Raw genomic sequence first — 144,179 nt, forward strand, 5'->3', positions numbered from 1 at the left:
AAAAAAAAAAAAACTTGCACCTTTTGGACTTGCACTCTATTCTTCTTTTTGTGGCTTGAAAAAAAAATAACACTAGCTTTCTAATCTTTTGTATTCTGTCTGTTTTCTTTTCATTTTATTATACAAGTAACAAAAGCAGAAAAGACTTCTAACACTCGCACACTCTATTCTTTTTTCTATTCTATCTGTTTTCTTTTGTTTATTATATTATTTAAAAAAAAAACCTTGCTATGTGTACTGCATTAAGCTAACTGAGACTTGTTATAGCACTTGCATATCATTGCTTTTTTTGTTGATTTTGATTGCTTCCATTGTCCTCATTTAGCAGACGCTTTGGATTAAAGCGTCTGCTAAATGACTAAATAAATGTAATGGGCCACTGTAGAAAACAGCAACCAGTACTATTCTGCCAAAATCCTTCTTTTTTTTTCTCTATGGATGAGAGAAAGTCATACAAGTTCGGAACGACAAAGGAGTGAGTAAATAATGACAGTGTTCATTGAGGCTAAGACTGCACTTTGAAAAAGGCTTCTGCTACATGCTGGGTCTTGCTAAACGGACACCTGTGTATATGGAAACCATATTGAGGAAGTGAACAAAGAAACCTAGCAGATGTTCCTGCAGACTAAACGGGTCCCCTGGTACTGGACGACACTGAGGCATGTCTCAATAAACAACAGAAAGCTCTGAGCTACAGTTATGGGCCCACTCACTCACGCACAGAGCAGCTACACTTCATAACACAAAACAGCGCTCACAACTCCACTGTTACAGCCATGGGTGTGATAGTTGCCAAAAATGCAATGAACAAATCTCTGCAAGGAAAGCATCAATTTACTATGCTCAATCAAACTCAGCACCAACTTCTGTCCCAGGATGTTTTGTACAGATATAAATGATTAACTTAGCTCAATGCAGCTTATTGAGGAGAGGTGTGCTTATTATTTTCCTAAATATTTTTTCACAGAGTTAAGGCTGATTCGGTGTGCCATGCTTGAAAATTCTGTTGTAAAGGACATAATATCACATAAAAGTAAGACTAAAGTTATGCCTGCTTCTCATACGTTACGTATTGCCTGTGTAAAAGCATTCATGCCACCTCTGAGCCAGTATTAATCAGTATGTGTAAAGACACCTAAATGCCATTTCAGAAGTGCCTCTGTCACTTTTGCAGTGTCAATTGGACATGAGTGACCTGACTTATGATTTTCAAAAAAAAAAAACCACTGAAAGTGGGACCTGAATATTCTAGAAAGCTTTGAAGGTGGACCCTTTTGAAGATTTGAAGGGGGACCCTTTTGACTTGCGTTGGTAAGGAAAGACCCTACCAACCACCCAGGGCTGAGTTTCCCAAAAGCTTCCTAAGCCTAAGAAGTTCGTAAAAAAACGATCGTAACGACCTGATCTTAATATACGGTCTGTTTCCCAAAAGCATTGTGAACTTAAGTAGTACTTGAAAATATCGTAGATCTACGAGTGGCTTGGAGCAATCGTAAAGCCCTAAGTGCATCGTAAGAAGACAGATTTATGCGGTCACCTGCATGACAATCTGCAGATTGCACATTAAGTTTATTCAAGTGCAATGTGATTATAATATAAGGATTTGATGGTACTTTATGCACCACTTTATATCTTTTCTTTTTTGTAAAATGAATATAAAATTAACTAATTAAAAAGGGCAGAAGGAAAAATAGAAATTACACATCTAAAATTAAATTGACTGAAAAAATAAAAAATAAAACAAATATAAAATAATGTAGGAAAAAGGAGGGTTGGGGTCTTGTCAATGACTTGCTGATGTGCACGAAAACCAAGCAATGTTTTGGACCCGGAAATAACGTCTCTATAGTTTATATACTGTAGTACTATAATATATGTATATATATTAGATGCTGAAGAGGGACTTCAGGAGCCTGATCGAGACGGTTCGCAGCACGGACGCCGCGGCGACGATCATCGAGTCAGGACCGCTGCCCACGTATCGACGAGGACACGAAGGTTCAGTAGACTTTTTGCTCTAAATGAATGGTTATTGTCATGGTGTAAAGAACAGAAACTGCTCTTTGTTAATAATTGGAATCTTTTCTTGGAGCGACCTAGGCTTTTTTCGCGCTGATGGCCTGCACCCCAGCAGAGTCGGAGCGGAGCTGCTCTCGGACAACATCTCCAGGACGCTACGCTCCATTTGACTAGTAAGCCATTCTCAAATAACTGCTATGATGGCTTTTGTTCTACCCGCTTAAATGTTAGAAGTACTTGCGCTGTCCAATCTATTAAAGGGTTAGTTCACCCAAAAAAAAATCAAATTATGTCATTAATGACTCCCCTCATGTCGTTCCAAACCCGTGAGACCTCCGTTCATCTTCGGAACACAGTATAAGATATTTTAGATTTAGTCCGAGAGCTTTCTGTCCCTCCACTGAGAATGTTTGTACGGTATACTGTCCACGTCCAGAAAGGTAATAAAAAACATCTTCAAAGTAGTCCATGTGACATCAGAGGGTCCGTTAGAATTTTTTGAAGCATCGAAAATACATTTTGGTCCAAAAATATCAAAAACTCACTCAACGACTTTATCAGCATTGACTTCTCTCCCGGGTCTGTTATGAGCGCGTTCACAGCACATCCGGTTCGCGAACGAATTCAATCTCGATGTAACCGGATCTTCTTGAACCAGTTCACCAAATCGAACTCAATCGTTTGAAACGGTTCGCGTCAACAATAAGCATTAATTCACAAATGACTTAAGCTGTTAACTTTTTTAACATGGCTGACACTCCCTCTGAGTTCAAATAAACCAATATCCCGGAGTAATTCATTTACTCAAACAGTACACTGACTGAACAGAGCCAGATAACGAACGAAAAATTGACTCGTTCTCGAGTCAAGAACCGGTTGCATCGGTTTTCGGATCACCCGTAGTGATGGGAAGTTCTGTTTCTTCTCCGCGAACCGGTTCTTTCGGACAGTTTGATTCAATAAACCGGTTGCCGAAAAGCGGTTCACCAGTTCTTTTGCGCTCAACGTAATGACTTCATTGGCGATGATTGCCCTTGATTCAAGCCTTCGGTTTTACCCGAGCTCATAACATTAGCACAGAATCAGTTCAGAATCAATCACCAAAAGAACCAGTTCAGTTCAGACGCGCTGTGTGTCAGTCTGCTTCACGCTGAATCACGCATGCGCAGTATCATCAGCTCCTCGGTTCTCGAATCGGACGCGTACGACAGAAACGGTTCTTGACTCGAGAACGAGTCAATGTTTCGTTCGTTATCTGGCTCGGTTCAGTCAGTGTACTGTTTGAGTAAATTAATTACTCCGCGATATTGGTTTATTTGAACTCAGAGGGAGTGTCAGCCATGTTAAAAAAGTTAACAGCTTAAGTCATTTGTGGATTAATGCTTATTTTTGACGCGAACCGTTTCAAACGATTCAGTTCGATTTGGTGAAACTGGTTCAAGAAGATCCGGTTACATCGAGTGAATGCTGAATAAAACGGATGTGCTGTGAACGCGCTCATAACAGACTCGGGAGAGAAGTCAATGCTGAATAAAGTCGTAGTTTTTGATATTTTTGGACCAAAATGTATTTGGATGCTTCAAAAAATTCTAACGGGACCCTCTGATGTCACATGGACTACTTTGAAGATGTTTTTATTACCTTTCTGGACGTGGACAGTATAACCGTACATACATTCTCAATGGAGGGACAGAAAGCTCTCGGACTAAATCTAAAATATCTTATACTGTGTTCCGAAGATGAACGGAGGTCTCACGGGTTTGGAACGACATGAGGGTGAGTCATTAATGACATAATTTTGATTTTTGGGGTGAACTATCCCTTTAAAGACTGTGTCTGTTCCCCGAATAGTGAGGTCAAAATATAAATTTAATGTAGGATCTAGAAAAAATCTTATCGTGATTAAACCAGGAAAAACCTAAAATAAATGAACAAAAACAATTTTTAAAGTTTGGGCTCATAAACATTAGATCACTCACACCCAAAGCAGTTATTGTAAATGAAATGATCACAGATAATAGTTTTGATGTTCTCTGCTTGACTGAAACCTGGCCAATACCAAATGATTATATTGGTCTAAATTAGTCTACTCCATCAAACTACTGTTATAAACATGAGCCCCGTCAGACCTGGTCGTGGGGGAGGTGTTGCAACAATATATAGTGATATTCTTAGTGTTACCCCGAAAACAGGATACAGGTTTAAATCATTTGAAATACTTATGCTTAATGTTACACTGTCAGATATGCAAAAGAAATCTATTGTATCTCTTTATCTGGCTACTGTGTATAGACCACCAGGGCCATATACAGAATTCCTAAAAGAATTTGGAGATTTCCTCTCAGACCTGTTGGTTACCGCTGATAAAGCGCTATTTTCGGGAGATTTTAACATTCATATTGATAATACAAATGATGCATTAGGACTTGCGTTTACTAACTTTATTAAACTGTTTTGGAGTAAAGCAAAATGTCACCGGGCCCACTCAACGTTTTAATCATACGCTAGACTTAATTATATCGCATGGAATCGATCTTACTGACATAGATATCGTACCTCAAAGTGATGATGTTACTGACCATTTCCTTGTATCGTGCATTTTGCGTATTGATGATAATAACTATATAGCTTCGCGTTATCGTCCGGGCAGAACTATTGTTCCAGCCACCAAAGACAGATTCGCAAATAACCTGCCTGATTTATCTCAACTGCTCTGTGTACCCATAAATACACATGAACTAGACAAAAATGACTGGCAACATGGGCACTATCTTCTCTAATACATTAGAAGCTGTTTGCCCCCATCAAATTGAAAAAGGTTAGAGAAAAACGCACTGTGCCATGGTACAACAGTAATACCCACGCTCTCAAGAAAGAAACTCGCAGTCTTGAGCGCAAATGGAGAAAAACGAACTTGGAAGTTTTTAGAATTGCGTGGAAAAACAGTATGTCCAGCTATAGACAGGCTCTAAAAAACTGCCAGGGCCGAGCATATCCACAAACTCATAGAAAACAACCAAAACAATCCAAGGTTTTTATTTAGCACAGTGGGCTAGATTAACAAATAACCAGACGCCACCCGATCTAAATATTCCCTCAAAGTTAAATAGTAATGACTTTATGAATTTCTCTTCACTGATAAAATAGATAACATCAGAAATACAATAACAAATGTAGATTCTACAGCGTCTAATACTCTTAGTTTTATCTATCGCACCCAAAGATAAACTGCAGTGCTTTTACAACTATAGGACAGGAAGAGCTAAATAAACTTATCACTGCATCTAAACCAACATGTTTATTAGATCCTGTACCCACTAAATTACTGAAAGAGTTGTTACCTGTAGCAGAAAAACCGCTTCTCAATATTATTAACTCGTCGTTATCTTTAGGTCACGTCCCAAAACCATTCAAGCTGGCGGTTATTAAGCCTCTTATTAAGAAACCACAACTAGATCCTAGTGAACTGGCAAATTACAGACCCATTTTTCAAATCTTCCATTTATGTCTAAAATTTTAGAAAAAGTTGTGTCTGCTCAATTGTGCTCCTACCTGCAAAAAAAAAAAGATCTCTATGAAGAATTTCAGTCGGGTTTCAGGCCCCATCATAGCACAGAAACTGCACTTGTTAAAATGACAAATGACTTGCTTCTTGCTTCAGATCAAGTCTACATCTCATTGCTAGTTTTACTTGATCTTAGTGCTGCGTTCGACACCATAGATCACGACATACTCATAGATAGATTACAAACCTATACAGGTATCCAAGGGCAGGCTTTAAGATGGTTTAGATCCTACCTGTCCGATCGCTACCACTTTGTTTATCTAAATGGGGAGTCATCTCATTTATCCCCAGTAAAATGTGGAGTGCCACAAGGATCTGTCCTAGGTCCTCTGCTATTTTCAATATACCATGTTGCCCCTTGGTAATATCATTAGAAAATACGGGATTAGTTTCCCATTGTTATGCAGATGATCCTCAACTATATATTTCAACAAGACCAGATGAAACTTCTAAATTATCTAAGCTAACAGAGTGTGTTAAAAATGTGAAAGATTGGATGACCAATAATTTTCTCCTGTTAAATTCAAATAAGACAGAGATATTACTTACTGGACCAAAAAAACAGTACACAGAATCTCGTAGATTACAATTTGCAATTAGACGGATGTACTGTTACTTCCTCTACTGTCAAAAATCCGGGTGTTATATTAGATAGTAACTTGTCTTTTGAAAATCATATTTCCCATGTTACAAAAACAGCATTCTTCCATCTTAGAAACATTGCCAAGCTACGAAACATGTTACCTGTTCCTGATGCAGAAAAGCTAGTTCATGCATTCATGACCTCTAGACTGTACTATTGTAATGCAATGCTAGGTGGTTGTCCTGCATCTTCAATAAACAAGCTACAAGTAGTCCAAAATGCAGCAGCTAGAATCCTTACCAGGTCAAGAAAATATGATCATATTACCCCAATACTACAGTCTCTGCACTGGCTACCTATTAAGTTCCGTATCAGTTACAAAATATTATTACTTACTTATAAGGCCCTTAATGGCTTAGCTCCTGCGTACCTAACTAGTCTTCTACCACGCTACAACCCATCACGCTCCCTAAGGTCACAAAACGCTGGACTTTTGATAGTACCTAGGATAGCAAAGTCCACTAAAGGAGGTAGAGCTTTTTCGCATTTGGCTCCCAAACTCTGGAATAGCCTTCCTGATAATGTTCGGGGTTCAGACACACTTCCTCTGTTTAAATCTAGATTAAAAACACACCGCTTTGGCCAAGCATTCAAATAATGCATCTCAAAATTTTTGGACTGCAGTTATATCTGATCAAATGTGCATTATTATTCTTTAGCTTGGGTTAAAACTAATTAATTTTACTTGGCTGGAAAAGCAGCTACGCTAATTATGTCTCTATTTGTTTCTCTGCTTTGCCACGGGATTTACATCCCGTGGTAACTAGGATTTACACAAGCTCCAGTCTGGATCCAGAACACCTGAGAAGAGATGATGCCAACCCCTCAGAGGACATCAGATGATGCTAACCCAGAGACAACATACAGAACTACCACATTTTGCTATAAGTTTGATTGCATAATTGCTGTTAATAGTGTTAATCGTCTGTTTGTTTACGTCTTTTTATTGATTTTTCTGAACATTTCTGCCATATGCACATGAACTGAAAGTCACCACTGATAAGCAACTACTAAATATTGTAGAAACTTAATTTTCTGTAAAGTTGCTTTGTAATGATTTGTATCGTAAAAAGCGCTATACAAATAAACTTGTATTGAATTGAATTGAATGTATATATTTAAAGTATATTATTATGTAAATTATAATATAATATTATAACATTGTATCATAATAATTTTGTATTATAGTTATTTCTGAGTTGTCTAGAATGCAGCATTAGGTTAACATTTCAATAAACGAGCGTGTAGTAGGCTACTACAATTACAACCATTCTATAAGTTGACATTTCAGCACTTGACAAATGGATAACGACTCCCGAGTAGTACTTAAAGCACAGCTATGTGCGATTGTGTTAAGGGCATTTTTGGGAAACGCACGTGAAACAATAACGAAGGATCGTAAAATGACTCGTAGAAAACGCTCTTAAGCGCTAAGATCAATCGTTATCGGGCAAACCTGGCCCAGAACACCTTAGGAACAATGCTCTGACAACTACCAAGCATTAATTTTTTTTATATATATATATATATATATATATATATATACTTTTTTTAATGCTTGGTAGTTTATCTCCGTTTATCTCCATTTTGTAGATAAATGGTCCATGCCAGCAGCATTTGTGGAAATATGTTGTCCTTGAAAACAATACAATATTACAGAAGCAATTGCCACCAATTAAAATCAACACTGATGCAGAGTGAGATAACATTTCTACAATATTTTCCATAAACAGCAATCTCATTTTTCTAACCAGCGGTCGTGTTTTTACAGAACAAAGGTCTTTGACCCTCTTGGAGATGAATGAAGGCTGTTGCTACTCGACCCAAACAACAGATTTCCTCTCAGAGGACTGAGAGAGCGCTCCACGCCACCAGTGTTGACATTGACAACTTAACTCCTGTATTTTGCCACGGATCGGAGGCTGGTTTGGGAGAGAACCACATGAATAATTCCCTGAGGTTTGGAGCGAGTGGGACGCACAAACCAGGGCATCAAGAATCAGTGTTTTTGTGCATGTTATCAGACTAGTGCAAACTGCACCCAGCCCCCACTTCCTGTCTCTCTGCCAGGAAACCAGCGGCTGCATTTAAACACATTGGACCTGCACATGCATATGCTGTCAATAAAACAGTACCAGGCCAAAGTATGACTGGTCAGTATTTGGTGTACTATACATTTCAAATTTAAAATATATTTGCTTCATATATTCGACTTCCTGCTTACAATACCTTGACGCTCTAAACAAAGGTCTTTGCTTCTTAAAAATACACATATTAACCAGAATTCAAGTAAAAAAAATGTGTCAACCAAACACATATTACGATTAACATGATTCTTGAATTCTCATTCCTATAATATGATCTTTGTCTTCAAATGTACAGCATGATAGGTCAACCACATTCATTACTAAGAGTCTCAAAGCCTATTTTCAAATTTAAATCAGTTCAAGTGCCAACACAAATAGCAATGCCCCATATTCCTCGGCCTGGAAAGGAGAAACTTACAAACGGTTCAATTAAAACAAAAAATATAGTTGTACAAGTGCAAAACTTACAGTTGTTGGTCGACATGGGAAATGCACATTATGCAGAAGTAGCGGGAGGAAGTGGTGTTTGCTAAGCATATGTTACCTTGTGGGGAACTTTGTCAGCCAATGAGATCACATGAAACACGTCACAGACACTTTTGAATAGATGTGGCAAAATGTCTTGCTTTCAAGTGTCATTAAAACAATCAATCAGCTCACAATCATTTGGTTCTTGGGTGGAAACAAAATAAAAATAAAAACAGTTGGTCTTTGTTTGATGCACATTAGTTTCTGTTTGAACTGCAAAGGTCAGGACTTCTGACTTTGTAGTTTTTCAGAGGCACTCCAGTGGGACTCTTGTTAAACTGATCACAGCAGGAGGCATCCGGTCTCAACAGCCATGCTAGAAACCATAGTCAAAGATCAACACCAGTCTAGGTCAGAGGGACCTTTATGAAGCGTTTGTGGAACTAGAACAGACTTTGATTCTCTCACAGAACATTTGCCTCAAAAAGTGAATTATCTTGCACTAAAAGAAAGCTTGAAAGGATGTATACCTTGAATAGTTCACACAAAAATCACAATTCTACATCATTTACTCATCTTATGGTTTTTAAAACCCAATTTATTTTAGCCCCCTTTGAAATCAGTATTATTTTTTCCCAAATTCTGTTTTATTTTTTTTTTTCAAAAATTATGAAAAGTTTAGCAAAAATCATATTTTAAGGCCCTGCGAAACACCTTTTTTTTTTTCTAATTTACTTTTATTTTTATCAAATTCTGTTTGGCATTAATTTTCTGGTTTCCATTTTAATGTTTCCATACAATTTTAATCAAAAGCATCTTTAAATAATTGACTTGTTTACATTTTTTTCTGGTAAATAATTCTTTCTGGTAATATTTACTTAAAAGTAATGTTTTAATTATAATTTTATTGTCAGTAATAGTACAATAATTACATTAAGTAATATATTTCTGTCACAGTTTCTTCATGTTAAACCAAACTTTTATTTTGAAGGACCTCAAGACCTTTAGGTTTCTGTTTGTATTAGGGCTGTCAGCTGTCAGCCCCCAATCTTACATTTCATACAGTTTACTGTTGACAAATATAATGCAGGGCAACAACTCCATAAATTCAGTAATGCCCTAAAACGCAAGATATTGGGGGCAAAAATGCCCCGCATGAGTTTCTCATATTTATATTATGTGATAAGCTATATCACACCAGCAGCGAGAGCAATATAAGACGAGTGCTGTTTCTGTCCTGAATATCATGAGTTTAAATGTGATTTTATACAACAGCTCAGTAAATAAGAAGTTAATATTGTTATATTTTAAATACAATATTATGTTTTTGCTCAGTTTTCCAGAGAAACCTTAATTTTGCAGAGAATTACCTTTAAAGCCATAGCAAAATTGTTTTGCATCTCCGAGCAGCACAGTGTTGTTTAGTTCTGAATGAATCCGCGTTTTTGAACGAATCATGTGAATCAATGATTCAAAGACCTATCCATAAAGAGAACTGTTTACTTCATTGCTGAATGAATCAGCCGTTTGAATGAATGACCATAAAGACATTTACCGCCACCTGCTGGCAGATTTAGTTCCTTATTTAGAGTTTCATTTAATAATAATAATAAAAATTAAAATTATATCTATATATATATATCTATATATATCTATATATATATATATATATATAAAAATATATATATATATATATATATATATAAATATATATATATATATATATATATATATATATATATATATATATATATATATATATATATATATAATGATAATAATAAAAAACATTTCTTACTTCATTATTTAGCTACTCACTCTTACATTTACTCAAACCTGAATGGCTTACTTTCTTTTGGTGTAACATAAAAAGAAGGTATTTTGAAGGTTTTTGGTAACAAAGCTGTTTTGGTTACCAATGACTTTCAATGTATGAACAAAAAATACTTAGATGTTTCTCAAAACATCTTTTATGTTCCATAGTTTATGTTAGGCCGTTGTAGCCTAAATGTTTATGTGTAATACATTTTATGCTGAATCAAATAAAATATTTCTAAAGCTACAATTTATAATGTCTACTTGATACTTTCTCATTTCACACAAAAATAGCTTTAAATAATCTTTTGTGGCTATTTTCACAGTCAAATTAATTTTGCTATTAATTGAGATTAATTAATCAAAACATGTAATTAATTAGATAAAAAATTAAATTGACTGACAGCCTTAGTTTGTATATGATATGACTATAGTTTTTCTCACAAAACATGGTAAAATGCTCATGAAGTGACTCTCAGAGCAGTTCTGGAGATCAGGTTCATGTATTCATGTACTCATATATAGAGGCAGCTAAAAACTCCAAGAGCATGTGTGTAGTAAACAAAACCGTGTGTCTGTGCCATTCATTCACACAGAGACACGCAGAACATGCAGGATTCATATTTAAATAATCTTTTTGTGGCTTAATATTCACAGAGAGAAGTCCATATCGTGTTTTGATTTAAGTGTACTGACCTTTTAATTTATTCATCCAAAATTTGCCAAATTCCACCCTAAACAGTAATTTCCGTTTTTTTATGACTGGATTCCGTGATTCCATCCGGGTTTCCACATCACTGAATTCATAGGGCCCCAGATTTTTTTTTTCACTGGAGCTCAAAGGAATACCTTTATCAAGAATTGCTTTACAGTTCATGGTAACCAAGACTGACAAACTATAAAAATAAATAAATAAATAAATAAAACCAGAAATGGACAAATTTGCTATTTTTGCAGCTTTTAACTTTACAAAGATTCTTCAAAACGTTTGAAGAAAAAAAAAAAACAAAAAAAAAAAAAAAAACACAGGTTTACGCTGTTAGTAACTAATAACAGAACTTTCACTTATGAGTTCATTTTTCCTGACACTGTGAAGGATGTTGCAAATTTCACAAACTTGCTAACGTGCGAGTTAGTGTTTCTTGATCAGCAATTTTCTTTCTAGTTAGCAGGCGATGGCTGACCATGCAAAAGAGGATGTGTTGCCCAACTTTACACACATTAAATGTGTCAAATGCATGCCTGTCATATATAAAACACATACTTATATTTATCACAGAAATAGAGAAAAGCTAGCTTTTGCCAAAGCAGATAGAGTTTGCTCCATGACAACTCCCATTCACCTGCTATTCGCAGTGATTTGATGTATTTTCCCCTGAAGCGATCCAGGTGAAGAGTTGCAATAACAACATTCATATTACACCTCTGGGTTTATGTAATCGAGCTACACCCCAACTGTCAGAGCAACACATTCTGTTCTGTCCAGTTCATATGATCATGTGCAACAGAAGAAGATCATGATGCCTGTATTACCTGAACCAAACAACTCACTTTCTTCTTTATCAAATGACTGTTTCTCAAAGATTTCCATGCTTAGCCTAAAAAAGAGTGTTCTAACTCACGCCTAAAAGGAAAATCCCAGGTCCTGCCAAACAAAACTCCAACTCTGCTGAATAGAACAGAATAGAGTTTAAAGAAAGGTGCTCCTTTAGATGTGCAGTGGCTCAAATGTTCACCAAAGACACCAAAATCACTCAGACATATGGTTCTGACATTACACACACGCAAGGTTTTCAAAAATGTCAAAACAACCTGATGGGGAAACTGAAAGTTTCACGCCTTCTGACCTAAAGACCAAAAGGCTTGTGACTAGAATTAAAAAATAAATAAAGTAAAAATTGTTAAGGAATACGGAAACTTGTAATTAAACAAACTGTAGATATCTATTTATTAGACCTCACCATAGAGTCCAGACTAAAATGTTTCATATTTGCTGCAAAAAAGCTTTAAAATGGCAAAGTCCCAAATTCAATCCTCTAAAACGCTGTACGATGCCAAATGAATGATGTAATGGTGAGTTTGGGTATCCTTGGTGCCACATTCAGAGACATTAAATCAATAATGCTTCATTATTGATAAGGCCAGTGATCCATCTGCAGGAAGTTTAGGGTCCATTAACGTCTCATCTTACCTTCAGCCTCCCTTTACCGCAGTTCTCCTCTGAGACAAATACTGAAGCTGTACAGACCTTGACCCTCTCCAATAGAAGGTTAGACTTCACTAGTAACTCAGTCAGTCAATGGAAATGATCTCATAACTGCTTCAAGACAAAACAGAAGCTTATTATAGTCGGATATTAACACATGCATGTCCTTATTTCAAGAACAAATACTGCATTACAAGGTGTCTAAAAATACATATCATACACTCACACACACCAATAACCTTAGAAAAGAGCCTAAAAAGAAGATTAATTTCCATTTAAAACAGCAATAAACAAACTAGGTGGAATTGTTTTTTGTGTTAAAGAGGTTTGAATGACAAACAAGTAAAATGTGCTTGACTTAACCATCTTAATCCATGATTTTGACTTTGGGGACTGCAGCAGATCCTGTCCTGTATGATCCTATTATCACCGAATGCAGTACATTCATCCCTAAACTCCCAATGGAATGCAATTTGTCACCATGACAATAGACAACATCTCTTCACCATGGTGTTATTTATTGCTCCCAAGGGGTAAATTGTTCAAGCCTGAAAACATCTCTTACAGCATCCACTAAGCATTAAAACGCATGGGCTGAAGGCACCTTTAGTTATTTTTGCTGGGCGAATACACTATCGCTGAACAACAAATCACTGCGCAGCAATTAAACATGCACTATTAGGTTGTTAAATGTAAATGACCCCATTATCTTGCACTGTTTTACTATATGTTTAGAATTGGCTGTTTACTTAAAGCGAGAAAGGGATTGTGTTTTTTTTTATTATTATTTTTTTAACTAAACAAGACTAATTTAGAGCTCCCTTGCACACACACATACCATTTTCAAAAAATAAGATGCAAAAAGGGGCCATTCATAAATCATCATGGTTATGAGGTCAGAACCATGTGGAAATGAAAATGACCGCCCAGTTGTTTACAACCTATTCGGTATTCAGCAATCATAACATGATTTAACTATAGAAATCTTAAAGGTAAAGTAGCAAAAACTGTATATTTGATTCTAAGAGGAAGAATGAAAAATTGTCTTGTAAAATTAAACTTAAGGTTTTGGTACATAAAGTGTACAGTAAGTGGACTTTAGGGGGAAAATGCTAGTGTAGAATGGTGCTTTTTAATGTACTGTTCTGCTCAAATGTTTAAGAGTCTCTTGCAAAACAAGTGAGATGTTTATCATTTTAAAACAAGAGCAATGCTGAAAATAGCATTCTATTTAGTGTTTTTTTTTTTTTTTAGTGAAAGCCCATTTCCGCCACTAAATAAAGATAAATTAGTGAAAAATCTCCAAATTCTGACTTTTTTGTATCTCAGAATTGTGTGACAAACTTGCAATTAGTAGTTATAAAGTCAGAATTGTAAGATATAAACATGTAATTCTGAGTTTTTTCAATTGCAAAAAAAGTCAGAATTGTTATCAAGTCTAAATTGCGTGATATAAACATGCAATTCTGAGTTTTTTTCCTTGCAATTGCGATTTTACACAATTTTGACTTTATATCTCACAATTTTGACTTAACATGCAAATGTAAAAACTTGTAATTCTGAGAAAATATCAGTCTTTTACCCCCTTAGAATTGGACTTATAACAACTTTAAAGTTTATTTCCCACAATTCTGAGAAAAAGGTCAGAATTGTGAGTTTATATGCCGCAACTTTATATCTCGCAACTTTGACTTTATAACTAGCGATTGCAAGTTTATATCGCGAAAATTCTGAGGAAAAACAAACAAACCCACAATTCTGAGAAAAAAAGTCAGAATTTCGTGATGAAAAAATTATGAGTAAAAAAAAAATGTGTCAAAATTAAGAGATATAAAGTCACAACTACCTTTATTTTTTTATTCAGGGGCAGAAACGGGCTTCCATAAAAACATTTAAAAACAAAAATAACTTAAAAAAAAAAAAAAAATAACACAGGTATGTAACCTTGCATGTAAAAAACTGCAAGGGGTTTATAAAAATGAATGTAACTATATAATTTGAGTTACTGAGAAAACAAAACCAGACATAAAAATGTAACTGATATTTACTTAACGAAAACAAAAGGGCAAATAGAGACTCTTTTTAGAGTGACATCAGAATCTTTTCAGCCATTAAAACACATCACACTGCATTTAAATGGACAAATAAACAAAAAATACATATACTGCTAATACACATGACAAACGTCTCCTGCTGCATCAGATCCAGTCAGCATCTAGATCTTCATCGTCTATGACAGACGAGCTGAACAGTGAAAAACCTTTGAGGAGTCCTGCAGGGCCTCCTGAGCCCAACTCAAAACATCTCCTCTTCTTTGTAGCGTTCTCTCCGGCTTCTTCCTGTCTGTCGGAGGGCTCTGTCCTCATGTTGCCTGTCTGCATTGTGGTGACCTTCGCATCTATGGTTATATTTTTCCTCGTCTGTGTGCTTGTGTTCTCCTGGTCTTCAGAAAGTGGGTTTGCTGGCACTTTGTTTGTGCTGCTGTTTGTAGCTGGGACTGTTTTATCACCAGTGTTTTCTTCAGATGAGCCCGTAAAAGAGAATCTAGAGAGTGTGGCCAGAGTTGAACTGGCCACCTTCACCTTTGGGTGGTCTGTCCTTGGTGGGGATTGTGGGTGTTTATTAGTGTTGCCATTATTCTCACCTGGAGTGAGGCTGTTGAGTCTGGACAGCAGCTGTTGTTGAGGTTCAATGTCCTCAGATGTTTCTTCCTGAGCTGTGCTCACATCATTCAAGACCTTAGAGGAAATGTCTTTGGTTTTATTGTAAGTTCCTAGCCAGGGTTTCTCATTAGCTCTGCTGCCCTCTGCTGGATGATGTGAGCTTGACCGATTCCCACTTTCGGCCCGTGTTTCTGGCATCTGAGACGTGGTAGGTTTCGCCCCCTCATGCACTGCCACTTTGGCACTCTCTTTCGCAACCGACTGATCGGCATGAGTTATTCTCTCTCTGGGCTTGAATGTGAAGTTTGTGAGTTTGCTGCGTAAATCCTCTCCGCTCTCGGCTCTGATGTCAGGAGGACTAATGGTTGTGTTTTTTCTTTTTGAGGGTTTCTTCCCCGTTTTGGGTGTACTGTGGGAGAATATCTCCTCTAAATCGTCACCTGTCTCTCCTAAAACTCGTTCCTTGCTCAGCGGGAGGGATGCTTTCATCTCTTTCAACCGTTTTGCTCTGAGCTTTTTGGAGCCCTTTTCCACAACAGCCTCAACCACGGATGGATCCTCATCCTTCTCCCACACAGAACCCTTGCGGCGTATGGAATGGCTGTTGCTAGGCAACACCGCCGTGCCGCCCAGTGTGGTGGTGGCGTTCTGTGTGGAGGTAATGACGGGGGAGGTGTGAACGACGGAGCCGGCTCCAGTCGGGCTGGATAAGGAGTGGAACCAGTCCAAGCTGGGGTCTGAATCAGTGGTCACCTCACCATTACTGTGATTCTGACCAGTTGGACGCTCGCTGGTGTGGTCACTACATGGTCCGGTCCCTTTAGGGGAGTCCGGTCTTCTGCTATTTAGCCTAAAGAGGAGCACAAAAGATGTTCTTAGGAGGAATCTCAGATTTTTGCAGGGCTCAGGTGAATTTTAGGCAAGTTTTCTATGTGCTGTAAAATACGGAAGCCTTGTTTCCGCCAATGAATAAAAAAAAAAAAAAGGTAATTGCTTTTTATCTTACAATTCTGACTTTTTTTTTTTTTTTACAATTGCATGATACAAACTCGCAATTCTGGCTTTTTTCTCAGAATTGTGAGATAAAAACTTGAAATAGCAAGTTATAAAGTCAGAATTTCAAAATATTAACTCGCAGTTCTGAAAAAAAAAAAAAATTCACTAACACCTTTTTTTTATTCATTCAGTCCGCGGTAATGATTTCCATATTAAAACGTATATACAAATTTTTAATAATGACATTTTATATTTTACTATTAACAGAATTGAATCTATTAAAATCATGTTACAAAATTACATATTATATACATTTTATTTTGATAATGTTTGATTCATATTACTAATTAAATACAATTGTATAAAACTGTATTTTAAAACAAAAACTAATAATACTAACTGGTAAAATATATATATATATATATATATATATATATATATATATATATATTATATAGTATTATTACTATCAAATATTTTGTTATTATTTTTATTATTATATTTCAAAATGAATACAAATTAAATTAACTTAATTTGACTTTTATAACGTATTTATATTTACTACATATCAATCTAAATAAGTATAATTTATATTACTATATTAAATAATATTTTGTATTTAAACATACATATTTATCATGAATATTACATATTTAAACAATTCTCTTTGTATTTGATAATACTTTTTATTTATAGTACAAATCTAATAAAAAATTGTATTTTAAATTTATCATTCCAGTTTTACCTTGAAAGTCTTTGGAGTTCTTTCTGTAGGGTATCAGTACCCAGCCTCTCAAGCACAATCTCACACTGTGTTTTATACTGTTCACAGGGGTCGTCAGGAAAAGAGGTGTGTAGAGCATTCACATTTCCAAGTAGAGCGCCTCCCTGAGGCAAACAATAAAAATATGCTAATCCAGTCCTCAACAATTTTAATATAGCTTCTGGATGATGAAGTAGTAATTAACAAACCTGCATGGAGCACTCCATAACAGATACCACAACAACAGCGTCCTCTACTGTCACTGTCTCTCTGAACATCAGCCTGGCATGAGCTGAAACACACAGAGAGATGAGCATCAGTTCTTATGAGATGAGTGTCAGATATTATACTGCATGTGAGCATCTGACCCTCAGCGAGGCGCGGCTGAGACTCTCCAGCATGCGGATGGTCGTCCGGGCGGCGTTACGGCTGTCGCTCTGTCTCTGCAGCTGATAGTAGCGGCTCAGGATGGTATTTGCTTCCTGTGTTATACAAGGCTTAAGCGTTTTGATCAGACAGAAATAGGCCCTCATCTTCTCCATACTCCATAAACATGAAGACTCACTCGGCGCTCCGTGGGGGAAAAAAACACGACGGAAGAGAGTTCAGAGAAAGGGAGAGATGTTAAGATGAATATTTTATAAATATTCAACAAATGTCAAGGCTTCACCATTAACTTCTAGTCAGTATCAAAGAGTTTCTTTCAAAGTGGCATCACTTGGGAAAATAACGAAGACTGAACAAGCAACAAATCCCATGAGGTAAGCAGGAACCAGCAGTCAGGCTGGATGGGGCGGGGGGATTCTGATCCAATAATACATCAGATGACACCTCACAAACTACTTTTTTTGTATGTCATGTACAACAAAAACATGCACTATGAGCTAGGTATCGAGTTAAAAATGTGTAAAATATATTCATGGAACCAGGACATGATTCAAAGGAAGGGGGGAAAAAGGAAATAAGGCCCACTTCTAGAGCAAAGAAATTAATTAAGAATGATTATCATAGATATGTGAGTCAATGGTAACGTATTATATGAAAAAAAAAACTGTTTGAATTTTCTACAAAGAATATTATGTAAAATAGTATATAAATATTATATACATTTATTACTTTTTAATAAATAAAATAATTTCAAAATATTTTATCTAATTACATAAATAAGTATATAAAATGCTATGTAAATCCAAATATATATGGTTATAAGCCTAAAATGTCAAATGTGCATCCAAATATAGTTCTAACTAAATCTTTGGAAATATTTTTTATGTTTAGCATTATAACTTTTATATTCAGGATTTCCAAAATATATTCAAATTTTCATACATTTGTTTCTTCTTTCAACCTTCAAAATATAATATAATATAATATAAACCTACTTTGAAAACCTCTGGTATTACAAAACAAAAGAATCCTCTCTGGGACAAACCTTTATATAAATGTACAAATATATGTATACAAATAGTCAACATTTGAAGTGGATCAAAACCTATTATCAAAGTTGTCCTAAAACCAAAATGCATTCTTGTCTTAGGACAACTTCATACTTCAATGGCTAGATATAAATATCTATCCAATGTCCTCATTTGTAAGTGGCTTTGGATAAAAGCGTCTGCTAAACGACTAAATGTATTCAGATTTCACATAATATGCTACTTTGAAAACCCCTGATATTACAAAATAAAAGATTTTTCTCTGGGACAAACCTTTGTTCTGCAGGATAAATGAGGAAAATATTTTGTCCCATTCTGGGTTTTTAGTATCTAGCGAACCAGTACGAGATCAAAGCGGCTCGGCGAGGGGGCTGGCGAGGGCCACATTCACAGAAACTGACACATTAGGGTCATACTGCCCCTTTGGGTTTGTAGCTGCCAGGATGGTGGTCCTTGTGTCCAGTTTACACACCATTCTACAAAAGAGGAACATGGGACATTTAATGTGATGCTCAAAAACTTTGGTAAATTAAAAAAATGCAAGAAGACATTATTTCTCCCTGCACTCACCCGGCTTTGGCCACGCTGATGGTTTGTTGCTCCATGGCCTCGTGGATGCTGGTGCGGTCATGTTCTTTGATGCTGTTGAATTCATCGATGCAGCACAGACCTCCATCAGAGAGAACAAGGGCTCCTGCCTCCAGATGCCACTCTCCAGAGTCCTTAACAGCCGCCACTGTCAGACCTGACCAGTATTTCACAATGATACAAACAATGATGCAACAGCACTAAATGCTCATTGCACAGCAGAAGTGAATAGTGCTTAGTATGTGCCAGAAATAGTATGTGTATAGCAGCAATCTTCAATATGTGGAACCTGCATTAGTAGATCCGATTCCTGCAGTGAGCACAGAGTGTGGTGTAATCTTAGCCGCATACTTCAGAAACTGTGACTTCCCAGTGCCTGGATCGCCCACAAGCAACAGATGAGACTCTCCTAAACCGAGAGCATGCTTTGAGTCAGAGCTATTTACAAGAGCAGTACACTTTTTCAAGCACACCTCTGAAACTTTGTTTCACGATAAGTCTAAATGTCAGACTGCCCATTATGTGCAATGTGAACACATACCTCTCACCTTGGTTCCAGATGCATCTATTCTCTGTACCCCACCTGCCAAAACCATAGCAACAGCCAGCTTGACAACATACATGCCGAACACCTGAGGGCAGAGACTCATCAAGATCTCATTCCTGCCTTTAGAATGTCAAGAGAAAGAGAGACCGAAAAGAAAGAATAAGAAAGACAGATTTTATGATTCATAAACCCACACTAAATCCCATGAGCTGTTTTACTTTATGATTGGCTGCTAGGGTGTTCTAGGCCATACTAGGTGGTTCTCTATTTTTTCCACCACTTTTTCTAACATCAATGAGAAAATCATGCATTTGACTGTTCAGAAAACACCTTTGCTCAAAAAGCCACATGACTGAGGTATTATTCATGTTCACAGCCCAAACGATACAGGATGAGTTACATGCCAAAGTTTAATACTTGCAGTTAGGGATTTGTTCAAATCCCTAACCCAGTAACCCTATGAGCATATAGTAGCCTAACCAGTGACAGTGTGTCTCAGAAAAACCCCCTGGGAACAGATTACAACACTGTTTCATGCACCTAATCAACTGAACTTCCTCTAAGGGATTCTAATTGAGTTTGTTATAGCAATAAGAAAGAGAAAAATCTTTTAAATGCTGAGAAGACCATGGTATTAAAAATGCCATAATGTCAATTTGTACTACTAGACTGGTACTCCAGATTCAATATTTAAAAAAAGACCCCAACCAGCAAATGGGGTCATGTTTGTGACTGTCCCAGAAAATCTTCAAACTCTTCTGGATGTCTTCCAGCACCAGTGCTGTGGTGGACTGCTCATTGTTGACCTCGATGTAGTTTGCTTTCAGCACAATCTCTACATCACAGCGGCAATCCAGAAACATCGGCTTCCAGCGCTGACACACAACTCCATACACTGTGATGTCATCGCCTGTGAGAAAGGTATGAGGGGAAAAAGACACATGATTTTTCCCTAAGGAATGTTTTTATTATTATAGAAGTAACACATTATACAATGCAAAAACTGCTTATATTACATACTGTAAATATACATAATTTTATATAATACATATATAAAAATAAATAAATTCTACAACAAATCTGATTATTTACAATGTTATTGTTATTGCACTGAAGCACATGACTGAAAAGAAAGTTTATGTTGGAATTCATTCACGAGAAAATCTTAATAAAGCCAGTCTTGTACAACACAGTATTAAAGTCCCCAAGACATTTTTTTTGTCTTGGTAATCTTAAATTAAAATCTGAACATTTGCTTCCGCTCTGGAATGGTATTCCTTCACTGATGACGTCAGTTTGGCAGAATATCCTTAAAATCACACCCCTAAAAACAGTTCTTAGTTTGCTATGAATGAGAGACAGAGAGGAGGAGTTGCAAAAATAAAACCACCGCCCCCTCTATTTCAGTTTCAGCTGGAAATACATCACTACACTGTAATAAAGTCAGCAGCAACTTCCGTTCACACAGACTTTAACAGTGAGAAGGACTGGCCAGAGTTTATTGAGTCATACAGATAATCAGTCCTGCACTGTCAAATTATTTAAGCCAGTAAATTATGTATAAAATACAGACTGGACAGCATTTACCTGATTTGCAGCTGTCCACAAGATCGTCCTCCAAGATGATGAGCATAGATCGAGGAATACTGCCCACTGACAGTTTCTGTACCTGTTGGTGAAGGTGCACTGGTTTACATACTTCGACATACATTACATACATCTTTTTTCTTATTATTTTTGTAGATGCTTTTACATTACATTTACATATTATTTTACTTAAAATTTGCTTAGTTTTATTTTAATTATATTTTATAAAATATTATTAAATTATATGATTATATAACTAATAATTATAATAATATTTTATTTTAAAAGGGTCATCAGATGCCCATTTTCCACAAGTTGATATGATTCTTTAGGGTCTTAATGAAAGGTCTATAAAATACTTTGGTTAAAATTTCTCAATGGTAGTGTAAAAAACACCCTTTTTACTCTGTCAAAATCAGCTGTTTACAGCAAGCTGCTTTAGTCCATGTTGCTTTAAATGCTAATGAGCTCTGCTGACCCCGCCCCTCTCTTCCGTGCTTGCCGTGGGGTGAGAGTAGACTGTAAACTTCAGCCATGAGACTTGCTAACTTGCACATATTAGGAAAGGCAATTTGCAAAGATTCATAAAAAAACCTTTAAATACTTCTTCTGTAGACGAAGCTGGATCACGAATGATTTGTGCGAACATAAACGCATTTAGGCAGATCGGTGATCGGTGCATTCCATTCAAAAACGAAAGTAACGTTAATCCTCTCCGTCTTCAGCGGCTCAGATGTCGGGAGTAAATGACGACTGCTATGTTCATTTTTACATCCAACGACAAAACACCTCAATTGCTTAATCAGAGACATTCTTGTCTTCCCCTGCACCGAAGTCGACACAATGGAGGACAGCTCACAGCTCACTCAGGGGGGGACTAAGGTAAGACGGGCCTGTCAATCAACTATCGTGGGGAGGGCCTGTGTCTGTGTGATGTCAGACGAGGCATCTGAGATTGGCTCGATTTGAGAAAGGGGAAATTATTTAACGAGATCAAAAAAAAAAAAAAAAACCCAGAGTGGATCTTTTTCATTATAGGTGGGGTTGTGTACACACACTACCAACACACATTTCAGTTCAAACAACTTGTAAATGTGCACGTTGCATCGGATGACCTCTTTAAATAATTTAAATTTATATACTTTTTTTATTTAATATAATTTTTATTATTATGTTCTTTTTTTATTTTGTTTGAAACCCATGCCATAAAGTCTCAGCCATGGACATCACGCCCACAGAACGTTGGTTGAATGTCTGATGCACAAAACACACAAAAACACTATGGAAGTTTCAGAGTCGTCATCTGCCATACCCCATCTTGGAAGAAGAAAGCCGAACTGAACTATTTCTTTAGCACCAGATTGCTCCAGGGTGACTGTACATGAATAAACAACATCTCACCTGCTCTTGGATTTTGATCTCCTGGTAGTGGTCCTTGCAGGCGGGCCGGAGGGGTCGTCACTTCCTGACAGGCAGGTGAATTTGAAAGAATTACATCCTTCCTCATTGGGGCAGCTGGTGGGTGGAGTGAAGGTGTAAAACTGCTCAAAAGAGGCTTGCACGGAGAACACGTGCCTGCATTTATTGCACATGTAATCTCTCTCATACTCCAGCACTTTAGTCACACTGGTGCGGATGACCGTGCCCGTGACGGACAGGAAGTGACCCACGTCTCTAGCTTTAGGAATGTGATCTCTGGTCAGCTCGGGACACATAGGTAAACCTAAAAACATGTAGTAATGAAAGAAAGCCATATACTGAATTGGAATAGCATGGGGGTGAGCAAATGTTGACTTTTTTGTTGACTATTTCAAAATTAACCACAGGATGTCAGTGTTATTCCACCACAGCCTTCTAGGGCTCCTGTTTGAGAAATTTTGTCTCCTACTGCTAGATGGTGCTGCATGTTCATTCATTAAAAGTACAAAAGCAGAGTTACAGTCTCTTGCACTTTCTTGCATAATGAATCAACTCAGAGCGTGTTCAATATGTGAATATGACCTGGCCCCGCATGGTTGCATCATAGAAAAACATAAAAGAAAGAAGAGTCAAAAACGTCAAAGTTACTTAGGCAATAAAACTGCATTCACTTCTTCTTTCCCCTCTAACCACAGACACAGACTGCAGTGGCTACAGAGAAAATGGGTTTCAGTGAAGTGTGTTTATTCAGATGAGTCACGTCTGCAGGGCTACAGATGAAGAGCGTGTACTTACAGGTGACGGCAATCATCTCCTGCAGGACAGGAGAGAAAAGCACTTGGCTTCGCCACAATGCAATACAATCCATCCCACATACCTCAGGGATCAAATACAAGCCTACACGTCATCTAAAACAATCTTCACACTCTTGCTGTCTATGTCAGTCTGCTATTTTTAGATAAGCAGATTAGGGCTGGGCGAAACACTGAATAATCATGATCAGGATTTAGATTAAAATTACCTTTGTGAAAACTGCACAGGATTTTGACCATTGTGTTTCCCAAATATAATGCTTCATTACAAGGTTATGCTGTCTAAATTTCTGCAGCACAAACAGTATTCATAAGTTTGTACTTGAATAATCACTGAAAGATGTACACAGAAATTTTTCACTTTTCATGCATTTCAAATTTTCTCTATATACAAGTAAATAAGATGTTGGTAACACTTTACAATAAGGTCCTGGTTTTTAACATTAACTAATTATATTAGTTAAACATGAACTAGCAAAGAAAAATACAGTAACACTTTATTTTGAGGTGCCCTTGTAAGGTTTGCAAATGTGTGGAAAATTTCTGGTAAATTTCCGGAATTTTTCCGAAAGGTTTCCATGGGAACTTCATCTGGAGAATTTTGGAAATATTCTACATTTGAAACTTACCAGGAATTTATGGGAAATTTTGGGAATTAATTGGAAATTCTGCCTGTGATGAGGAGATTGTAAATAAAAAACTTAATATTCTATAATATTGTTCTTTACAGGTTTTTTATTCGATTGCACTGCTTTTCCATTGTTTTTTTTCTCTGTGTAAACATGGATGTGTTTGACTGTTGCGCTCGCGTCTCTTGCAGTGTCTCCTGCATGAAAACGCCATACTAAAAACACTGCACTCAAGTTAAAGAAAGTTCACTCCCATCTTCTTGCATGTTTTAAACTATTCCACTGGCCTCATCTTTGTCAAAACAAAAGCGCTGTGTGAATGATGCCTAGCACTAAATTTATGGTCCTCCACAGAGCATGCCACACATGATCGGTTAATAACGTGCAACAACATGCGGTTGGATCTTTCTTTTCTCTTTACTGTTATCACCGGCATACTGTCAAAGTGTCTAATTCTAACATTTGGTAATATTTCTATTCAAAATCGCAATTCCTCGATTTCTAAAAAAATAAAATCATGGCAAGACAATAAATTCTAATTAATCGATAAAATCAGGAAAATCATCCAGCCCTAAAACACCCGCACTCTTTTTGTTACTGTTGAGAGACTAGCAGACCCCTCAAGTCAGATTCCCAGTGAAATGCTCTCTGACAGCAAATGCAATGAGTTTGCTTCCTTCTTTTCTGAGAAGATCAATAATATCAGAAAGGCGATTGGCACATCCTCAAGTTATGCAGAGGCTAGACAGATTCGACCGTCATCTCTCAAAAAGAAGTTACTATGTCTGTTTTTGAAGCAATTGTGATAGTACTATCTTGGAAGAAATATTATAGCACCTTAAATTGTCAACCTGCTATCTTGACAAACTTCCCACGTCTTTTTTCAAAAGTGTGGTTAACTGTTTAGAAGCAAATCTCTTAGAAGTGGTGAAATGCCTCACTTCTTTCTGTGACTTTTCCAAAACTCCCTGAAAACTGCGTTGTGTTAAACCCCCTCTGAAAAGACCTTCTATCTTGATAACACCATATTGAGTATACTATACTATAGATCAATATCAAATCCTTTTACAGGCAAGATTATTTAAAAGGTAGTTTTAAATCAGCTGAACTACTACTCATTATTTAAATGGATATCTGGACAATTTTCAATCTGGTTTCCGACCGCATCACAGCACAGAGACAGCGCCAATTAAGATAATAAATGATATTCGCTTTAATTCTGATTCTGGCAAAATATCAGTGCTGGTATTACTAGAACTTAGTGCTGCGTTTGATACTGTCGATCATAACATACTTCTAGAAAACTGGGTCGGGCTTTCTGGGATGGCACTTAAATGGTTCAGGTCATACTTAGAAGGGAGAAGTTATTATGTGATTATAGGAGATAAGTATAAGTGGACGTCCATGACGTGTGAAGTCCCACAAAGCTCAATTCTTGCACCGCTCTTGTTTAGCCTGTATATGCTCCCACTTAGTCAAATAATGAGAAAGAACAAAATTGCACATCACAGTTATGCAGATGACACCCAGATTTACACAGCACGCTGGATCTAGGAGTGGAGTCTGCACTCGGGCTATTTATAACTCTCATTTGTCCACAAAGATATAAAACATCCAGGGAATAGGAAAGGACAGTCAGCTGATTATTGCTGACACATTCCCTACAGCAGTCAGAGTCATGGCTATTTACAGTATATGCTAGGCCTATATTTTTTGTATTCTTTATAGTTTTTAAAAAGTATTTTAAAATATTTATTTTCATATTTTTGGTTTTCTTTTTTGTTAATTTTTTAATTTATAAGATAATTCTATATATTATATTATACATACATATACATATATGTATGCATAATTTGGAAATACTTAATGAAAGATTCAAGCTTTATTGTACAAGATTAGCAAGTTTAGAAATTAATAAATAGGGAAAAAATATTCACTTAAATTCTAAATAACGAAAGTTTTACAAATAACTTTAATAATTAAATAAACATAAATTATATACTACATAATAATATTTATCAATTAATACATAATTTATTAACATTTTATATAAGGCAATAATTAAATATAACTGTAATAATTATGTTTTGAAACTACTTCAACAAGATTAGTCGAGAATAGAAATTACTTAACTTACAATATTTAAATATTTTTGAATAGCATTTATTTTCATATTTTCGGTTTTCAGTATTTCGGTATATATGATATATATTAGTATTCCGTTTTAAATTATTTTAATTTTAGATCTAGTTTTTATTTATGTCCATTTTAGTACTTTTGGCGTTTAGTAATGTTAGTTGTAACATTACTAATTTATTAGTAAAATATTAGTTGTCACATTTTATATTTACTAATAGTTTTTTCAGATAATATTTACTAATTGTTATAGTTACTACTAATAATAGTAGGATTACTAATAATACTTATGAATAGTTATAATTATTACTTTTAATAGTTTTAACTAATAGACATTTACATTTATGCATTTAGCAGACGCTTTTATCCAAAGCAACTTACAGTGCATTCAGGCTATACATTTTTCTTACCAGTATGTGTGTTCCCTGGGAATTGAACCCACGACTAATAGTTATAATTACTACTAATAATATTATGATTACTAATAATAGTAATAATATATTTACTAATAGTGCTTACTTATATTACTATTATTTTAAAATAGCATTTATTTTCAGTTTTCATTTAATTTTTTCCTTTAATTTTTAGTATTTTTTGTATGTGCTGTTATCATTTTTATTAATACTGTCATTATTTTTTTTTATATTTTAGTATTTCATTTTATGTTTTCTTTTAGTTCAGTTTTTATTTATTTCCATTTAGTAATTTATGTAACTTATTTCAGTTAGCTGCTAAGGCCTCGTCCGATTTCCTATTATATTTCAGCTTTATTTCAATGTACAACAAAGGTGTTTTATTTTTAGTTAATGACCCTGCCACCAAGCACAAGTCTGACTGTAAATTATTAGTCTGACCACTTTGAAATGTTTCCTCAACAAGTCTCATTCATTCACACCATATAGTTCTGCGTTTTTTTTTCTTCAAAAATTCTCCTTTTATGTTCAACAGAAAATATAACAGCATACAATTCGAAGCGACACAGAGAATTTTCATGAAATATTCCTTTAAAGCCTCATTCAGCTGTTCTTTCCTCTGACAGCCCATGTGTCTGTCTGACCTCTCACATGAGACGTTCTCTCTCTCCTCAGATCCGGATCGATACCCTTCCTGCAGAGCCCTTGCTCCTCTTGTTGTTACATCATGCAGTGTTTGCACTCACACCTGACCAGCTACTCAAAGCTACATCTGATCTCCCCCTCCAGCTCGCGCTCTCACAGCAGCGAACCAATGTCCCAACGCATAACGAGACCGTTGTAACAGAGAAAAACACATCAGCATATCCTGCAGGTTATATGACACTAGATCAGAGGAAGCGACCATGATAACAGATAACGGTTCACGGCAGGACAAACGAGCTGTCTGCCACGGTGTGCTGGGGTCTAATTGCTTGTAGGAGGAAACAGCCTCTGTGTTGCATTGACAAACTAATAGGCTGCGGGCCTTCAAGAGCAAATGAAACAGGCAGTCAGAGGCACTCTGCGGTTTTATGGCAGCACAGATCTACCAGTGACGCAAAGAGAACAGTCAGCCATACACAAGCCACTTGTGATCACGGGATGGTACATGTCAAATAGAGAAATAGAGGAACTGGAAATAGAGGTGTGTTTTACTGTTGTGCACAAACAGGCCTAAGAGTTTCATTTGCTAGATCTGCAATATTTATAGCACATACTCTAGTCTAGCATCCTGGAGTATACATACAGCATTACTCTCAGAACCTTGACAGACAAGTCGGTAACCACTTTTTGATCATAGACCTGATAATGAAATTTCCAATTTAAATTGTTTTAAATTTTGAATGCTTTGCTTATGAAAACATAAAATGTAAAAATTCAAATATTTATATTTTAAAATAATTTTCACTAATAGGTCAATGCCAAACACTATATAATGCTTAACTGGATCTGAATGATCTGTTTTTGAAATTTAAAGAGTTATAAATATGTATATACATGTATATTGACTATAATGATATTTTACATAAGGAAATAATCCTGTAATTATGATGTTTTTTCTAAAGTTTTAAATAAAAGGTTTTATAAAACTTTAGTTATTACATTATTATATAATTATTATTAAATATTATATATATATATATCTATATATATATATATTTTATATATATATATACACAAACTTTAGAACATTTAGTTTTTTAATAAATATTAAATAAATAAATGTAATAAAATAAATAAATATATATATATACACCACACACCTATATATACATCACACACCCACATACATGATAATTTATAAGCATTGTTATAGTTTTTTATATGAATATTCTTAATGAAAGATGTGATTCAGCAAGATTAATTTATTGAAAACAAATTAATAATACATTTACAAAAACTAAATATAAAATTGTTAATAGACCTGATAAATTTTATTTAAAGTGTACCACCACACATTGCACAATTTATAAATAAAAAATCACATAAAAAATAATTATATATAAAAAAGAAATAATAGGTTTGCAATATGACACAAAATTAACCCTTGTGTTTTCCATAAATTTAAGTATTAAGCATTTTTCATAATCAGCCAAACATGATGGTCATTTTAACTAACCGTAGTAAATGAAGTGATCTGTTTTAAGTTCTAACATTTAAAAAAATATTTATTTAACATTATTTATATTGAACGTTGGATATGTCCCGAACGAGACGTATACATGAATTTCAGCAAGACTTAACATGCTTCAACTGATATATGAACTGTATTGTTTTTTAAAACAAATAGGCCTACCGGATGCAAAAATCAAAATCGAAACATTTTGCAGTTACAGGTTCAAATAAAACTACTTAAATATTTACACTGATTACAACGGGTACTAATTATTATTATATAATTTCATTTAAAATATATCCCTTGCGTTTAAAACTAAATCAGTCTCATATCGGTCTCCTACACAAATCATTGTCCTCGAATGTATATTTTATAAATATAACAGTGTGAATGATATATTAAATTAAGTTAGTCAAGATTGTTAATTTATATTTCTTGTTACATTTTGAGTAAGGTCCCGCCATTTAGTGGAAAACTTACACTGACCTGATGCATTCATGTTGTCTCTAACGGTGCTTTTTTAAGACAGTGTTTGTGAGGAAACTGATACTCCCAAGATTGTGGATTGAAATTTCTGCACCTTGGGGTCCTACACAAATTTCCACCGCATAACACGGGGGCTGCCGCCGACGTGCCGATTTACAAACACGATTAAATTAAAAAATTGTGATTTAGTGTAAAGTGTTAAGGATTAATTTTCCCTTATTATTTCTACTGTATTTTTTCCTTTTAATGTTTGATTTGGAACATGTTGTATTTTTTCCCCCCCTTGTTTTTTCCCAAAAGTGATTTTTCAACGATTAGGGTTGTGATTTTCTGCACCACTAGCTAATAGAAAAAAATATTTCCCAAACAGGTTTTTCAAAGACGCCCCAAGTTTATGTTATTGGTTGTTCTGTCAGGCTGGTCTAGAAGTTGCACAAACACCATATCAACCATATCAAATCTTGGTTGTCGAGTCCTGATACAGGTGTCAGTGTAAAAGAGTGGACACTCTTATACATGCTTACCTGATATACGAACATGCAGATTGTGTTTGAGTTTGAAACTCTCCTGCGGTGAGGAAGAAGACTGAGATATGGTCTGGGCTACTCTGTGCAGGGCATTGTCAAATATAGGCAGCACCTGGCTGGGGAACGCATTGAAACACTCTCCAACCTCCATATTGTCCTCGAATAAGGTCATGGCATTCACTATAACGGATAGTGCATCTACTGCCCTCCTGGAAGATCTGTAGGATGTCATTCTTGTGGTTCTCCATCACATAAGTCTCAAACGCCAGTCCTATGAAGGACACCTGATCCTGACTGAGCATCATGTTCATCTGAAGACTGAACCGGACCACTTAAGACATGAAGTATTCTGCAAGAGAGCAGTGGATGATGGTCTGTACATAAATTGCAGTTCACCTTTTCAAACCCTTACGTACTCGTACACTTGTATCATAGTAAATGGAGATAGTTTTTTATGCATTTTAAATGCATTTATAATGGAAAATGTATTATTATTATTATTATTATTATTATTATTATTATTATTATTTTAAGTGCTTGATTCAGGGTTTCCACACCTTTTGAGAAATGTATGACCTTTCAGGTCATTTGTGATTAACTTACTAGACAAACCGGTTTTGTAAAAGTACAACTCTTGATTAACCTAACACTTTTTATCACATTTTTAAAAACCCATTTAATATATATATATGTATATATTATATCTTATATAGATATATATATATATATATATAGGATATAATGACTTGCCAACGCATTCAGCGACAGCTCACGTGGTCTTGATATAACACGCATTCAGCAAGCGTTCAAACAATTTCTTTTGCGCTCATTACTTTCTTGAGCAAATTTGCAAACAAACAATAGAAACCGACAAGTACAACAAAATGCCCTATTCATATTTCTTTCCCTACAGTTCTGTATTTGACATACCTGGATAGACGAGCACTAGTTATATAGACCACATCAACAACATTCACGTATGGGTGTTTCTTCCTGTCCGTGTTTTCAGATTTGGCGCTTTATTCCTAATCTTTCTGCACTGTAGGGGAGCACGTGTAAACAAACTTTGAATTCTAGCAAAACATAAACCATTCTAAGCCATTCATAATACTGAAAAAAACAGTTTTAGTGTCTTATGTTTTGTTTAATTTGTTATTTTTGTGTATATTCTAGCGCTGATAAATTATAGGGTATGCGATAAATACTAGCTCCCCCGTTTCTGCACTTGGTAGAAGCCAGTAAACGGAAAACGTGCCATGCGGAGATCGATGACGTTGACCGCCAGTATAAAAGTCCCGTTTTTTATATATTTATTTAGTTTATTTAGTTTTTTTTTTTTTTTTTTTAAGATTCAACCTTATTTTATTCCTGGCTAAATTTTTTACACATATATGTTAATTTTGTAAGCGTAAACCTCTCTTTTGCACTTTTCTTGAAGACTTAAAACTATGTATTTGATTTCTTACTCTTGTAATAAGGAAGCTTTAATAAGATGCATGAATAAGAGATGAATGTATACTTTTTTTAATGATTTTTGATTATCTTAAAGATAAGAAGTGTTTACTTAAATTCTAATAAACTTATATACATAACTTTTAATTATTTAAATAAATGAAATGGTACTGCAAAAATAATTAGATATTTAAATTATTACTGTACATTAAAACGTATGCAATAAAAATTTTAATTTAAAAATGCAATTTTTATTTTATTTTAATAACAGCCTTTGTTCTCTCATATGTTCCATTCTGCAGATCATAAACCATTTTTTTATACATTATATATATATAACAACACATAAACTCACCTTTAATCTTCAATAATCGATTTGTCATTATTAGGGTTATTGTTTTTATATAAAGAAAAAGTCAAATGACAATAAAAGTGTTTATTTTTCCTTGTTTCAGAGCAATATGTGTTGATGTATATGAAAATACAGGCATTTTAAATCAAATGTTCTTTGCTTTTGGTTCCTTGAATGGTAAAAGTTTACTCACATAGCAGACACACTTCATTAAATGTCACAATAATTATTTATTCTTACGCATACACCAGTAATATAAATATAAAATATGCATTTATTTTAAAATTAGTGAGACATCATTATATCTGTGTTGAGACATCCATACAAACAGTTTAATCCTACCAAAATTGATAATGCAGCTGTAACAAAGTCATTACGGTGGCATTCTAAAATTAGATACAGAGGAGACAATACTGTTGTTTTTTTTTTCTCTTTTAACAAATAGTAATTAGCAGCGTATGCACCACTCTATAGAAACTGCAGGAAATTAAATGTCAAACATACCTATCATCACTGTAAAAACAACAAATCCATTCACAGTGGGGAGAAAAAAAGAACAAATGAAAGGATGTGTCGTTAAATAATATATCACTTTTTTTTCTTTTGTGTTTGGTTTGGTCGACATGCTCTTTAATTGCAAAAGTCAGAAGGAGAAGTACTGAGCGAACCACTCTTGTCTCTGGGGGTCCGGAGAGGTGACGGGTGATTCTTCTCCTTCAGGAGGGCTGAGGAGATAACAAACAGAGAGAGACGGAGATAGAAGAAAAACAGAAAGAAATACAGTCAGAGACATGGAGGGAATTACAAACCTGAGTTAAACTACAGCTTCGCTTGGTACTGAAAACTTCAAAGCGTGGCAACCAGTTGATTCTTTTCTTGCGTGTGTGTGTGTGTGTGTGTGTGTATTTTAAGTGTTTTTTTATGAGATCTCAGGAACAGAATGTTATCAATAGTCCTTTACACTTGCAAAAAGGTACCATGTATCATGTAAATATTTATAAATATGGTACAAATTATCATAATATCAACATTCAAAAATGAAATTATTCATTATTTGCTAAAGAAACAAGTTTTTTCTCCTCACACTGTTCAAAAGTTCAGGTCAGTAAGATTGTTTTAATTAGTACTTTTGAATAGCAAGAAAGCATTAAACTGATAAAAAATGAAATCAAAGACATTTATAATTTTTTATGAGATTTCTATTTTGAATAACTGCTGTTCTTCTTAATTACATTGGAGTATATATTACAGAAAACAGGTACATTATCATAAAATTTCACAATCTTACTGTTTTTATTATATTTTGCAAAATAAATAAATCGATAGATAGATAAATAGATCAATTGTTTTGCGAAATCTTCATTCGAGTTTCTTTGATATCTTCCCAGGAAGCTGATAAACTAGAACTGAGTTTCTCTCAAGGTGAAGTGTGCTGTGTGCGTCTGTGATGTAGTTAACCTCCAGCTCTGTCCAAGGTCTTCTGGAGCAGAACCCGCTTTCAATCCTGATTAATTTAGCCCTCAGGTCAACGTTTATAGAAACACTTTTTATTTGTCCCTCACAACTCTGCTCTTTAGAAGACTGAGCACAAACGTGCCTCTACGCTACTGCAGAACATTTCATTGTTTATTCCAAGGAAGGAATTTCTATAAACTGCAAGGTTTTTTTTTTTTTTCAGGTAGCTCAGCTGTTTGGTTGAAATGCTTACTGACTGACTATCATCTTATCTGGGCTTCTACCACTGACTCAGAACGTTTGCAGTATGATGACGGCTGGCTGATGCCTGAATTTAACGTCTGAAAGTCAGAGAAAAAAAGGAAAGAGAGACTGATGGAGCTCTTCTATCTATCTATCTATCTATCTATCTATCTATCTATCTATCTATCTATCTATCTATCTATCTATCTATCTATCTATCTATCTATCTATCTATCTATCTATCTGTCTGTCTGTCTGTCTGTCTGACCCTTTCTATCTATCTATCTATCTATCTATCTATCTATCTATCTATCTATCTAGCTTTGATTTCTTTGAACTTCAGTTCATTTGAATCTCCTTTCATTCAAATTTCCTGTTCACATGACTCAAATTCAGGAACTTAATTGGAATAAAAAATATCAAAACCTGTAGCCCCTGACTTAAAAAAAAACACTTAAAGCCAGTTATTCAGATTTGATGTTTTGAGACAGTAATGTGTACAATACAAAAAAAAAAAAAACCTTTCAAAGGTTACTAATATCTAGCTATTTAAGTACTAATATGTACACTTAAACATTTAGGAATTAATATACACCCTTTAGGGGTAAATAAGGTTTACCTTTTGAAAGGGTACTTCTAGTGACAACTTTCATACCTTTTTTACTGAGAATGTATGCATCTGGTGTTATGTTATTGTGCCATCTAATGCAGATATTACAGACTTATAAATTTGTCAAGTATTACACTAATTGTGAAAGTAGTTTGAAAAGTTGAGTCAGCCACCAGACAAGGCTATGATCAGCACTGATATCTTCAGTCGATCCGTTCTTGTGTATTCAAACTTCTGAATCTTTGGTATTCTTGGTTGGAAATCTCATCTCTATTCTCTTATATCTCCAGTGAAATCAATGTGCTTTGGTCTCTGAAGCCTGAGCTGCAGCAACTCAATTTAACGCTCAATCGAGCATTTTCATCAGCCCATTCAGCACTAACGTAACTTCTACCTGCACTGAGACGTGGGATAATGAAAGTTCAGCACACCTGAAATAGAGCTCATTTGACTTATTTAAAGCGAATTAGCATCTATGCAAAAATATAGTGAATTATAGATTTTTTAATGCTTTCTGATGGTTTTTCACACAGCATTCTTGCTCTGTTTTTTAATCATTGGTTTATGTAAAAGTGTTAGACAGGTGTTTTTGACAGTTGTGACACATCTAGCAATTTTTTATCACTCCTTGAGCATCACATTTTTAAAGACCCAATTAAAATCACTCATTAAAACAGTAAATTTGTACAGTCCATTTTTAAAAATAATTTCTGAGAGCATATGACTGGACAAAAATCAATATTTTTTTCATTATTTTCTCGGACTGTATATTAATGTCATATCTGTTAACAATGAATTTACCATTCGCAAACTTTAATGTGTCTTGCTATGTCCGACAAGCTATGGCACTCTCATATCATGCTATCAGGCACTGAAAAATAAATCTCAGCTTTCACATTTTATGCTTTTTTTTAAAATAAATTTAAACAAATACAATTTTGCAGCTCTTTAATGTGTCTTGACAGATGGTTATAGCGCCTCAGTTCAAGCAATCATCTCTTCCTCTTTACTAGTTATAGCACGAAATAAATGAATGAACATCAGAAGGTATTGTTTCAACTGCAGAAAGACGTCAATACACACCATTTTTTAAGTTCAAGTCCACCAACTTTAATCTACTCTCCTGTCTGGTCTGTATGTCAGACAAAATGGCAGATTCAGTGTTATGATTGGTTAGATCGCCTGTCAATCAAACCTCCAATGAAAGATCAATTTTGTTAACATTTAGGAGTACATTAGCATATAAATGGCCTGTAAGCAAACTGTTTAAAAATACACTGACATTTATATTAAACAGGACTTGGGGTACGTTTAATAACCTAATTCTCATTCTAGAGAGCATCTGACCAGACATAAATGTGCAAAATCAATATTTTTTTTCTCCATTTTTCCAGACTTTACATTTGAAATGTGCATATCTACTAAAGGTGAAGTCTGTCAACTTTTAGGATTACATTAGCATATAAATGGCCTGAAAGCAAAGGCATATTGAATAAAAGCCACAAAACTCAAGTGTCAAATAACATGTAGCACTTATAAAAAAAATCATTAGTTTATGTAAATGTGCTTGATGAAATTCTTTGACCATTGTGATGCATCGAGCGGTTTAAAAAAACAAACTGAAATTGCCGTTGACATATTTTCTATTAAAACAGGACTTAAAAATAATATTTAAAATAATAATTTAATTCTCATTTTAGAGAGCATTTGACTGGACATAAATGTGTAAAAATCAATATTTTTCCCAGAATGTACATTTTAAATGTGCATATCTTCTAAAAGTGAATTTTGTCAACTTTTAGGAGTACATTAGCATATAAATGGCCTCAAAGCAAACACATATTGACTAAAAGCCACAAAACTCGAGTGTCAAATTACAAACAGCACTTTTAAATGTATTTTGAGACCCCAAAGCTCAAGTGCAAGAATACTGGGTGAAATCATAATTCTTTTAAAATGGCAACAGATTTCTGAATATGAGAATTGAATATGAACCCACTTGAATATTAATAAGTGACTCTAGTTCAGTTGCTAAGTGGACCAAGTTCACCCTGACATGAACTGAACCGGATAGACTGTGTGTGAAAACCACATGAGTGTCTCATGACAAAAGAGGACAACTCCACACAAGTCTATCTTGCTGCGTCACTTGCACCTCATTTACATTCAGACCAGCATGCAAGGAAACACACGTAATGGTGCTTCAGGTGAGTCAATACTTCCTGGTTCAAGAGCAGCCGCAACAGTGACAGCAAAACATGCATGATACAGCCACCGCTCAAAACATGCCGACTGCAAAAGCAGAGCCATAGGCAAAGGTTTATTGTTGAAAAAGAGTGAAAGTAGTGTATTTAAAGGGTATAAAACCTAAAACACTGTAATTTGCATGTTCACACAGATTCAAGACAGTACATTGTGGAAAATGAATATTTTTTTTTCAAATGTTAAATTAAATATTAATTCTCTCTGATGCAATGTTTTGTTCAAGAACAATAAAAGACATTATGTGACAGATGAGTCATATAACTTCCTTCACAAACAGAAACACAACACAGAGACAGACACCAACTCCCAGCATGCACTGTAACAGTGGGGACACATGCTCCCATTTGCATTCCAATGCCATTTCCAAAGCTCATGTATGGGACTTCAGAAAGTAACATTAAGCATACATGTACATCAGTGTTAGGAAAAAGCTAAAGTATCCCTTTTATTTGCCTGATGTGGATGCACTAGCTGTGTTCGGAATGGAATACTAGCTTCTTGCATACTGTGAAGTACACAGTATAATGCCTGCTACTGTTTGAAAACAGTATGAAACAGGATGCAATATGCAGTGAGAACGTTTCAGAAAGTACTATGCTACATTTTTAGCATGACTGCATTACACTGCATGTTTAATTAAACAAGCAGCATGCAGAAAGCATATTTTTTGATGTAAATACATAATTTGGTACAGTGTTGTTCTTGACTAAAATGAAATAAAACTAAAAGCAATATTTTTTTAATTAAAATAAGGCTTTAATAAAATTAAATATTACATTAGAAATAAGAAATAAAATGATAAGAATTTTTTAAAAATTAGAAACGTTACCTTTGTAACTAACTAGATATGAATAAATACTAGGAATGCACCGATATATTGGCCACCGATATTTGTGATATTTATCGGACGATATTTCAGATTATTTTAAAGCCATCGGCACATCACAAATAGCATGAAAAGGGCAGATGGAACTGCATGGAGACAACGAGTTGAATGTCTGTTGCATAATCCAATGTTTTTCTCTAGGCAAAAATAATTAAATACTTGCCAAAACAAAATAAAATCTGTACAAAATATAGTTTGTCAGACGGCATAGTACGGCCATATGCAAATGTGATACTTCGCGAATATGGAAACATTTGGATTCGTGCAGAATGAGAGAGGTAGGCTTAAATTAATTTGTTTTGGCTTGATGCTAATATTTAGCACAACTTAAGAAGATATGTTGTGGAGAGAAGGGAACTAAAATAGCCTAATTGTGTTTGTAATTTTGCTTTAATTTACCGGTATTTTAGCCTACATTATTTCTGCAATTATTATTTTATGCAATTGACCAATATCGGTATTGGAATCGGACAACAGTTGTTTGTTAAAATCGGTATCGTATCGGCCAAAAAAAGTGCATCCCTAATAAATACTATATTAGTATATAAATAAAAAATAAAATTATATTTAGTGTAAAATGGCATAAAATTTGTGAAATTAATAATAAAAGAAAAAAAGAAAAAAAGGGATGCTCAGGAAATTGGAATGTATACCATGCATACAAAATATATTTTTATTATGTGTGTAGTATGATAGCATACCATTCCGAACAAGTGTATTGACTATGAAAATAAAATTAAAAAATCAATGTAAATGATTTTTTGGCAACTTTTTGGCTTGGCAACTTAAATTCTCCTACATTTCCCCCCCAAAAAGCACCACACCCTTCAATTAGCACCAATCCACATGCGAAACTGTAAAACGGCCCAAGTCTGAGACCAGGGCAACGCACTCATTATTTGACTGAATTACTTGTTTCTTCGGAGATCGGAGCCGTAATTCCAGATTTCACACTCTCTGTTAGGCAGAGAGGAGCCTGGGAGATGCAAACACAAAGCAAACCATCAGAATTTTGGGTGTGCATTTCCTCAGCACATAAAAGGGATACAACAGCTGTCTCTAGAAAAGTGGGCAATCGGTTTTCAGTGTGCTGGTGTGTTTGTCCGCTTGCCCGTGGTGCAGAGAGCGAGGCATCTGCCGTGATGAGGTGTGCCTCACCTCGTCAATTTCTTGGGTTCGGTGAGAGGGGTTGGCGGGGGCAGGGGTTTGCTTGTGTTAGGCTCCAGCTGGTGAATGGGGGAGTTGGGGATGGGTTCGAGGCGGTTGGGCTGGGGCTGGCCGCTCCCTGTCCCGGAAGCCTCCACATTGGCCCTAAGATTGGCCGAGCTGCTGAATCGGGTTGTTGATTTGTCGTTCTTTCGCTTTTGCTACATAGGACGACAGGAAAAGCAAACAAAAGGAAGTTGGGAGAGCTTGACGCTCCATTTTTGACGCTCCATTTTTCTCCTAATGACTGCTTCCTAACAAACGCCCACCCTGAAAGTCAAGCTCGCAACACTCAGCAGAGGAAGCATCAGTCGCTCTCAGCCAATCAAATCAAAATGAGTCGAAAGAGATGTGTCAGAGGAAGAGGCTGTTGAAATATTCAGACTGAAAGAAGAATGGCTTGGAAAGCAAAGAAGAACTGGATGTCTAAACAGGAAGAGAACGCGGAGTAACGAGAGACAATGACAGTCACACGTGAACATACACACACATATATGCACATGTAATCACCGACATTTGGAAGTTATAGAACACAGATGAGGGCAACGGTGAAATATCTGGTCAAACAGAGTGACATTGTTAAGACTGGGTCAGAAACTGCTGTGATGTATGGAACAAACATAATTTTCTATCAAGCTCTGGAAAAACAGGAAGTTAAAGGGATGAGTCACTCAAAAATGAAAATCCGGTCATCATTTACTCACAATCGCATTGTTTCGGCCCTAAATGACTTTGAATCTTATACTGGCTCTTTTGTATGCAATTACGAGGCTTTTAAGCTTCAAAATGGACACAAATGGACCATGAAAAGTTCATAAAAATAGTCTTCTGAGCTTATACGATTACTTTGAAGATCAGAAAAACAGAAGTTATTTTTCAAAAATGAATCATTCGGATTCATTGATTCACTGAGAATATTCAAAATAAAATCTAAAACTTTTAAAAATTGTTTTTAATTAAAAGAAATCTGAAATACTACTATAAGATGGAAAACTTAACAACCTAACAAAAATGTGAAAATTAGAAATGTTGCCTTGGCAGATAAATTAAATAAATACATTTAAGTACTAACTTAAGTACTAAAACTGCTAAAACTGAAACTGAAACAAAAGCTAAATAGAAATATAAAAATATATATAAAAAATACAAAAAAACAAACAAAACTGAATAACAAACAACAAAATTGCTAATACTTAAATGTAAATGTAAATAAAAATATAAAATGAAAACCTAATTGAAAATATTAAAATACTAATAAATACTTTTGTATATTAAATAATTTTAGCATAAAATTATTAATACAATATTTTTTGCATGGGGGCAAAAAAAAAAGTATCATAAAAGTAGTGCATACAATTTTCAGTTCTCTTGAAGCTGTATGATATATTTTCTTATTCTTATCGGTGAATGAAATGTTATTTTTATTTTATTTTTGTAGTCTGAAAAGTTTGACATGAAATACTACCATACCACCTATGCAAAAATATATTGTATTAATAATTTTATGCTAAAATGATTTAATATACAAAAGTATTTATTAGTATTTTAATATTTTCAATTAGGTTTTCATTTTATATTTTTATTTACATTTAAGTATTAGCAATTTTGTTGTTTGTTATTCAGTTTTTTTTTTGTCTTTTTTATATATATATTTTAAATATTTCTATTTAGTTTTTGTTTCAGTTTTAGCGGTTTTAGTACTTAAGTTAGTACTTAAATGTATTTATTTAATTTATTTGTCAAAGCAACTGCAGTAAACAGGGACAGAAGCTTAATAATTATGCTTGAAAGCTTCTTTCCATATTTACTACAGTTGCATGGAAGAAACCAGCCAGTACAATATAATAAATTTTTCTGTTTCCATGCAGGTTTGGAATGACATGAGGGTGAGTACATTATGTCAGAATATTCATTTCTGGGAGAACAATCCCTTTAACGGTGTGTGTGTGTGTGTGTGTGTGTGTGTGTGTGTGAGCTCCAGCATGCTCCCAGTGAACAGTGTTTCCAATGAACTCCAGTCCGGCATGTCAGTTGTATTGCCTTTGATTGCACCCCAGCAACACTCCATCCTAACCAGGCACAAAACATCTACTAAAGTCATTTTCACAGTAAACAGAGCATATATGATGTTTAATATACAGCTGTAGATTTTTGTCATGAGATCTGTACAGCTGGTTGGGAACTCCAATTAGCAATGTACACAAGTAATTTATCACTTTTTGCTTTTTTGTGTCATGCCTGGCTAGAATACAGTGTAAGAAATGACATTCAAGATGAACTATCAAGCATCATTCACTGCTGTCTTTTCCAAAACTTAGTGAGCTGCCTCGCTGTCTACTGTCTATATATTAGACACAATGTAAAGACGATGTATAAACATATGAGCATGCATTTCATTCAATTTCTTTGTGTTCTGCCAAGCTATTTTTTATTTATTTATTTATTATCAAAAGAGTATATCCCATGCAAACAGCCAGCATCCAAACTAAAATTGAGACTAATCAGATCACTAGGTTTTGGAACAGCAACTACATCTTAAACTAACCAACTACCAGCTCCACACACAAGGACACAGCAGAGTACAAAGAAGAACTCTTACCTTGACAAGAGGGTTAATGACACCAACATTAGGATTTGCACTGAATATTTTGTTGAAGTTGGTCTCTCTGTTGACAAGCTCCAGCTGGTAAAACTTTTTGTCATCCTGGAAGAAAAAGTAGATTCTCCGATGATATTCATGGACAATATAACACCACTGACATAAGAGCACCATTTGTCTCCAGAACACGTGACTCAACACAAACATCTGCTAGTTAAGTATTTTGCAAGATTTAATAAATGAATAAAAATTAATTGTTAGCTTTTATTAAAAATACTATTCAATGTGAAAGTGTTTAATATATATATTTTACATTTTTTCTTATGTGCATTTTACATGTTCATACAGTAAGAAATTTTATCATAACTCGAAAAAAATATTTTAACAAAATCACAAAACTAGCCATGACAAAATGTGAATTTAAAATATAAATGTATACATTTAAATATAAGCAATATAAAAACATAGGCTACATTTAAATTAAAACAGGATATTTTTGAGTTCCCACCACCATAAAATATTAATAAACTGTCATTATAAGTGACAAAATGAAGCTAAACTGACATTATTTTAATCCCATTTGACATTCATAATTTGTTTATTTTTCTTTCCTTTCATTAAATATCACATATCTATGGAAGCCAGTTTTTAACATTAAATAAATAAAACAAATGAGGTAATTTTGACTATTTATCTAAAAATTCTGGCTTCTTCCGAGAAAAAAATTCCGAACTCACAATTCTAACTTTTTTCCCCACCATGGAATAAAAAATAAAAAAATGTAATCTTTTTATCTCACAATTCTGACGTTTGCAAGTTTATTTCTCAGAATGTGGACTGTTCTTCTCAGAAGTATGAGTTTAAATCATGCAGTTCTGAGTTTATAGATAGTTGTGACTGTTTTATCTCGCAATTCAGTCTGTCACAATTACTTTTATTTATTTATTTATTTATACATCCATCCTGTGGCAGGAACAAGCTTTCATACATATCCACATAACTACAAAAGTTATATAATCGTCAGTATCAAACCATATCTCTGTTATTTTCATTTGAGCTTTAGTTAAGTAATTAAGCTTTACTTGTAATCATCTGTATGTGTCACTGATTTTAAATGGTTTCAGTGCATCAGGTAAATTCATTGTTAAAAAAACAACTTAGCTGGTGTAATATTAGCAGGTGCTAGTGCGCTTTTATGGTGATCTGAATCTGAAAGATACAAGAAACATAGATGCCAAACATCTAACACAGCTATTTTTATGAGCAAAGAAAGTCTTTTTCGTAAACCACCATTGTTTTAAGGAGTGACTTTCATAGAAAAGTGGATGTCTTTGTGTCTAGAGCAGGATTAAGCTGGTCTTTTCAGCAGGGTTGTCTGTCCTGAAATAGATCTATCCCTCCAGTCTTAGACTCTGCTAATCTCAGCAGAACCGAGCACCCGTGGGATACCTCACACAGCTGAGAAATTTCACAGTAAACCTGCGATATTGTGAATGAGCATGTCACACTTCTTAACGTGCTCTTACCACCAGTTTCTTGACCAAAGCTTCTCTCTCGGCCACCATATCCTTCAGTTCAGCTATTGTCTGCAGATCTTCATGCCTGCTCTCTCTGTTCCGGAATTTGTCTTCTGTTCCCTCCAACCTGAAGAGCAAAGACATTTTATTCAGGATGAGATTTTACAAACTCTACAACCTTTAAATCAGTGAATCTTAATGTCTTTACTATTAACATTTAGTCCAAGTCCAAGATGGTGGATGAGAAAAGAAATGTAGAATACAAATACTTACATATCAATCAGTTAATGAAAATGATCAAGAACTGACCCCCTTTTTTAGTGTTTTCGTGTTCAATAAAGCATTGCTTTGTTAGCTTAGCAACATGCTAATGATAACACTTGAAGTAGCATGCAAAGCACTATTTGTGTAAGCATTGGAGTTGCTAACTATGTAGAACACTTCAAATTGTTCATTTAAGAGTTTCCATGATTAGGGTGCTATCTAGGCAGCAAGATAAGTCACATGGTTTAGAAACTGAGCTATCAACCCTCTCGCCACTCTGTTTACAATCAGTCTGTCATCTGTTTGGGCTTGTGACTCAATACTGAGAGTGAAATTCGACTATTCTGACACTTCAGCTTAGTTAGAATGCAAAGCTGACGGCTTTGTGCTTTGAACACAGAATGAATTAAACACCACTGGTAATATCATTGTGATGATATTGGCATCTGCCTTTTATTTTCTCTACTTCACATTGGATTAATGTGGAAATCATCAGCACCTTTGAATAGCCGTCGCTCAATCGTTCTTTCATCTACAGGAATTCTTTGATGATCGTGTCATCGAGGATCAATATCTCCACCATTTCTGCATCTTTGAAGGATGTTTCAAAATGTGTGATGAACCTTTAATGAGCAATGAGACGCTTCCCCAGAGGTATACAATGTTAAGATTGATGGCTGTTTTCATATGAAAACCTTCCCTAAGGTCTTCACAACTGCTGGTAATAATGAAACAGAGGCTGTTTCAAGAATAGTTTTAAACTGCTGCTAACAGAGGACAATAATGCAGTTTTAACTACTAAGGGCATGTTTGTCTATTCAGACTAAATAGGTCATTAACCTGGGGCCGGATGGCCACTGCCCTCTCAGATTTACACTTTCCGCCTCAAGAACAAAATTTGAATGTGTCCATATCAGACAACTTCACGTCTAAACAAGTGTATCCATCCTTCCATCCATCCATCCATCCATCCATCCACTCTGTTTATTCATCCATCCATTTATCCATCTATTTATACTTCTTTCCATCCATCCATCCATTCATCCATCCATCCACCCATCAATCAATCTATTTCTCTCTGTCTGTGTCCATCCATCAATCTGGAAAAAGTCATGGAAAAAAAATTATGACTTCTTATGGAAAAAAATAAATCATTATTAGTTGACCTCATGTAAAAGCTAAAACTATAAATAAGAAATTCAGTTTGGTTCACTGAATGGGCCTTTCTGAGCAAATAAACACCATTCTCATCAAGCCTATTTATCCATTAAAGTGACAGCAGCAAAACAGCGCATACAGCCTGCAGAGTGCACTCGAGCGGTTACAGTAGAGCAGCCCATGCTCCACACACGAGGATCACCGCACACATGAAATATTCATGAGACTTAAATAGGTTGAAATTTAAAACTGGTTGGAGGACTCGGTTTAGGGAAGCTCAGCTGTCATAATAATTAATTGCACAGAGGACAGGACTGTCATTTCAGTAGCTTTGTGTTATGTTTAATTAGCTGGCTGTGTATCTCTACTCCTCAGGGACACCTGGAGATGACACGCTTAAGAAAAGCTGAGGGATACAAGTTGTGACTGCTTCACACGAGACCCCATTCTGTTCAGTCACAAACTGACTCTGACTGCTTCTCACACTCAAAATACTCACACGAGGCAAATGTTCAAAATAGCTCACCATGAAATCATTTACGCACTCTCATGTCATTCAAAAACCTGTATGAGTAATTCTTTTGTGGAACACAATAGGTTATCTTTCACACACAATGTAAGTGAATGGAGCTGTCAAGATCCAAAAATGAATATAAAAAGACAAAAATACACAATGAAAATAGCATATAGGCCTAATAACTTGTGCACCACATAACCAAGTTTTTTTTTGAAGTCATAAGACTTGAGAACGAATGTACATTGTTGTACGATTCCTGAACAAATGGCTGTTTTTTTTTTTTTTAAGTAAATTAAGCCTAATAAAATTGAACTCACTTATTATTCAAATTATCTAATTTTGGCAGTGAAAATGAATTTTGTTTTCCTTAAAAAGTACCAAAAGAATTGTTAATGGAACTCTTAAGAGACTGAATAATCAATAAGAGGAATCAAAACCACTAGGAATGAGAATTATAAAGCATTTAAGGGGTTTGATTCTGAAAACCGATATTTACTCATTCAGTATGAACAAACTCGTTACATCAAGATCAGCTGCCAGTCACAATTTTTCATAGGATAATGCTTTAAATTGGTTTAATTATCACACCAAATTATCATATGATTTCAGAATACCTGGAATACAGACCATGAACTACTTTTATGGTACTGTATGTTTTTGGATCTTAAAAAGAGTTGCATGAATATTTACCCTTTTATTTTAGTGAAGAAAGTAAGTCATACAAATCTGAAACTACAAAGGGAATGAATAAATGATAGAATCTTCATTTTTGGGTGAACAATTCCTTTAAGATCAGTCCTTCGCACCCTTTGTCTCATGAACACAAAAAAAGAATCGTTTCCACAGATGGATTTGATAAATGATTAATCAAAAAAACAGTAGGATTTAAATGAACCTCAGATATTTTGCACTTTGTTAAACACAGCTCTATATTTCCCTGGTATTTTGTGGGCCGTGGGGCCTTTCCATGTCATGACACACACTTCCAGAATCTAAATTATTCATTATCATTCTCAGTTGTGAATACTGAGTGGATTCAGGCAGTCAGATGAACTATTTTTATATGACAAGCTGTTCAATAGCTGGATGTGTTGGTGTTCTCGTTCAAGTAAACCTAATTTAGGTCACCTCTGACAGCAATATCTACAGTCAAAGAGCTCTTCTACAACACTGCCAGCTTTCTATATTTATATACACACGCACACATATACACCTACAAACACCTCCTGTTCGTGTACGGCTGTCTTTCTGACTCAAATTCATCTAAACATGTTTATCATTCAAAGTCTGCAGCAGATATATAAAATTGACCATTTTAAGGAAAAATTAGGGTGAATACAAATAAACTGGGACATTTTCCCCATTCATCTCTATGACAAAAAGTGTCCCAATTTACATTTATTCAACTTAAATAAATTAGTCACACATCTAGTGCAATAATATTCATAAAAAACATATTTTTTTTCATGAACCACCCATAATCCCATTTAACTAGAGACTTTTTACAATGCTCTTATACACTGTAAAAGAGATTTTTCCAAGTTGTAAATACAGTAGATTACTTGTAATCTATTTTACAGTAGATTTTTCAATAGATTACAATTATGTAATCTACACATACTTGTATGTTTTTTTAAAAAACACTACTATTTCAGTCTTTTTAATTAAAATGTAATTTAAATCAATGTATTACTTGCCATTTCTTTGTAATTATTTGTGAATTTACTAGAAATTTCTCAGTGAAAATAGTTTCTATACCTAATTTTTTCAGTGTAAAACTGTCACATAAATATTGAAATCAAATCATTGTCATTTTTAGTTCAAACTAACATTGCACAATAACGGCACAAACAAAAATGTGTTTAAAACACATTTTACAGTAATCATAGCAGCAATAATTCATTACAAGATGGAGAAGAGCATTATTTATACGCTTGCTTCTCCATATGAACAATGTCCCTTGTCAGAGCACAAAATAACCCTAATCCAAACACGAAAAGTACACATAAACAGCATGTTTCTTAGCTAAAGGCATCTGCTACTCTTATCTGAGCCTCTCACACAGTCTCGTGTTCTCTCAAGATATATATCTAGATATCTTCTCTGTCTCCCTCCCAGCATCTCTTCAGAAAGACTGTCCTCATCTTTTCCCTCTCCACCAACCCTTCTGAGTCTACAGCACAGTCTGGTGTCCTTTTGTTAGAATTCAAGATGTCTCATAGCCTCTGTCACCAAATGCATGTAAACAACCAGCCAAAACAGAAGTTACTGAACCTTCATCCTCCAAAATACGCATACTGTATATTGCATACGGACTCACAGGATCTGCAGGGCGGAGATCTTGTCCTTCAGCAGTTCCTGGGCCTTGTTGAAGTCTGACAGCATGTTCTGTGTTTCTCTGTGGTGGAGAGCGTTCAGCTCGGCCATCTCACGCTCGTGTTTCTTACACAGGTCCTGCTCATGAGCTCTGTGAATACAAACACACACACGCACACACACACGTCACTCTCAATGACTCTACAAAGCTCTCTGTAACCCCACAGCACTACAGCTGTAGGCTTGAAGGACATTTCGTTCACAGATAAATAGATTTTGAGATGGAAATAAATGAAACCTACGTGATACATAATTATATTTGCATATATTATGTAGTATATTAAATCTATTGTATGGTTCTTCTATACTTCTAAAACGGGAAATTCATTAAATCGTTTAGATTCAGATTCTTACTGGTTCACTAGATGACAACATGCATGAACAACATACATGCACAAATATGCATGCACAAATAAATAAATATTATTATTTATCTGCACCACCATTCAAAAGGTTTCATATTATTGTTTTTGAAAGAAGTCTTGCTTGCTCACCAAGGCTGCATTTATTTGATTGAAAATACAGTAATATTTTGAAATAATACAATTTAAAATTACTGTTTCCAATTTCAATATAAAATGTAATTTATTCCTGTGATGCACAGCTGAATTTTCAGTCTTCAGTGTCACATGGTCCTTCAGAAATCATTCTAATATGCTGATGCTCAAACATTTCTTATTGTCAATTACAGTGTAAATGTTAAAAAACATATTTTTGTGGAAAGCATGATGCACTTTTTTAGGATGCTTTGATGAACAGAAAGTTCCAAACAACTGTCACTTTTGTTCAATTTAATGTGTCATTGTTGAATAAAAGTATTGTAAAATGTAAAAATGAAAATATTTTTTTTTCTTTACCTATACATATACACATATTCTTTCTTCTTGTTTTATGATAAAAAAAATCTCACTCAACTGTGTTACATTTATGCAAAAAAAACAACAAAAAAAACCAAACAAACAGAAACAACTATTTATCACTGGGGTAAGAAAAATATAAGATATGTTATATGAAAACAAAGCTTAGGCAAATGTATTTTTAAACAAGGTTTACAACTGTTTGGAGGACTAGTTTGAGAAATTTGATTTTGCAGTATAACCCATTCCCTCAAAAAAATAAAAAATAATAAATAAATAAACTACACTGTATTTTTTCATATTTTCAAACATTTTATATTTTTCAAAAGTTGTAATATTTTCATTCAGCTCAGACCTGGTTAGTTTGATTCATGGCTTAGAGCTCTTTATTAAAGAATGTTTTGAAGTCTATATGGAGAAAATGAATAAGAAAAATGTAAGCAGGGCTGCTACAGAAGTGTGCGGTCACTGTTGTGATCTATTAGCGCAGTGAGCACTTCCTTTGATTCCTCTGTTACATGAAACTTTCATCCAGCTCAGGGTTTGCTTCTTTGCTCTTATACAAATGTTCTGTCTGAGTAAATAACATTCACAAAGAGCTGCACTGTTTTCAAAAGACAACACACTTCCTGCTACATACTATAGATTTTTATTTAGGAGACGCTCATTTTCCATACTGCAATATCTATGCTATATGGCTTTTATCTGAAACACAATTAAGCCACATGCTGTGATGGCTTCACATAAAGAGCATTAAAGCAGGATCTCCTCTTGGTAAATGATACACCCAACGGCAATGCTATTTATTTGCTGCTTTTATCTCAGGACCTGGATATGTCAGTGTTACATAATTGAAAGTGAAATGAGATCAGCACCTGTCTTGCATTATGATGTGTGTTGCTAAACAATCACATTATCTCAAAAAAGCCACTATGTATAATGAAATTGCTTTTTTACTTATAAATACAAAGGTGAAATATTAATATCACCCCCTGAATAAAAAATATAATGGCTGTTATGAGTTCAGGTTTTCTAATCCGATTGCTTTCCCTTTTTAAAAGTCTGTTTTCTTTTCTTTAAAGTACTACAAAAGATACACAGCACCGTCCAAAAATGCCAGACAGCACCAAGATGACTGTGGGCAAAATGACAGACAAATCCTGATAGGACTTTCTAGGCAAGAACATGGTGCCCTGTTTTCTTTTATTCTTTATTTTTTTCCACTTGAAACCCCATTCTGCTTGAAAATAATTTAATTTCCATCTCTTTCATCATCAGCAATGACTCCCGTCGCATAACACCAGAGGAGAATGTCACATTAGAGGTTGTTTAAGGATTGCAGATGTTCTCTACTGAACAAGGATGACCTCATGCAACCCCATGCAAGCAGATGTGAGGTGAAAATTTCTCAGTTTGCAATGAGTTTACTCACTGTTTCCTAAATGCAGTGATGGATGACATACACAAATCGAGTACAAAAAAATAAAAATATTACTCCAGTAAAAGTGTAAGTTCCCCTTTTTAATTTCACTTGAGTAAAACTTGATTTTGTATAAAGTAAAGCGTATTTGTCAATCATGATTATTATTTATTCTAGCCAGCACTTATCAGACTAGTCATTAATCAGCACTAAAAAGAAAGATTATTATTATAGACAATTAATGTATTGATCTGCAAATAAGCAGTGTTATTTTAGTATCGAGATACTATTATAGTTTTATTATATTTTATTTTTATATTTTTCATTTTAATTTTAGTTATAGTTTTAGTCATTTTGTTGTGTGCTTTTGTCATTTTAGTAGATTTTTTATTAGTTTTTATTTCAGTTTTAGTTAACTAAATTAAAAAGAGAAATGCTGCACTGGCAACTAGTTGAAATACAGTAAAAAATATTTTTCTTTCATCTTATTTCAGTTAGCATTTATTTTATTTCATGTACTTTTTTATTTAATTTTTATGGTTTTAATTTTACTTTCATATTTAGTTTTACTTAACTCTATTCACCCTTTTTCAACATTTATTAACAAAATTGTTACTAGAATATTCATTACTAATGCAGTTACTGATAATTAAAGTGTGCAAATAAGTGAAATAATATAACATATCGGTTTAAAATGTAAAAAAAAAAGTGTAACCATGAAGTGACGAGTAGTATAAAAAAAACAACACTGACATCACAAGGGGCAAAATGTGTTGACATTTTAAGAGGAATGCTATGAGAAACACTTATTAAGATGAATGCTATGCTATTAAGACGAACACTTTTTATTTAAAAAAAGTTCAATATAAAGAGCAATGATATGTTATTTTTTAAAAAGCGGGGTGAAGTAAAAAGTACAATATTTTGCTTTGGATGTACCGAAGTAAAAGTTTCTCAAAAAAAAAAAAAAAAAATACGATTTAGTTGGCTAAATTGAACATTTGTCAAATGTTACTACTTGTTTAAGAACGTTCAAAGAAAAATTAAATTTTCTCTTAATGTTTGTGTAAACAAGAAAAAAATATTTTCACATCATTTATAAAAAAAAAGGCTGTTTTGAACACTCAGAAAAAAACGTTTTCATAACTTTTTTTTTTGAGCTGGGGTAATGAAGAAAAAATATTTTGCTACACTGCCTAAATGCAAGAAAAACTTCACTATCTCCAATCCAAGACTCACCTGATCTGCTGATTGGCCTCGCTACTGATCTTCAAAACCTCTTTGCCCTTGAGTTCCAGCTCCTTGGTCAAAGTGCTGATGTTCTCGTTCAGGGTGTGAATCTCGTGGTCCAGATCGGCAATCTGCTTCTTCCTGCGACTGACCTCCTCCTGCAGATCTGAGATGCGACTCAGAAGCTCACGTTCCTGCAACACACGAGAACGCAAGGTAAACTGAGGTCACAAAAAAAAGCCAGACTGACCTTACTTGAGAATGCTGTGTGTTACGTAAGAGTGTGGACTGTGTGATGTGAAGGCTTTTCCTGAAACGTCTGGATTCAGACACATGGAGTTACCGCAGATGCTATTTTCACATTGCACTTTGAGACTATTGTTGGGATCTAATATTGATGGCACATCCATCTGGTTTGCCTTGCTTTATACACTACATCTTCAAATATATGAATAGTTTAGTTATGAAATACATAAAGGTCGGGAGCAGTCAGCAGATCTACAGCATTATTTTTAGCATGGAGGTTTGAGCACTAGAGTTTCATCTCTTGAGTGACGTTAGGAGCTAATGGGCCTTGAGTCCATGTCTGAAATTACTGGGGAACAACTTTCAGCAACTTACTTAAGTGTTCAGTTACTTATTTAAAAAAATGGCAAGAAAATACAATGTTTCTGGCTATGTACTAGAAATAAATTGAAACTTCTCTTGCAGAAATACATCTCAGAACACTGAGCAAATATATGCCATTGAATAAAACACTAAATAACAAAAAATACCACCAGTCTGATCACCACATCTGATGCATTTAAGATTTTAGGATATGTTAATATTCTGTTAAATAACAGTTTATCAAACATATCTAATAGTTCTCACTCCAAACATCACATTCATGCCACTAAAAAAAAGTAACGGGACACCAAAGTTTACTGTATTCATAGAAACTGCCACATAGGCTGTTCTCTACTGTAACGATTATATCCACAACTGTATATGTCAGACTCCAGTACAGCCTGGGGTTAGATTTAATTAGACAACACTTGTCTCATGGGCAATTTTCCACTCCACTGACACTTTGACTTTTAAATGCCTCATGCACAGGAAGAAGTAGAAAATCCTCCTGGAAAATACAGCCGAGCCCCATTTCCAGTTTTATGCAGTTAATGGCTCTTGCTTAATCAAATTTACAATCTGCTCATCCAACTCTAAATGTCTGTAAATATCATTTCACACAACAATTAGCTTCAATAACTGTTTCAGTGTGTGTGGCAAAGAAAACCTGCGGCCCAGAGGGGCTTCCTCCGGGACATATTACGTGATAAAGGACGCCAATGTCAGCAAAAAAAAGTAATAAATAGCAACATTTGTATTTTGTAAAACAAACTTGTGCGTACCCCCGGGTGTGAAAATGATTTCTAAATGTATACACGCTCACATAATTACAAAAAAATATCACAGCCATTGTAGACAACTGTGAATTACCCTGAAAGCGCATTTGTTAATATCTCCAAATCACAACAGATGGTTCATCTTGAGAACGAAGCACAAAAACAGCACATTCACTTCTAAGAAAAACTGTCCAAATAGTAAAACTTTGAATCGATGCCAGTCTGTTTCTTCTACTTTGCCCATGTCTCCTACTCTGCATGATGTCATTCTTTAGAGCAGTCCATTAGTTAAGAGTATTAAAACAGCATAGTTATAGAATCAAATGCAATAAAAGTAGCCATACATTTCCATATATAATTACCAAGATAATTATCATTTCTGTATGGGCTAAAAAAGATGGCTGAAAAGTGCATGATCATGAAATTGGCCCTTTTTTTGGTATATTTTAAAAATATGTTTGAACATGTTATGTGTGCTAAGATATGGACAATCTGGCCCCTAAAAGAAAGTAGCTGAGCCTTCTGTATATCAACAGTATGTCAAGAAAACATCTGCTCTTCCTGCTGTTGCATTATCTCAGTAAGCTCATGAATGACAAGACTCTCTTAACTGTAACACTCATGTGCTCGGACTCAGGTGTGTGTTGAGGAACAACAAAATGGTCTTTATTCCCTGACCGTTGTCACTTGTGTGATATTAATGTGCTGGAGCAGAGCTGTCAGGGGTCTGCCTGTGACATTTTCATTTACACAACTCAAGCTCAAAGGGGCACTGTGCCTCCAGCAGACCACCGGAGCAGCGCCTGAAGCACAGCGGCCTGCTTCTCACTTCCACACTGACTATATACAGTATTTGTTGTCAGGAAAAACAAAAAAAAAAATAGCACTATATATTTGTGCAGTCAGACAGAGATATTTTTTAAGCTGCACTGTAATTTTAGTGTCATTTTATAGGTAAAAGACTGTAACAATGCTTTGGTTAAATGGTTTTAACAGTAAAGCCCCTTACTATATACAGTGAAAATCTTTAATAGACCTAACAAAGACATTTCATGTAATTTTTCCAGTAAAATACTGTTAATGTACAGCCAAATTTTGAAAGTGAAAAACGAACGTCATCTTATAATTTACATTAAAAAACTGTAAATTGACATTCTCATAATTTCTTGCGAGACATTTAAAATCTTTTAAAAACAAATAACCTTGTTTTTTTTTTAATCAGTTATGCACATAGTTTTTGTTGTTGTTATTGTTGCTAAATGAATGTTTATTGCATTATTTCCATGTCTCGTATGTTACCATGATAGTGTTTTCTACTTTTTTTACCTTCTATCTATTAGTATTTATCTCAAAATACTAATAGATAGAAGGTATCTATTAGTGGAAAAGCTGCTTTTGATGAACGTGGATTCATTTTGTGGCTTTTCTCATCACCACCTGTGTCATTATAAAAACAGATTAGTAGTACTTAAATATCGTTGGTATATTCACATTAACATCAGTTAATGGAAATACAGGTTTTTCCTGTAAATTTAAGTTGATTCTGTGAACCCTAAAATGTTGCAACCACATTTTTGCAGTGAAGACCTGCCAACCACAACGCTGGTTGTTTTACTGTAAATTTCACAGATTGGTTTTTTACAGTGTGCTCGATGATAAAACATAAGAAAAGAATCAAATAACATACAGACATCATGGGATCGCCAAACAATATCTAGACTTGAGGGTGGGAACTGCTCTTTTCAATTGGATAAGCAAGTAACTAACTAGCAACCATCAAGGGGTAAATATAGTCACTATGTTAAGATTGTGTCTTAGGAACTAGTTTGATTACTAGTAGGTAACCAAGTGGTAATCAGTCAAAGCTTTTCATTTTTAAATTTGACCAATATATTTTTTATGCAACTGAATTTAAAAAGTTATGGCCAGGGTCACATATAGGCTTTTTCACTATGGGAACAAACAAGCTTCTCTTCTGTAATGCTCAAATTTAGATTTGTATCTTTTTATTCATGAACCGGCTACTTTTGCCTGGAGTGAGGTCGAAACACCTGGATAATGGCAGGGTATTTGTTGCATAATCTGACTGCATATGAAACCAGCTTCAGCTGAATAATTGATTGAAGACTTAGAACGCACACACACAATCACACATAGTTTGTATGTTCAACAGCAGCCGGAGCATCAGGTCAAAATAATTCTTGAAGCCCTGGTCATGGAAACCGCTCTCCACAAAGAGATCTTCAGCGAATGTCACATCAGCCGTCCACCTGTAACGACAGAGCTAAACCTACAGGACCTGTCATCTGACATCAGCAGGTGTGCCCTTTCCTGAAGAGACGCGGCTTTAAAAGTCCAGTGCTTGTTCTAGCGTGCTGAAATCTTTCAGCTCTTATGCCTGAAGTAGAAAAGGGTATAATTTGCGAAGGCTGAAATTAACATCTCTGACCTTTCCATCAAGGACCGAGACACCTATAAATGTCTCCCTGGAGGATTACTTCACTGCGTAGGATAATATACAGTAAGCATCATTAATGGAGACATGCAGACAGATGAGAGGAGGCTGAATAGCAGGGCCTGTCTGGGAGCATGTGTGGAGCTCTGCTCTCCTGGGCATTGTACCCAGAAATGCCCTGAGAGGGGCTGAATTTCAGTGTGCTGCTGATCAAAAGCTTGTCGATTGAGGGGCAGAGCCGCACCGGTCATAGAAGAGAGACGGGGGAATGAGAGCTCATGGTGGCACTAGTGGGATAAGAGTTATTCAACCGTATACATGATTAAAGTTATATATGTTATCCGACACACATTTTTATCTAATGTAGAAAACCTTTTTCCACCTCAAACTAAAATAAAACATAAGTTTAGCATAAGAAAATGAAGTCACAAATTAAGATATATATAATGCAATTATAAAATAATAACCACAATTATGAGAAATAAAAAGTCTAAAATGGGAGGAGATTTTAAATCACACTGTAAGATATTAAATCACTTGGAGTGTTAAAAAAAATATTTTAGGGTCCAATTACTACTCTAACTATTATCTATGACGTTTCCTCAATTAACTCCTAATTTGCTGCTTATTAAAAGTAGGATAGTTGTTAGTTTAGGTATAGGGTAGGATTAAGGGATCTAAAAAAACGATCATGCAGAATCAGGCATTAATATTTGCTTTATAAGTACTAATAAACAGCCAACATGCAATATTATTCAAGCTACTTATTATTGAGAAATGGTCCTTAAAATAAAGTGTCACCAAAGTCTCAATTACGCAAAAACAAACAAATAAATAAATAAATAAAAATAAGTCAAAATGGTAAAATATTAGGTTGCATTTGTGGGAAATAATGTCATATTGTAAAATATTACACCTTGCTGTCAGTGTAAGATATTAAAAAATCACTTTATGAGATAAAAAGTTGAATGCATTATGAGGAAAAAGAGACAAAATAGTATATTAAGTCCCTTTGGGAGATAAAAGACAATTTTAAGAAATAAAGTTATAAATGTGAAACATTAAGTCATATTATGACAAATATGCTCAAGCTGTAAAATATTATGATCACTTCATAATATAAAAACCGCCACTATTATCAGAAAAAAACAAAATAATGAGATATTAAGCCTCTTTGGGAGATTCAAAAAAGACGTAATTATGGGAAGTAAAGTTTGATAATTGAGATTATGTGTAATATTGTGAGAATGTGGTATGTTGTGAGATATTAAATCACTTAATGAAGAGAAGAGACAAAACAGTGAGATATTGAAGTGACTTGGAGAGATAAAAATTACAAATTGTGTAATATTAAGTCATATTGTGTGAGAAAAAGCCCTACTGTAATATATGATCATCACTTAATAAGATAAAAGGTCACACATATGAGAACATAACTGTGAAATCTTTTGTATCCTTGTGAGAGGTCATATTGTAAAATATTATCACTTCATTAGATAAAAGGTCATGAGCTATTAACCACACTGAGAGATAACGACTTAAAAATTGTTGTGAAACAAGTCATATTTGGAGATATACAGTAAAACGGAGATATTAAAACATGCAATATAAATTCAAATTTACACGTGATAATTATGATACCTTAATAACTTTTTTTTTACATTTATATAATTATTACTCTTACATGTGTACAGGCTTTTACTCAAAGATTTTTTAGTGCTCTTTAGTCAGTTCTCACAGATCAAATGCTGGTAATTGTCTTGCTCAAGAGCACTTTTAAAAGATTTAAAGTTGTAATCAAATGAATTACATGGAATTCTGATTGATTACACGAACTACAAAGAATCAAATCCAATAATATTTGCTGAAATCATCCACAAAGTGAGAAAATTTCAAATCCATTCCATTATTGTGGCAGAGAAAAAAGCACTGAATAGTTAGAGTTATGTACCCAGGAGCCTTTCTGGGGAGTGTTTGATTTCTCTGTTCCTCTTTCTCTCAGTCTTCATACAGTCATCTCACCAGCCGGAGAGAAGCACGTTTATTACTGACTGCAAATCAGCGGTGTCAGAAAAAGGGGCGACCCGTGTAAAATAGCGCTAATGATTCATGGTGTAGGAGCACAGCACAGCAGCACGGGCTTTAATAAATACTGTGCGTCTTGTGAACGCAGGCACTCGTTTGAGGAACCAGACCCCTGGGAGCCGTTGGATCACTTATTGAGCATGTGGATGAAATCTTTCTTTCTTTCTTTCTTTCTTTCTTTCTTTCTTTCTATCTATCTATCTATCTATCTATCTATCTATCTGCATAATGAGGGAACGCATTCATTGGTGAATTTATTCACCTTTTGCTACTGTGACTTAAACTAGAAAACACAAAGGCCATGTTTCTCACGGATCTTTCATGACACATCTGTCTTTGATGTCATAACCAGTGGGATCGGCAAGAGTCTTGGGGGAAGGTTTAAACACTTTTTTCCAGCCTTATGATGTAAGGGATGTTACTGAGAGTACGTGAGGGCATTACAGAAAACTGAACACAACAAAGTCAACCGTGTCCTCGAGACAGACGCGCAGTTTGATTGTAGACGCACATGAAAAAATTCTAATCTCACAAGACACAAATATTCACAGTTTTGACCCGAAAAACATTGCATCTGCGCTTTCTGAGTATGCTTATTTGTTATTCCTGGGTGATGAATGATATGCACCAAGGCTGGGAACGCTTAGTAAATGCTTAGCAAAAATAGATTTCTTCCCGACGACGCAGCAGTGCAGGGTTTGTTGAAACTACCCTTAGAGATTTCGCAGCCTCTCTTTAGCAAAGTATCCACACTGAAATTTGCTCTTTGACCTGTGGGACATTAGACATAAGTTCTCACACAAGACAGAATTGGAGCCCCAGGAGCTTGAGAATTTATTCGTATTGATATGGCGCTAATAAAAGTATAGAAGAATCATTGTCCACCCTGGGGGCGCCGGTTTTGCCAAAAAAACTACTTTTTTTTAAAAATCCAGGTTTTTCCAATATTAATGGAAAAACCTGTATTCCTGTATCCTATTCAGAGATTTAAAAGCCACACAACGTCCCCAAAATATAGTATTACAGTAAGACACAGCTAACCTAATAAACTGATAGACCAAAGTATCACAACTATCTAGATTAAAAAGATGAAAACGGAGGTGCACTTACACAGAAAAAGCTATTTTACTTCAATCCCTTAATTCTGGTGTGTATGTGTGTTACATAGACATAACACATATTTTCCCTTCAAGGTCCCACTGTGTTTAAGACTCAAAAATTGTACAACCTTTCAGTTGCTTGGCCAACAATCCTCTCAGTGTTTCTTTTGTTATAAATGTTGTCTTATACATGAGCCAGATGACAAGAGGATTTATTAAGGTCCTTTTCTTTCATAGCAGCCATCTGTTGGCAGAACGTTATTGATTCGTCCTTTCTTGGGAAAAGCATTCAATAACTAAACTTACTGTTTGTCTCTGGTCTCATTTAAGAGGACAATGGGACTGTATAGGAGACAGTCGGGAAATGAATGGGAATACACACTGAAGCTACAGCAAAAAATACTCGCAGATAGATTAGTTTAAATAATTATTTAAAAAAGACATAAAATATAATGTTCTACTCTAATGTGAATGAATACTTAAAACTGAATACACATGAATTAACATTTAATTTTATGTTTCTGTGACGATATGAATAACTAACTACCATTCAAAAAGTTTAAAAAGTTTAAAAAAAAATAATGTATAATACTTTTATTTCAAAAAGAAATGCATTACATTGTTGATTTTAAAAAGAATGATTAAAAAGTGATACTAGCAAAAGGCATTTTATAATATTACAAAAACATTCCGCAAACATTATATATTTCAAATAAAATGCTGTTCTTTTGTGAACTTGTCTCTGTTCCAAATTAAAGAATCCTATGAAACAAAAAGACACAGTTTGGCAACAGTTTCCATGGTGAAACAGTATTATTAAGAAGCTTCAGGCACAACTTTTTTTTCTAAAACACAATCATTGATAATAAATTTAAAAAAAATGATCCTTGAGTAGCAAATCGCAGCATAGTTTAAAATTAAAAATGATTTTCTGGAAGGATTCAATGTGAAAACTGAACAGCAACTTGGGGAGTAAAAAATGGCAATGTTGAAAAATTCAGCATTACATAACAGAACAGAAATAAATTGACTTTTTAAAATATAGATTAAAATAGAAAAATCCCAGCAAAATTGAAACATTGTAATAATATTGTCACAACATTACAGTATTATTACGGTATAAATGCTCCTTTGAATTTGCGGAACGTTAAGAGATTTTCCGAACCCAAAACTTTTTGAAATGAAACGGTATTGTGTATTTTAAAGTAAAAACAAAAACTCGTCAAATTACTCCGAGAGATGAAGGACGGGCAATTTGATTGAAATGCCAAAAAACAATCCACATTACTGCTTTTTGTATGTGAATGTAATGAGCAAATCTATCTATGCCAAAAACTAGATGAACCACCACAAATAATACACTTCTTAAGGTTGTGAAATATAATAATAACCCTGCTGTGGAAGAAGTTTATCCTTTACTCTGCTCTGCTACAGAGCGTTTCTCCAGTTCCATGTTTGGCGCTCGTCCGCTGCTTCCTGTTGCGGTTTGACCTACTGTTGATTGGAGTTTGACTGCCATGGATGTTCCAGAATCTGAACGCAGGGATGCTCGATGCGAACAAGTGAAAGACCGGTTCAGCTCTGAACTCCTTCAGGGATGCTGAGAGGATTATAACAAGAGAAAAATCGAGGAAGAGACTTATAGGGAATACAATGAAAGTGTGACTGGAACCCATTATGTCCAAGGCGAGAAAATGATCTGCCCTGTCTGGAGCTGAATTGGTCCAGAGCGCGTAAATTGCACAGGTCTGGAATCCTTCCAACTCTCCCTTCTCCTCTGAAAGCTAAACGTTAAATTAAAACGGGAAATGGGTGGAAATGGAGTGACCACTTCAGTGTACAACTCGTTCCTTCCTGTTACCCTTCCACCTGCAATTTTTTCCTGTCAGTGCTCCCGTTAGCATTATGCTCCCCTCATTATGCCAGTTTTTCTTGCCGTTATAATTAAATCCTTTATAATGACCTTTCAATGAGAGTTGAGATATAATTAGATAGCTGTGTAGAACACTCTGAGGTTTTACAGCTCAACATCTAGTTCCAACACTTGCTTGGTGATAAGTAAATTTATTAACATTCTATTATATATAACCAACAAAATGCTAAATTATTTATCATTGCACAGGACGAATAAGGAAACACATTTTATTTTCAATGTCTCTTGACCTCTGCAGTTAACAAGGCATTTAACCAAAAAATGAGCTTTCAAGATGTATGTAATTATTTACCATATTATTTCTCTTGTTTTAGCTTTATTTTCCCCCAGCTGCCATGAAACCAACTCATGAGATATATCCAGATACTATAGCACAATTTTTTTTGAGCATTTTGCAAGCTATGGATGGGCATAAATTTGACATAAGGTGTAACCGAGGTAGCAACTTTAAAATCAAATTTTTAATAAAAAGCTGAATAAATTAAAATATTTTGTAATTTGGAACTTTGTAAATCATAGCAGGTGTTGGACGCACATCATATTTCCAGATTTTCCCAGTTGAGACTGACATGACACACAACACACAAAACAAAGATTTTGAATTTCCTGAAATTATTTTTTTTGCACAAATACATTTCAGTCTAAAACAGACATTTCAATTTGAGCGTTCTATAGGCAAGCGTGGCAACAAAATGGATAGCTTTTTTGGCAGAGCCCAACCGATATGGGTTTTTTTGCCGGGGCCAGGCGATACCGATACTGATATTAGGGAGCGTAAAACAACGGAGAATACAACTTGACAAAAAGATATGTAATGGCAAACCCGGCAGGGCATTAAAATAACAATTTTTACAATAAACTTTATAATGCAAAAAAATGAGTCCTGACATCAGCACCACTGCACAGGTTTTCGTAAATTTGAAGTTTATTTATTCCATTGAAGTTCATATTGGCAAACCTTCACGCAACACATTCATTCAATTCATTCACGGATTTGCAAACACTATACTGTACTTACTTCACACACAGAATGACAAACTTACTAGAGATGTGAAGTGTGAAGTGCTGCACATATACCGAATATACCGCTGTAAATAAATACGCATGACACTGAAAATGGCAACGTCCTTGTGCACTTTAATGCCCTTTGAAACCTGTAACGTGTCGACCGTTCCCCTTGGAACTGGAATCATATGGCGGAAATATCATTTGAATAACATGTGGACAAAAAGCTTCAGATTGCTGCGCTGCCCAAACAACTGAACAAAGAGACCCTTCCTTTACATGAAGTGAACAAAAAAAAAGTGGTGTGGCCAGATTTCATGCGAGCAGTGGTTGCAACCCCCGACTGCGAATTTCAAGAAAATGGCGACTTCTAACAAAAACAAAATGGCACTTAACGCCGGGCGGGCTATCGACACTCCTGACAAAACAAACGGGGCTAATCGAAAAATCGCGCGGGGGCGACCCGGGGGGGGTGGGTCCTCACATTTGAAAGTGGGGCCTCCGCTTTCTTCTTCTATAGGGACATACCTTCGCTAGGAGACTACTCGCTCGTTTTAGAGCACGCCATTTTTGAAGAAACGATATGTTACTCTCGAGCTGAAGGGGATTCCCACCGACATTTGGTGCGCGATCCGCCAACGCGCCCGTCTTTACGTGAGATAAAATGGACCCGTTGTGTTCAAAGTTTCAGAGTGGAACCAATGTTCCATAAACTTTCAAACTTTAAAGAGTTTCATTTCACAGTCCAGGTCGGCCCCAGTAGCAAACATGGGAGCAACAACAATGGAGCACGATCTACTGTCTGGCACAAACCTGCTAGTCTGCTTAAGACAAGACAAATTTGGTGTAATTATAAAATTAAAATAATTAATACCATTTACAAGCATTTTATCTGTGTTTATATATGTTCTGTAAAAAATGTTCATATCCAGCCAGCGGCATATTCGTCAACCGAATAATGATATCTGATGCTTATATCTGCGGCAATGCTTCCGCCTCCGGCTCATAATCGCCTATAAATAATCGGCAAAAAGATATTATCGGTGGGGCTCAAGCTTTTTGTCCTTTTTTCATCATAACAGATACTCCTTCGCCTAGCTGGGGAAAGGGAGGCATAAGCCATTAGCAAGGAAAAGCGCAGATTACGTAAAGATATTTACCAGAGATGTACAAGTACATGACCTCTATTGTCCTCTATCTCAGCAAAAGGTATCTGAATTCACCACTCACAATGGAAAGTGACCCAGTGCAGACAGGGGCTTAGGGTTCCAGTGCTTACTCAAAACTAGAAAAATGACACACTTATACTGATTACGAAACTAGAATAGCCAAAAAAGTAAACGCAAAAAGGAGACGGCATGTGAAACGCGAAATGAAAGTAAAAAATGTAGAGACAGGTCTGTTGAAGCCATATGGAGAGATCCTGATTTGGTTGCACCACACAACCCAACATGGCGAAGGTTACCGGAACGGAAAGCGTGACGGGTCTTCCTGCAAGCTCGTTAGGCATACTACACTTCTATGAAGGCGGGACAAGGACTGTAACAGAGATGCTATGATCAAAGAGTGCTCACCAAATGTTCTGGCCATGTAGACCTGAATTAGTGAAACGCCTCTGTACTGCAGAGGGTCTGAAGCTCCATGTGGTGCTGCAAGTTGGCCATGTCAGACGCTCCTCAGCCTCCTGAACACACACTAGCGAGCCCACACACCAGTTCATTAGAGTTAGAGAACGACAAAATAGGTAACAATCTAACATTAACAGTAGATGTGTTACTTATGAACACTATACTGATGCTTCATTCTTTCAGTCGTCGCATAAGGCACTGCTTAACTTCACAGGTTACAGAATAATATAAAAAAACAAATATATTGTGCGCGCATCGCAACGACCTTTCCTGGCGACCATGTTGGCGTAGGTGAAGAAGGGTGGGAGATGACAAAATCAAAGCGCAACAGAAGGAAAATTAAAAAAAACACGTCAGTTTTGAAAATGTTGTTTCTTCGCCTATTTTTTCCTGCTACAACCAGCCAAACCAAAAGTGTCAGATAAGTTGATAGGACCTTGACGTCAGGGAGAGGTTCAAAATATCAGAAGACATAGGAAGTCGCGGTCTCTAGCGCCACTGGGGTGCCCTTCCGCGGCACCTGTTGGTAGCCACACCGAGTCAGCATTACACGCACCGCGCACACACAAGAGAACACCCGCCCACACAAGCCACACCATTTACATCTACAGGGAATCAGGTGAGTTACGCCAGGAGTAGAACCTGAGATCCGATGATATTAGGGGACGGCAAACCCGGACCTCCAGCACGACGGCAACAGCCCCACACGTCATCTGTGTGGGCGGCTGGGAAAAAACAACTCGAAAGCCAACCAAGAAACCAGTTTTTGAAATGTGTTGTTCAGTAGTGTTAGTGTGTAGGGTTGTGCATATTAAACAAAGAAAAAAAAAAAAATAAGAAAGGAAAAAGATGTACTACAAAGTTACAAAGTCTCACCTCAAAGTCCAACTCACCATAGAGGGAGCGGGAGGGCTTATTTCTTTTTTTTTTTTAATTCAATTTCAAAACTCTGTGAAAATTATATTGAAATGATGTTTTTGTCATTTTTATTCCTCGATTTGTGTGTTTTTTTTCATTGGTCCCAACGTATCTTGTTTGTTGCTTGTTAGCAAAGGTGATGTTTAAATAAAAAACAAACTTTTATTTTATATTTTCTTCTCTATACGGTATATATTTGAAATATAAGAATTAACTGCACAAGTACTAAAATGTGTAACCTTTGATATTATAGAATTTTCATACACAGTTTATATATAATGATATATATATACATTATATGAGATATATAATACATACATATATATATATATATATTATTATATAGATTATATATATACTTTGGATTCTGTAGAATGGTCCATATAATGTATTTTACTCTTTTAAACTTATTCATATTACAATTAAAAAATAAAATAAAATAATAATAAATACCTAAATTACCTAAATCCATTTGCTCACCAACAAGCAAGGGATTGTTCGTTATGATAAATATAAAATATAATTCTTTATAATAATCTAAAGCGTATATGCTTTTAGTATCACATAAGTTGTAAATACTTTAAATAAATAAATAAATTTAAAAAATAAATAAATAAATAAATAAAAAAATCAAAAAAAAAAATAAAAAAATAAACAAAATATCCTAAACTAAAATCGGGGTTGCTTAACCCAAGGAAAAAGAACCAGGCTTGCTCAAAACTTCAAACACTAAAAAAACTGACCAGTTTAATCAACACAAAACCTGTTTCATGTTGTTAACCAGTATGACCAACTTGCTCAACCAATGCCAAATTTCATCACAATTTAACAATATTCACCTAAACCTGTCACTCTGCTGGTGAAAACTGGATGGCTAAACCAGAACCAAAACCAAAAAAAATAACCAGAAATAAAAGACCAGCATGAAATTCACACTAGTCCAAGCAGGTCTTTTTGCAGGTCTAAGCAGGTGTGACTAAGAATTGCAACAGGTGCACTTTTTTCAAAAATATGCAAAACACTTAGCCAGGAACACAGGTGTAAGTGGAGCGTATTTCTCAAACAACTGGCAAGTCACAGGAATTATACTCTATCCAGAAGGCACTTAAGCATCTCTGCAAGCTTGTTAAGGATCTTGGATGTGTTGCCCGTCTAGCGACCAGCAAGAGGAATGCAAATTACAGCACCCTGAATTAGATTAAGAGAATGGAGCTGTTTGAGCGCTGGAGATACACTGACATAATGAGGGGTAATGCAGGGCACCTGCCTCCACTGAAAGCCACTTTGGAGTCAGTGATATCCAGCAGAGTGGGGTGCGGATGCGAGAGGAAGTGGGTTAGGGAATGACAGGGAACAGAAAATTAGACCAACCGCTTCAGTAAACACGGACTGCACCAAGCCAGTTGGCAGAAGAATGCTGGGAACTGAGCCGCTTTAATGCAGAGATCAAAATAAAACAACTGATGAGGAAGATCAACACAGATGAACTGAGACACAAAAACATACCACATGGTCTTGAAGAGATTTGTTCAATATGACTCATTTAAAAACAATACAGTCCTGAGAGGATTATAAACAAGAAAATACATATACAGCTCTGTCAGGTTGGATGGGGGCAGACGCACATTTCCAGGTTTCTCCAGAAAAAATATATGATTGGGTTCAATCCCAGGCTGTGGCTGGGCCACTCAAGGACACTCACAGAGTTGCCTATAAGAAGCCACTCTTGCTGTGTGTTTTAGGTTCATTGTCCTGTTGGAATGTGAATCTTTTTGCTCAGTCTGAGTTTCTGAATTCCCTGTCTGGGTTTTCATTAAGGCTACCTCAATATTTTGGTGCATTGTGGAGCTTTTCTTTTCTAGTCTGACGGATACACAGCATGAGGCTGCTACCAGCACACTTTACCACAGCATGAGGCTGCTAGCAGCACACTTTACTTTTTGGATGCTACTCTGCAGGTGAAAACGTGAAAATATATAGAAAAGAAAAGAGAAATGACAAGAAATTAGTAAATAAGTGGAACTGCAAGGAAGAAATGTTGCGAGCTGGATTTGTGAAAGCATGTGATCTATGCTATGCCACAGGTTCAAAGTATCTTTCCCAAGCTCTGTTCCAAATCGTTGAGATGGTTTACTAACCAGTACATCATTCATTTCACCCAATATTTATATGTGCTAGTATCATCTATCAGCCAGAAAGGCAGCTCACATATTTTGGAAACAGAGAAATAATGTTGGCTGATGATACCAAAAATATTCAGTGACAATTTTGCTTATACTCGTAATGAATCATTCAAGGTCCATATTGTGTGGAGTGTGTTGCTGACACATCTTTTGCTAGCTAAAGAAAAACATCATGCATCAAAAGGCTGTGGTGTCAGTTCTGTGAGTTTCTGTTTTCTCCAGAGTAAGCTGACCCCCCCTGCAGCATGATGGCCATCAGTAAAACTGAAAAGGTCAGGTCATTTCCGTCATTCAGACAACTATCAGGGACAACAGCGGCCTGAGCTGCATAACACACAAACACAAACACACACCCACAACACACACAACACACACACACTGAGAAAAACTACAGAATCTACAGAAGGATGCTTTAATCTGAATGACTACAGCAGTCACAAACACACACACACAGACACACACACAACAAATGCAGAGTTGTGATGTTTATTCCACACATTTCTTCCCACTCTAATGTCATAGTGCCATTTTCACCTCTTCAAGTGCTACGAGGATGATGTCACATTCCTTATGTGGAAATGAATCTGGAGTGGGAAAAATTACACTTCGCTTCTTTCCCTGCCAATAAAGCTTGTGCATTAATTAGTGAGTTATTTTAGGATTCAACACTCACACGGTTTTCAGATAAATGAGAGAATCCCCCTCAAACACTGAAGCACAGAAAACAAAACCCACTATAAATGTGAAGGTTTATATTGAAACAGTTATATTGATAGCACTTTATATTGATAGCTTGAAGTGTTAAATAAGTATAGCAAAGTTAATACTGATTCGAAATACGAAATTCTAGAATTTCGGTGTACAGTATGCTCTATTATAAAAATGAATCTCAAACACCTAAAGGATGAAAAATAAAAGTAGGTTTGAAAAACCCTTAGAATATATCCAAAAGAATATACTAGAGGCTGTAGGGGGGAAAATGTGTGATCAATACCAGTGAAAGGTGGCTATACCGAAATATAAGAGCTCTGCAATGCTTCACCACTGCCCTATGGCCAGGGGTGGGGCAGGATATAAAACATCTCTTTCCTGTCTTCTCAAACTAGATTTATTTAGCTTTGGTAGGCACTTAATGTAGTTTATCCCCTCATAAAAGATCTGGAAACCGGCTTTCTGTTTCCATTTCAACAGTTTTTATGATGCTTTGAGTCAGGATACTCAACTTTGGAAAAGCTCAAAACAGGTTTCTTTTTAGACTTGCCAAACATTCACAGTAATTCTTATAATAGTACACTATGTATGACGAGACTTAAATCAGGTGCAGCTGCTTCAAAATAAAATTAATAACAAAATGATTCAAATAGGAATAGATTGTAAATGCTATACGTTTGGATGAGTATATTGAAGCCTATTTCCACCACGGGATAAAAAAATGAAAAGTTAATTGCAGCTTTTAATCTCACAATTCAGACTTCTTTCTTGCAACTGTGAATTATATATCTCTAAATAAAGATGTAATTGCAAATGTTTTTTTTTCAACTGCGATTTTCAGGTTTTTTTTCTGCAAGTTTATATTGTGACTTTATCGCAATTCAGAGTTCATTATCTCGCAAATTTGAGTGTATATATCGCAGTTCTGAGGAAAAGTTAGAATTGTGAGATACAAACTCAGATTTGCAACTGATATAAACTCGGAATATCGAGAAATCTTTTCTTCTAGAATTCTGAGGTACATCTTGCAATTCAAGTTTTTTTCTGCAACGGAATAAAATAAAAAGGTAATTGCAAATTTGTATCTCACAATGCTGACATTTTTCTCAATTGTGATTTTTTGGGCTTTTTTTCTGCAAGTTTATACTGTGACTTTTTCGCAATTCAGAATGTATTTGTCACAAATCTGAGTTCATATCTTACAATTCTGACATCTTCTCTCAGAATTGTGAGATAAAAGTCTGAATTGTAAGATATAAATTAATATTGCAAGAAAAAAGCCCAAATTTGTGAAATAAAAAAAACATCACAGTCACCTTTTAATTTGTTTTATTCCGTCTCAGAAATGGGCTTTATATAGACGAGCCACATCTGAAAAAAGCAAACAGAGGGCAGTAAAAGGCAGCTCTGAAATGTCCAAGTATCTTCAGATTTCTTCTCCTTTAGCCACAGTGACTCATCAGGTCCCATTGCTCTCGGCCGGCATGCTGTCGAGCATGGGCACACTCAAGCGTTTTACCTACTGTGGCAGCTGCGGGATTTTGGCCTGTTCTTTCCGGCCGGGTAAAAAGCAGTGCTTGATATCAGCCAAAAGCTACAGGAGGGAGCTGAGCTGGATCTTTTGCCTGTTGGAGTGGGATATCAGAAGAAGGAACGCACGCTCATTTTCGTCTCTGAGGACAGAGTGGCGAGGGGTAAGACTGATGCCGTCTTTCTCCTCCGCAGTGCTGCTGAGCCCATTAGCAGCAGAGGAGCGTTCCTTCGCCTGACTTCAAAAGAGCAATGCTCAATATTGAGACGTTGGTGAGCAGAGAGAGAGAGATGCGGTTGGAGTGAGATATTACCACGCTGAACCGCTGATGATAATTAAACACAAGTCAATAAATCGGCTCCTGGTGTTGGCATGTCTACCTCAGACATGGTGCTCTGGAGCAGAAAGCTATTAAATGAGATTTCAAAAGCCTTCTGCTGGATCTCCACTCATTACATGAATGAAGCAAGGTCATGAAGAGGCTTATTTTAATGGCATGGCAACTGGGTAAAACTCATATACTGCAATTATCACATCTGCCTGTGCTGCAGGGAAACTCATCAAAATAAACAGTAATTATTCATATGTCTATAACCACAGCTATAACACATATGCTGAACCTTTGACAATTAAAATTAAATTATAATTCAACACACCATGATGACTCTCTGACAATGAATTGACAATAGATCAATAGATATAGATGGAAAAATAGATAGAATAGATTAATAAGAGATAAACATACAGATTTATTATTTGCTGATAACTGGGAAAATTAAATAATTATTATTATGAAAACCAAATATGAAATCACAAGCATTAATTTTACCTGATAAATCGTGGATCACCCATGTTGTGTCAAATGAGTGATTTTTAACCAATTAGCTCACTGATCTAATTAAATACGCCAAATGACTCAAGTTAAATAATTAAATAAATTGTAAAATACAAAACTGTTAACAAAAAACATTTAACAAAACATAAAAATTTACATTTTAGCATTACATTTTACATTTTCTACGATGACAAAAATGACTAATAAAATTAAACTCATGCTAAAATGAAATACAAACAAATTATTATATGTCCATTGCATTTAATTTTAGCATTAATTTTTACATTTTAATTTTTAAATGTAATGATAAGAATGACTCATAAAGTTAAATAATGCTGAAATTAAATACAATTTATTAATTTTATAATAATTCATTTAATAAATCAGTTAGGTGTTTTAATAATGAATCAGTTATTTCATTTAATGCTTTTTTATGTTTTCATTAACTATTTAATTGTATAGTTAACAGTTTCTTTAAATATTTATTTAGTTATTTAGTTTGAAATAATTTTGGAAATAATCTGTTCATAATTAAAGTGGTAAAACCGCAAAGTATGAAATATTTATTAATATTCTAATCCCTAAATAGGCCCAATGGTAAAAGATCTTGTAAGATAACAAAAGGCTGTAGGATGAAGCATCACAAGGTTCACTATACTAACATCAGGTTGCTCAAGGGGGTTCATGTAATAAGTGTGCTGGTAAACAATTATCAGCTTAAACACAAATTAGTAAATAGCAAAAGATACAAATCAATTACAAACACAAAGCCAATATGAATAACTGTAACATCAGGTTAGGCTTTTTGATTTAGGCTTCTGGTTAGCAGTTTGATATTAGATTAGAATACAAAACAGCAGGTCTCTGTGGCAAACTGGGTTAACAAAACACAGTTAACCTCTGTGTGTACATTTCCTAATGCCATCACTGGCAGATAAACCAATCCCCTCCGTTCTCCATCCATTGACAGCTGGTGGCCGAGACTCATACTGCCAGGTGTGGTCCTGTCCTGGACGGTGGGGCATATCAGTAATAGAGGTCACACATAATGTGTCCAGGAACCAGCTGTGACATGGAGCAATGAAATCCATTACACAGCAGTTTCCTGAAATAAACAGCAAATCAAGCCACTGGCTTAATAAATTACGATTTAGAGCCCATTTCAACCAGCAAATAAATGCTCAAGAATTCTGACCACAGCCGTCAGTCATGGTGGATGCATTGAGATCTCACATTTTGGTAATTTATAGTATGATAATAATATAATAAAATAATTTCTTTTTAACAAACAAACAAACAAATAAATACTTCTGTACTATCATACATCTGTTATACATACTGTATATAACTTATGTAATACTATTATTTTTATTTGTTATAAAATTTTATATTATAATATAATATTATTATATGTTACTATTATATGTAATTATATATTTTATTATAGTTAATATTTTTAAGAATTTACTTCCACAATTTTTATTCATTACACACACATTGTATTTATATACACACACACACACACACACACACACACAAACACACACACACACACACACACACACACACACACACACACACACACACACACACACACACACACACACACACACACACACACAGCTATTTTAGGGTCCCCTGCTTACTGCCATCGGCTGTCATCAGTGTTATTTTAGTATTGTTTACATACTATAATTTATTTATTATTAGTGTTTAGTAATATTTGAATTAGCTTTTATTTTTATATTTTCAGATTATTATTTTTCTTTTTCTCTTTTAAGATAATTTCCAGTCATTTTGCTATATGCTTTTGTCATTTTTAAAGCAAATATTAATTATAAGGTTAATTTTAATTTTAGTTTAGTTCAGTTTTTTCTTCTATCTATCCATCCATGAACAGGTTCCTGGATCTATAAAGGCGGAAAACTCATGATTATATATAATTTTAGTTACTCTTCACTAATTATAATCGAAAACCAGTAACAGGTCATATTAAATGATGTGTCCGTGGCCTAATTAATATTCATGAGCTAAGAATTTTCCATTTAGTGTCATCACAACAGGCCTGTGCAGCCCGACTGCTTCCACTACTTCTTAAAACAGTGAAGTGAAGCCTGTGATTCTGACTGACGCTGCATTTGGTGAGTCAATCTCAACTTATCAGCATTTATTCAAGCGGTCTCCTCCCGCCATCCCAGCTCACAGCCTTCATCTCCAGGCCTGCGGTGTGGAGCCACTTAAGCCCAGCTCAAGGTAATCATTTGCAGTCGGAGTGAGAGTTTCTCTCCCCTCGTCAGAGGCCAGGTACTGGATAAAACAGACATTACAGCCTGTGACAGCGAGCACTCAGCCATTACTAACCCACAGACAGAAGAGCCGAGAGTGAGCAGGTTATTCCTGGATAGGGGGAAGAGAAGGACCTGAGAGATGTGCTGTGGGCAGGGCTGGATCCATATCAGACCCACCACACCAAATCAAATCTATTACAGAAAAAAAATATTGCCTTACGTCAAACAAAAACAATTTCACCAACAAACAAACAAGCTGACAAATAGAATGGAAGGATTACGGTCCGCAATTGCTTGGCTGCCTCTGTACAAGGCAAGAGCTTCAACAGCAAATGGAAGTTGGAGTGAATGTGGTCTCATGTAGTCAGACTGTTGACAATCGCTATGAAGTCTCATCCACAGTCCACAAATACTGGAAATGGATGCTCGCCAAACAGCAGATACAAATAAAAATGGCTTCGGTGAGCAAATAAAACATGTTACACACCAGTGACCAGTGACTGTACAAAGAAACTGCATCAATATAATCTAACCCTTGCTGATGTAAGCAACACAAGTCATTCATTTCAAAGCCATACAAACAGTCCACTGAAAAAAACAGCGATCAGACCAGCATCAACAGATTTTAATAACCCAAGTTAATATATATTATATAGATAGATTTATTTATGTTTACATAAATAAAGCAGACAAATATGTAAATAAATGTATATATATATATATATATATATAGAAAATATATACACACACACACACACACACACACACACACATATATATATAGTACAGTATATATACTGTATACACCCACCCACACATATATAATTATATATATATATATATATATAAATATATACAGTATATATATATATATAATAAACATAATAATTTATAATATATATCGATGTGTTTGTATACTGTACATATGCAAAATAAAATAAAAAATTAAACCATATTCTACATCCCTAATCCTACCCAATATAACAACTACCTTACTGACTATTAATAAGCAGCCAATTTGGAGTTTATTGAGACAAAAGTCATAGTTAATAGTTAAAAATGAAAATTCTGTCATTAATTACTCATGTTGATCCAAACCAGAAAGACCTCCGTTGATCTTTGGAACACAAATAAAGATATTTTTGATGAATTCTGAGAGCTCTCTGACCCTCCCATAGACAGCAAGGATCCTTACACGATCAAGGTCCAGAAACAATAGCAAGGAGATCAGTAAAATAATCCATGTGACATCAGGGGTTCAACTGTAATTTTATGAAGCTATGAGACTACTTTTTGTACACAAAAGAAAAAAAAAAGACTTTGTTCAACTATTCGTCGCCTCCGTGTCAACCTAGTGCCATTTTGGAGAGTATCCACTGAACGTAAATGGCGTAAGCTGTTCTGTGTCAGCTGGATGTGGAACACAGAGTCATAAAAACTCAAATAACAGAGAGCTAGGAGGTGAAAGGAAAAGATAAGAGCGTGCATACGGGTCAGAGCGATCTCTCTGCGTGAGACAGGTGGGAGATTATGTTTTGTTGTGGTTACCTTGAGGTCGTGCTGGCGGGCTTCCTGCATGTCCTGCATAGCGCAGCAATGGGCTTCCTGCAGCCGCTGCTCCCTGCGCTGATGCTCCAGCTCCATTTCCTGCAGCTGCTGTCCCAGGTGCTCTCGCTCCTGACTGAACTGTGCCTGCAGCTGCTGCAGGGAATGCTGGGATTGGGAAAGCTGCATCTCCAGGCTCTGTTTCAGCAAGGAAATCTGCACAAAGGAAGTAGGAGACACTGGTTCATAAATGAAACAACTCTGCAGGTAAAAGAAAGCAAATGAAATGATCTTTTAAAAAATGGCAAGAAAACGGCAACACTGTACAACACCAACAATGAACCATTAACTTTAAACAAACCTTATTCAGGGTTTAATGCAAGTTAAGCTCAACCAAATCTGTGGAATAATATTGGTATTCCACTTGTCCTTCAATAAAGTAAAGTAAAGTAAATTAAAATCAGGTACTTACAATGGCAAGTGAATGGGGTAAAACTGTAAATGTTAAAATATAATTGGGAAAAAAAAAACCCCTGAAAAAATTTCTTACAAATCTTTTCTGTGTAATATCCTATTTTGCAACTTTGCCACCATGAAAAGCAAGTTTATTATCATTAACTAAAACCTAAAAAAAGGAAACTAAATGATTGAAATAAATCTTAAATGAAATATTATATATTAACATATAAAATGAGATGAAAACTAAACAAAAATTAGAGATGAGAAATTAGAGAAGTTTACTAACTGTAAATAAATAAACCTAAAACTAAACTTAGAAAAAATTAAAAATAAATAAAAAAATAAAATGGACTAAAGCACAAAAAATTACAAGAAATAAAAAAACCTTGAAAATATAAAATCAAAAGCTAATTCCAAAAGCTAAAACAACAATAAAAATGATTTACAGTAACAATGATTTAAACAGATTTACTGTTAAAATAATGTTTTAACAGAAAAATTTATGTAAATAAAGGGCTTTTAGAAAATTGTAAGGGGCTTTACATTTACACATAATCTTCCAAACACTTCTTAATTATTTTTGTGGTAATCAACATTATGCTACATATTTGGTCGATTAAGCGTAGCGTATATTGTACCCTGAATATTCCTTTAAGTATGACCAATAGTTATAGTGACGCTTCCCTTAGCAAGCACCACTAATTAGCTAAACTGTGTAAAAACATGCTCCTTATAGAGACTACAAGATAAGATACAGGAAAATGGTAATGATGGAAAATCTTCATTCATTTTCACGGGTCACAGCATTTCTATTTCCACAAACTGTTAGCAGGCTTGTGTGTGCAAACACACATTGGCTCTAGTCTTCCTCTGTGAATAGAGCCGTGAGCTGAGTATGTGGGTGCGAATTTGTGTCTAGCAGCCATGTCAGCCAAGGACTGAATGAGGACTCAGTCTGGGACGAGGTGAGAAGTCAGACGTCAGCGCCAGATACGCTCTCCTCACACCAATCGATATGTTAGAACTGGAGGTTTCAGTGGCTTCGGCCCACTCGTTGGCCTCCTAGCCTCATTAGAGGAGTCGCTCATGACTGGAGGGTGACAGGGAGAGAGTTTTTCCGTGTCGTACCTGCCAACAACTTTAGACTTGTGAAGGCAATGAAACGATGCTGCACTTGTCGGCGCATCAACGAATAATTTCATTTTCAAGCCGACTGGAAGTGGTTCCAATATGCCTAGGATATCACTGCTCATATCCCAGCCGCTGCACTGCTGACACTAACAAAAAGATGAACGCAAGTCGTCATGTTAAAAGTAGATTTTTACATTTGAAGAAATCGGGAAAAGAGCTTGCTATTGCAAAACTTGAAGCCATAACTTTAGTCGTCATAAAAACCTACAACAGGCCGCTATGATATTTTAGTGCTGAATCATGCTAAGGGCCCCCAGGGGCCCCCAACACAGCACATTTCTACATTGCCTCAAATTAAAAGAGCTTTTAGAAAGTCTGGTCTCAAGATCTGAGACTTTATTTATTAAATTTTTTTTGGCCCAACCGGGCAAACCACACAGGGGACAAAAATAAGAGAAAACATGGCATTAAAGCATATAATTTCAAATTTTTTTTTTTGTTTTAATATTTTTTGTTTTTTTTTTGCATTTATTAAAATTATTTAAACATTATATGAAAATGGTTTAAAATGTAAAACATTTAATATAATATAGTTGGATATAATGCTGTATTTATTTTTGGCCCACGCCCCTCAAGTACAGTAAGTTTGATTCAGCCTCTTTGTCTTAAATTTTGCACACATCTGGTCTAACAGGTGAAAACACAGCATGAAATGAAAATTTACCCTATTTTCTAAATGATTTCTTATTGTGCATTCCTTTTTTTTAATCTCATTGTTTAACATTTCTCTTGGCCACATATTTATGTCAAAATTTCATAGCACAATCTTCCAATGAAACGACAGACTTCTCTCTGGTGGCATAAACAATATAAAATAAAACTTATAAAAGTATAAAAAACGACAGAAGCGCAAAACAAAATTGCTAAACAAAATTGGCCATAAACTCACATTTAGACCTGATAGAAACAAAACTGAACTATTTTCATTCAGAAATTTTACAAAGAAAAAAAATACACATTGAATAAAATGTGAAATTTTGAAGTACAAAGACTGAAACAATATTGAAAAAAAAAACCCCCTAATAATCTTCACTCAAAACTTCAACTTTTTTTAGTGTTTTTTATTCACTTAAACTCCGTCCCTTTCTTACAATCAACCTCAAGCTTTTACTCAGATCTTCCTCCAGATAATCAAGTACTGATTAAAAAAACAAATCCCAGTTTATATTACTCAATTTCCTTGGATTGTACGTCACGATATGTAAGAATAGATTTGTTGCTACTTCCATTTCATCGTGTCTTTAAGATTCTCAGCAAGCACCACTAAATATAATGTGAACAGACACCAGCAGTGCGTGGAGGTTTCGTGCTCCACTCTGATCCAACAAATTTAGTGCACTAGAGAGTGCTGATGGTTGAGGCTGAGGTCGTTTCTGCAGTGGCTGTAATCGCTTCTCCAATAAGCTCTACAGATCCTGCCACTGCAGCAAGACTTGCTCTGACACATTTAGAGCTCTGAGAAAGAAAAAGGTCTCGGGTGCCTGACAAACACTCAACACATATAAGTAAATAAAACAACAATGTTCATAATGATGAAAGCTGGCAAATTATGTAATGATGCTGAAAATGAAAAAGGGGGTAATGTGTTGCAAGTAATATTTTATTTTCACCTAACCCAATAAGCGTGTTTTTAAATTGTCAAAATACAGCTGGTAAAATAAACTAAATCCGAGTGAGTTGAATCCATTTGTTATAATTATTTTTAGTGGAAAAAATTACTTAATTTTGAGACTCAAAGTAGCTGTTTTTCCAGCCTTGACCCCACAGGTACAGATGCCACAAATCTATTCAAATTAAAACCACAAAAAAGACATGTTTGTAACATTTGGGTACATAAAACACACACACACACACACACACACACACACACACACACACACACACACACACACACACACACACACACACACCTGAGGTGTGTGAAACAATGTCTCCTGCAATCTGCATTAAAAAAAAGTATGCAAACTAATTTGGCACAAATCACTTGTTCACAGCAAAAAATAGCATTTCTAATATAAAAACTGACAGCAAGCCAAGTATCACACTCCCACTCTGGAGAAGAGAGCCAGTTGACATGAGAGAGAAAAAAAGTAAGTTAATTTCCATATAAATAATTGAAATACACAATATTGTAACTCGTTACATTTCCCCAAAAGTGATCAGCAATGACAGATTCAAATGTAATTAAAATAAAGATTTTTTTTAAATAAATAAAAATATAATTAATAATATAAATATAATGATACATTTAAAATAAATAAAAATAATTGTGAACAGGAAAGTTATGTGTCATAATAAAAGACATGGACTAACATGAATCATTAATTTCAATAGAAATGGTGCTTGTCTACATTAAACTTACTACCATACTGCTTAGATGCTGTTGTGATGTTTCTATGTGGTTGCTAGGTTGTTCTGTTCTTGGCTCTCTGATATTCTCATCTCTAGTGATGCAAAAACCACAAGATCGAATGCTTAGCAATGTAATAGCATACTTCTTCTCAATACACCTTATGATTTGATGCATTAATAACATGCATTTCTGAAACGGTGCTGGAAGATTTATGCTCTGTCATGAGAAAAAAATGCCTGCGGTCCCTTGAGGTTTTAAGTGGATTTTAAATAGGAACTTGCATACGGTCTCAAACAGAGAATCTGAAATACTTCCGCCACTGTGTCATTTTCCAGCCCGTTTTCTTTTTTCCATCAGTAATATTCTGTTTCCATACTCTAGACGAGGACAAGTAGACCATGGAAAAATAATTAGCTATAAAACAAAGTCCAGACACCAGGAGGTCACTGAATGGAGCTAATGACTATACTGAAGCAAGGCTGAACTGCTGGCTTTTGTCATAATCTTGTGATTAAAGCTGAAAATAATGAATAGAGGCAGCTAGAGAATATCTAATTGGTGAGTATATCACATGAACCACAGTTTAAAAGCAAATCAACTGAATTGTAAGTTACAATGTGTCCTGATTATTGTATAGCCGCCACAAACCTGAAATCATATGAGACAGATGAAATAATGTAATATCAGCAATACAAACTGCAGTGGTACACATTGTTCTAGTCGTAGAAATGATTACTGACTAGGATAAATCCCAAATTGCATATTATTCATCCAATATTATATGCAAGATTAGGTTTACTGCATCCCATTGAAAGTCCAATGACAATAGTCAGAAGTACGTGCTTGGTATACTAACTCCAGTGGATTTTCAAAAAAGTGGATGTTCAATTAATGCACTGAACATTTTTGAAAATAACTTGCACAATTCGCATACCATGGCCATATCATGTACAAAACCGAAACCTCTACCTCCATATAAAATAACTGAGAGCTTCATGGTTGAAAAAAGCTGTTCGGTAATATGACTTTCTTACATAATTTTTGGTTTCAGGGTCATACTTTTATTTAGAATAAATCAAATCATGCACTGCTGTAAATAGTTGAAAAGCTGTATATGATTTTGTATTGTTTTTGTGCCTGATTTGATTACAGAAAACTGTGTGTGGTTGCGGTCTGTAACTAAGTCAGCAGATATGAGGGTTCAGCATATGAGAAATGCACAGAGGGCAACCCAAGGATACATCTGCAATATCTGGTAATATAAAAGTGTGGATAAGCGATGGATTTTCAACTACTGTTGTATTTCACTGATGCTTATATCCTTTTAAAAAGTGTCTTTGGGGTTTGCAGTTTATTAAAGCATGTATTACCCATATTGACTTGTTTGTCTGTCTTACAGTGGGTTTACATGTAGTCTTTTGCTACTGTTAAGATGAACTGTGCAATTTCTCTGCCACAGGCTACAACAAACAGAAATGCAAAAAATAATGTGAGGTTTTCTGAACAATCCCCCCATCTGCCATTGGTCACATAAACACATAGCGCCGACACAGATTTAAATAACTGGTTAAGTCAGTGTTGCTGTGTTGGTCAGAACAGGATGCTCAACCAATTGGAGGCTTGCTTGTTATCCTTGCTTAAAAGTACACTACCGTTTAAAAGTTTGGGCTCGGTAAGGTTTTGTATTGTTTTTGAAGTCTCTTACACTCACCAATGCATCATAATAAAAAAACAACACAAAACATAAAAAAACAACTTTTATATACTTTGATATATTTTAAAATGTAATTTTGTCATTTATAACTACATATAATAATAAAGCTGAATTTTCAGAAGCTCATTTAGAAACCTCATTTAGAAATCGTTCTAATATGCTGATTTGATGCTCAAGAAACATTTTGAATTATTATCAGTGTTTTTGTGAAACAGAAAAGTTTTGCAACATTATAAAAGTCTTTACTGTCACTTTTGATAAATATAATGTCTTTGCTGAATAAAGCATGAATTTCTTAAAAAAAACAAAAACTAACCAAAAAATACTAAAACCAAAATTTTTGAATTTAATTTCATTAATTTTCAGAATTAATTAATGCAAATCAAATTGTGATTCTGTGGGCCCCAACTGTGCCACTCAATAATAATTTGTAATACTAATAAACAAGTTGAGAGAAATCAACAAGAAAATGCCTAAATGTGGATGTATATATAAAATGAATGAACAACGACATAATTGAATTGTGATGATAAATTAACATATTACAACATAATTAAATAATAAAAAAATAATATATATATATATATATATATATATATATATATATATATATATATATATATATATATATATATATATAGATAGATAGATAGATAGATAGATAGAGAAAAAATCATATTGAAAGCAAAGTGTTGTCTCTGGATTCAATCAATTGACAATAAAAAAGTACTAAAACTAAAAATGCAATTAATTAAGCACTTCATAATCACACATTAAAATACAAATTCAATTTGATCTAATTTTGACATTTTTGCTTTGTGTTTTTTGTAGAGCTGTATTTATTTATTCACATTAATAAAAATAATTGTTCAACTAACCAACCGATTTCTCAGCTGATTTATACATTTCTTGCACAGCACCAATGGACCCCCATAGGACGACCGCAGTGGTCTCAACATGAGAACGGTTTGCAGTGTTAGTACAGTAGTTGCATGAATGTGTTTCTGACCTGCTCTAGAAGGTCCTCCACCTTCCTCTGCCAGCTCTCTCTGGCGGAGCACATCTCCTGATCTTTATTCTGTGCCAGCTGAGTGAGCGCTGACCTTTTATTCTCCTCATGCTCTTCGCGCAGCTCCTCACGCAGTTTCTTACACTCCTGCCTGTGGACACACACACAAAGACACACACTAATGATCATACTGCTTTGTGCTTATACATAGACTACATTTTTGCTGAGACCTTTTGACACAAATCCGATAAAAACAAGACACAATTGGTTTCTGCGGTTGCACACATTTAAATATTAAAATACATGAATACTGGCTCAGTGGTCCGTTGATCATTAATGGCTGCTAAATGAGCCGCAGATCTTTTAATGCACCTGCATTTCTCTGCTCCACAGCAGTAGAGGTCACAGAAGAGGTTAACTGACACATTATATGGTGTAATTGCAGGACGTCATGAGTGCGGCACTGGGCTTGAATTCATGATTATTAAGTCTGTGCTGCAGACTGTGCTAAAAGTGCCCAAATAGCTGTCAGTGCAGAGAACCTCACACACACAGAGACACTGCGAAACCTTTTAAAGGTGTGAAATTTGTCTTAATTGCTGCTTAAGAGGAAATGGAAGCTGTAATGAGAGTTCGGGCACCTTGAAAGCCGCCTGAGACCACAGCAATAAGCACTGAGGTTGTAATTGGATTTAAAAAAAAAAAAAAAAAACACATGCTGATGTATCTGTTTGTTTATGATGGAAAAAATCTCTAATTGATAATACAATGTAGAACAGCATTTATTTACTAATTTATTTACTGTATAAATATTACTATACAAACTATACTACTATCTTATCTCTCTCTCTCTCTCTCTCACACACCCACACATACACATATAGAGGGAGAGAGGATGCAGTAAACATTAACAATGTAAATATAAATTACAAATTTATATAACTGCAAAAAAAGTATTTAAATTTAACAAAATTTATCACATTTTTACCTTCATTAGTTCATTTTAAATGGTCCTCTAGTGAGAAACATGACATGACATCTACACAAGTAGAGTTCAAAAAAGCATATTATTCATAATTCTGTAAAAATATAAAATTGTTTTAGATTGCACCAGAAAATAACTTTCAAGATTATTCCATGTCACTAGCCTACATTTACAGAATAATATATTTACAATATTAATCTTGAAAAATGTAGGGGGCAAAATATGCCACTCCAGGTATGGATTATATGTCAAATGAACAGACAAAAAGCTAAATTACAAGGCAAACAGGTTGGAGTCATGGCCAAGTTGATGAGCTGCATGTTCAAATCCAGCCCGGTCTCAAACCCATTATTCCTCTTTCTTCCAAACAATTCAGAGCAACTTTTTTTTTTTCTTCTTCTTCTTCTTCTTCTTCTTCTTCTTCAGACATCTTGGGAATTGTTAATGCAGTTTTGTCTCTAAAATTATAGGTAAGTCAGAAACAATCACAAAACACAGCAACTGCCTCATCCACTCATGGTGTGCATTACAAGAGAAGCTGGTGAATTAACCAACACTTCTGCTGAGCAGAATGCTGTATGTGGCATTATCACCTTTATAAACTCTTACAGGGAGTCAGTTTTGAATTGTTGCATTTAGCACACGATATCCAGACGGCGCTGCCTCGAAGGGGAGGATCCATCTGGAGTTTTTATGAACTTCATTGTGCGGTGCAGCTGTGAGTGTAATTGTACGACGCAAATTCAAGTGTTGATAAAGAAGTCAGTGATGGTTTAAGACTCTGCGAATGCAAGTGTCTGTGTCTGACAGATTGGCACAATGATGAACAAACCCTCCTGTAACACTTGCAACAAAGTCTGCAAAACATTTGTCCTCTGATGATGCCTGAACATATTTTTCTGCGTTTAATGGAAGGATCAGCTTAAGGAAGCCTTTGCCTATAGGCTTACATCATTCTCCTACATGCTAAAACATATTTCTTTTAAAATATTGTTAGTTCTCACATTTTTAAACCTTTACATCGTTTCCCAAAATTAAAATGTTGGTATTGATAAAAATCTTTTAAATTAAAACTATTAAATATAGTTTTCATTAATTATATATATATATATATATATATATATATATGAAAAACTTCAATAAAAATTATAAATGCTGCCTTGGCAACTACCGGAAGTTAAATACAGGTGTTGTCAACAATGTTGAAACTGACGCACTAAAAATACTAAAGCTAAATAAAACTAAATTAATAAATCACAAAATCACATAACAAAACTACTAAAAATAAATAAATAAAAATTGAAATAAAATTTAAATGAAAATACAAAAATACAAAAATAAATGCTCATTCAATATTCTATTAAAAAAATACTGTAATAGCAAATAATACTAAAATAACACCAATGAAGTCTATAACTCCAGCAGAAAAAAAAGTCTATTAGCATCTTTAGCAACCTGTAAGCATTGCATTCCTTGCCACGTGGCATTTCTACAGTAAAATTCCTATTGTAAACCCAATCAATACTGTTTCCATGGACTAGACCCCATTAAACTTTTATTAAATAACTCCTCAGCACCATAAATGAATTTAGTTGAGAACCTTTGCTAACTGTGGACTTAAAAATGTACCATGGCCATGGAAGCTCATAGACATTCAAAACAAGGAGTCTCTTGAAATACGAGTCTCTCGACCTACATCCAAAATCATTACAAGCACTTATTTTGAGCAATAACAAGCTCTCGAATGCTCCACATTCACCCAAATAACAAGTTAAAGCCCAAATATTACGCTCCAGGGCACCGCTGCACCATCCTGCACAAATGTTGTGGAAAATGAGCTACCAAGGATGAAATCCAATAAATGTCTTGTTGATTTCTCATTAAAGCATGTCGAGTGTCTGCTCAGGCTCTATTCAACTTCAACTTTCCGAGTTAGCTCATTTTTATCGTTTTCGGGGGACGTTTTAGTGGCGAATTGGTAACTTTGCAAAACTATGGGCAAACAAAGCAGCCAAAATGCCCTTAAAGTGATAGTTCACCCTAAAAAAAAAACAAAAAAAGAAAAGAAAAAAATAACAATTTACTGACTCTCAAGTTGTTCCAAGCCTGTATGCGTTTCTTTCTTCTGCTCAGCATAAAATAACATATTTTGAAGAATCAGGGTATCCAAACAGTTGCTAATAGCCATTGATTTCCATAAAGAAAAAAAATACTGGGGACCAGAAACTGTTTGCTTACCCACATTCTTCAAAATAACTCCTTCTGTGTTAAGCACAAGAGAGAAATTCATGTCTGAAACAACTTAAGGGTGAGCAACAGATGACAGAATTTTAATTTTCCTGTTGAACTATCCCATTAATGGCCTTTGTTTTAGTTAAATACATGCTCAGGCTTGTACTAATGACCTATTTGTCTTATTTGAAGGCTCATGATATTAAACACTGGTTATAAGCATTGCTAATGAATTAGGCAGGCAGGGCTTTCTGAGGCAATGCCAAAACACTTACAGCTGTTGGGAACTTTATAGGGTTTATAAGTCATCTCATAGCTTGGCAAAGAAGGAGAGAACATGAAAGAACGAGAAGTGCCTTGCTTGCTGACAAACCACTTAAATGGAAAAAAAACTATCATTGTTTACTCTCCCTCATGTCATGGAAAAGTATGGCCAGAATATTCTTTAAGAATGTTGATTTCTCTTCTTACTCTGAAATACTTTTCTACAACTTTTTTGTGTACAAGTTTTAACACTGACAACATCACTGACAAATAAATGGAAATTTGCTTTCTGTACAATTTTTATAACCTTCACTAATACTTAACCCATAAAACAAAACTATAATAAATAATAAACAAACAAATAAATAATAAACAAAGGTAAAACTATTAAATTAAAACTTTTGCACAATTGTTGGACCTCGGATTAATGCTTAAAACATAATCATTAAAAATTAATTAATTAGTTATGAAGATGAAGGATGAAGAAAACAAAGGCAAAGGCAGCTTTAAATTAAATATATATATATATATTTATATATATATATATATTTAAAGTGTGATTGGAATTATTATTATTATTAATTTTATGTTACATTATACAATTATTTAGAATGAGTTAAAAATGCTTAAAACTTAGACAAGCATACAAAAAAAACAAAAACAAAAAAAAAAAACAGATGGAACCAATGGGTTTTTAATAATTTAAAAGTTTAATAATTTTAGCCATCCATTCATAGGCTACAGCATCCCAGAGACATAGATGGATAGATATTATTTAGTAAACTAATATGTCAGAGAAAAATGCCATTTATATGGAGTTTCTTGACTTTTTTTTCATTAATGAAAATTCAAGGGACAGGTTTGACACCATATTTCGGTGATGACCCCTTAATATAACATGAGTGAGTAAAACTCTCTGAAAGCACATTTCCAAGAGCTTCCCTTGTGTAACCCAAAAGCATGTGCTCTTACCTGAGCGTCTCTGTCCACTTCAGCTCGAGCTCCAGGGCCATCTTATCCATTTTGAGCTTCTCTTCCTCTTTGGTAGCAATGAGTTTGGCATCGTGCTGTTGTTTCTGAGACTCCATCTCTCCCTGAGGACAAGAACGAGAGCGAACATTAACTCTGATGAGCCATTAAGCACATGACCCGTAATTGTGAGGTCTAACACGCGGCACTCAGGAATGAGAGGGAGGGCTCTTCTTCACAGCTATCAATCAAACAGGGGTCAGGAGATGGAAATCCATTTTCATATCACTCCTTCATTTCTTCTCTCACGCACACACAGGTCTGATTCATTATGCATGGTCACTCGGAGAAACTGTGCTTCAGGTCAAGGACACAGGAAGAGGAACGGTGAAGAGGCCTCTCTAATGAAGTGTCTTTGTCACATAGGGACCAAAACTGCAGGTGGGTGTATTTCAACAGAGCACCTATTACTCGTTTCATAATGATGAACTCATTGCAGGTGTGTTTAGGAGCTATTCATGGAAACTGAGGGCAAATGCAGTATATTAAAAAAAAATCACAACTTTAATGATACAAATATTTGGCAGGAGCAGCTGAGTTATGTGACTTTAAAGTATGAAGTCTCATTCTCATTATTTTTTGGAGTAATTGCTTTTGGTAATAGACCTGAAGGGCTGTTAGGAGGTTGCTAGTCTCTCTGAGTCTTGCTCGCGTGGCGTCCAGCTCTTCTAGAAGCTTCTTCTGGGCGTCCTTCAGATTGAAGATGTGTCCCTCAGCAGAACTGAGTCCCTGCTCTCCCTGCTTCACCAGTTCCTGGAGTCGATTCACCTGAGGAATAGAAGAAGTTACTCACTTTCGAGCAGACGCTTGTTCTCTGTGTTGAGTTAAAGGACACTGTAAGAATGAGGCACTCAACTTTATTACAAAATAAAATAAAATAAAATAAAATAAATTAAAATAAAATAAAATAAAATAAAATAAAATAAAATAAAATAAAATAAAATAAAATAAATATTTTCAGTATTGTAATTAAAACTATACAAGTAACAAGAACACAAGTATTTAATTGCTTGTATAATTAATATATATTTATATAATTAATTACTAACAACAATAAATCTACTCAAACACTATAGTGCTCTTACAATGATAAATAAAATAAAAAATAAAATAATAACATAACAAATGATTTTAAAATTATTTATTCAAAAACATATAATAAATATTTAGAATAAAATTCTTAAATTCTTTAGATTATATAATTATTATAATCATTATTTTTTTTTATTATACCTTGTGCTCAGTATTAACCCAATAAAACAAAATTATTGCACATAAATAAATAAAAAAATAACAGTAAATTTCATACCCTAGTGAGCTACGTAAACAGCTACTCAACTGAAAAAAAAAAAAAAAACATTAAACCAAGTATTTTTCAGGTCTTAGTGGGCCTGTTGGCTGGTTTTAGAGGGGTTTGGGGTACTTTTATAGCTGATCGCCAAAGCTAAAACAGCCAAAGACCAGCCTAGGCCAGCTGGGAAACCAGCAAATCAGCAGCATCCTAACCTAAATATAACCTCTTACGTGACTGAGATTTCATGATTCGGTCTCTCAAATGCTCAAAGTTCATTACAATAAAGAATGTTCACAAAATGCTGCAGCAATGACACTCAGCTATTGTGGAACAGACTTTAAATGAGGAACATGGCTAAATATGTACCCTAGGTTTATAGTTGGTTTCTAGATGGTCCAAGTTGATGGTTATCTTTGACCAGCAACAAACCAGCTACCAGTTGGACTGGTTTTTGGAACATGCATGATGATCAATCAGCCAATGACCAGTTTAGACTAGCTAGAAACCACAGCTACCATATTTCCAAACAGATACCATCTTACAATGGATTTTCCAGCAATTTCAGAGCTTCATTTCCATTTATGCTAAGCAAATTGTGATTTGCACATTAAGCATCTGCTTTAAACCTTGCTAAATAGAATGATAGGGTAATAACAAGTGATGCTGCTTCTCTTCAGGGGTCTCCTTGGCCCATTTGCAGATGTGGCGAAGGTACAATACATGGGACTCAGCCAGTTTTGTGTTCCAGAAGCCCATTAAAAATCATTGAGACTAATGAGATGATAAACACATGCCACTGAAATTAATCACTCCTCCCTTTGCTTCCGTGCCTTCCTTTCTACCTGCTAAATCACTTTCACAGAGACAAAAAAGGTTGTACCTCACTGTTGGCCATGTTGAGTTTGGCTGTGAGCTCCTCTCGCAGACTGTCCAGTTCCTCTCGTAAAAGACTCTTCTGTTCCTCTAGAGAGCTACGTTCCTTCTCGAACTGTTCCTCCATTTCCTATAAATCCAACAGAAGATGCTGATTACAAATGACGACAGCTTCTAAACATGAGAAACAATTTATGTTAGTGGAAATAAGGCAACCGTGTGTAGGGATTGTGTCGCTGATGTTATCGTTCACCAAAAAGTGAAAATCTTATTTACTACTAATCCTCATGTTAACAGAAATAAAAAAAAAAAAAAGTTTTATTACTTTAAATAAATAACGTTTTATTACTGGATGAACTATTCCTTTAATCATGATAGAAATCGTTTTTTAGGCTGTGGCATTTTGAAGGCATCACTGTCTGGGATCTTAATTTCAAACATGTCAGCGTAGTGCCTTGGAAAATCCACTTAATATCTGTCTCAGGAAGCAGGAAAAAATAAGATGACAAGATTTGCAAAAACAAGGCATGGGAAGAAATTAATAGCTATATATTATTCATCATAAGATTCTTGAGCTTTACTGAGCTCTCCTGGAATATTATAATAAGAAACTAACCATAGCCATCCTGTGACATTTACAGAATGAAATGCAGTTTTTCATTGTGTCCTGTCCTCCACATACGAGGATACAACCTGTTTTATTATAGCATCTGCAAGGTAGTAATAATTTCGTATTCCTCCGATATTCTGGTTATATATCTTGTTAACGCTAATAATTAAGATTCTGTAAGATACTGCTTACAGATTCTGTTTAAAATTTTAATTTAGTCTTAGTTCATGTTGGCTTTTCACAAACAACTTCAGATTAAATTTAGAATATCTCACATTAACTCAGAATGTTTCAGCTGTTATTATATGTATTCTTTTCTTTCTTTCTATAAAAAAGAGGCATGAATGAAATATACATTGCAGTTCAAATATTTATAATCATTATCAATGGTGAAAACAGATAGATAGATATACTGTATATCATCGTTGCATGATAAGATACATCTTAAAACAACAGCAAGCATGAACCAAATTGGTAATATAAAAGTGAAGAGCAATAGTTGCTGATGAATTAAAGATGAAAAAGATGAGATCATCTCTTCCTCTTATCTTATAAGAGCAGGGGTGAGCTCCTTGCCCATTTTGATTAAAGTGAGGTCCACATCGAATCCAATCCACATCACATATTCATGCACACACCACCTAAAGGAACATGCTGTGAAAAGCTTGTGCGTTTGTGGGCACGTGGGACTTGAGGAGAAAGAGGCCTTAAGTAAGCCTGTTTAAAAAATGAATGGTTAGCACGGATGAACAAATGGGCCGTGCGCTCAGTATAGCCAGCATGTGTGCATAATTCACTCCATCCCTAATTGAAGCCACACAAATATGCAAATGGCACCTCTTGAGTGTCTCATTTGTGCCTCGGTGACACAAGACGTGCGTTATGATGGTGAAAATGGATCCATGCAGTGATCCATGTCAAATAAAATAAAATTCCTCCCAGAAAATATAAAATACTGTACATGCTCGCCTACAGCGGCTCTACTTTGTGGAGGTTCCCAAAATAAAGGTTCCTTTAATGCTCTGAGGGTCTGTCATCAGAGGAGTGAGTCACCAAACCCACTTTGGACACACAGTAGAAACCGAATGCGTTCTGGAAAAGAAAGATAAAGAAAGAGCGAGTGGAAGGGCCCTAGGCTTCATCTAAAATAGGACGTCAGTGCAGTCGTCACGCTGCTTCTGTATAAGGCAGTGAGTCAGCGGCAAACTCTAACAGAGGCCACTCTCATTGATTATTCATCCACACCTCAATTTTTTAAAATGCATTTCCATTTCTGATAGCGGTGGGCGCTGCGGCGGGCGCTACGGCGGCGGTGCGATAAGCCCAAAACTGCTACGCTGCAATGTGATTAACCGTCGACTGCTCCGGCTTCACCGGCGATGTCCACTGGCACAAAGGTTTGCTGAAGGGTCATACGGGTTTGACAGCTGGTGATAAAGGTGGAGCAGGCCGGTTTTGGGCATGTTTAATCTCTGTAAGTGTGGAGAGGAAGTGGAAACTCACTGCTCAGCTTGTTAAGGATGGAATACATGACTTTTAAAATCTGAAAAGATTTTAAAACAAGGCATTATACACTTGCCGACTTTGTAAATAGTTACCAGGGGGCATAGGCAGCGGACGGGCCTGCCGGGCACAGGCCCGCCCACTCTGATGAAAGTTTACTATACAAATAATTTTTTTTAATATAATTATTATTTAATCTATTTGAAACTTAGAAAAATAAAATCTAAAAAAAAATGACAAAATTTTTTGCATAATTCCTGATGAGTTGATTGACAGCAGTGTTAGGCAATTGTTATCTGTGCTCACACTCATTCACTTTAACTTCAAAATCTTAATTCCTATTAATATAAAAAACAAATAACAAATTAACAAATAAAAAAATAAAAAATCATAAACATGACATTTCTGAATCAAATAATTGTATACACTTTAGTTATAGCCTTTCTAATTTGGCATTTACAATTAATGTAGGCTTGTTACATTCATCCTTATTAATAATCATACCAATTATTATTATTATTATTAAGTTATTTTATTATTAAATTAATATTACAATTTCATAGCGCATCACTGCATAACTGACACGCTGCGAGGACAATAAAGATTAGGCTAGAAAAAAACTAACAAAAAATCAATCAAAAAAAAAAATAAAAAAAATAAAAATTATAAAATTAATTATATTATAATTGAAATTATTAACACTGCAATCATCAATGAAAATGCTTTATTTCAAGCTCCGACTTTTTTACAAAGATAAAAAAAAACTTTTACACAAAATAAGTTTCTTCGCTCTCTCTTTATTCATTTTTTTTTATTATTAATTAATTAACTTTTTTCCACTAGCCTATATTCGGGCCACAAGAGAAATATTAAGGGAGTAAATTAAAACATTTAGCTATATACCGTTATCAGCATAAGAAGTAGATTTGTCTCTCGTCGTCTCTGAGAGAATATGCGCCGTGAATGCAGCATCAGTTTTTCCTTTCACTTAAGTAAATCGACTGATATTAAGAGGAATACATTTGGAAATGTTAAAAACCTTTTAAGATATATCCAAATAATTACTTTAAACTGTAATATTTAATACTATTAGTTTTACTGTATTTTTTATCAAATAAATGCAGCCTTGGTAAGCCCATAAGACTTAAAAAATAAAAAATGAAAAGATCTCACTGCCCCCGAGCTTTTGAACATTAGTGTTTAATTGTTTTTTTTTTTCATTAAATCTTTTCTGTACAAAGGAAATAATACTTGGAAATAATAGTTATTTTAATTATAAATGAAACCCCAAAACTGCTTACATTCATAAATACTTAAACACTGAAAAATTATCTCATTTTTTCTATGGCAAAACATTAAGAATGGGATTAAAAATTTACAATCTAAACAGTACTGATGCTTCCTACATAAGCTCCAATTAGAATTTGGACATAACCTCATTTATATTAGCCAGCTAGATTTATTAAATTTGCAACAAACCAACATAAATCCAAGCATAGAAACAAACAACCACACCTTGGCTTCAGTGACCTTAAAAAAAATCCAACACAACAACAAAACTCAACACACATAAAAAACCCACCGCTTTATGCAGTGACCTTGCTCAATTGAAGGTGGAGAGAGAACTGACATGCACCCCCCCCACCACCATAATTCTGCGGGGGACAGAGAAATAACCCGACCGCCATTAGGCCACGCTCTGCGTCGGTTACTCCAGCTAACCAGACCCGAGCGTCCTTGAGTGATTTTAAAATGACAAAACCATAACTGAGAGAAATAACCCAGCGTGCTCTGTGTCGTTCATGACCCGTGGATGATGCAAAAAGATGGTAACATAATTTCAAATCATAACAACTAGCCAAACAACAGATTGGGCTCCGACTGAGTCAATCCTGTGCAGCTTTGTATGCTTTTATTTCATATGCTATCAACTAGCGGAATCAAAACAGACGGTTTAGTCATGACGTTTGCCATTCACCAGCCTGTCTCCACTGATGAGGGAATAACAGATATGACTTTCATTTTTAAATCAATAAAGAGTGAGTGTGTCCAGTCTGGGGCATCTTGAGCAGGATGGAGGTGAATTTGCACTTTTGTGACTAATGAAGCAAGGATGGCAAGCTGCGTACCACATTCTTTCTTTCTAACAAACCTCCTGGAGCTGAGGCACCTGCGATTCTCCTTTTTCACTGTCTGTAGGTTTAGCGTTTTTTCTCTCTTACATACACATGGTTATGATTAAAATCCAAAAGTGTTTTATTGCCTGATTGCATTGGAGAATCTTTCACATGTGACTTTCATTCTCTAGTTCTTTAGCTTAAATCAGCTGGTGCTTTCAGAGGCATCATGCACCTTTTTTTTTTTTTTTTGTTTGAACTGGCAGTTTTGGTTCACTTGGTGCACCAGGCAAGATAAGACATGACAAAAGGGAGGAATAAATTTTTTTAACAACTTAGTAGTTATTTATTTAAGTGTAAGATATGTTAGGCTAGTGGTGCAGTTGACATTTAAGACATGCAAAGAGGACCCGCATGGATAAGATGTCCAATTAAACTAGCATTTAATGTTTTGATATATCAAGTTTTTTGCTGCAAATTGTTAGAAAGGTGTTTACAAAATTGTAGAAAAAAATGGATTAAATAAATAAATAAATCTGAAAATGTAAAACAGTTAATCCAATGTTATTTTATTTTGTTTTTGTATTATTTCTACATTTATTAATATTTTGAATAATATTTTATTGTTGTGGTTTAATTTTAAGTTTAGCTTTAGTAATTTTGTTAACGTTAACTTATTTTCAGTCAACATTTTTTTTTATATTTGCATCTAATATTTATATTTTATTTAATCTCTATTTCAATTAACATTTTTTTAATGGTTTTAATTAACAACAACACTGAAATTAAATGAATGAATCTAAAAGTTTAACCTACTCTAGCCAGTGCTAATTTAGAATTATTCATATAATATTATAGTATTTATTAATATTTTAGAATTAGCTTTATTAGAATTACTATATTTTCAGTTTTCAATTTCATTTTAAAGTTTAAGTAATTTTGTCATGTGCTTTTGTCATTTTTTATAAATATTTCTATTTAGCTTTAATTCATTATTATTGTTATTATTATTAATATTCATTTATTATAAATTATTTTTTGTTATATATTAATTATTTAATTATGTTTTAATTGTTAATTTAGTATTTCAACTTTATTTTAATTTATTTTTTACAGTTCATTACCAAGGAAACATTTGTAATTTTCTCAACAACAACAAAAAAAAATTAAGTTTGGGGTTTTTATATAATATTCATATTTTATTTTATTTAATTTCAGCTTTATTTCAATTTCTAAAAACAATTTTAAAAGTTTTAGTCAACAATTAACAACACTAGAATGAGTGTATGAGTGAATGAATGAATAGTTTATAAAACACCTTTGCATCACAGCATCTACAGCAACAATATTTTGTTTCTACTTTCATTATGTCAGTATCTAATTATCATCTCAAAAGACAGATTCTTGTGCGCTTGTAAATAAATACTAATACATGTGTTTTTTTTTTTTCAAAACTATAAATCTGGTTTGTCAAATAATTATGTCCTCCAACCCTGAACCTGAAACAATTGCTCTCTCTGATCTTTCCCTTGCGCTCAAAGGTACTTCTTGTTCTTTCTCAAGGTGACAGCTCCTGACTGATGCCAGACAGCGAGTTACTCTTCAGTCTGAAGCTAACGAGTGAGGCGCAGTCATGCTGATATCTCAACAGGACAGCTCTGGGAGTCTTTAGAAAGTTATATGTGGGCCCAGGCTGACAGCCAGTGGGTGTTGTGACAGAGTTCACTCACAGACAGGAGTCGGTTCCTCTCTTTCTCGGAGACGCTCTGGGTGTTTTCTAGAGCGACCCGGTGCTTTCTGGAGATTTCATCCAATGCCCGGCTGTGGGCATCCTTAAAGTGAGCAGTGTCCTCTTCATATTTGGCACGCAAGTTCATGAGCTCCTTCTCATAGATCTGCTTTTCCTCTCGAAGTGACTGTTGAGGGGAAAAAAAATCAAAGACAAATATATTTAAAAGATGGTTTGATGCTTATATAACTGTTTTTAATATATATTTATTTATATATTGTATATATAAAAAAACTCTAAACACGTAAATTTTATTATTACCCATCTGATGCATTTATATTCATTTATTATTCCTTAAATCTAGATACAGTTTTTGATTATTTATTATTTACATAGTAAACACACAAACAAAAAAACACAAAAATAATTAAACATAAACACAAAATTAACAAAATGTTTTTTGAAAAATGTCATCACACCATCAAAAAAAAAAAAAAAAAAACAAAAAAAAAAAAACAGTAATATTATGAAATATTATTACAATTTAAACTTACCTGTTTTCAGTTTCAATATATTTTAAAAAGTAATTTATTCCTGTGATGCAAAGCTGAATTTTCAGCATCATTACTTCAGTCTTCAGTGTCACATGATCCTTCAGAAGTCCTTCTAATATGCTGATTTGCTGATTATTATCATTAATGTTGAAAACAGTTGTGCTGCTTAATATTTTTGTGGAAACCATGCTACATTTTTTTCAGGATTCTTTGATTCTTTCTTTGAACAAAGAAGAACATCATTTATTTGATCCAGAAATTAATGCATTTACTGTTACTTTTGATCAATTTAATGTGTCTTTGCTGAAAAGTAGTAATTTCTTTCAATACATTAAATAAACAAATAAATAATACTGACCCCAAACCTTTGAACAGTAGTGTTTATATCACATTTCTGACCTTAATTACTACTACTTTTAAAAAAAAAAACAGCTGCTAATTTATTCAACAAAGGTAAAGGTTTTTAAGTGACTTTTGCATTTTGGTTTCAATAAAAGATATTTTTGGACTGAGAAGTAAGAGTTTTGAAAGTTTTCATGGGGAATTTATATATCATTTAAAATCCTTTAGATAAATACTTTTCATTCCATGTTATTAAAGTATATAACATTAAAAGATCAAAAACAACAATCAAGTATGGTTTGTGAAAAGAGCACAAACAGGCATCAATAAGGGACACTGTCTCTTGTTCAGAAATGTTATGAATCCAATCTAAAAGTATAACAGTGAAAGCTGAAAGCCCACACTGACACTGCTAAATAAACTTCGCCTTATAGGACCAGCAGAAGTGTCAGCAGAGTGAATCACTCCACAATGCTTTCCCGCTCTATTTGGTGAGTGTTGTCATAGTAACAGCTAACTCAAGGCTGTGCTGCTAACAAACAGTGATGTGGGCGACAGAACGAAACAGAGAGAAAGCTTGATGAGACCTTTTCAAATGAGAATTATCCTGAAATCCACGCACAAGAGAGAACCAATAATTCCATGATACTTTGTAAATTCTACACACTACATTTTTGAAAAGTTGGTTTTAGGGAATTACTGAACTTAGGCTGGTTTCAGCTGAGCCCCTTCTGATGTGTTTATTAGGCTAATGCAGGGCTCCAAACAAAAAAATCGAGTAAGGAGCCATTGGCTCCTATAAGAAAAAACTTAGGAGCCAAATAATTTTTTTTAGGTGCCACAGAATAAATGTGTTTTATTTATTTTACGATTATTATTATTTATTTATTTACATTTCAACATTTCAATCATACTGTGGTCTCATCTTTTCTTGACTTTATCAGCATTTTAATCCATCTTGTAGATGACCTGGGAACTAAGGTTCACTTAAAGTGGGAACTAAATGTCTTTTCCAGCTTTGAAATCTACAGTCACAAAGAATTGTTCATTACACCGAGTCTCTGTACCAGTATCATGGAGCAGAAGCATCACTTGGCCACTGAGTGTAGCTTGGGCTCCACACACATGAGACATTTCAGTAAGTTGTACTGTAGGCTCTCTTATAAAATAGCCTACCTTTTGATGTTAATTCATGTTCATTATGTACTATATTAGTAAAGAGAAAGATTAAATGAGTTCACTTGCCCTTGAACGGAGGCGCTAAAGCGACCGCGCCCTGCCCCATTAAGGAGCACCAAAACTGTATTGTTTGAATTTCGTTATGAATTCGGAATAATTTTAAAGCTGGTACTTTTTATTAAAAAAGTTACAAAGCACGTAATTTTTGCGATTACTGGACGGCAGTTGCACTTCAAATAATGAAGTTCACGCATTAAAAGAACACAGATCTTGTTTAGAAGAAGCCATATTAGTAATTATTATAAACGAGAATTGTTAACGATATTGCCAATATTCACACAGCTGACAGCTTTACCTGTTCTAGTTTGTTCAAGTTGTGCACGAAACAGACGCTGTATTTTCTGCACTTTCCCTTCTGTCTCCGTCATTTCTCTCTCGCTGCACAGCGGAGGCTGCGTTTATCAGACTGTGTGCGTCAGCACTGATGTGCGGCAGAGATGAGGACTGTCTGAAACTCTCTTTCCACTAAAACTTTGATGCGCATCGTCTCAGTTTAATACGTGAACATAACAAAAGATTTGATCGCAAAACAATTAGGAAAAAAAGGCATTAAATTCAAATTTTTTAAGTTATAACATTAAATGCCAGATTGCAATAACACTCGGGCTGATTCTGGCTGAAATGCGTCTCTGTCGGTTCAGTCTCGGCATCGGTCAGAAGATAATGGGCCCAGAGCCGCGCCGACTCTACAAAATGCCAAGTTAGACATGTTTCTGTTGCCATGATTTTGCCAAGTTAGACATGTTTCTGTTGTACACGCGGTGGGGTGTACACTCGGTGTAGTTGTGTTTATTAACCTTCGGCCCGAGTTCGTTTTATCACAGACGGGGCACTGCTAGAATGAAGCAAATCATAACTTTTTTAGCGGTTAAATCCTGAGGAGCTTTCGGCGGGTAGTCGCCAGTGGCGACCTCAGCAAAAACGTCAGTCGCAAATTAATATTTATGGTCGCAAATGCGACTGTTTTAGTCGCAGTTTGGAGCCCTGTAATGTTCACAGAGAACACAGTCTTGTGTTTCTAAAACAGCTAAATGGAACGTAAGGGAAATAGATGACAGGAGTCTTCTGAAAAAAATAAAATAAATAAATAAATAAATTTAGGCCTACATTTAGGCTTTATGTATTTAAAGTGCAATTGGATTTTACATCTTAACATATTAACTGAATTTTGTTAGCCATTTTATAATCATGTTCAAACTTTTTATATAAAAAATAGATGAAAAAATCTTTCTCATTTTATTTGTTATATGACTGACAAATATGTATCATATGACGTTAGATTGAAACATTAAGTTATGTTAAAACTTGTAATCCAAATGGATGAAATTCAAATTCAATGCAATTCAAATACATAAATCCTAAAATAAGACAAATAACTTTTGAGCGCAGAGATGTTTTTGAGTTGATTTTTACCTTGACAAAAACAAATAAAATAAATATAAAATGTAAAAACAAAAAAATTAAAAAATTTTAAGTGCAGAAATTGTACCCATTAATTTATTTTATGACTGACAAATATGCATCATATGAAGTTAGTTTGAAATATTAGTTTATGTTAAAACTTGCAATCCAAATAGATGAAAATTCAATAAAAATTCAATGCAATTCAAATACATAAATCTTAAAATAAGACATATTTTTTGAGTGGTGAGAGATGTTTTGAATTTATTTTTACCATGACAAAAAATAAAATAAAAATAAAATGTAAAAATAAACAAACAAACAAATAAAAAATAAATAATTAGTTGATTTAACTGGACACTTGTATCATGACCTTTTCTGAAGCTGTAAATAATAAATTCAGCTTCAATTCTCGTTGAGCTTTTTCCTTCTTCATTAGCCAAAACACTGGAGATTGACAGGAAGCTATTAGGAAGAGAGAAGGGAAATGCCTTCGCAATGTGTCACATGACGGACTGCACCACAGCTTTTAAAATGTTTCCCAAAGTCTACTAGTAAAACTGCTGAGAGGGATATTTCTGAAGCAGAAACAAGCCCACATTCCCACAATCTGTTTATTGGGGCTCTCAATGTATTAATAATGGAAGAAAACCTAAATGCGACAGGACAGCCAAAAAGCCAAACTGCTAGAGCAGATTGTTGCGTGAAAAGAGCACGAGATGCCACTACTTTAGCGAGTCAAATAAATAGCCATGCTGTCTCCGCACAAGAACATTTTTTTTTACCAGGCTGAGTGAAACCACTGAGAAATAAGAATTCCCTTTCAATCAAACCGGCCATCCACAAAGAGACATTTTCTGAGGTCTTGAGCCCTCTGCAGTGAGGATGGAGCATTCTGAATTAAACATAGAGGTCTGGATTTGGCTGTGATAAAGCACCCAGTGTTTAACGTGAGAGATGGCCTTGTACAGTATATGCTTAAAGCTTAAGCTAATGATGTCTTAAAGGAACTCGTGAAATAAATGTTTCTGAAGGAGACTGATGTTTAAGCTTCATACAGACAGATTCTGCAAACTTGAGCTGTTTTTCCTCACTCCATCTCTTAGATACACTAACCAGGCTTCAAGATCTTCTGGTGCAGTACAAAATGTGCCCCCAAGAAATATTTGGACACTTAAAATGTCATTGCATTAGACATAAAATATTAAACCAAGTGGCATTTGCACAAACTGCTGCTAGAGCAACCAGAAAGTTCCCAAAGAATCCAGAAAAAATATAATGGTTTCCTGACAATAACAATAAGAAAAAAATATTCTTCAGCACCAAATCAGCATATTAGAATGTTTTCTGAAGGATCATGTGCCACCAAATACTGGAGTATTAATGCTGAAAATTCAGGTTTGCCATAAAAAAATAATAAAAATAACTGTATTTTAAAATACACTGGAATAGAAAACTTGTTCTTTATATGGTACAATACAAATCAGGCCGCTCAAAAATATCTGGACACTAAAAACGGCACTGATTAGATAAAAAATATCAAACCAAGCGGCATCTGAAAAAAAAAAAAAAAAAACTGCTAAAGCCTTTCTTAACTTTAATTACCAGAGTCATTTATTCTGTATAAAACCAACTAGTGTCATGATTTTTGACAACCAGAAAGTGCCCAAAGAATCCTAAGAAAAGTTGGTTGTGATACAAAGTGTCCAAACATTCCCAGCGGGCCTAAAGTGATCTATATTCAGTAAACTGAATGGGATTGATCCGTACCTTCTCTAGGGAGAGGATCTGCTGTCTCTGCCTGTCATCCAGAGTCTGACTTTTCTTCTGCAATGCCCCTCGTTCCTCCTCCAGACGCAACACCTTGTCCTTCAGACGAGACTTCTCCGATTCCAGATCCCGAATGACCGCCTCGTGAGTCATCTGGGTGGCCTGCAGGCTTCCGATCTGACCTGGACGGCAGAGAGAAAGCCGGAGACAGAACTGTAGAGGAGGGTCAATGCTTTGAATGTCATCTAACACAGAGAGCAGACAGAGTCAAAGATCCTTTCCAACTGCCAATACTGTGAACCTGAATGCTGCAAATAAACCTCAAGTTTGCCTACTCTTCACCAGATTAAATCTGTCTATGGCTGTGTTAATAATACAATAATAGATACAATAATAAAACAATAAATAAACATGCTGTAGACTGCATTTTATTTATTAAAAATAGTATGTTGAACAGTTAAGAAGAGCAAATTATGCTGCATGTTTAATTCAGGAATTTCAGTTGTCTCCTCAGTAATAAAAATGGTTATTTAGCATTACTAATTCCAATTATATATATATATATATATATATATATATATATATATAATATATATATATATATATATATATAATATTATATATATATATTTGGCAACCAAAAAAAAGCTGAATTTTTGTCTAAAACTTGAAGAGTTAAATAATTTTTATCAACTGAATTAAAACTGAAATTAAATACAATAAAATATAAATATTCAAAGAAAGCTTAAAATGTAAAAAAAAAAAAAAAAAAAAATCTTATTTATTATTTACTGCTTTATTTCAGGTAGTTGCCAACAAAATATTTTACATTTTTGATAAAAACAAATGAAAACTAAACAGAAAAAATAGAAAAGTGCATAAAATTACTAAACCATAAAAAGTAAAAATATAAAAATAAAAGAATAAAAAAAATTAATGAATACTCTATAATAACATTACATTAAAAAGTTAAGGCAACATTTCTGAGTTTTGTACAAGTTCATTTACAAGCACTAAAATGACTAAGACTGAAATAAAAATAAATTAGAGCTTAAATAAAAATATGTAAGAATAGAAAAAAATAAATAAAAATGACAAAAGCATATGAAAATTAGTAAAACTCAAAAACCTACACTTAAATGAAAATGAAAACTAAAACTAAAATAAAATAAAATCTAAAATGTTAATAAATATTATATAATACTAAAATGACAGAAAAAAAAGAGTTAAAGGTTGATATTGATATTGTGTTTTATGTTTTTAAGTTTTGTTACACTGGAAATGGATGGTCAGGCTGGGTGCATTGAATTGTGGGAATTTGAATAGTTTTTAAGTTTCCTTGATTGTTCTGGTACTAATTAAATGTTTCTGCAATTTCTTGTCTATTATACTAATAATAAGCAGTGCTTAATTCAAGTTAATTACATTACAGTTACTGATATCTGCACGTTTTCTCACTACAAACGTTTAAAAAGAAATGCACTTGGTCAATGTGTGGTCTATCTGGAGTTGAAGCCTGGATAAGAGTCTCAGATAACGGCTTCTGCTTCATGTTAAATTCATTAATGCAGTGCAGAAAACACATAAACACAATCACGGAGTGTGAATCGAGTCCTTAAACACCCAGATAAAAGATCAGAAGTGTGTTTGGCATTTAGGTGTGACAGACCCAGCTGGGCTCTGCCTCCCTCAGGGAACATTCCAGAATGTGGGTGATGAACACTGTTAGGACACACAGCTGCTGTTGCCAGGATACCAGGAGCTGATCCGTCACCCCAAACTTTTCTGTCAACAGCAATGGTGCCTTGCACCTGGAGCTGTGTCTCTGATCTGATGCACCGCTGACTAAATCCAGTTAACCTTTACCCAATAAATATGCCAATAATTGGCATAGTTTATTTGTTTGGTTTTTATTTATTCAAATATCACTATTTTTATCCATTAAAGTCTTTTTAGCTGAATCAGGTTTTCATCTATGAGGTGACAATAGAATTTAACCTCAAAAAGTACTTTATTATAATAATTAGTCATTATCTTTACCCATGGACTTCATATTCATATTAACATAAAAATATAACAGCAGCAAAAGCAACAATAATTAAAAAATACATGCTTAATAAAAATGCATGTATTATTACAAATTATACAAACAACAGTTAAAGTATGTGAATTTCATTTAATTTTAACCAGTTATATGCCAATAATCAGTTTAGTTTTTTTTTACCCTTAAAATACCACTAGCCAGTAGTCAATTGTTTAGGTTTGAATATAACAAAGAAAAATTTATCAATAAAATAAGGATCTAAAACCTAGATCCTGAAATTCCTGAACATTTAAATGAATAAAAATAAAAACTGAATCAGGTCTGTAAAGCAACAACAGATTTTAACCTCAAAAAACAGTTGCCATTATTTTAAACCATGCATTTCAAAAACAGAATTGCAATGTTGATGATTATGATGATGATGATGATGATGATGATAATAATAATAATAAAGACTTTAACTCATGCATTTCAAAAATTTATTTGCAATATTGATGATGATGATGAGGATGATGTTGATGATAGATGTTAACATCAAAAATAGTTACAATTATTTTAGTGCATACGCTTCTAACATTTATGTGTAATATTAATAATAATTATTATTTCAATATAAAAAATGACAATAATAATAATAATTTAAAAAACATGACTCATAAAGATGCATGTATTCTAAGAAACAATACAAACTGTTAACCTCTCTGAAATTCATTTAATTTTACTTCAAATTATTTACAAATGTTTTATTTAAATTACAGTTCTGTATCCTGTTTAAATTCAATTCAAAGGGAGAAGATCAGTTGGAACCTGAAGGCACTTGGCATTTAATTCTGAATCTCACACAATCCTGCTGTGCATGCTGGTAATGGATTAGTAGCCTAAAGCAGTGTAGAAGGATGAATCAATGAAAGTGAGCGGAGTGGGATTGAACAGTTGACTGTGAACAGAGGTGATGGGAGAGCATGTGCGTATCTCACTGGCTTTGAGCAGGATCTCTGTGGCCTGCTGCTGCACTCGGTCTCTGGACGCCTCCAGCTCACACTCCGCCTCCCTCTGCCTGATTTCCACGATCTCCGTGTCCTTAGTCACCTCCTCCAACTGTTTATGCAGCTCCTGCAGACACACACACAAATCAATCAAAAAAACGATCAAAACACTTCACACAAACCTCTCTATCTCTCTGTTCATTACTCAGAGCTGCCTCTCTATATAACCATCACGAGGTTTCTCTCTTTGGCTCGCTCTCTCTTTCACTCATGTCATTTTTTCCATTTTTGCTCCTTTCACACTGTCTCCTCTATTCTCAAATTCATCCTCATTAATTGTGCATGTACACATTAGCTCTTTCTCCCTTTCATCTCTGCTCTCTCTGTCGATTTCCTCCGTCGCCTTCTAAAAGAACTTCTCTCGGCTTCCATCGCTCATTGTCTGACTAACTTTTTCCTTCACTTCCACCATTGTGGAGCTCACATTAAATTTTTCAAATCATCGACTTTTCCACTGAATGAATTCATTTAATGTATTTTGTTCTTCTTATAGCAAAGACAGCAAAAAGAGAAAGAAACGACCCACTTGTAGGAAAATTTCAGCATTATAATGCTACATATAGAGACTTTTTGGTAGAACGGACATGCACAACATGAAAAATACATTATTTTAGTGCAGAACTGAAAAAGATCAATTTTACGCCACTGTTGTCAGATTTTATTGCTGTTTGCAGGGCCATCGCTATAAATTCTGGGCCCTGTGCACTGAATTTGCTATGAGGCCCCCACAAAATCCCTTTGGGGGGTGGGGAGGGTTGCTGGGGGTGGTATGAGTTGCGATCGTAAGATGTAAAATACAGATGTAAAAAGACGTTCCCACAAGTTCCCCCTTGAATGTTTTGATGTGTCATAGGGCCTTCAATTGAAGTAAATAAGTGAATAAATAAAACAGGACAGAAAAGATAGATATTACTGAATTCACAACAAATGCAACAAACTTAATAATGCATTTTTTGTCACATAGAAAAGCACTGATTTTGAGCTAGAATGCTGGAAAGTTACTGCTAATAAATTGTCATCATTTCCTCAATGACTTTCCAAATGACTTTCTTCTGTTGAACACAAAAGGGCAGATTCCATAGAATGTTACCAAACCATTTTGTTTACCCTTTATTTCTACTGTATGGACATAAATTTCTTGAATTTCTCAAATTATGTTCCACAGAAGAAAGAAATTCATACAGGTTTGGAATGACACCATGTTGAGTAAATGATGACAATTTTCATTTTTGGGTGTAATAATAAGCACCTAATTTATACAAGACACTGATATTTATTTTTTAATCAGGCCCTTATTGAATTAACATTTTATTGCAATTAAAATTAATTAGAACTAAACATCTATAAAGAAAGAAGTATCCAGAGTTTAATTACAATTGAAAACTTATTGAAGTAATTTTGTCTGTCCATCCATCCATATAAAAACATTTTAAAGTTTGAGGCCAGTAGTTTTTTGCTTGTTTGTTTTTAAGAAATTATTACCTTTATTTAGCAAGCATGCTTTAAATTGGTCACATTCATTTGCTAAATTCAATTACAGTAAAACATTTAAAATGTTACAAAATATATCCATTATCAAATAAAAATAGCATTGCTTTAACTGCAATCCAAAAATTAATCCCTAAAACAATACTTTCACAAAACAGAAATTTTCAACATTTATAATAATAATTAAATAATAATATTTAATAATTACATAATAATTAAGTTTCTATTTAAACTAAGTGCAAATAGCCTGTCTGGTTGGCAGAGGCTCTTTACACTTTGTGACTTTTTGGCGCAATCGACCCGAGTTCGAATCCTCCTTTCGCCGAACTCATTCTTCTGCCTTCTCACATCACATATCACATCAGAAAGGCATTTATTTTCAATAAAATGAAGGAAATAATTGAAAAGTGGAAAATAAAGTTCATCATGGGTGTTAATTGCTTAGGATTAGGGGTAGGTGTTGGGAGGGCTTTACTGTCCCAATAAGGTGGCATCCATTCAATTATTTTAATAAAAATGATAAAAATGTATTTTTTAAGAAACGTAACAGTTTAAAAAAATCACGATTATATCATAAAATGAAAACTTTAAAGTATCTAACAAAACGTAAAACAAACACCCGCTTGTGTGAACCAAAGACCATTTTCTAGGGGATTTAATCAAACTCCCATTCAAAAAAACCCATTGACTCTGGTACGATGTGCTAAAATGCTAACTTGCCTTCTGGGTTTTTGCCTACAAAGTGACATCATAGTTCCACCACTTATTGATAAGCATATAGACGACACCATTGTTTACAATACAACCAGAGCACATGTTTAGACGCGCTCCAGAGGCGGTTTAGCCAATCACAACACACTGGGCCAGCTGACCAATCAGAGCCCATCGCGTATTTCTGAGGGAGGGGCTTCACAGAACCAGGAAATCATTGGAGTGTTTATAGGAGAAGGGACAGTGCGGTAAAAAAAAAAAAAGTTAATTATGTGAAAAATAAGTTTTTTTTTTTTTTTTTTTTTTTTATGAAGCATTAACACATTAGATAACCATAAACACAATCAAGCCAGAAAAAAATTAAATACATACAGTTATTTATGCATTTGGCAGATGCTTTTATCCAATGCGACTAACAGTGAATTCAGGCTATACAGTTTTTTAGCCATGTGTTCCCAGGAATCAAACCCATGACCTTTTGTGCTGCTAACGCAATGCTCTACCACTGAGCCACAGGAACATACACAGTCAACCACGCTTTAAAGATTATTGCTTTAAATTGTTATAATTATCTTGTATTTATTATATTGGTGCAGTATAATAGCATTGCTTTAACTGTATTCTTAATTGTATTTTCTGAAGCAATACCTGGTGCAATACTAAAAATGCCCTTTTAAAATGACCTGTGAAATCTTTAAATAAGGTGACAGGAGTCTCATCTGGAAAACAGCAGCTTGTAATTGGGTGAAAATCAGCACCTGGGGAATCTAAATGTTCTTTGATTGAAGAGTGTCTGATTTGCCAAATTGTGACTGCAGGCTATTTGACCTTGGATATTTGGGTTTGACTTCAATGATTTTACCTTTTTGTTTATACTAAAGGCTCCAAGTATGTGATGTAGATCTCTCACCTGAGTAATTCAGCATTTGATCAGCAAAGATTAACAAAAACCAGCACAGACCCCAGGGAGGCAGATCATTATGAGCGCCAGTCTGAAAATGCCACAGTGACTAAAGATCGATTCCATTAAAGATCTGCTCTCTCTCTGTGTGTGTGTGTGTGTGTGTGTGTGTGTGTGTGTGTGGGTGGAGCTAAAGAGGCTCGGCACATTGCCATTAAATAGCCATTATAATGTGTCATAAAAGCAAGAATTTATGTAATACAAACATAATATTAAAGTGGCCATCATTGTTCATTTGAACGACCATATTATAAATCAAGGCAAGCATGGATCTTTTGATGACACCCATAAATTACATTTTGTCAGTTCTTCCATTCAGAAACAAGTCCAAGAAATGCCTTGGAGGGCCATGCTGGCTGACTGGCTTTTTTCTTTAAAGATATTTAAAAGACAGTTCAGAGTTCAGGATGTGTGCCACTGCGTTTGAAGTCTCTTCTGTAAATGTGTCTGAAATATCTGATGTGTTCAGAGAACCAAAGCACTACAGTAGTTTGACTTTCACTGCGATGATTTTCTGTGTACGCCATTTTAATGATTTAAAATACACTGTATAGGGTTAAAAAAATACTGAATTTGTTCTTACTGTATGTGTTTGTAAATGACTTGTAAATTAAACTTAAAAAAAAAAAAAAATTAACATCAACAGCATTTGTAACCCATTTTAGTACCACAATGTGATACATTTAAACAAGATATTTAACATGAAAAAAAAAAAAAACATGTAGAGCAGTTAATTAAAAAATGAGACCAGCGGCCAGGAACCTGTTAGGAAATGAGTTGTGAATTTAGCTGTCATTTTAACTATTAAGATAAGATGATTCTCATTACATGAATTAGAAAATGAGATTAAATATGCAACATAAGTTTTAAGCATCAACAAATGTACTTTTCTCTATGAAAGTGAAATTCTGCACAAAGCCAATCAGAGTCTAATAAAAAAAAAAAAAATTCAGTAAGGTAACACTATACAATAAGGTCACATTAGTTAACATTAGTTAACTACATGAGTTAACATAAACTAACAATGGAAAATACTTCTTAAGAATTATTATAATGTTGATTCCAGCGTTTACTAATACATTATTAAAATGAAAAGTTGTATCTATTAATGTTAAGTAATATACCTGAGCTAACACGGACTAACAATAAACAATTGATTTTAATGAACTAAGTTAACAAAGATAAATAAATACTGCAACAAATGTAATGCTCACTGTTAGTTAATGTTAGTTAATGCATTAAATCCATTTAACAAATAGAACTTTATTGTAAAGTGTTGTCTTAAATTAAATTAAATTAAATTAAATTAAATTAAATTAAATTAAATTAAATTAAATTAAATTAAATTAAATTGAATCTTAAATTAAATTAAATTAAATTGAATCGAATTGAATGGAATTCAATTCAGTTCTCACTATTAACTAGTTGCTTATCTGCATACTTATTACTATCATATTGGCTGTTTATTAGTACTTATAAAGCATAAATTAATGGCTTATTCTGCATTAACATATTTTAGATCGCTTAATCCTACCCCATACCTAAATGTAACAAGTACTTTGTGGACTAGTGGTGGACTGGTGGTGGATGAGGAGATTCCCCCCTTCTATGTAAAGCACTTAGAGTGCCCAGAAAAGCACTATATAAATGTAAGGAATTATTAGGAATTATTTTTTAACAATTAATAATTAGCAAATTAGGAGTTTATTGAAGCAAAAGTCATAGGTAATAGCTAGTTATAGTGAAAATCGGTCCCCAAACTAAAGTATGACCAGAATGTCATACCAGGGTGAGTAAATGATGACAGAATTTTCATTTTTGGGTGAACAATATCATTGAATTAAAGTAAATTTTTAATTAAATATTTATTTATTTAAATGAATAATTTTAAATTTAATTTGCAAAATAATAAAATAAAATAAAATAAAATAAAATAAAATAAAATAAAATAAAATAAAATAAAATAAAATAAAATAAAATAAAATAAAATAAAATAAAATAAAATAAAATAAAATAAAATAAAATAAAATAAAAACAAGGACACGTGAGGCATCTGGTGGCCTTTACCTTGATGTTGTTCTCTGCAGCAATGAGGGAAGCCTGCAGTTTGTGGGATTTCTCTCTGCTCTCCCTGGCCTCCTCCTGCACCCGCTGCAGTTCACTGCGCAGCTTCCCCAGAGTCTTCTGCAGCGCTGCTTCCTGCACCTGGAACTCCTTCCTCAGCTCGGCTTCAGTCTTCTTCCAGGCCAGCAGGTTCTCTGCAGTCATCTGCTGCGTGCGCTTCATGGCCTCCAGTTCCCGTTCATAGAAAGCCTGGGCTTTATTTAGCTTGGCCTCGTACTCCTCCACCAGACGCTTCTTGTCCTGTTTCAGTTCCTCAACTCTTTCGGTCAGTGAATCCACCTCCGCTTTGTGAAGCTGTCCCAGTTTCTCTTGGTCTTTGCTGTAGTTTGCATTCTGGCTTTGGTGTGAGCGAAGCAGTTCTTGGACCTGTGAATACAACATTCATTTGAGTTTCTTTTAAATGGATGCAAAACACTTTCTAGTGCTGCTTCCTAACCAGTCACAAACAATCCGTCTGTTACTGAATATGAAAATGTTACAGAGAATGACACATTTACAGCCAGCTGGTAGTTATTTGATGTTTAATGTACAGTAGCCTTTGATTTAAGATCTAAGCTAGCAAACTAAAGGTTCAAACCACACAAGGGTCAGTGGCACTTAACCCAAGGTTGCTCCATAACCACTACACATAAAAAAACTTTAATCCAAATCAACAAAAAAAGAAAAAAAAATGAAATTAAAAACAAAAAAAACATACAAAAATATAAAATATACCCATATATAAATAAATCCATCTTAAAAATTTAAATTTGGAAATAAATAAATAAATATTTTTTTAAAATAATTCTGAACATATTTTCATTTTACTATCATTTTACTATATCATTTTTAAATATTTTATTTTTATTTTACAGTGAAATATTACAGTAGTAATATTGTTAAATAACTAAATTTAATAACAATAATAAATTAGTTTTAGTACTATTTTGTAGTCATTCTGAAATATAATCACAAAAGTCTGGCCAAATCGTGCAGCCCTACAAACCTGGATTTTTTTTAAATCACATTTAAAATCACTTTTTTTTAATCCTAAAAATGGGAAATTGATTTTTGCCCAAATCGTGCAGCCCTAGGATAGACCTAAAATTTTACATGTAACCTTAAAAAACTGGTAGACGCACCTCTTGCCGATGTGCGGCACGAAGCTCCTCAAGAGCCTGCTGTTTCTCCTGCTCGAACTGGGACTGCAACTGTCCAAAGGAGCGGAGCTTCTCCTCGAATGAGCGGCGCATTTCCTCCACCTCGCGGGACATGGTGACCACGCGCTGCGTGTGTTGCGCCTCCGTGCACAGCTGCATGTCCTCCACCCGCTGGCGGTACGTCTCGAACTCCGTCAGGGCCTGCCGCTTCATCCGCTCGTGCAGCTCCATGGACTCCTCCAGAGACTGAATGCGCCGCTTCAAGTCCATCTCGTCGCTGATCTTGCTCTTGTACTGCATGATCTTCTCCCGCGTTTCCGAGAGGATCTGCTGCACCTCCTCCTCGTGGGCTTCCTTCAGGGTCTGGATGGCCGCTTCATGCTCGTCATTCTTGGTGTTGAGGGCGTAGATCACCTGGAGAGGCAAAAGGATGAAGAACTCATTGCAAATGAGACTCATAAGTTAAATCAAATACTAGTTGCATCATCTTCTAGAACCTTCTAGGAAACAAGAACCTGTGTTCGCTCAGTCCATAAGCAAGATTAAAATGCCACAGAACAGAAAATAATGTTAAAGGTTAAGTGAACACTGTTTTGCTGATCTAGAGCGTTTGTTTTCAATGCATTACACATGTAAAGCCAAACCAAGGAACTGATGCACTTTCATTGCAGCAAGCTTTCACTGACTGACCTTTAAATCCAGAAGATTTATGTCCAGCTCAAATATGGGTAAAGCTTTTCCATTATACTTTGAGATGTTATATTTATAGGGTAACACCTTATTTACAAAAAAAAATTTTATTTTTCTCACTGGTCACTATACTTATTCTGTAGTGGTTGAAAAGTGTACATTTGACATCAAGTGACCACAAAAAGTACCAAAACTGCACGTCAAAAAAATAATAATAGGCCTGACAATTTTTTAACATTATATAAGCAGTATAAACATTAAACAACTACACAAAAACAAACAGTTTTCTTTGTAATATTTTCATTCACCTTGCATATTTTATTCATGCTTTTTGAAGATGAGAGAATGTCAGTTAACCTGTTCATGTAGTCCTCTGCCTAATTTGTTTACTTATACAAAGTTACACCTAATTGGATGTTTTACCTTTGACATCAGCAACAAAATTATAATTATTAAAAACAAAACAATAATTATAATTATTGTTTCTCTTCTCTTTAACATAATAAAAAATATTCATTTTGCTATCCTATGCAATTAGCATGTATAATTGCATGGTTAGGTGCAATTTGTTAGAGTTTCCCTGTTGTCTGTGACCCTTTTATTACAGAAATGTGACCCATTTTTAAGTTGCAACCCACCAGCTGAGAACTGCCTTGTCTAGAGTGATTAATTATTAAAAGGATACATTATTTAGTTTTTTTATAGCATGCATGAGTTTGGTAATGCATCATTTTCTTTAAAAAAGCTATATGAAACAGTGCACAAAAACTAGAGATACATTTTCAGACACGTTTTTCATTTTTAATTCCCTCAGTTACTAGGGAGAGAGCTTGAAAGTCTCCAAAAATGGGACTGAGATTGCCTTCACAAAATAAAGCTTTGGGCTGCTCATGAATACTTTTGGTTATTTTATTAAAATTCCTAATAAAATTACAGACTCATGAATGAGCTCATGAATATAAGGTTATGCACAAATAATTTAACACAATCCTTTTGAAGGTTTTGATAAGTATTACACAGAGATCAGGAGATAAACTCCCCAGATTTTAAATCAGCACACATATTCACATAAACATGTTCACAAAAAATGTCGGTGTTAAACCAACAATGACACATAAAAAGCCCTTCTTCGTATAAACATAAATAGCTCTTATTTCTTCTCAGCCAAACGATTCCCCTGCTTGATTATTTGAAAACAAACTGACCTTCGACTGCAATTCTCATGCTTTGTGTCCGGCTCCCACTTCATTTCCATAATTGTCTAGACATCTGATTAGGTGAGAGCTGTTTGGCCACCTGAGAGCTGCACAAAAGAGTTATCTCCTTTACAAATCCTGCTCTGTGAGAAACCGTGACTCCGGCGAAGACGTATGTGCTACTCTCATCACATCTATAGGCGACTCTCTCCGAGGATTGACCACAGAGGATTCCATTAGACTCCAGTTTTCTTTCACACAGTTCATTCTCTCAGCCAGACAAAAGTGAGCTGATAAGGGCATCAGTGGATACAGAAGAATCAGCGGTTCAGTTATTTTGACTATGTTTGCTCTCTCACAGTCAATGCATGTCGATGCCTGGAGCCGATCCAGAGCGATGTGCAAAAACTAGCCATATCTGTTGTGTCATCTGCTCCTTTACTGCCTGAAAGTGGAGAAAATCCTCACAACCTGTTAAAACAGTCCAGGTGCACTGGTTTCAACCTTATCGGAACCAAACCGATAATTGGTCTGTTGTCCAATTAAACTCATGATACGCTGAAACTTTTTACTAAAACTTATTATGCATGCATTAGATATGAACTAATGATGAACAATTTATTAACAATATTTTTTAAATGCATGATATTTTCACTTTATTAATTGTTGGTTAATGTATGGGAATCAATTTATTAACAATATTTTTTAAATGCATGATATTTTCACAATAACAATTCATACTTAAAAAATACAATGCATACTTACTTGCAAAGAGAGTCAATTTGAAAAAACACTTTTTAGCTATTATGTTTAGAAGTCTAGCATATTTTATGAGCCCCTGTATGCCATCGTGAATCCTATGCTGTAAGACATGAGCACTTTCGTCTCTAGACACAGAAGGACGTGCAGACTGGGTTATCACCACTAGTCCATCATCTACCTGAGCAACTAGTCACTACAGTCCAAGAGGCAAAAAATAAGACAAGAACAGTCCTCCACGAGAGGTTGCTTGTGAAATGAAAGTGGCCAAACAGCCATCACCTGTATAGGCGACTAGTCATTCAAGATCAACTCAGGAGGCATTCAGAAGTGCCAGCGTTCTCTAAATTTCTAGAAATTTCAGAACACCGACGAGCTGGAAGTTACTTGTACAGAACTCACCCAATGATTCAAAAGTGCACTGACTGATGCTGAGAAAAAAAGCCTCACTCATTTTGCTGGGACTGTCTGCTGCTTTTGACACTGGTTCTAGTCAATTTCACTTGCAAAGAGAACTCCCTACCTGTCAATTTGACTTGGAAACAAGTCTTTTGGGTTCCTCAAGCTATTGATTCTTTCTCCTCTACATGAAGTCTAGTCATATTTCTTCTGAATGAGCCGCGGTGTTCAATTGGTGCATTCCTGAGTACTGTGCTAAGACTGAACTGCTGGTGGTTCCAAAACCCATCGTTGCTATGCTGTAAGCCATAAATGGGTCATCAGTTAAAGCCCGACGGTCATGAGCACACCCTAGAGCAATAAGTCTCTTGTTCCTCTAGCACAAGATCTTGACCAGAATGCCAGCGAGGGTCAAAAAAAACAGTTACTCCTCTCCTCATCAGGTTCAACTGGCTTTGGACCAATTGGCACGGCGCCAACTTACCTAAAACTCACTAGTTCAATGTGCGCTCTGCAACGTGAACGACACGCCTGTCCATCCCAAAGAGGTTCAAAACACTCTCAAAGCTGGTGGAATGTCCGATCTCAATCTCGAACAGCGGAGTCTTTACTCATTTTCAAAAAAAATCAAAGACTCAATCTTTTTGCACTTAACCAACTAATACTATACTTATACCTTTTTTCTTTTCTATCATATTTCCAAAAAAAAAAAAAAAAAAAAAAAAAAAAAAAAAAACCCTGGCTACGTGTTCTGTTAACTACCACTAACTGAGACTTGTCATAGCACTTGTATACGTTGTTGTTCTCGTTGATATCTGATCTGTTTCTACTGTTCTCATTGTAAGTCGCTTTGGATAAAAGCGTTGCCTAAATTATTATAACATAAAACATAAAACTTAAAACTTGACTATTTTAATGTGTGTGCACTGAGTTTGTTGTTTTGTTGTTAGTAATACACTTGATGGAATCAGCTGTGAACTGAATCATCCACAAACATATATTTTGCCAGAGTACATACTACAATTGACAAAGTACTTACGAAGACTTACAGTATGTCATCAACTGCATCATTGTTCCCCAACATTTATAAATAACAGTAAAAATTCCAGTGGACGTTCCAGTAGGGCTGTCAACTTACTTTTTTTGAATTTCTGTTTTACTGCAATATTAATAAACCTCGAGTGGGTGACGGAGTTACGTGTTATATACACAGCAGCGTTGTTATTATTAACATAAAACTAAAATTATTAAAAAGGGTTTTCGGTAACTGAAAGCTGAAGTAAAATATAAAATGAAAACTTGAAACTTAAAACACGAAATACTAACTGAAATAAGTGTAAAATGAAATACTAAAATTACTAATACTAAAAGTAAAATAAAAATCTATAAGCTATACTCAAATAATAAAAGGAACCAACAAAAGCACATATCAAACTGACTAAAACTTCAACTTAATTTTAAATTAAAACTGAAATATAAAAATTATAAAGTGATAAAGTCTTACAGCCCTACAATGTCACATGACATACAAAATATAAAAAATTAACAACATAAAAATATAATACCTTTATGTTATGTCTATGTTAAAATGGGATAATTTTTATGACAAAATATGTCATTATAATACATACACATTTAACAACACAGTATCTCATTATTATGGAAAAACATTAGCATATAACATTAAAATGACATAACATGGCAGCAATGCATGAAAATAAATAAATAAATAAATAAATAAAAACACAAAATAACTGTACATAAATAATGCTAAAATAACACTGACACAAAGGATGTATTGTTATTCATCTAATTTTACTATAGAATAATGAATAGTTAATGTTTATAAGATCAAATGTGCTCTCTGTCATGAAAAAAATGGTGCAAGATTTACTTTAAAAGAAACTGCTAGCAAATTTCAGATAAAAAAACCCATAACTATTTAAGTTGAAGGTCTAAAATGGCATTTTCCTGTAAAACACTCAAATAATCTTTGATTTATATACAACCCTTTTTTAAAGCTCAGTAGACAATCTAAAGGACAACGTACTTAAAAATATTTGAGTTATGTTATGAATTGTTTGCACTGACATAAAATATGCCAAGATTTGATTAACACCTGCCTATGTAGAAAACATCCATCAAGGGAGCTCTCGAGGGCTTAGAACAGAGCCTTTGTAATGTGGGGTTTAACACAAAACTGCATTGTCTTTTTTGATTTGCCACACCGGCTCAATCTTTAGTCCTCAATATGTCCAACAAATCTGGCAGTCTGTGAGATTTCGGCCCACTCCGAACTGGAATATGAGAAAACCCATTAACTCCCACAACTCTGCAAAGTCTTAATCACTTTGTACTTGAATCTGAGAGTCATTACAACTGTTCCAACATCAGTCAATAAGACCATGATAATGATAATTACAGTCATTTGCAATGGTGCAGAGAGAACAGCATTGTTCAGTGTATAAAGGCTGTCTGTAAATTGGTCCAGATCACTTTTAGGGCGACGTAGGGGGTTATTGTGCAGCTTCAATCACAGCCTGTTTCACAAGATGTGCCTCAGTTGAAGATTAAAATGGGTCTGTAATGTGCAATAAGAGTTTTCCTTACAGCTATTGACTTGGCTTCAAACTTTGACCTGTTATATATAATATATATATAATAATAATAATGTAATAATAATATATATATAATATATAATATCCATAGATTCTGCATTCTCAGGCACATGCGATCAGTTCTTAACTGGCAGGCTTATGAATATGCATTAAGTGAGGAAATGGGTTATAATGAAGTTGAGAGATAGTGCTAATTAGTGTAATTATATGCATGGTATCCACTAGGCACACCTCCAACGAAGAGGTAATTAAAGCAGTTGAAAAAGAACTGTTCAGTATGGAACGAAAACTTGGAAACGAAAGGAACTTTGCTATACCATGTACATTAATCATGATTAAAAGGCTCTGTAGCTCTAATTTCCTGCTACATAAATGGCCAATGGCTGCAGTGAACCTGGAGGTGTGAAATATAGTTATGTTTGTTCCCTTTGGTTTTATAGCAGACTGTTTCTTCAACTTTCCAAATTTTAATTTCCTTTTCATTACACAAAGGGTGTGGGGAAGTTTAATTTTTAGAAGTTCTATTGTTGAAAAAACACCTAGTTTCGGCTCCTCAGAGTTTCTAATTACAAGGCTGGTTGGTTACTTCTTAACTGTTAGGTGTTTTTCACACAGCTACTGATAATCCATTGCATTTATTGTGCTTTGTATTGTACACAGACTGAAAACATGAACAGAAATGTTTGATAAATGACCAGCCAATGACTAGACCTATATTATGATATGATATAGATAGCAGTGTAAACACAATTCTAAAAAAAATATCATTATGCATAAATTGTCTTCTTCACTCAGCAATGTGTGAAAAATATATATCTTCATTTGACTAGAAAAAAATGCAGAATGTTTCCAATACATTTACATTTATTCATTTAGCAGACGCTTTTCAAGGTGACGTGTTTGAATTGAAAAATTCAAACACAAGTGATAAATCTTATGGAGTCAGCAATATTAGCAGCCCTGAAATATAATCGCAGGTGCTACTCTAGGATATGCTTTAACTGAACTTGATAAGCAGAAAAATCCTAGCTTTACTTATAAAAAAAAGTAATTGGAAACGTATTGGAAAAAGCTGTAAAAACTAAGACTGCAGCTAATTTATAAGCTAAACATCATACGCATAAGATCTATCTAGTATATGCTAAATTATCTAAAAACAACAATGTGTAATGTCACCTAAATTTCAAACATACTGCAGTAGATTCATATGGGAAAACCTGAATACATGCAAATAAACACAACACATAACTGAAAATATCTCACACAGCAACTTCTTGGAAAGACAACGGCAAAAAAGTAAAAGAAAAAAAACTGTGAATGCAAGAATACACAGGGTATTCTGTCACCTGCACTACTACATGCTGCAATGACAAGGCGTGAAACTTTGCGATTGTGTGGGATTGTCTTGTATCAAGGAAAAACTATTATGGTGAAAAATTGCATTCGTCTCAACATAAATTCAGAGAATTTGCAAGAAATCTTACTGTGGACAAATATATGCTTTGAAATACTACAGTATATTACAAAATTTGGACTATCACAGCTCAAAAATAATCATTAGGCTATATCTTATCATAATCCTAATATAAAGTAAATAACATATCTCTCGTATCTCTCTACCATTTGCATACGAGCATATGGAGAAATTCTGACACATTGGGGTGCATGTGTGCATCACGGTCATGCATGAGAGCACCTCCACTAAAAAGATTAAAAAACAAAAAAGATAAAGCAGGGTACAGTCCTTCCTTTTTTTCTAGTCTCAAAGTGTATGACAATTGAAATAAATAAATAAATTAATTAATTATTGAATAATAGTGAAGGCATGACTACACAATTGTAAGACTGCAGAAACAGGAGATATGTATGGCTTTGATGAAATACTCCTGCATGGATGAGGTCAGTTCATGAAAATACTTCTGAAATTCTGCATGAGGGCTCGTAGAATATCTTTGACATTTACAGTGTTTTTTGCACATATTCAATGAAGGGGTCGTATAACAGGGTCTCAAGCTACACTTCCTTTGCCACGGGCATTGAAAAATAAGCTTACTTTAAATTCTACGTGCTGCCTTTGCCTCGGGTGCTACAGTCAATAGCTAAAGCTGTCAGGCCTGTTTACAAAGCCAGTCCGAAATCAAATCTACAGGGTGTGAAATGATGTGAGCATGTCTCTACAACATTTGTGGAACCTCGAAAGAAATCTAAGGTTAAAGAAAGTCTTCAGAGAAGGGTCTGTTCCTGAAACATCCAAAAGGGCCCCCCAAAAATCTAGTATTAAAATACCACATATACCCCTGATATGAAAAATCTATATTCACAACAACAACACCACACTCCACAGTTACAACATCATCCAGAAATCATTATAATAATATGCTGATTTGCTTATAAAACAATATTTTTGTCAATATTAAAAAGTTCTGCTGCTTAATATTTCATGTAGCCTATATAAAGTTCAAAAGAACAGCATTTATTTGAAGTAGAAATCTTTTGTAACATTTTAAATGTCTTTATACTCTTTAATCAGTTTAATGCATTCATGCTGAATAAATACGTATTACGTATTAATTTCTTATAAAAAATAAAAAAAAAACTTACCGACCCCAAATAAATTTAATTCAAATATATAATAAACATTGCATGATCCCTGATGCCTACGGGTATCATCAACTATTTACTTGTTAACTAAACAAGAAGTTTCTTCTCACGTCTGGTGCGTGTTAAACCCAGACAGAAGTGTTTGAACAGAGGATTTCTGAATGTGCTGGATGGATCAGTGCCAATTCTGTGAAGCATGGCTCTCCATTTCAAGTGTTTGTTTTATCCTAGACTTCCTCCGAATCTCAGTTCGACATGAATATTCACACTTCAGTTTAACTGCCCTTCATGGCTGCTTTCTAGGGCAATAAACTTAACAGCCAAATAAAACTCCTCAAAACTTTTAAAGTCTCCTCAGAGAGCCAAAGTCAGGCCTGTTGAATCTAATAAAGCACAACTAACTTCAAAAGTTGCCCTCTACCACGACATAAAAGAAGATAAATGGAACAAGAGCTACAGGAGGTTCATTAGCTTATGTTTAAATCTGATCTGCACACTAAAAACCATCAAAACACAAAGCCAGTAATCCACTTTTAAGATAAAACTTGCTTTTTCTGTTCATTTTGTCTTTGGAGGAGGGGAAAAAGTTCAATCTGCAGCTTTGCAATAACAAATGGATTTCTCTGACTTGTAAGGAAAATAGGTAGATCGCTCCTTCAGTTCTCAAGCTGTTATCTGCAAAAACAAATTCTTTCTGCACAGCCAATTTGGTTCATGTTACTCCTGAGGACAGAAGGACATTAAGTGTGTTTAGAAAGGGTGGCAGTGCTTGTTCAATGCCCTGGAAATTTTGCTGCACCAAACAGCTTTGGGTTAAACTAACGCATGCACCAAAGTTACAGATATTGGCAGAGCCTACTGTAAATATCAATGGCACTCTTGAGCAAAATAGTGTCATAAATCATAAAGACACTGCTATTTGAAAGCAAGTCAGGGATATGTGAGACAAAGGTGTTAGATTCATTAATCAGCTTCCCTGTGGCCAGGTTATGGAAGCATTTCCACCTTAAAGTAAATGCGACTTTATTTTTCATAAAAGCATTATATCTTCCAGTTTTGACTTCATATCTTGTAATTTCCTGTTTATATATCACAATGTGATTTTTACATCTTGCAATGTGACTTTGTATCTTGGATTTGTGACTGTTTATCTTGTAATTTGACTTTTTTAATTTAAAAATGTATCTAAGTATCTTCTGATTTTATTTACTTTACTTTAAAGCAAAACAGGCTTCAATACCATGCCATGTATGAGGTTTGAAAACCGTGCCTCCTACGTGAGCTGTAATTTTTCACAGTTTTCTCATAACCTTCTTATATATCTTCTCCACTTCTTCACCAGCAATCAAACTACAGATACCAGAGGGTATTATGCAATACTATTGGCACTATTCCTCTAGAGAGTAAAGATTACAGCTACTAATTAGTCTAAGTTCCAGAATCTGAAGAAAAAACACCACCTGGTGAAAACAGAAAAGGAAAAAAAAGCAAGCACAGTGTGAGGAAAAGGTCTATAGAAAGTTTTCTTCTATAAGGAAGAAAAAGTACCAAATAAGGGCATAAGAGAAGTTGGAGCAAACCAACTGTGACAGCTGACGAGTGGGGTCAGAGGTTTGATGGGCAGTAACGACAGAAAATCAAGGCGAGGAGAACTATTTGCAGGGTGAGATTTACACCCAGTGGAATTTAACTTGATATTCACATATGACTGTGAAAAACAAATGGAGTTGAGAAAAGTGTTTAGTGTTAAAGGTGCTGTATGTAAGATTTTGACTCAACTAAAGCATAAAAATACCATAAAATGTTTGCAGATATTTAAAAGGATACTCCATCGCAAAATTCCAAGCCCGTAAAAGCTTTGTTCATCTTCGGAACACAATTTAAGATATTTTGGATGAAAACTGGTAGGCTTGAGACTGTCCAATAGACTGCCAAATAAATAACAGTGTCAAGGTCCAGGAAAGTATGAAAAGCATCGTCAGAATACTCCATCTGCCATCAGTGATTCAACCGTAACATTATGAAGCAACGAGAATACTTTTTGTACACAAAGATAACAAACAAAAAAATAAATAAAAAATAACGGCTTTATTCAACAATTCCTCTCCTCTGTGTCTCTCCAAATCAGCGTAGCGCCATTTTTGCAATTCTTTGCAGTGCGCAGGTGGCTTACGCTCTTCTGTGCCAGCAGCGCTGCGCCGATGCACTGTTTGCTTTCAAACCAAAGCATAAATATACGTAAAAAAACGTATCCTTTATGGCGCGGCTGATACTGAAGAGCGTAAGAAGCCTGCGTACAGGTTACAGGTTTGAAACAACATGGGGGTAAGTGATTAATGACAAAATTTTCATTTTGCTGTGGAGTAACCCTTTAAAAAACATGCTATGTTAACATACTTGTTTATCTGAAAAACAATGCTACAGTCAGTTATTCTCCTTTGAAAATGTCAGTCACTGCCAGTTTACCTAATTGTATTTTGGCACCCCGGGTTGCCAATTGCCGGAAAACACAGCGCATTTCATTTCATTCATCGTCAAGTGCGCTCGTTCCTGTTGGTGTTGTCTATCTGGCAACCTGCATGTGCATCAAGTCTAAGGAGGGGCCGGGTGAAAAAACCCTCTCCAATATTTTGAATTTGGACTGCAATACCTAGTTCAACCACTCGGTGTCAATCCTACATACAGCACCTTTAAATGTATGAATGCCTAGCATGGTTGTGCGTCATTCAGATTTGAACTGAAAATACTTTTAAAATTCCAATTCAGTTGCTAAATTTGAATTGAACTGAACACTTTTTTTTATTTTTTTTTTTTTTTTAGCAAACAGAATGCGAAATTGCTATTTGAATTTGGATGTTTTGTATAATTATGCAAAAAGAATTGTTTTGAATGTTGGCCATGCAGGCAGGCAGGCAGGCATCAGACAGGCTGTATCAGACAGATACAGCGATCGAAAAAGTGATACAGCGACAGACAGCCAGACAGACAAACACAAAACAAAATACAAATACATATATATATAAAAAACATAATCACACTTACACTCATTCTAATTCAAAATACAATTCAGCTTCCTGTTTGGTTAAAATTCTTATTCACACTGACACTCATGAATGGGAGCCAATTCTTTATATCTAAATTAGGCCCAAAGCAGACCGGTACCACCTGGACAAGACTGACTTGAGGGATCAGATGTTCTTTAAATTCTCCAGTGACTACAAACCATCCCGCTAACCTGACTGCTACATACATAGCAGTTAACTAAGGTACAAGACTATGTGTCAGAGAAGGCGTTGAGCAGCCCTAAGGAACACCAGGGAACTGTTCACAACATAGCCGTGCTGTGAAAAAAAGGCCAGAGCAGACCGAACTATCTGACGTGGCTCAGCTCTCTCACTGTGTGGAGCAAGCTGTTAGCGATGTGCAAGCGTAATGGCTTGTTTTTCAATGCTGTCATCTGCTAAGGGAACAAAAGCAATTCTGACGATTCCAAAGACCCGAACAAACCAATCAGGAAGGCCACCTCTGATACCGTACTCACTTTGAACTCACTGGAGACAAAGCAGGGAACAGGATGGTGGCCAAATTGGCGTCCATAATGAACAGTGTGGCATCTTAGAGGACCTTTAGCCAGGGCTTATTCCAGCATGGTGCTCTAAGAAGCACAACTGGGGATTCTTCTTGCCTGGTGCCAACAGGCTATATAGTGCCATCTGTCCACCTGCACAGTCCCCCTGGCAGCGAGGAGGAATGACATTGGACAAGGTTATTTTCTTCCATTCACTGACCCAATAATGATTTCATACTTTTTCCAAAGCACTTATTGGCTGAAGGCGATGTGTGCATGTACGGTATAGTGAGAATTTAGGAAAAAGTACTGTATGTCTACCAATCTAGAGTTTGGGCTGGGTAAAAATATAGATTTTTCCAATTCTTAATTTGAATGATCTTGAAAACCCAAGATCGATCTTGTGCTCTATGCTGGTATTTCATGCACCACTGAATCCAATCATATTTTACCTGATTTTGCATTAGGAATTGAACAAAATGAGATAAAAAGGTCATGCACTGCAAAATATTGGCAACTTAATAACTCCATTAAGTTGTCCTTGTGGGATTCAAGCAATGACAGAGTAATTTGTTCTTGAACAGGACTACAACTGTATAGTCAGACTGATGAACAAACATTTATTTTTAATAAATCAAAAACATACAGCTAAACCAGTATGGTCCAATTCATAAAGATTTTATTGTTATGAACCAGCTCTTTTTAGTGAATCAAAAACAGTGCAACCAGTGTGGTGTAATTTATAAACAAAGGATTCTTATGAACCTCTTCTTTTTTTAGTCTATCCAATGCACATAGTGTGAACAGTGTGGTCCAATTCTTATACAAATGATTCTTATAAACAGTTCTTTTTAGTAAATCAGAAACATACATCACAACCAATGTTGTCCAGTTCATGAACAAATAATTCTGATGAACTGGTTCTTTTCATGGAATCAAATGCATACAACACAACCAGTGTGGTCTGATTCATAAGTAAATTATTCATATTAACCATTCTTTTTAGTGAATCAAAAACATACAGTGCAACTGGTGTAGCTCAGTTCTTTCAATCTGTTTTTTTAATGAATCAAAAAGAGTCACAAACTCAAGAATTATCATCTGAAGAATCTTTCTATGAATCCATCAGAGTGTTTACACAATAACATCAAGTTATCATTACTTACAGTGATGGGATATTTTATAAATAGATTAAAGGATTATATACAATGTATCAGAGAAAATATGCAGGCAACCAAATGAATCCGAATCAAAATAAAATGAGAACTTGTGAATAGCAAATTAATTGGGAATTGGGAATTAAATACCCATTCCCACCTATAGTTTTACAAAAACAAGCCGATCATTTTGATATATGTCTTGTCATTGTAGGGATCCTTGCTCCTTTTTCTCTCAAGAGGAAAAAAACTTTGTATCCAAAGATGTATGTGGCAATGACAGCCTGACAAACCAAGCAGAAAATGATGATACATATTTGCTCTGGTGCCTTCCAAAGCCCAGAACAATCTGAAATGCAGAAGGTATGAAGGCCAGGTCCCAAAGTACAGCAACAGGTGCATCTCTAGGCCTGTGCATCTGTTTGCCAGCCATGTCTCTCTCTAAACCCCTAGGACTCGCAAACGAATGAATCTCATTAGAAAAACCCTGCAAACACTGAATGGAAGAGACACAGAATCATCTTTTTGTGAGTAAACTGGACTATAAATTTCATGAACAAGCGTCACAAAGTTATATGGTTATTTCACAACATATTTGGGCCTTTGATTGGAGCAGTGATGTTTAAAATAGATTCAATCTCTCATTATTTATGAGCTACATTAGAGGACATGGTCTCATAGTCACTGTGTCTCTGAGTGTTTCTGAAGAGAATCAAATGTGCTACGCATTCAGTGGAAAAATGGAGTTGCAATGTGTTCCCGACATCATTAACGTTTGCATTCACTCACCAAAATCAAGTTACAGGGATTTTGGGGAGATTTGACTCTCCTAATTAAAGCTTGCACAACACAATGGATTTTAAAAGAGCTGTCTTAATTGTAGATATTATAACAAATATCTACTGCATTTACAGACAGTGTTTCTTTAGCCACAAAGGTTTTCTCAGACACAATATTTTCATATTTTCATGCCAAATTGACACTTTGTAAAGCCTCATCTTAAAAACATTCAAATCCTACCTTAGCAAATTTTGTTGTCTACCATTTTCTCAGACAAATATATGGAGGATCTTTATGTTTGGAGAGTTTTTAAACCATGGAGATGATGCAAAAGAAAAAAGAAAAAAGAAAAAAAAGTTGCTGCAAAGAATGCAAGCAATATTCCAGCCTTTTCCAAATCTAAACATAAGTTTTGAGAAGCTCATGATGTAGATTGAACTATGAACCAGTCCTCAATTACAAAATCTTGATATAGCTGTAAGCAACTTTATGTCTTTACTGTCACTTTTGATCAATTTAAGTGCATCCTTGTTGTGTCTGTTATTAAAAATTACATAAATAAACTTACTGACCCTAAACTTTAAACAGAAGTGCATATTATATATCTTAATGTCTTATGTTTTACATAATTCTTTTTTTTATCACATTATTGCATAATTTAAACAATTTAAAATAAAAATGGCACATAAAAATGCTTTGCAATGTCAAAATGAATTCAAGCCCACATAAAAAATAAAATAAAATAATATGCATCACAGTTTTACCACTTTATCAAAACATTTTACTGAAGAAAAGAAAAAACTTAGCAAAAGGTCAATTGGAAATTCAGAAATAATGCTTTTTTAAAAAGGTAACATAGTAACAGTTTGCTGCTCAAGGACTTTCTGTTGCAGTCAGAATCAGATCATTATCATCAATTTTGATATCACATCTGTAAACACTTTTTGTTTAAAAAGTTGTTCAAATACTTCATGCTTTATAATTCATACACTGGAACACCAGGAATAAAACAAGCTTATATGTGCTTTTTAAAAATACAACTCCTATTTATAAATTTATTTAACTAGTAACTAGTTCATACTTTCATCTCGCAATGCACCGCCTTGCAGTTACAGATCTGAGTTTAACTCCCATGTTAACACTAGGAATAGACTTCCAAATCCTCTGAAAATTCATATATATGAACCCATCCGTTCCCTGACCAACATTAATTATCCCTCAGAGCAGAGAACCAGCCTACTCGAACTCAAACTTCTCCCCAACCAAGTGCAATGAGTCAAGCAGAATCTATCCCTTCAGGAGTCACTCAGCAGCAACATCACATGTAGAAGCAGTGTGACCGTCCTTCATCACCATGGCAACTACAGTACATGATCATAGTCTTTCAAAAGATTCCCGATATAGTGGGCTGCAAGCAGGGCAGATCTGCTTTCTTATAAAGGGTGCAATTGAGAAAGCAGTTCTAAAGCAGCCGTCGAGACTGCTGGGGATCTTTTGACTGAACTGAGAGACATCATCTCCCGGTGGTTTGCTGGGGCCTGTTATTTATGAGGCCCAGAGCTAATGATCCAGCTTCAGAGCAGCAGCGGCTGTCTTTGAAGTGAACCCTCTTTGCTCAGATAGGAGGGTTAAAACCTCTGTGGGTCATGCTTCCAATGATTTAATAAAGTAATGTCTATATAAATCGTTTATCTCTTTATCTTTATTCAAAAAAACTATGTTTTCATCTATGCCATGCAATGTAAAGAGTTCAGCCCTGTAGATAAATGGAAGGTTCACCATAAAAATAAAAGGGAAATAATAAAATAAAAAAAATATTTATGTTATAGTTACTTAGACTCATGTTGTTCCAAAACCGTAAGACATTTTTTTTCTCCTGTCAGTCACAATACAATATATTTATGGTTCCAAACATAATAAAAAATATCTCTATCTATCTATCTATCTATCTATATTAGCCATTTAGAATTGCATATTATGACACAATATGAAAACCTTTTTTTTTTTTCAAAATTCAAATGAAAGACAGATTCTTATTTTGTAACAAAAAACAAAAAACAAACTCATGGTTACATTATATTAAATAAATGTGGTTTATTTGAACTTTCTATTCATTAAAATAGTTAAAAAAAATTTATGGCACTACTGTAACAAATGGTTAAAACAAACTCATGGTTACATTATATTAAATAAATGTGGTTTATTTGAACTTTCTATTCATTAAAAAAAATAGTAAAAAAATTATGGCACTACTGTTTTCAACATTATTTCAACATAAGCTGCTTGAGCTGCAAATCAACAAACAACAAATAATAATGAATTTCCAAATGACAATGAAACAATGAAGCCAGGAGTAGTAATGATGCCAAAACTTATACCACAACACGAATAACAAATAAAAATAAAAAACAACATAACGTCTCGGTTACGTATGGTAACCCTCGTTCCCTGAAGGAGGGAACGGAGACGCCACGTCGGTGCCCGAAGAAAATGGGATATCGCTTCGATAGACCAATCTACTTCGAGTGTAACTAAACCAGCCAATGCACATTGGCATGCAATTATTGCATCCAGCTGCCGCTGATCACAGCGTGAGTATAATAAGGCAGCAGGTGCAATGCATACCAGGTTTTCGCTGAGGAGCCGAGCCGGAGACCCGGCGGCTCAGCGGTGGTACAGCAACCATGGCGACGGGACGTGGCATCTCCGTTCCCTCCTTCAGGGAACGAGGGTTACCATACGTAACCGAGACGTTCCCTTTCAGTCGGTCACTCTCGACGCCACGTCGGTGACCGACGAAAATGGGATCCCTACCAAAGCGCCATGGGTGCTGCCCCTTCCAGTGCCCTGTGCGAGCCGCCTGCGCCCCTATTAGGTGTAGCCCGGGGCTCGGAACAAGTAGCTCCACTCACCATTGTCAAAGCACTACCTCACTGGGTGAGACTGGATAACACTGGGAAAACGTACCCGTTCCACTTGGAACAGGGACGCTGCGGAGGCTCCATCCTTCCCGAAGGAGGTCTCGGGAGCAAATACACATATAGCATCCGTTTAGGTGTATATGGAAAAATTTGAGGTGATTCAAACCCTCCTGGAAAGGCAGAAGTCTGCCGGGGAAACACGGGCTCTAAGGCTATACCGTGGACTATACGCATACGAGTACCGCTTAGGTCTCAATATGGAACCCAGCCTTCCATGGTTCTCAAGGATTCATCATGAAGGCCTGGCGCCGGACGTTCCGCCGCGTCCAGCTTGCTAGGGTGATGGAGGATCTCAACAGGGTCTACAGTACGGACACTCTGGAGCGATTTTAGCAAGCCGACACTAACCGGGGCCTCTCGGTGCCACTACCCGTTTGAGGTGAGAACACAGGAGGATACCGGCTCTACACGAAGGCTATAGAACCAAGCGAACGTGTTAGGGGTCGCCCAGCCCGCAGCTCTACAAATATCTGTCAGCGAGGCGCCACGAGCCAGCACCCAGGAGGATGCAACACTTCTTGTTGAGTGAGCTCGCAACCTGAACGGGCAGGGCACACCCTGTGCCTGATAAGCCAGGGCTATGGCATCCACAATCCAGCGGGCCATCCTCTGCTTAGAGACGGCATTCCCCTTCTGCCGGCCTCCGTAACAGACAAAGAGCTGGTCTGAGGTCCTAAAGCGGACTGTCCGGTCTACGTAGCATCTCAATGCTCGGACGGGACAGAGCAAAGCTAGGGCTGGGTCTGCCTTCCTCCAGGGGCAGCGCTTGCAGGTTCACCACTTGGTCTTTGAAGGGTGTAGTGGGAACCTTGGGCACATACCCAGGCCAGGGCCTCAGGATTACCTGGGAGTCAGCCAGCCCAAACTCTAGGCACGAATCATCAACCGAAATAGCGTGCAGGTCCCCTATCCTCTTGATTGAGGCCAGTGCAAGGAGGAGCAGAGTCTTCGATGTAAGAAATTTTAGCTCGACTGAATGCAAAGGCTCGAATGGGCCCTGCTGTAGTGATTTCAGCACCAGAGTCAGGTCCCAAGAGGGTATGGAGGGGGGCCGGGAAGGATTTAACCTCCTGGCCCCTCTAAGGAACCTGATGACGAGGTCATGCTTACCTAAAGACTTCCCATTCACGGGGTCATGGTACGCAGCAATAGCGGCAACCTGGACTTTGAGGGTGGAGGGAGACAGCCTTCGCTCCAGCCCTTGCTGCAGAAAGGAAAGCACAACCGCAATCGGGCATCTTCGGGGGTCTTCTCGGCGAGAAGAACACCACTCGACGAACAGGTTCCACTTCAAGGCGTAAGCGTGTCTCGTAGACGGTGCTCTTGCCGAAGTGATGGTGTTCGCTACCTCCTGGGGCAGGTCACCTAGAACCTCCGCGTCCCGTCCAGGGACCAGACATGGAGTTTCCAAAGGTCTGGACGCGGGTGCCAAATGGTGCCCCGTCTCTGAGTCAGTAGATCCTTCCTCAGAGGAATCGGCCAAGGAGGGGCTGTCGCGAGGAGCACCAGTTCGGGGAACCAGGTCCGCGTGGGCCAATACGGCGCCACTAGCAAGACTTGCTCCTCGTCCTCCCGGACTTTGCACAGTGTCTGTGCAAGAAGGCTCACTGGGGGAAACGCATACTTGCGTAGGCCCCGCGGCCAGCTGTGTGCCAGTGCATCCCTGCCGAGAGTTCCCTCGGTCAGGGAGTAGAACAACTGGCAGTGAGCGGTCTCTGGAGAAGCAAACAGGTCTACCTGAGCAGCTCCGAACCGTCTCCAAATCAGCTGGACCATCAGGGGATGGAGTCGCCATTCTCCTGGGAGCATTGCTCGAGGCAGCTCGTCGGCTGTACGGTTGAGCAGGCCCGGAATGTAAACGGCACGAAGAGACCTCAGAACCTTCCGACTCCAAAGGAGGAGGAGGTGGCGGGCGAGTTGTGACATGCGACGGGAGCGCAGACCACCTTGTCGGTTGATGTACGCAACGGTCGCTGTGTTGTCCGTTCGGACCAGCACATGCTTGCCTCGTAAGTGACCTTTGAGACGGTTCAAGGCAAGGCGCACTGCTAACAACTCTAAGCAATTGATGTGCCACTGCAGCTGCGGGCCCGTCCAAGCCCTGAGACTGCATGCCTGTTGTACGTGGCCCCCCAGCCAGTGGTGGAGGCATCCGTCTAAACCACAGCATGCCTGGAGATCTGCTCTAGTGGCACCCCTGCCCGGAGAAATGCAAGATCGGACCACGGGGTGAGGGTTTGGCGACAGGCCGGTGTAACTTGGACCCAGTGAGTGCCGTGCTTCCACGCCCACTTCGGGACTCGGCCATAAAGCCAGTGCTGGAGCGGTCTCATATGTAACAGGCCGAGCGGTGTAAGTGCCGCTGCGGCCGCCATATGCCCCAGGAGCCTCTGAAAGAGTTTCAGTGGGACCGCTGTCCTGCTCTTGAATGTATTCAAGTAGGCTAGCACCGACCGCGCACGTTCCTCTATGAGGCGTGCTGTCTGTTCGACCGAATCCAACTCCATACCGAGAAAAGAGATCCTCTGCGTTGGCAAGAGTTTTGCTCTTTTCCCAGTTGACCCGAAGGCCCAACAGGCTGAGGTGCCGGAGCACCAGGTCCCTGTGTTCGCACAACTGATCCCGAGATTGTGCTAGTATCAGCCAATCGTCTAGATAGTTGAGAATACGAACACCCTGCTCTCTGAGGGGAACAAGAGCCGCCTCCGTGACTTTCGTGAAGACACGGGGAGACAGGGACAGCCCGAAGGGCAGGACCTTGTACTGATATGCCTGTCCTTCAGACGCAAACCGCAGAAAAGGTCTGTGGCGCGGAAGGATCGACACATGAAAGTACGCGTCCTTCAGGTCGATCGCTGCAAACCAATCTCGGGGACGGACGCACCCGAAGATGCGTTTCTGCGTCAACATCTTGAACGGTAGCCGATGAAGGGCCCGGTTCAAAACTCGCAGATCCAAGATCGGTCGTAACCCACCGCCTTTCTTGGGTACAATGAAGTAGGGGCTGTAAAACCCCATCCTCATATCGGCTGGAGGGACCGGCTCTATCGCGTCTTTCACCAGTAAGACTGCGATCTCTTCCCGCAGAACAGGGGCATCGGACGCTTTCACTGTAGTGAAGCGGATACCGCTGAACTTGGGGGGGGACGCCGGGCGAACTGAATCGCATAGCCGAGGCTGATGATCCGCAGGAGCCAGCGAGACGGGCTGGGTAGCGCTGACCAGGCGCTTAGAAACCGTACAAGCGGGACCAGCGGAACCACAGCCGTACCCGCAGTGGGGCAGCGAGGTGGAACACAGGGACCCATCTCGGGCGGCTTGTGAGCAGGCCTGAGTGTGGTGCGAGTGTGGGGTGCAGGGCTCACCTGGTTCCACGGGTTGGCAGAGGGTGCGTGAGTAGGGCCTTTGTTGACGCTCTCGAACCACCCGCTGCTGCCATCTGGCGAAGGAGGAGGATGAGTGAGGTCCGGTGTTTGGCCGTCCGCAACTCTCCGTGCCCTCCTGGGACCCAGAGACAGAGAAAACCGCTCTCTCGTCGAGATTTCCAGATTCTCCCCTGGCCCTCCTCCAGGGGAGGGAGAGGTGCTTTCACCATCCCCCAGAAAGCGGCTACCTCTCTCTGGGCCACCCATCCCGGGGCCTCTTGCTCTTCCGCTCACCGCCAGGTTTGACGGGGGCCAGGACGGGTGGGGCGGCCTGCCTATGCCCAGCTCTACGGCACCACTTGCTGGAGGCTGCTGCGGATGCGGAGCGGGGAGCGGGTGGACGCAGGGGGCCGCCCTCGGTGACGAGCAGGCTGGGGCGTTGCAACCGGCGGACGGGTGGAGGCAGCAGCTGCCCGCCGGGCAGAAGGTTGGACCGCCTCAGTCTGCTCCCGTGCAGCCAAGAACTGCTGGGCCAGGTTCTCGACCACGTCACCGAAGAGGCCGGTCTGGGACACAGGCATTAAGGAACTGATCTTTGTCGGCGTCCCTCATTTCAACCAGACTCAGCCAGAGATGGCGCTCCTGGACCACAAGCGTGGACATCGCACGACCCAGAGAATGCACGGTGACCTTCGTCGCTCAGAGCGCAAGGCCAGTGGCGGTTCTGAGTTTTCAGAACTTCTGGACCGTAACCACCCTCGTGCAGGTCCTTCAGTGCCTTGGCCTGGTGCACCTGCAGTAACGCCACAGCGTGTAAGGCAGAAGCAGCTTCCCCGCAAGCCATATAGGCACCGCCGGTTAGACCAGACGAATGCCTATAGGCCCGGGAAAGAAGCACCGGGTCTCCCCGCCAGCAGGAGGCAGACTTAGGACACACTTGCATCGCTACCGTCCCGCTCCACTGGGGGAATCACCGAATACCCCTTCGCTGCACTGCCATCGAGGGTGGTGAGGGAGGAGGAGCCCACCAGCCAGTTTCTGGCAGTAAAAGGTGCCATCCACGACCTGGTGAGCTCGTCATGCACTTCCGGGAAGAAGAAAGGCACCAGGGTGGGGCGCTGAAAACCAGCGCGCGCCACCTTGAGAAAACCAATCATCCTGCCTCGAGGGCTCGGGACGCGGTGGAGATTTCCACTCGAGCCCTACCCTCTCGGCGGCCCGGGAAAGCATAGCTGTCATCTCCGGATCCAATTCAGGCTCCGCCACCGTCCCAGAGGGCAGCAGCACAGCTGAATCTTCATCTGACAGCTCTCCCTCCGATGCTGAGATCGACATCTGGTCAGGGGGAGGCCCACTGGATACCACTGGTACGCTCTTTGAAGAGGGCCCAGCGCGTTCCGTGGGTTACTCCTCTGGATCGGAGATGCAAGAGGAGTGATGGTCCCCAGAGGGTTGGTTCCCTGCGGGGTTTGCCACCACTATAATCCTCAAACCGCCCGTGCTACTGCTGGAAATGGTTTTCGTCTGTCGGCCGCCAGATTGAGCCCCAAATCGCGGCAGAGGCAACGGGACTCCGCCCCCTTTTTTGAAGGAAGCAGAGCCTGGTTCGCAGCTCCGAGACGGTCATCTTCCCGCAGAGAGAAGATGACTCATCCACGAAAGCTACCTCAGCGTGTTTGCCCAGACACGTGAGGCAGCAATCGTGACCATCACCCGTTGCCAGGTAACGACCGCACCCAGAAACGCACGGGTGATACGGCATCCTTATAAGGACGATCCGTCGTCTTTACAAAGACGCACCCATGAAGCTCTTTTAGAGAAATTTGCTCTTTAGGAAATGCTCTTTTAGTGCTGAGGCGCACAGGGGAATTGGCCGCTTGCAACACGACAGGGGATAGTGCAGCCTGAAGTGTGCAATCCACTCGACGCTGGAACGACCACCGCTGAAGCGCCGTCTCGCCAACACACGAAGCTTCCGAGAGCGTGCTGAACTCGTAGTTCACAGCAGACACAGTTGAGCAGAACGATACTAACGCTCGGCTCCGAAGCGAAAAGCTGGTATGCATTGCACCTGCTGCCTTATTATACTCACGCTGTGATCAGCGGCAGCTGGATGCAATAATTGCATGCCAATGTGCATTGGCTCGTTTAGTTTACACTCGAAGTAGATTGGTCTATCGAAGCGATATCCCATTTTCGTCGGTCACCGACGTGGCGTCGAGAGTGACCGACTGAAAGGGAACACAATATTCTTAATATTGTTGAGCATAAGAGATTTCTTTCAAAAAAAAAAAAATCTTACCAACCCCAAACTTTTATACAGTAGGTTCTTTATGTTCAGGGAATACAGACCAAATGTTATGGACAGTATACATGGCCTGAAATGTATGCATTTTCATTTATTTACATGTGTTTTTTTTAGTGTAGATCACTGCATTAAAATGTTTGTCACAAATCTGTTTTGTCATGGAAAACAGTATAAAAACGTTCTCATGATTTCAATAAATATGGAGAGCAAACATGGCAAAATAAATGTAGCCTTGATGAGTAACAAGAACATAATTTTTTTTTAAAAAACATAAAAAAAATCTCACCAACTCCAGTAGATTCGTTATGCTCTGAGAATACAGACCAAAATATTAATAATTCAAAATTTATTAACAGGAATGCATGCAAATGTGTCAAATAAAATGCTCTAAACAAGAGTCCACTAGAATGAGGTGGTTTCACCTGCAATCAACAAAAAATCCTATAGCAGGTAGTACATCCTAGTTTTGCCAGGCTTTGATGTCAAGAAAAATCAGTCAGATGCCAGCTAAAAGCCACTGCTATTACAAAAAGGGCAAGCAAATTATTTGTCTTTTCATGGGGTTTCTAATAAGAGTGTCATTAGTGAAAAAAGAAGAGGAATAGATTTTTCCAATGTGCTGATTCAATGCTCAGTGCCCAGTTAAATGCATTTCGCCTGTCAAAGAGAAGAGAAAAGAAGAGAACAGAGCTGAGTGTAAAATCTCAGTGAACTCCACGACCCATTTCCATTCCACTGATGGATAAATAACTGTAAAGAGGGGAAAAAACACCAAGTAAATTTGCTGTGAAAGTTCAGGTCATATTCAATATTCCTGTTATATTTAGCGCAGCACAGGGTGGACTGTAATTGCACGGCACAGCATGTGAAATCAGGAAATTTGCGCACTTTGTTTCCTTTCTGATTGGCAGTGCTAACTTGAAAATAAAAAAGAGTTACCGTGGCAACTAGACAGCTGCTTCTGCGATAGAAAAAGTTGTGTATTAAACTGAGCCACTAGTCTTGCTCCCAAACTGTAATTTACCTCACTTACTTTTCCCCCACACATAGGCTATAGAGCTCTGATTACGTTAATGTAATTTTCAGTCGATAATTACGCATTTACGCAAAATCCACTGACTGGATGCGTATTAGCTGAAGTGTGTATGTTACTTAATGCAATGATTAAATATATCCCTGAGAGCTCTCCTGCATTACGCTGCAAAACATAAAACAGGAAAACTGTTATTATAGTTATAGCAATGATCGTTGTAAGAAACATAAATGGAGTTCTCATGTGTTTAAGCAGATGTCCTTTATCTGCTTTATAAAATAAAGCAAAAACTTTATAATTCACTGTCACATTCAAACATGGCCTATATTTTATAACTCACAGATGCAACCTTTTAATCTATAACTATCTGAATTTTTTTTTTTTTTTTTTGCTGTTGGTTCAGTTTGATTAATTAAAATGAGCCAATGCAACACAAATCTCAAATATTTTGTCACCATTTCATTTCATTGATTTAACTGAAATTTGTATCATTTGAATTATTTTGTTGGCCATAACCAGAAGAGCAGAGATCCAAACCGACATAGATATGTTGGTAATTGATGTTTGCATTATTTTTATAATCTAACACCTTCTGTAATTTAAATTAGTACTCTACTACTAAATTACTATTTGGTCATTTTCCTTTTTTATGGCTATTTTTCTGGCATGCAACAAGAAATACCAATAGCTAATGCTTGGTAAAAAGCCAAAAATAGTATAACAGTATTGGAATTGTGTAATGGTTTTACATAAATTAATGAGACGCATAAAAGTTTCAATATTGTTTTTAAGTAGAGTGGTTCAGTGAGACAGTACACATGGCCTGAAATGTATGCATTCATTGAATTAAATGCAAAAGTCCCTTTTTCAATGTAATTATGTTCACGGAACATTTCTTCTATATTATTTTTATTTTTCAGTTTGGATCACTGAATCAAAATGCTTGTCACGAATCTGGCTTGTCATGCAAAAAAGTAGAAAACTGCATAAAAACTTGCTTATGAAGTCAGTAAATATAGAGAGCACACAGAACATTCAATCCATATTCAAACAGAATGTTGAGCTGAATTTATAAATGGCAGGATGTGTGAGAGAAAAAATGAAAGACCAGAAGTGTATGTGGTGTAAGAACGTGTCCATCGCAGAGAAATCACAGAGTGAGGGAATATGTGTGTGTGTAGAGAATGAGATCGCATGACTCACCATCTCACAGCAGGGTTTTGGGACAAAGAATAGACTGACCTCTCAGTAATACTGTACGCGAGGTATCAGCATAAAAAGTCATACATGTTTGGACTGACAAGCAGTACTCTATCCCTTTAAAAATGAGCTTCATATTTGGGCTTTTAACCCTTTTACAAGTCTCGCCCCATAAACTACACATTTAAAAAGAAATGTTTTATTAGAATTTATTTTTACACAAAGAACCTTTCACATCCATGGACCTCTCCACAGCACAAAATGTTCTTCAGATTATTAAAATATTCTTCAAATTTAAGGGACGGTTCATCCAAAAATGAAAATTACCCCAAGATTAACTCACCCTCAAGCCATCCTAGGTCTATATGACTTTCTTCTTTCAGATGAGTTATATAAAAAATGTTCTGGCTCTTCCAAGCTTTATAATGGCATTGAATGGTGGTCAAGATTTTGAAGCAAAATAAAGTGCATCGATCCATCATAAAAAGTGTCCCATATGGCTCCAGGGGGTAAATAAAGGCCTCCTGAAGTGAATCGATGCATTTTTGTAGGAATAATATCCATATTTAAAATTTCATAAACTGTAATCTCTAGCTTCCACTAACTGTCGTAAGTGTATTCACGAGAGAGTGGCGTTCCAGCGGACGACGTAGGATGTAGGTGTAGAGCGAGCTCAGGTGAGAAGTGATGAACGCGGAAGTGCAGAGGAGAGAGCAAAACAAAACACCGGTCATGAATAAGTAAAAAATACAAAATGAGGATTTGTAAAGAAAAATGTTGAAGGATTTCAATATAAGCCAAAAAGAGACTAATCCTCCTTTGCTGTAAACAAAACTTGGTTCTTGTGGGACTAGCACATTCTCACCGGAGCTTTCGCTACAACAACAACTGGAACCTAGATGACTGTTTATAAAGTTTTGTGAACATGAGTACGACAGTTAGCAGGAGCTAGAGATTACAGTTGATAAAGTTTTAAATATGGATATTTTTCATTCACAAATGCATTGCTTTGCTCAGAAGGCTTTCACAGGTTCCACAAAATTTTTTTTTAGAACCTTTAATTCTTAGTGTGTTACTGTAAAAATAAAAAAGCACCAAAACAGTATTTATTGTTAGAATTGCTTAATAAAATGGACATAATTTGAAATCTGATACTTTGTTTCATATCTGAAGTAACAATACACAAACTTAGCCTATTGCGAATTATTAGGTAGGAGAAGCACAATATGTACGGTTCATTCATCAACTGAAAACAGAATCGTTTGGCATTTAAGAATCGATATTGGTTCATAAAAATGAGAATCTATTAAAATCGAGAAATCGGTCGTCACCGATAGCCTCATGCGCAGCACATCGACATATGGCATTGTTGCGCTTTGGGCATCATTTGGGATTTCCGCGAGACATGTGCATTCTTTAACGTTGTTATTTGTAAATGCTACTGCTTATGTTAACTTTTATGTTTGGTTTTATCCTGATTAAAGCTTTAATACAGTACGGCAACTGCACGCGTGTCCATGTTTAACGCTTCTCATAGCTATTTGAAAATGAGTGTTTAATTGGAACATTTCATTGTTGGGAGCTGAGCTAAATAAGAGAGAGAGAGAGAGAGAGAGAGAGAGAGAGAGAGAGAGAGAGAGAGAGAGAGAGAGAGAGAGAGAGAGAGGGAGATGCAGAGCAGGGGGATGCAAGGAACAGTATTAACAACCCCTGCTTTAGAACATTGATTTTGAAACTTGTGAATCCATTAGAATTGTTAGAAGACAGAATTGCGATTGATTTTGAAACGTGTGAATCCATTAGAATTATTAGAAGACAGAATTGTGATTCATATATGAATAGATTTTTACGTGCACCTCTAGTTTTCTCTTCCTCTTCTCTAAAGCAGCACAGCATGGCCTTGCCCCCTTTGCTGCCTTTTCCCGAGGGGGGGGTTTATCTGGGTTTATCACAAACCCAAGAAAGTAACTTCTTGTAGTCCCTACCAGCCGTTTTTGTAGTCATTAAACTCCGTTCGCCGTTAGTATTGAACTTTCAGCTTCGTAACTTTGCAGATATTGTTTATGCTCCAACAGCAACATTACGCACTAACTAATGTTCAAAAAGAAACTAACTCTTAAAAATAAATGTTACCATAAAGAACCTTTAACAATGATAGAACCTTGGAATGGAAAGGTTTATCTGATGGAAAGGTTCCATGGATGTTAGAGGTTCTTCATGGAACCATTGATGCCAATAAATGTTTCTTCTATGGCTTTGCTGTGAAAACTCCCTTTGAAACCTTTGTTTTTAAAAGTGCATGTTACTATAAAAATGATTGTGTTCATTTTTACAAACTGAGGGTTGATTCATAATTATTTGTATTTATACATGTAATTATTACATATACCTCAACTTGTTTTGAACCCAAAACATTCCATTAAAATGCATCAAAACACACTGTTTTCTAATAACCTGGTGCAATATGGCCACATCTCTCCATCTTTTGTGTCTTCTGAGGTGTAAACATCATTATCTGATGTGATATGACACTGTCGTTTCTGTCTGGCAGGTTTGTGATGTCATTCATTCATCACAAAGCAAGGCATAATACTACTGGCTGAAGCTCAGGGTTGTGTCCGCAACACAATCAAACACGCAATATTTTGGTCTCAATGAGAGGCGAGGTGATGGATGGCCCCTTTCATCACTCCTCTCTGGCCGACAGCTTGTGAAATTGTGCGCAAGACGAGATCCTGCTCCAGGCACGAGGGGCAGCTGTTCGGATAGCATTAATCAGCACTGTATAATCTAGTACGAATAATCACTAGAGGATAGAAGCATGCGTAAAGATGGTGGAGAGGATTTCGTCCCAAGGATTCACATAAATCCAACGATCATATGCCAACAAAGACATATCAAACAGAGAGCACAAACAAGTAATATACAGCCTGCGAAATGAACGAACAGGAGGGAAGTCGCTTGATCAAATCATCTCCTGAGATTTATGTAGGCCACAGTGGAGTGTTTTCAATATTTCCTCATCTCTCTACACCCTCTCGCTTTAGGCTCCGTCAGACAGAAGCATTATTCAGCATCTCAAAGTGAATCCTCCATCAAATGCAAAAACCTCCATCCAGTGAATCCTGTTTCTAACTTTAGTTCCTAATTCAGCACAAAGTACAAAAGAATCCTGCAGGCAGACAATGAGAAGTCGAGAGAAGTGCCCAGGAGTAATTCAGCAGGACGTGGAGTAGTTAAAAGTGGTTAACAATCTGAGCTGAGGATGATGTAGTTTTAATCTAGCAAACTGTCCTAGAATTTTTCCCCATTGTGGCTTTAAGCAAACTCAAACCAGTTTAACATGATTTATGTACATAGGAAATGTTCCTGGATCAATATTTTTGGTGATCTTGGGGCAAAGATTTTTTTTTTTCAGTAATCAGATTTCGAGTAAGGATTTCGGCTAACAAGATTTTATAGGTTTAGAGGAAACTTTCTTTCTTTGATAGGAATGTTGTTCCAGGAAAAGATCAGTGTAATTTTAATATTATTTTTACTATGATAGTATTTATGAATATTTCAAATTTTATAGTATCAATTATCATATATTTCATTATACATTGTATATTGCATTTTTAGTAATTTTGCTATATGAATTTTGTAATTTTATCATACATATATAGCTTTGTTTTTATTTCAATTGTTAGTAATTTTAGTACGTCATCTTCATTGCATTTCATTTTAGTTAACTGCCAAAGCAACATTCGTAATTACCGTAAATTCTTAAAGTGATCATTTAATATTTTATTTTACTTTATCTCAGCTTTATTTTAAATAATAAAAACTATTCCAAATATACTATTTTTACCTTTGGTTACCAACAACATCAGATGTCTGATCAGAAAGGTGTTGATCTAGGAACATGTTTTACTAGGGCAAAAAAATCTGAAATGAGAGGGCGGGACATATCTTACAGCTCCGCTTCCTTTCTTAATAGCCAATAGTGCTTCGTTTACATTACAGCTTGGGCCAGAGCCATTGAGCTTGGTAAAGCCGAGATTATGAGTCCAATAGATTACTGCTTTAGATTTCAATATGAATCTGTGCAAAGCAAAAAACCGTGATAATCATGCTGAGGATGTGTAGTTTCAAAATTATGTAATATATTGGTGAATGGCACAGTTGTTATTTCTTCTACTCATCATTCTGTGTAGAATGCAAATGGGTGGGATACATTTTATGGTGTGTGCATGCATATGACCTGCTCTGTGCTATCGTGTCTCTGGACACACACACACACACACACTAACACAAAAGTGCAATAATATGCAAGTGTTATGACAAGTCTCAGTTAGCCTAGCCATACAGATAACACTAATTCTGTGAACAAGTGACCAATTTCAGCTGCAGCTTCAGCGTGTATTTATATTGTAGGGGGCATCAGATTCTAGAGAGCATTCGACTGGACAGAAAATTTGATGAGAAGCTAAAGTGCAGTGTGATGTCATCAAAATCGTTGATCCATATTGCCTGAAGGGAAAGAATGTGAGTTTTAAATGCTTCTTCTAAATGTGAATTTTGTCATTGTTTTGGAGCACACTAGCTTATAGATGCTAACATATTCATACTAAAAGCTAACAAAACGTCCATTTAATTTCATGGGGACTTTAAAAATCATTAAAGTTCAAAGGCAAGTTCAAGTACCTCTGTTCAAACCCATTCTCAGTTTATTTCTAAATAGCACAAAAAAACTCCTTGGCTAAATGACCATGACCAAGCAAAACTGTTGTTAACCTTTTTAAGATTTAACCAAGCAGGACACATTCCTGGATCAATATCACTGTTCATCTTGACACAAATTCTGATTTGACTAAATTGCATGAAACTTTTGTGTAAATTTTGTGAAACTAAATCCCACCTTGCTACAAGAGTAATACGTGCACTGCATTTTGCCTTTTTTAATGGGAAAGTCTTTACATGTATGCAGACTACTGCTCTTCTCAATACTGCAACTGGTCTATGATTAAAAAAAAAAAAAAAATAATAATAAAAATCACCATGCACGATTAAAGCTGACTAGCTCAGGCACTTGACTATTTGAATGGGTCAAAATGAGCTAGATGACCAGGGGCATGTTCACACCACAGGACACCTGTGGAAAGCGGCGAGACCAACTGCAGGCCTTTTATAAATGTGCTGTCTTGCTGTGATTCAGCTCTAACCTGAACATTAGATGGTAATGACAGCAGCAGTATTCAGTATACACTCTTAACAGCTCCAACATGAGTCTAAGAATGTACCAGCCATTGAGTACTGACTCTACTCACTGTTTATTAGAGTTGCAAAAAGGTGGAAAATTCCAGAAATTTTGGAAACATTTCAGGATTTTTTAAACATATTAGGGATTTTTGGAAAGTTTCCGGAAATTTTCCAACCCTTTGAAACCCTACTATTTATTTTCCTGTTCTGTTCAAATCAGTGTAAAAACAGCCCTTAGCCCTCCAGTGCCACTATGATATGGGTTGACATGTTGTCAAGACTAAACTCACTCGTTGCAATTTGTGTGAGGACTGTAACTACAATTGGGGAGGAGAATGATCTTGTAAGTGATGCAACTAGTCGGCGATTACTTCTGCGCAACAACACAACAGATGAAAACAACAGAGGACAAGCATCTCTCTTGTAGTGTGTGCTTGGCTTAAAGGGCACAGTTGGATGTCAGCCATATATATATATATATATAGATATATATATATATATATATATATATATATATAATATATATATATATGTCTATAAAAATAAATTATACTGTCCCAAAAACTGTTAAACATTAGAGTACCTAGCTTGAAACCAACAACCTTTTGGTTACAAGCCCTGGTAACCACACAACCCTTCCCAGATACACTTCTCAAACAGAGAATCACCTCCACACAGATGATACAAAACAAAATTACCTTGCTTTTCACTGCAATGCCAGTTGATACAAAACCCCTTCAGCCAACAACTGAATTGGGTGTCACCTGCAAATGGAATCCTGGGCAACTCAGACACGGGGTGATGCTCCTCTACTGTGACTAGCTGGATGCTGAGAGGAAAGGTGAAAATTCATTATAGAAAAAAAGAGTTAATAATAGCATGATTCAAAACCCTGAGGGACGCACACACATGCATTCGGATGAGAGTAGAGACGGATCACAGCGGCACGGAGAATAGCCCACAGTGGCACATTTCTTTAACCTCATATTCACTTGTGGAAGCAATGGATCTTCATTTGAGCAGAGCACTGAAACATTCACCTGCTGCTCTTCTCTGGTCACCCTTATTACGCTCTGCCTCAAAACACCTGAGGAAAGCAGAAATAAGCTTTAACGGTCCACTGATAAGATGCTATTTATTTAAAAAAGGGGACTTAGTCTTGCAGAAAGGATCACAATGTCTTTTGCAGGCCATTACGCCGTGGACTTCTGCTTATAAAATGACATCAGCTAAAATTAAATGGTCATAAGCAATAAATGTTAATTTTCCAAAGTTTCTAAACCAAGTGATGATTATGCCAATGCCCTTGTTCATTATGTGCTAAAATTTCCCTGGTATAAAAAGGAAGTTTTATGATTAGACTGAGCGATTAGCTTGGGATTAAATCAACAGCGATGTTTTTGTCCGTAAAAAAAAAAAAAATATGCAGACTAATCAACTGTCTCCTCAAATTAATGGGGTCTCCTGCAGTGTGGAACCGCTGGACGCCTCTTCCAATCACATATTAGGGACTAATCACTTCATTAATATTCATAACCATGTCTCTGTGTAACTCCGACAGGCTACTTCTAGAGTTTTTCAGCTGAAACATTAGCAGACAAAATGAGTTCAAGACAAAGGTCAGTTAAACAGGGTAAGGTCTCAAATTAAGAACTTCAGTGCAATGTAGGTGTGCATGCAAATGGCAAGTACACTTATTAGACGCTAACATCTAACCAGTACAACAACGGGTATTCTCAGTGAGATCTTGGGTTGGGAATGGAGAACTTCTCTTATTCAGATCGGGTTCCATTTTATTTATTATTATTTTTTTTTTTAGAAATTACAGATTTACCATCAGTTAATGGTTCAAGCACATGCATTTTTCTGTCAGTGCTAACAGATTGGCGAAATAACTGTGACCTGGCACCACAACACTGCTATTCAATATACAGATTGGCTCATGTGCACATCCAGTCAGACACGTATGAGCCAGTTCTTTTTAATCCATCAATACATACATCTTAACCAGTGTAGTCAAATCCCTAACAAATTACTTATATGAGCCAGTTCATTTTAGTGAATGAAAACCTAACACAACACAACCAGTGCAGTCCGATTCCCAAAATGACTTACTTAATCTTGTGAGTCGGTTAATTTTAGTAAATCAAAACTGCACAGACTGAACAGTGCTGTCTGATTCCTTACTTAATGATTTAAATTAGTTGTTTCTTTCTTTTGTCTGATTCTTGAAAGAATGACTCATATGAGTCGGTTCATTTTAGTGAATCATACCTTAACAATATGACTATAGTGCAGTTGTATTCCCAAAAGCATGACATGTTATTTTTAATGATTCAAATTCATACAGCATGATCAGTTTAGTCCAATTGCCAAGCAAATCTCAAAATTCTGAACCGTACCTACATACTATTACTATTTCTGCTATATACCGATACAGTAAAAATAGGAAGAGTAGTATGCTAGTACGCAGTTCTAAATAAGGCAAATGTCTCCTATGAGGCAGTACATTTTAGTAAATTAAAAAAACTGATTCATGATTCAAATCCCCGAATGTCTGACTCTTATGAGTCTGTTATTCTTGGCCGATTCCCAAAAGCATGGCGGTTCCTTTTTTGTCACCAAAACATTACAGCGCAATCAGTTTTAGTCTGATTCCCGTGCAAATGAATCTTATGATTCGGATCTCTTCCTACGTGATTGGTGACCAATTACCTTACGAATTACTTTTCTAAACAGTATCTTTTATTGATCCAAACACATCCGGCTTGCATAATACTGTTAAGTTACAATGTTCTTAAGGTTAATGAAATATAAAAAAATGGTTGTTCATATAACAACATCTCAGAAATATTTTATAAAATATAATGAATGAATGAAATGTCATCAATTCTTTTTTGTTTGTTATTGGATTGCATTTATGTCATCTTTAAAAAGACAGTGAAAAGTCATTGAAAAAGTGTGTAAGTGAAAACCATTCTTTTAAACTATGCATTTATTATCTGAATCAATCTAATCATGTCACAGTGTAACTTTATTTCTTTCTTTTAAATATCTCTTCCTCAACAGTGAAAGAATCAGTAGTGGAACCATTAAGGAAACAGAAACGGTAATACGTAGCAAAACTGCAACTGTAAATTCTTTGCATTTCCTTACCATTGACAACAAAATGTGATTTAACAGACATCAACTTAACGTCAGGTTAAAAAATAGCTCTTATTCTAGCCTCAATTCATCAGCGCTCAGAGCTTATCAGTTAAAATGTGTGAGGGGGCTTCACTGGAGAAAGCTGAATGAGCTTCTTATCATTGATTGCGCGTTTACCTTGAAGGCATGGCCGATTCAGAAACACGATAGCACTGGGGACGCTGATTGCCTGCTAGAAGCTGATTCGAGTGAATGGAAAGAAGTCATCTCAGAGGCCAAATGAAATAATAGCGAGTGGGAGAGCTTTATCTACACAGAGCAGAGCCAGAGTTTGCTAAGATTTTTTGCCTCTATTCACACAGGTGTGACCTTTGGTCAGCTGGCCACAGGAGAAAGTAAAGGCAGTCAAGGTCTAGGTCAGACATGTACTCGGCTGACCCGCAGTATGTATGAAAGGGTGCAACTGTGTGTCTTCTATAGTGGCAGTGCAGAGGTAGACTTAACAACCGGCCCTAGGCAGAAACTCTCACATACAATAATGAGTTCAGGATATGAACTCTGCAGGAAATCGTGGGCTGAATTGCAATTTGCATTACTTCTACTGTATGCATTAAAAAGATTTACTGTCAGTCATGGGAAAATGCATACTTTTGGTACTGTATTAAAACAGTACTGAAACATACTTTCAAATCAAAGGAATGTTTATGGAAGCCGCACAGGATGAAAAAGAAATTCATCCCAAAAATCTGATTTTTTTTTTTCAATTCTGAGTTCATATCTCACATTTCATACTTTTTCTTCATAATTCTAAAACAAAATAAGCAGGATTGTGAGATATAAAATATGAATTGCAAAATATAAGCACACAATTGAGAGATTTGCAACTGCAAGAAATAAATTCTGAACCATGTGATAAAAAGTTGCAATTATCGATATATTATATATATTAAATATATTTTTACAAAATTCTTTATACTTTGATGCTTTAAAACTCGATCAAAAGTGACAGTAAATACATTTATAATTTTACAAAAATATATATTTCTATTTATATTTCTACAAAAATATTAAGCAGCACAACTGTTTTCAACATTGTTAAAAATAAATGTTCTTCTTGAGTAAAATGAGCAAATTAGAATGATTTCTGAGGGGTCATGTGACACAGAAGACTGGAGTGATGGCTGATGAAAATTCAACTTTGCATAGCAGGAATAAATGACATTTTAAAGTATATTCAGATAGAAAACAGTCATTTGTAATTGCACTAATATTTCACAATAGTACCATTTTTATAGTATTTTGAATAAATACAGTAAATGTAGCCTTGGTGAGCATAAGAGACTTCTTTCAAAAAAAAAAAAAAAATTGTACCAATTCCAAAATGAAAGGTAAGGTACTATAGGTGGATATTGATGATAATAAAAAAACAGGAAAAAATGGAGTGACAGAACAAGAGAGAAAGATGGAGGCGGTTGATGATCTGAAAGTGTGAGGTCTCAAAGTCAACAATTTTTAGCACCTTCTGATTTGAAAGGACAAAGGTACACACTGGGTCCCTCAATCCTAACTGGACATTTTCTACCACTGCCAACACTTTCTACAAGCACAGGGGAAGAAAAGTCTGCATATAAAAAGAAAGGCAGGAAATCTGTCAGATGGCTCAGATGAATGAAATATGAAGTCTTCGGTCCACTGGGCCTTGCCAATTCGGATCGGGGGTTCTGACTGAGGTGAGAGAACCCTCAACAAAACTCTGCGTAACAACACACAGTTTTTTTTATTTCCACTGTAAAAAGAACTTGAAACAAATTTGTGCTGCCAGGAGTGGAAAAAAAGATGAAAACATTCTTTTATCTTCAGTTTTCCCCCGCCCTCCATGGCTGTTTTCAGTGACTTTTATCCGATGAGGGTGATGACAGAAGGGGCTGGGCAGAGAACACAAGCAGGGCCCAGAAGTGCCAGGGCTTTGGGGAGCATAGCCTCCCTCTCCTGTCAGCACTGACCTGCTACAATAATGCATACACAGCGTCTTTATCCCCCAGGCCTTTCCCAGCACAGAAATACAACCTAAAGTGTCTATTGCTCTGGCAGAAATATAGATTTTTCTGATATTATCTTGCTGCCCACACTAATGCATTTTTTCTGTGTGTTGTACAAGTGGGACAATGTTGTTGGTGTGGTACACATCTAAGTGCTCTGAATACCTATTTGAATAAAAAGTGAGCAGTGTATCTGCGTGTATGTGCATGCACTGTGTGCACGCATTTGACAAACAATGAATTAACAAGCAACCATGGAGAATGCAAATTATTTTTATCTGGATATGAAAAAAAGTCAAATCAGTGAAAAACAAAAAAGCAGAGTTCTGTAAAGTTTGGATTTACTGTTATGTTATGACACTAGAAGTATAATATAATAATAGTTATTTAGAAATGTAATTAGAATCCAGTCTAATAATCAAAACAGATTTCGAGAAATTTAGCATCACTTGCTCACCACTTAATCCTCTGCAGTGAATGGGTGCCGTCAGAATAAGAGTCCAAACTGCTGATAAAAACATGAGAAAAAGCTCCTCCCCTTTTGGCCTTTTACATCAAAATCCACCGACATATTTATTTAGAACAGTTTCAGCTCTCAAAATTTGCTTGATCTGTGCATATTTTTCTCCTGATGCAGATGAGACCACTTTTTTTTTCACTGGGGAAAGCAACATTATGGATAGAGGACTCATGTTTTAGCTGTAAGCAATGGTTTAAATTTAAAAACGTCTTAAAGGGTTTTTTTTTGTTTTTTTTTTTTTAGAAAGACAGGTTTGGTTTCACCAAGACTGCAAACTGATGGTCCTGTGGATTAGCTTTATTGTGATGTTTTATCCGGCAGTTTGGACTCATTCTGACAGCACCCATTCACTGCTGATGATCAACTGGTGAGCAAGTGATGCAATACTAAATTTCTGCAAATCTGTTCTGATGAAGAAATAAAACCATCTAGATCTTGGGATGGCCAGGGGGTGAGTAATTTTCTGCATTTTTGGTTGACTTATTTCTTTGTACATGTTAAAATGTTAAATAGTTTTCAAGCTAATACACATAAGGGTTAAAATATACAGCAGATCACGGAGTATTCTGGATGCTCAGAAGGGTATAAATTACCATGAGACTCAAAGGCAGGACCAAAGATACACTTCAGAATCAGACACCCATTTCATATCCTTTGAAGTGGATCACAGCTGTTATATGACCACATGAAAACAAACGGGTACCGCTGGCATGAAAACACAAGCATTTTAATATTGAAGTTGCTCAATTATGTAGATGCAGGTTTAAAGATACATGCTTTTCAGTGGATTATGCTCCAATGATTATATCGCCTGGCATGAATGGAAGTGTGTGAGGAGGAGAATTTGTCTGAACACACATGAATGAACATCGCTTTTAACGTTCTCTGTGTTTTCTGACCTGCACTGTGAACCCATGATGGATCAGAGTTCTCATCAAAGGAGTGTGAAACCCATTTCCAAACTGTACCTCCACATTTAACTGTGTCTATAGTCACAAATCATCTAGATATTCTAACAGCACAAAATATGCTTTATATAAATAAATACTAGTAAACATATCCAACTAAAACATCTGTCATGTCACTAGAATGAGAAAAATCGAGGCTAATTGTGTTAGTTCTACATGTTTAAAAAAACATAAATAATTGATTGTGATCAGTCATGGCATTCTACAGTCAAAACTAAAAAAAAATAATGTAATAGAAATATAATTGAATATTTTCATAAATATAATTACAAATAAAAAAGAAATTCTATAAAATAATATAATTTACTAATTAAAAATGATTTTTCAAAAATATAAAGTAATGGGGTACTAATTCAAAATGATTTGTTTCAAAATATTTGCCAAACTATACATATACATTTGTCTCTTATCCACAACTATAAATACACAGACAAAGGATTACATTACAGATAAAATGCGAGTGGTCATCTGCCCGGATGATATGAATGAATGCTTTGAATTATATTGTCAAGTAGCCCAATCAAAAGTACAAAATTCAAAATTGTATAATATGCAATAAGTAATAAAAATGTTTTCAATTAATGTGTACATAAGGTGCATCAGCTTAAACTTAATAGAGTCAACCAGTCAAAATCACAATCCAAAACCTGTTCTGTGAAGGTTAATATGACTGGTTACATTGCTAATTAAGGTTTGTTCTTGACAGTTGGCATTCTTTTTTACTCCACTTTCTAATTAGTAATTGTGGTATACTGCTTGAAAAGTTATTTAACTAAAGGGCGAAAAATATACATTCAAGGGAAAATTCTCCGGTCTTGATTTCTTTTAAAAAAATGTACCTGGGGGCTGTGTTCATAGGCAGAATTAACATAGGAATAAAGTTACAATTTCCCAACAAAGCTGCTTAGTGTTTTTAGAAGCTACTATAAGCGTGCAGCACCATTTCTCTGTGCAATCAGAGTAAGCAAGCTGTTCCCGAAAGGGGAAATATTGTTATAGAGTCATGTCCTCACACTTCACTATTGCACCTAAGCCCCATGTGCCCTGGGCTTCCACCATCTGCCGTGCGGCAGGCGGCCTGCACCTCCCTAGATAACGCAAGAAATCATATTAACCCCTGGATTAGACACACGCACATCCTCCTCTCATGCCGTTATTCAAACACAGGGGTTACAACTGACTTCACATGCCAGGCCACATGGAACCGAACGCACCTGCTGCTATAAACCCACAAAACAATCACATCTTAATTTGGGTCATTTGAAGGAACTGACTTTTATGAGAAAACGTTGTTCTTTTAAGACAACATTACAGGATAGAAAAGGGGCTTAATTAAAATATGGCAAATTAAAAGAGAATTTAATAAACGATATTTCCCATTTAAGCGCGCTCCTAAGGCAACTCCCCCTTTCAGTCATACTTTAGACTTTATAACGTGGCCTTCAATCTTGCATAC

The 144,179-nt window shown here is 35.9% G+C and overlaps 1 protein-coding gene and 1 pseudogene across 1 annotated transcript; both read right to left on the reverse strand.

Annotated features, from left to right (window-relative positions):
* Positions 1-14,649: 14,649 nt before the first annotated feature.
* On the reverse strand, positions 14,650-30,353 carry LOC122141067 (annotated as a pseudogene).
* A 1,483-nt stretch (positions 30,354-31,836) lies between these two features.
* On the reverse strand, positions 31,837-106,627 carry LOC109052455 (protein FAM184A-like). The gene is made up of 20 exons (XM_042746550.1): positions 106,136-106,627; positions 104,958-105,380; positions 99,662-99,797; positions 96,641-96,822; positions 91,336-91,521; positions 85,383-85,505; positions 83,815-83,976; positions 83,152-83,273; positions 78,699-78,849; positions 71,729-72,188; positions 71,526-71,544; positions 69,050-69,204; positions 67,433-67,542; positions 54,378-54,497; positions 50,380-50,564; positions 46,808-46,954; positions 42,558-42,675; positions 41,032-41,136; positions 38,385-38,593; positions 31,837-32,492 (listed from the first exon to the last, which is right to left on the reverse strand). Exons 1-20 carry the CDS (start codon positions 106,610-106,612, stop codon positions 32,411-32,413), a joined length of 3,672 nt encoding a protein of 1,223 aa, XP_042602484.1. The 5' UTR covers positions 106,613-106,627; the 3' UTR covers positions 31,837-32,410.
* Between the last annotated feature and the right edge of the window lie 37,552 nt (positions 106,628-144,179).

The sequence above is a fragment of the Cyprinus carpio genome, chromosome B20 (assembly GCF_018340385.1).
Source record: "Cyprinus carpio isolate SPL01 chromosome B20, ASM1834038v1, whole genome shotgun sequence".
Taxonomy (NCBI): Eukaryota; Metazoa; Chordata; class Actinopteri; order Cypriniformes; family Cyprinidae; genus Cyprinus; species Cyprinus carpio.

Excerpts from the sequence above, each read along its gene's own strand:
- LOC109052455 (XM_042746550.1), bottom strand. The coding sequence starts at position 106,612 with ATGAGTCTCATTTGCAATGAGTTCTTCATCCTTTTGCCTCTCCAGGTG. Across the intron at positions 85,506-91,335 it reads AGAGGAACCGACTCCTGTCT|GAAATGGAGGAACAGTTCGA; the intron begins GTGAGTGAACTC and ends TTGGATTTATAG. Across the intron at positions 54,498-67,432 it reads CCTCAGAGACGAAAATGAGC|TGCCACCATGAGCTCTCATT; the intron begins GTGCGTTCCTTC and ends TTATCCCACTAG.